We start from the raw sequence: 119628 nt of genomic DNA on the forward strand, positions 1-119628 counted from the left end.
GGCACCGCCTGGGCTCAGTCTTCGAGCAAGACTGGGCGGTGCAACCTCCCTGACAGAGAGGTGGCACCGCCTGGGCTCAGTCTTCGAGCAAGACTGGGCGGTGCAACCTCCCTGACAGAGAGGTGGCACCGCCTGAGCTCGGTCTTCGAGCTCTGCCAGGCGGTGCAACCTCTCCAGTCTAGAGGTGCAACCGCCTGATCCCGAAATTCCGGGATTTTATCGTTTTGAGCTCCAAATTTGAATTGGGTTGGGGCCTATAAATACCCCACCCATTCAGCACTGAAGGGACACTGATCCACACCGAATTCTTGATCTTTTCAGTGATTCTAAGAGCTCAAATTTGTGTAAAGTCCAAAAGTTCTCCTCTTTTCTGTTCTTAAGTCTTGAGTTGTAAAGAGAGGAGAGAAAGGATCTGTAAGGGTTGTCTCCTAAGCCCGTCAAAAGGAGAGAAACTGTAAAAGGGCAGTTGGCCTTCGCCCATTGAAGGAAGGCAGCTAGTTGACGTCGGTGACCTCGTCGGAGGAGGAAGCCAAAAGTAGAGTAGGTCAAGACTGACCGAACCATTCTAAATCTCTGGTTTGCTTTTATTTCGAGTACCTTATCATTACTGCAAACCTCCTACATAACTACTGCTCTCTGCGCCATTACGAACAAGTTCTAAGTGCTGATCTTTTCGAATCTGGATTCAGACGTCAATAGGTGTTTTCGTACGATCTTTACATTGCAGCTTACATTTACGTCTTGAATCTGTTTATAACTGCGAATTGTCTTCTGCGCTTTTACGAACGAGATTCCTTGCAGTTTACATTTACATTTTGATTCTATTTATAACTGCAAACTGTCTTCTGCAATTTTACGAACGAGTTTCAACATTTAGACGTAAAACTGCATTTAGACGTAAATCGGCTTTCCTCGCACAATCATCAGATTTCAGTTTACGTTTACGTCTTGATTTCAACTGCATACTACCTTCTGCAAGTATACAAACGAGTTTCAAAGTTCAGACGTAAATCTGCGTTTAGACGTAAATCTGCCTTCTGCAGATTACTTTTTGAGCTGTACAATAGCAGCACATTGTCTTTATACTTCTGCTTAAACTGCGCTTAGACGCAAACTGTGTTTAGACGCAATCTGCGCTTAAACGCAAACTGCGCAATCTGCGCTTGGACGCAAACTGCGCTTAGACGCAATTTGAGTTTAGACGCAATCTGCATTTAGACGCTAACTGTGTTTACACGAAACTGCACTTAATCATAAGTAATCTTAGAATCGGCTTTTGCATCAAAATAGTTTTTATCGAACGAACGCAGCTTTCGATTTTAATCGCTGAAAGATTTCCGCTGCACTAATTCACCCCCCCTCTTAGTGCTCTCGATCCTAACAATTGGTATCAGAGCAAGGTTAACTCTCTAACGGACTAAAACCCAAAGAGAAATGGCATACGCCGGAAACCAAGAGGGGCATTCTATTACGCGTCCACCCATGTTCAATGGGACGGACTACACCTACTGGAAGACCCGAATGAGGATCTTTCTTATTTCTATGGATTTTGAACTGTGGAATCTTGTCGAAAACGGATTTTCGAAGTCTTCTCTTCCAATGATCGATTGGAATGATTTGGAGAAGAAGGCTTTCGCTCTTAATGCAAAGGCTATGAATGCCTTATTTTGTGCACTTGATAAAAACGAGTTTAATCGTGTTTCAACTTGTGAAACTGCATTTGATATTTGGCACACACTCGAAGTGACCCATGAGGGCACAAGTAGAGTAAAAGAGTCAAAAATCAATTTGCTGTTACATTCTTTCGAACTTTTTCGGATGAAACCGAGTGAAACCATTGGCGACATGTTTACCCGTTTCACGGATGTCGTCAACGGTCTAAAAGGACTCGGAAAGAGCTTTTCGGATTTTGAGCTTGTTAATAAGATACTAAGATCCCTTCCTAGGAGTTGGGATCCTAAAGTCACTGCTATTCAAGAGGCAAAACATTTGCGAAATTTCCCTCTTGAAGAACTAATCGGGTCATTAATGACCTACGAAATGACTTGTAAAGCTCATGAAGAGCAAGAAGACATCCTTCCAAAGAACAAGAAGGATATGGCACTAAAAACTTCTGAATGCCACTTGAGAGAAAACTCAAGTGATGAGGACTGTGATGATGACTTGGCACTTCTAACAAGAAAGTTTAAAAAGTTCTTTAAAAGAAACAAGTTTAAGAATGATGCAAAAAACAAACTTGAACCCAAGAAGGACCAAGTAATCTGCTATGAATTCAAAAAGCCGGGACACTACAAGAGTGATTGTCCTCAAGTCAAAAGGAAAACGTCAAAGAAAAAGGCGCTTCAAGCAACATGGAATGACTCAAGCGCATCCGAAGAAGAGGAGTCCAACACCGAGCAAGTTGCTCATTACGCCTTAATGGCCATCGAAGATGAGGTAACAAATTCAATAGATGCAGATTTATCATTCGATGAATTATTAAATTCTTTCCATGAATTGTTTGATGAGTGTAAGACTATTAGTAGTAAATACAAATTGCAAAAAAAGGAGCATGATAGTCTTATTTGTAATTTCGATAAGTTAAATGCTGAACATCATGATAGTTTAAGCCCATGCATAAAATGCCATGATCTAGAAACTCTCCAAAAAGAAAACTTGCTACTTAAGGACACCTTGAAGAAATTCGAGGTTGGTAGCAAGTCATTGAACATGATCCTTACAAACAAGGGTCACGTTCCCAAAAGAAGTGGAATTGGATTCGTGAGAAGTCCTCACCAAAATCCAACCACCTTCATAAAAGGCTCCATCCAACATATTCGACATCAAGACAAATGTAACTTCTGTTGTAAATTTGGACACAAGACACATTGTTGTCCATTCAAGAAAATAAGTCCAAACAAATTGATTTGGGTTCCTAAAAGAACTATGATAAACTCCATGCAACATGATAAACAATGCAGATCTATCTTTGAGGCACCCAAAACCAAATGGGTACCTAAAAATCATCCTTTCTTGTAGAAACCCACACCATCGCAAGCTAGGAGCAAGAGATGGTACCTTGATAGTGGATGCTCAAGGCATATGACCGGAGATCCATCTCATTTCTCTAAGCTCACTAGCATAGACGAAGGCTATGTCACCTTCGGAGACAACAACAAGGGTAAAATCATTGGCAAAGGAACCATAGGTAACAAATCTAACCTTTTTATTGAAGATGTTCTGTTAGTTGATGGTTTAAAACATAACCTCTTGAGTATTAGTCAATTATGTGATAAAGGATATACTGTCAAATTCGAATCTAAAGCTTGCATCATTGAAAAACCACAGAAAAATATGTCTATGATTGCATTAAAACAAAATAACGTATACACTATTGACATCAATGACTTATGTGATGAAATGTGTTTTGCGGTTATGAATGAGGATGCTTGGCTATGACATAGAAGATTAGGTCATGCTAGCATGAAACTAATCACTCAAGTATCATCTAGAGAACTTGTAAGAGGAATTCCTCATATCAAGTTCACCAAAGACAATGTATGTGATGCTTGCCAATTAGGTAAACAAATTAAGGGTAGTTTCAAAGTTAAGAATCAAATAAGCACCTCTAGGCCCTTACAATTGATCCATATGGACTTGTTCGGACCAATCTCTACATCGAGTCTAGGAGGTAGCAAATACGCCTTTGTCATTGTTGATGACTACAGCAGATATACATGGACCTACTTCTTAAAACAGAAAAATGAATGCTTTAGATATTTTACCAAGTTTTGTAAACATGTTCAAAATGAGAAGGAATCTATGATTTCGTCAATTAGAAGTGATCGTGGTAGAGAATTTCAAAACCATGATTTCAAAGAATTCTGTGAACTCAATGGATACAACCATAATTTCTCTACTCCAAGAAATCCTCAACAAAATGGGGTAGTAGAAAGAAAAAATCGAAATTTACAAGAAATGGCAAGAACCATGTTGAATGAACATGGCCTACCCAAATATTTTTGGGCCGAAGCTGTAAACACTGCATGCTATATTTTGAATAGAGTTCTAGTAAGACCCTTACTCTCCAAAACTCCTTATGAGTTATGGAATAACAAAAAACCCAATGTCTCATATTTTAAAGTCTTTGGGTGTAAGTGTTTTATCTTGAATGAAAAGGATAACTTAGGAAAATTCGATGCTAAATCTGATGAAAGAATCTTTCTTGGTTATTCTTCGGTTTCTAAAGCTTTTCGTATTTTCAATAAAAGAACATTAATTATTGAAGAATCCATCCATGTTGTTTTCAATGAGATTTCCGAAATTAAGAAGAATGATCTTGATGATGATGTTAACTTTGATTCTTTGAATTTAAACGAAACCCCGTCTCCAACTAGCAACTTGGATGCATCCACTTCCTTACCCAAGGATTGGAAGTATGTAGATGCTCATCCTAAGGAGCTAATCTTAGGAGACACATCAAAGGGGGTTCAAACACGATCCTCTTTTAAGAATTTTTGTGGCAACGCCGCCTTTCTCTCGCAAATTGAACCCAAATGTGTTGATGAAGCCATGAAAGATAATTCATGGATTATCGCAATGCAAGATGAATTGAATCAATTTGAGAGAAATGAGGTGTGGACGCTTATTCCTTGGCCAAATGACCATTTAGTTATTGGTACTAAATGGGTCTTTAGAAACAAGCAAGATGAAAATGGTAACGTGGTTAGAAACAAGGCTAGATTAGTGGCCAAAGGTTTCAACCAAGAAGAAGGTATCGATTACGAAGAAACCTTCGCACCTGTGGCTCGATTGGAAGCCATAAGGATGCTCCTTGCCTACGCTAGTTGTAATAATTTTAAGTTATTTCAAATGGATGTTAAAAGCGCTTTTCTAAATGGCTTTATTTCCGAAGAAGTTTATGTTGAACAACCTCCTGGCTTTGAAAATAATAGTCTCCCTAATCATGTGTTTAGATTGACTAAAGCTCTCTATGGTTTAAAACAAGCTCCAAGGGAGAGACTTAGTTCCTTTCTTATTGAAAATAATTTCATAAAAGGCAAGGTTGATACTACATTATTCATCAAAGACTTTGAAAATAATTTTCTCATTGTTCAAATTTATGTTGATGATATTATCTTTGGTTCTACGAATGAATCTCTTTGTGAGTCCTTTGCTAAAACTATGAGTCGTGAATTCGAAATGAGTCTAATGGGAGAATTAACATTCTTCTTAGGTCTACAAATCAAACAACTAAGCAATGGCATCTTTATTAGCCAAACTAAATATGCTATGAGTTTACTAAAGAAGTTTAATATGAATAACTCAAAAGCTATTAACACTCCTATGAGCACCTCCACTAAGTTAGAAATTGATGAAAGTGGAGAAAGCTTCGATCAAAAAACCTATAGGGGTATGATAGGAAGTTTACTTTACCTCACTACAACTAGACCAGACATAATGTTTAGTGTAGGACTTTGTGCTAGATTTCAATCAAACCCTAAGATATCTCATCTCAAAGCAGTTAAAAGAATACTCAGATATCTTAATGGTACCACAAATCTAGGATTATAGTACCCAAAATCAGAGACGTTTGAGTTAACTGCTTATGCTGATGCGGACTTCGCTGGTTGTAGATTAGATAGAAAAAGCACATCAGGAACATGTCAATTCTTAGGACATGCCCTTGTTTCCTGGACATCTAAGAAACAAAACTCGGTTGCACTATCAACAACCGAAGCTGAATATATTGCAGCAAGTGCATGCTGTGCACAAGTTGTTTGGATGAAAAATACCTTAGAAGATTATAAAGTTCATCTAAAAAACATTCCCATTAAATGTGATAACACAAGTACAATATGCCTAACAAAAAACCCTATACAACACTCGAGAACAAAACATATTGATATCAGACATCACTTTATACGAGATCATGTTATGAATCATGATGTAATCATAGAATTCATTAATACGAAACATCAACTAGCTGACATCTTTACAAAACCTCTAAGTGAAGAACAATTTGATTTCATTAAAAGAGAATTAGGAATGTTGATGTGTCCGAATAGATGAATTTGTTAAAATTATTTTTCGGACTATATTGAATGATCAAATCACTTGATTGCCATGTGAAAATCTGCAACAAAATCTTGTCCGAATGCATCTTATTTATTCGAATGCTATAAAACAAATTTTCTCGTACACTTTCATGAAAAATAAGTTTCTGAAATAGATTTGATGAAGTGATTCATATGTATGTATTCCATCCTGCTAAATCTTTACATAGACAATGACTTATAACAAAAAGGGGAAGAAGTATTAAAGCAATCTATGTAAAATTCCTCTATAAGCTTGCTATTATTATTTTCCTGGTATCATAATTACTATGCTTTTTGTTGATGACAAAGGGGGAGAAAAATATGAATTGATAAAAACTGCCATGATCATGTCATACTTGCAAAATACTTGAGTGATGCTATAAACAATGTTATGATTATGCCATCCTTGCATCACCAAGAGATATATGAACGTGTGCTATAGTTTGCATTATGCCCTGAGTTGATATCTTATCATTTGAAGAAAATGCAAAACTTGCTAGAATATTTCAAATATGTGCATCATGTAATAGCGCTTCACAGCTTTATATGATAATGTTCAAACTACATAATGAATAGTTACAAACACAATCATACAAACTTGATGATGTATGTCAAAGACTTGACATCATCTTTGAAGAGATACATCATGATGAGTATCATGATGGGAGTATTGATAAGTTTAACTGATCTAACTTATCAATACGTCACTTGAATTCTTAGGTCTTGAATTCAAGGTTGACTTATCTCAACTATAGCATATAGACAGGGGGAGTTAAGGATAACTCCATTATCAATTGATTGTCATCATAAAATAGGGGGAGATTGTTGAATCTCGGATTTTGATGATGAAGTCAATTGTCATTTGTTGTCTAATCTATGTGTTGAGATAAGTGTGCAGGATTAACTACGATGAAAGTTAGACAAGCAGCAGGAGTTGCGCCGGAGTCAGGTTCATGATCACATTGGGAGTTCGAGAGTTCAACGGAAGTTCGGACGGTCGTCGGAGGTTCTGCGAGAACAGATCCGAGAAGTCCAGAAGCTTGCCAAGCGAAGCTCGTCGGAACTCGCCAAGTGGATCGTCGCAAAGTCCAGGAGTTTGCCGGAAGTCCGCAGAAGAATCACCGAGGGTACATCGGATGATCGACGGAAGTTCGCCGGAAACTCGCCGGAAGAAGCGATTGACGCATCGGAGCAAAGCTGCAGAAATTGTCTTAGATTTAATCGTAGTTAGCATGTTGATTAAGTTGGAAAATGGGAGGTGATCCCATTAGCTTAATCTTGGGGCAATTGGGCCCCTGAAAAGATAGAAAGTGGGCCGAATGGAGCTAACCAATCGGACCCTGATTGCACCAAGAGGTGCAACCGCCTAGGCCAAGAGGTGGCACCGCCTGGGCTAAGCCTCCCAGCGAGACTGGGCGGTGCAACCTCCCCAGCCAGGAGGTGGCACCGCTTGGGCTCAGTCTTCGAGCAAGACTGGGCGGTGCAACCTCCCTAACAGAGAGGTGGCACCGCCTGGGCTCAGTCTTCGAGCAAGACTGGGCGGTGCAACCTCCCTGACAGAGAGGTGGCACCGCCTGGGCTCAGTCTTCGAGCAAGACTGGGCGGTGCAACCTCCCTGACAGAGAGGTGGCACCGCCTGAGCTCGGTCTTCGAGCTCTGCCAGGCGGTGCAACCTCTCCAGTCTAGAGGTGCAACCGCCTGATCCCGAAATTCCGGGATTTTATTGTTTTGAGCTCCAAATTTGAATTGGGTTGGGGCCTATAAATACCCCACCCATTCAGCACTGAAGGGACACTGATCCACACCGAATTCTTGATCTTTTCAGTGATTCTAAGAGCTCAAATTTGTGTAAAGTCCAAAAGTTCTCCTCTTTTCTGTTCTTAAGTCTTGAGTTGTAAAGAGAGGAGAGAAAGGATCTGTAAGGGTTGTCTCCTAAGCCCGTCAAAAGGAGAGAAACTGTAAAAGGGCAGTTGGCCTTCGCCCATTGAAGGAAGGCAGCTAGTTGACGTCGGTGACCTCGTCGGAGGAGGAAGCCAAAAGTGGAGTAGGTCAAGACTGACCGAACCACTCTAAATCTCTGGTTTGCTTTTATTTCGAGTACCTTATCATTACTGCAAACCTCCTACATAACTACTGCTCTCTGCGCCTTTACGAACAAGTTCTAAGTGCTGATCTTTTCGAATCTGGATTCAGACGTCAATAGGTGTTTTCGTACGATCTTTACATTGCAGCTTACATTTACGTCTTGAATCTGTTTATAACTGCGAATTGTCTTCTGCGCTTTTACGAACGAGATTCCTTGCAGTTTACATTTACATTTTGATTCTATTTATAACTGCAAACTGTCTTCTGCAATTTTACGAACGAGTTTCAACATTTAGACGTAAAACTGCATTTAGACGTAAATCGGCTTTCCTCGCACAATCATCAGATTTCAGTTTACGTTTACGTCTTGATTTCAACTGCATACTGCCTTCTGCAAGTATACAAACGAGTTTCAAAGTTCAGACGTAAATCTGCGTTTAGACGTAAATCTGCGTTTAGACGTAAATCTGCCTTCTACAGATTACTTTTTGAGTTGTACAATAGCAGCACATTGTCTTTATACTTCTGCTTAAACTGCGCTGAGACGCAAACTGTGTTTAGACGCAATCTGCGCTTAAACGCAAACTGCGCAATCTGCGCTTAGACGCAAACTGCGCTTAGACGCAATCTGAGTTTAGACGCAATCTGCATTTAGACGCAAACTGCGTTTAGATGCAAACTGTGTTTACACGTAAACTGCACTTAATCATAAGTAATCTTAGAATCGGCTTTTTGCATCAAAATAGCTTTTATCGAATGAACGCAGCTTTCGATTTTAATCGCTGAACGATTTCCGCTGCACTAATTCACCCCCCCTCTTAGTGCTCTCGATCCTAAAACTGAGATGGCTGACATTTTGCTCCGCTCACGATGGTCACCACGCATTGCAAGAACAAGCCAAAAACAGGCCAAAACGGCCCAAAAACGAGCCAAAACTGGCCATTTTTGGCATCGCGAGCGAGCGGCGAGCGGCGGACAGCGAGTGAAGCGAGAGGAAGCACCGTCCCCGCTATACGAATGCCCCATCCAGCCCTGTGCCACCCGGGGGGTTCCAGGGGGCTGAGATGGCTAACATTTTGCTCCGCTCACGACGGTCACCGAGCCACGCAAGAACAGGCCAAAATGGCCCAAAAACGGGCCAAAATTGGCCATTTTTGGCTGCGCGAGCGAGCGGCGAGCGACGGACAGCGACCGAAGCGAGAGGCAGCACCGTCCCTGCTATACGAAAGCCCCATCTAGTCGTGTGCCACCCGGGGGGTTCCAGGGTGCTGAGATGGCTGACATTTTGCTCCACTCACGACGGTCACCGCGCAACGCAAGAACAGGCCAAAACGACCCAAAAACGGGCCAAAACTTGCCATTTTTGGCTGCGCGAGCGAGCGGACAGCGAGCGAAGCGAGAGGCAGCACCGTCCCAGCTATACGAAAGCCCCATCCAGCCCTGTGCCACCCGGGGGGTTCCAGGGTGCTGAGATGGCTGACATTTTGCTCCGCTCACGACGGTCGCCGCGCCACGTAAGAACATGCCAAAAACTGGCCAAAACAGCCCAAAAACGGGCCAAAACTGGCCATTTTTTGCTGTGCGAGCGAGCGGCGGACAGCGAGCGAAGCGAGAGGTAGCACCGTCCCTACTATACGAAAGCCCCATCCAGCCCTGTGCCACCCGGGGGGTTCCAGGGTGTTGAGATGGCTGACATTTTGCTCCGCTCACGACGGTCGCCGCGCCACACAAGAACAGGCCAAAAATTGGCCAAAACAGCCCAAAAACGGGCCAAAACTAGCCATTTTTGGCTGCGCGAGCGAGCGGCGAGCGGCGGACAATGAGCGAAGCGAGAGGCAGCACCGTCCCTGCTATACGAAAGCCCCATCCAGCCCTGTGCCACCCGGGGGGTTCCAGGGTGCTGAGATGGCTGACATTTTGCTCCGCTCACGACGGTCGCCGTACCACGCAAGAACAGGCCAAAAACTGGCAAAAATAGCCCAAAAAGGGCCAAAACTGGCCATTTTTGGCTGCGCGAGCGAGCGACGAGCGACGGACAACGAGCGAAGCGAGAGGCAGCACCGTCCCTGCTATACGAAAGCCCCATCCAACCCTGTGCCACCCGGGGAGTTCCAGGGTGCTAAGATGGTTGACATTTTGCTCTGCTCACGACGGTCAGCGCGCAACGCAAGAACAGGCCAAAACGGCCCAAAAATGGGCCAAAACTGGCCATTTTTGGCTGCGCGAGCGAGCAACGAGCGGCGGACAGCGAGCGAAGCGAGAGGCAGCACTGTCCCTACTATACAAAAGCCCCATCCAGCCCTGTGCCACCCAGGGGGTTCCAGGGTGCTGAGATGGCTGACATTTTGATCCGCTCACGACGGTCGCTGCGCCACGCAAGAACAGGCCAAAAACTGGCCAAAACAGCACAAAAACGAGCCAAAACTGGCCATTTTTGGCTGCGCAAGCGAGCGGCGAGCGGCGGACAACGAGCGAAGCGAGAGGCAGCACCGTCCCTGCTATACGAAAGTCCCATCCAGCCCTGTGACACCCGGGGGGTTCCAGGGTGCTGAGATGGCTGACATTTTTCTCCGTTCACGACGGTCACCGCGCAACGCAAGAACAGGCCAAAACAGCCCAAAAAGGGCCAAAATTGGCCATTTTTGGCTGCACAAGCGAGCGGCGAGCGAAGCGAGAGGCAGCACCGTCCCTGCTATACGAAAGCCCCATCCAGCCCTGTGCCACCCGGGGGGTTCCAGGGTGCTGAGATGGCTAACGTTTTGCTCCGCTCACGACGGTCGCCGCGCCACGGCAGAACAGGCCAAAAACTGGCCAAAACAGCCCAAAAACGGGCCAAAACTAGCCATTTTTGGCTGCGCGAGCGAGCGGCGAGCGACGGACAACGAGCGAAGCGAGAGGCAGCACCGTCCCTGCTATACGAAAGCCCCATCCAGCCCTATGCCACCTGGGGGGTTCCAGGGTGCTGAGATGGCTGATATTTTGCTCCGCTCACGACGGTCACCGCGCAACGCAAGAACAGGCCAAAAACAGGCCAAAACTGACCATTTTTGGCTGCGTGAGCGGCGGACAGCGAGCGTAGCGAGAGGCAGCACCGTCCTTGCTATACGAAAGCCCCATCTAGCCCTGTGCCACCCGGGGGGTTCCAGGGTGCTGAGATGGCTGACATTTTGCTCCGCTCACGACGGTCGCCGCGCCACACAAGAACAGGCCAAAAACTTAACAAAACAACCCAAAAACGGGTCAAAACATGCCATTTTTGGCTACGCGAGCGAGCGGCGGACAGCGAGAGGCAGCACTGTCCCTGATATACGAAAGCCCCATCCAGCCCTGTGCCACCCGGGGGTTCCAAGGTGCTGAGATGGTTGACATTTTGCTCCGCTCACGACAGTCGCCACGCAACGCAAGAACAGGCCAAAAACAGGCCAAAACAACCCCAAAACGGGCCAAAATTGGCCATTTTTGCCTGTGCGAGCGACGGCGAGCGACGGACAGCGAGCGAAGAGAGAGGCAGCACTGTCCCTGCTATACGAAAGCCCCATCCAGCCCTGTGCCACCCGGGGGGTTCCAGGGTGCTGAGATGGCTGACATTTTGCTCCGCTCACGACGGTCAACACGCCACGCAACAACAGGCCAAAAACTGGCCAAAACAACCCAAAAACGGGCCAAAATTGGCCATTTTTTGCTGCGCGAGCGAGCGGCGAGCGACGGAGAACGAGCGAAGCGAGAGGCAGCACTGTCCCTGCAATACGAAAGCCCCATCCAGCCCTGTGCCACCCGGGGGGTTCCAGGGTTCTGAGATTGCTGACATTTTGCTCCGCTCACGATGGTCACCGCGCAATGCAAGAACAGGCCAAAACGGCCCAAAAAGGGCCAAAACTGGCCATTTTTGGCTACGCGAGAGAGCGGCGAGCGTCGGACAGCGAGCGAAGCGAGAGGCAGCACCGTCCCTGCTATACGAAAGCCCCATCCAGCCATGTGCCACCCGGGGGGTTCCAGGGTGCTAAGATGGCTGACATTTTGCTCCGCTCACGACGGTCGCCGCGCCATGCAAGAACATGCCAAAAAATGGCCAAAACAGCCCAAAAACGGGCCAAAACTGGCCATTTTTGGTTGCGCGAGCGAGCGACGAGCGACGGACAATGAGCGAAGCGAGAGGCAGCACCGTCCCTGCTATACGAAAGCCCCATTCAGCCCTGTGCCACCTGGGGGGTTCTAGGGTGCTGAGATGGCTAACATTTTGCTCCACTCACGACGGCCGCCGCGCAACGTAAGAACAGGCCAAAAACAAGCCAAAACAGCCCAAAAACGGGCCAAAACTAGCCATTTTTGGCTGCGCGAGCGAGCGGCAAGCGACGGACAGTGAACGAAGCGAGAGGCAGCACCGTCCCTGCTATACGAAAGCCCCATCCAGCCTTGTGCCACCTGGGGGGTTTTGCGATGCTGAGATGGCTGACATTTTGCTCCGCTCACGACGGTCACCGCGCCACGCAAGAATAGGCCAAAAACTGGCCAAAACAGCCCAAAAAGGGCCAAAATTGGCCATTTTTGGCTGCGCGAGCGAGCGGCGGACAGCAAGCGAAGCGAGAGGCAACACCATCCCTACTATACGAAAGCCCCATCCAGCCCTGTGCCACCCGGGGGGTTCCAGGGTGCTGAGATGGCTGACATTTTGCGTCGCTCACGATGGTCGCTGCGCCACGCAAGAACAGGCCAAAACAGCCCAAAAACGGGCCAAAACTGGCCATTTTTGGCTGCGCGAGCGAACGGCGAGCGGCGGACAGCGAGCGAAGCAAGAGGCAGCACCATCCCTGCTATACGAAAGCCCCATCCAGCCCTGTGCGACCCGGGGGGTTCCAGGGTGCTGAGATGGCTGACATTTTGCTCCGCTCACGACCGTCGCCGCGCAACGCAAGAACAGGCCAAAATAGGCCAAAACAACCCAAAAACGGGCCAAAACTAGGCATTTTTGGCTGCGCGAGCGAGCGGCGAGCGGCGGACAGTGAGCGAAGCGAGAGGCAGCACCGTCCCTGCTATACGAAAGCCCCATCCACCCCTGTGCCACCCGGGGGGTTCCAGGGTTCTGAGATGGCTGACATTTTGCTCCGCTCACGACCTTCGCCGCGCAACACAAGAACAAGCCAAAACAACCCAAAAACAGGCCAAAACTGGCCATTTTTGGCTGCGCGAATGAGCGGCGAGCGACGGACAGCGAGCGAAGCGAGAGGCAGCACCGTCCCTACTATACAAAAGCCCCATCCAACCCTGTGCCACCCAGGGGGTTCCAGGGTGCTGAGATGGCTGACGTTTTGCTCCGCTCACGACGGTCGCTGCGCCACGCAAGAATAGGCCAAAACGGCCCAAAAACGGGCCAAAATTGGCCATTTTTTGCTGCGCGAGTGAGCGGCGAGTGCCGGACAGCGAGCGAAGCGAGAGGTAGCACCGTCCCTGCTATACGAAAGCCCCATCTAGCCCTGTGCCACCCGGGGGGTTCCCGGGTGCTGAGATGGCTGACATTTTGCTCCGCTCACGACCGTCGCCACGCAACGCAAGAACATGCCAAAAACGGGCCAAAACTGGCCATTTTTGGCTAAACAATACCTACGGAGCCGATGGGTGGGAATTGTGGTAGCAAGGATTGCCCGTAGCTCCTGCGACGCATTCATATGGGCGGTCGAAGCCTTTCTTTGCTTCACGAAGATATCAACTATGAATTTTAAATTTATTGTTAAAATTTTGATGATGTTACTAATTATTATTGACATAATAGTTTATTACTAAAGTTTCATCACTTTTTTATCACTAAGATTTTTACACATCTACCTCACCGGGTCTTTATTCTCATCTTAATGATAAAGTTCAAACAGGTTGACCATAAACACAATTGATCATTTGACTAATAATTTAGTGCACAAAGTATCTTCTTCGTCACTAATGACGGATCAGTTCCAATCGGCATCGACAAAGGCATGAAGATGAAGTGGAGAGTGTTTACAAAGAAAGAGACCATGATTGAGGGTCCTCTTAAGATATCGTTGGACTCATTTGACCACAGACTAGTGCATAGTAGATGGCCTCTACATGAACTGTGATAATTTGTTGACTATAAAGGAGATATCTGGACGGGTGAGAGCTAAGTACTGTAAGGAGCCAACGACTTATCGGTATTGAGTGGGCTCTGCATTAAGACTTCCATTAGAAAATTTGAGAGAGCCACTAGTAGAGAGATGAGTTGTAACTGCATTTGTGTCCTGCATGTTTGTTTTTTATAATAAATCTTGAATGTACTTTCTTTGTGAGAGAAAGAGACCGGAAGATATGAATATAGCTTCGACGCCTAGAAAGTAGTTTAAGGGTCCTAGATCTTTAAGCGAGAATCGATCTGCCAACTGTTTAATGAATGCTTGGATTACTACGGGATTGTTTCCTGTGATAATGATGACATCCACATATACCATAATATATATTGTGTCACCATGATGTTGTCATAGAAATAATGAGTCATCAGATTTAGAGTTGAGAAAGCCAACGAAAGTCAGAAAAATAGCTAAGTTATGTGTACCAAACTCTTGGAGCCTGACGAAGTCCATAAATAGCTTTTCACAATTTGCAAACATGCCTTGGATACTGAGGATGAGTGAAACTAGGAGGTTGTTGCATAAAAATAGCTTCAATTAGAGTCCCTTGTAAAAAAGCATTATTAACATCCAATTATCATAATTGCCAACCTTAGTGGTGGCCAAACTCAGGATATGTCGGATTATAGTCGGCTTAACAATGAGACTAAATATCTCATTGAAATCAACTCCATGTCTTCGATGAAACCCTTTGGCGATGAGGCGTGCCTTATATCGGGCAACAGAGCCATCTGGGTTATGTTTAATTCGAAAGACTCACTTACACCCGATGATGTTTTGTGTATGATGAGAGGGTACTAGATCCCATGTTGAATTATGGATGAGGGCATTATATTCCTCGCACATGGCAGTACGCCAATGCAGAGATTTTTGGGCTTAAGTGAAGGTGGTGGGTTCAACGGTGGTGGATGGGGAATCCATGATAGCATGGAGGTCAAGGACTTGACGTGGTTTGAAAATATCACTCTTAAAGCGTGTGGTTATAGGATGGTTAGAGACTACGGGATCATGAGATTGTATTGTTGGAATAAGTGGTTGAGAGTCATTGACATAAACTAGGTCAAGTGGAGGTACGTTAGTGTCACTTGACCGAGAAGGAGGTAAAGATAAGGGTTGTGTTTTTGAACTAATTGTCCCAACATTTGGAGAAGAAAGAAGTGGAGTAGGAATGGAGGGAATAGGCAATTGCTGAACTGGAGGAGTGATATAGTATGGATCATGAGGGGAGAAACTGGATGATGTCATGGGAGGCGCTAGAGCCGACAATCCAATTGGGCTAGCTAGTCTGTTAAAATAAAGAGATAAATGAGTTGTAGAAGAAGAAGTTGAATGTTATTGACATATCCTCCGTCTTTATATACAGGTTAGAAGGAGAAGTTTCCTCAACGGGTTAGAGGATTTCCCTCAACAGAGTAGAGAGATTTCCTCAACAGTTAGGGAAATCTCATCTACTTATCATGCCCCCGCAAGATGGTGCTCCTATCAAGGAGGCCAATCTTGGACTGATGTAATGCAAACAGCTTACGAGCTATAGGCTTCGTAAGTGAGTCGGCCAATTGATCAGCTGTATGAACATGAGAAACACGGAGTTGACGGCGGACAACTTGATCACGTACAAAGTGAAAGTCAATAGCAATATGTTTCATGCGGGAGTGGAATACCGGATTAGCGCACAGATAGGTAACTCCAATATTATCACAATATATTGTAGGAGTGGAATCGATGTTGAGTTCCTGGAGAAGATTCGTGATCCAATTGAGTTCTGCAGTGGTAGCGGCAATGGCACGGTATTCAGCTTCAGTTGTAGACCGGGCGACTGTCTTTTGCTTCTTAGAACTCCAACTGATTGGATGAGCACCAAGGAAGATAATATACCCCGATGTGGATGTTCTATCATCAAGGTTGCCCGCCCAATCAGCATCGGCAAATGCATGAAGACGAAGTGGAGAGTGTTTACGAAAAAAGAGTCCATGATTTAGAGTCCCTTTAAGATATCGTAGAAGTCTCTTGACCGCAGACCAGTGTAGAGTAGATGGTTGCTGCATAAACTGTGATAATTTGTTCACAGCAAATGAGATGTCTGGACGCGTGAGAGCTAAGTATTGTAAAGAGCCAACAACTTGGCGGTATTGAGTGGGTTCCGTAGCAGGACTTCCATCTGATAATTTGAGAGAACCGCTAGTAGAGATGGGGGTTGTAACTGCATTTGCATCCTGCATGTTTGTCTTTAATAACAAATCTTGAATGTACTTGCGTTGTGATAAAAGGAGACCGGAAGATGTGAAGGTAGCTTCGACGCCCAAAAAGTAGCTCAAGGGTCTGAGATCCTTAAGCGAGAATCGAGCTGCCAGCTGTCTGACGAACGCTTGGATGCTGGCGGGATTGTTGCCTGTGACAATAATATCATCCACATATACCAGAATATACATTGTGTTTCCATGATGATGTCGCAGAAACAACGAAGCGTCAGATTTGGAGTTAAGAAAGCCGACAGAAGTCAAAAATGAGCTAAGTTGAGTGTACCAAGCTCTCGGAGCCTGACGAAGTCCATAAATGGCTTTCCGAAGTTTGCAAACATGCTGTGGATACTGAGGATGAGTAAAACCGGGGGGTTGTTGCATAAAAACATCTTCAGATAGAGATCCCTGTAGGAAGGCATTATTAACATCCAATTGTCGTAATTGCCAGCCTTTAGTGGTAGCCAGACTCAAGATAAGCCGGATTGTAGTGGGTTTAACAACAGGACTAAACGTCTCAGTGAAATCAACTCTAGGTCGTTGATGGAACCCTTTGGCGACCAGGCGTGCCTTATATCGAGCAACTGAGCCATCTGGGTTCCGCTTAATTCTAAAGACCCACTTACACCCGATGATGTTTTGTGAAGGATGAAAAGGAATTAGATCCCATGTTGAATTATGGAGGAGGGCATTATATTCCTCGCTCATGGCAATACGCCAATGCGGAGATTTTTGGGCTTGAGTGAAGGTGGTGGGTTCAATGTTGGGGGATGAGGAATTCATGACAGCTTGTAGGTTAAGTACTTGACGAGGTTTAAAAATACCATGCTTAGAGCGAGTGGTCATAGGATGATTGGAGATGACAGGATTAGGAGGTAATGTTGGGTGAGGATCAGTGGCACAAGCCGGGTCAAGTGGAGACACGTCAGGGGCACTTGGGCGAGAAGGAGGTAAAGAGGATGGTTGTGTTTCGGAACATATTGCCCCATCAATTGGAGAAGAGTGGAGTGGAGTTGGAATAGAGGAAACGGGCAAGTGTTGAACTGGAGTGATATAGTGCGGATCAGGAGGGGAGGAAGTAGACGAAGACATGGGAGGCTCGTCCGATTGATCCGAAGGTATACTCCAGTGAGATAGTGAAGTGGTTCGTATGGCAGGATATGGAAGGGTTTGGAAAGGAAAGTTAGACTCAACAAAGATAACGTGACGTGATACAAAGATTTTGTGAGTGTGGAGATTATAGCAGCGGAAAGCATTATGGTCAAGTGAGTAACCAATAAAGACGCAAGGAGAAGATCGGGATGTTAACTTATGAGAGGCATAGGGACGTAACCAAGGATAACATAAACAACCGAACACGCGGAGTTTACGAAGGTTAGGGGGTTTGTGGAACAGTGTGTCAAAGGGGGACTGGTGTTGTAGAACTGGTGTAGGCATCCGATTAATTAGGTAGACAGCAGTTTGAAAGGCTGCTGTCCAGAAAGTTGAAGGCATGGAAGCCTGATGTAAAAGTGTGAGTCCAGTTTCTACTATATGCCGATGTTTGCGTTCGGCAGAACCAACTAGTTGAGGAGTATGTGGAGGAGACTTGAGGTGTTGAATGCCACAAGCTGAGAGATGAGACGCCAGGGCTTGATATTCACCGCCACCATCAGAGTAGACTGTTTTAATGGTAGACTGAAAATAGTTTTCGACCAACTTCTGGAAAGTGGAAAAAACGCGAGAAACGTCAGATTTATGAGAAAGAGGATATATCCATGTGTACTTGGAGAAGTGATCTACAAAAATAACATAAAATCGAAACTTATCAAAAGATAAGATTGGAGCAGGACCCCAAACATCAGTATATATAATTTCAAAAGGTTTAGAGGAGGAAATTGAAGATGAACCAAAAGGCTGCCGATGACTCTTATTACTAAGACAAGCATCACAATGCATCATAGAATTAGGGGACTTAAAAAGAGGAAGAGAGTGACAAGATAATAATTTCTGCTGAATAAAGGGTGAGGGATGGCCAAGCCGACGATGCCACACATCAACTGGAGCCGCAACAGAAGAATGAACAGTGGGCTGGGTCATTCGAGAGGCTGACGGCCATTCATAAATGTTGTCTTTATTCGGGCCTTGGACCAATGATGCCCCCGTGCTCAAATCCTTAACAAGAAATGAATCAGGAAAGAATTCAATGGAAGTATTGTTATGTTTGCAAAATTGAGAAACAGAAATGAGGTTGCGTTTAATACGAGGGGCGCATAAAACATCATCGAGAGTAAATGTATTAGAGTCAGAATTAAGTGTTGTGGAACCAGTATGAGTTATAGAAAGTCCTTTACCATCACCGATAATGATATCTTCATTGCCGCCATAGGGATTGTGAAGAGACAAATTCTGAAGATCAGCGGTGATGTGATGAGAGGCACCAGAGTCGACAATCCAGTTGGACTGGCTAGGTGTCGGAGTAGTTAGGAGATTTGCCTGTGGCCAGTGTGATGGAGTAGGGAGGCGGAGACGAGACCGGCAAACTTTAGCGGAATGGCCGACTTTGTCACACAGTTGGCAAACGACCCGTCTCTGATGGCTCGGTAGGGCAGGACGCCAAGACGGATGATGGCTGGAGTCGCCACTTTGCGAGAAGGGATGACTAGGAGGATAGGAGGGGTGTTGCATGGAACTCACAGAATCAAGAGGCATAGTAGCCAAACCTTGGGTGATGTTCGGTGAGTACCGAGTGTTCTTCCGTTTAGACTTGTGACTGACTTGAGCTGTGACAGTTGATCCAGGCAGTTTGTCCGCACGCTTCAAAGACATCTCGTAGTCAGTCAACTTATCATAGAGATCTTCAAAAGAGATTGGCGAGTCGCGTGCCCGAATTGCAGCAGCCAATTCTTTGTAGTCGGTGTCGAGACCATTGAGGGTATGAATGACAACCTCTTCATCACATCGGAAATGACCTATCAAGGCCAAGTCATCGATGATAACCTTGATAAGTTGTAAATAATCAGAGATAGTACTTCCCTCTTGTTTTGTCTCCATAAGCTTGGATAGAAGACTGAGCTTGCGAGTACGCGAACGATTTGCCAGGGTGGTTTGCAGTTTAGACCATGCATCGGCAGCTGTCACACATGAAGATATCAAGGGAGCAACGGATCCAGCAACTGAAGCTTGAATGGCTTGGAGAATGAGACGATCTTGACGTAGCCACAGTTTGTGAGCTGGATTGGGTACTGGATTAGGATCACCGGGGATGTTGAGCATGGCCGGAGGACAACTGAAAGAACCATCAACGTAACCTAACAAATCATATCCAAATAAAAGATTAGAGAATTGAGCTCGCCAGGACGCATAGTTGCCACCCTTTGATAACTTAAAGGGGATTAGCGTGGCAGCATTGATGGAGATAAGCCCTGTAGAAGAACAAGAAGTGGGAGTCCCTACAGGAACTGAAACATCAGAAGAAGTGAACGAAGACATTTTCCTTCTTTTTTTTTTTCTTTTTTTTTTTTTTTTTTTTTTAGAAGAAGGCAGCGAACCTTGTGTGATACTCAGGTCACACAAGGTGGAGAATGAGGGAGGGGGCTGCTGCTATAGATTGCTTGCTGTAGCAGATTGAGCAATCTACAACAGTGCCAAAAGCTGCCGGCAGCTGCTGTGGATTGCTGCTTGCTGCTGCAGATTGTAGGGACTGCAGTTCGCCGGGAGATGGCTGCAAAAACTGCAGCGGTACTCAAGACTGCAGTTCGCTGCTGTGGATTGCTGCTTGCTGCAGCAAATTGTAGAGGCTGCAGTTCGCCGGAAGATGGCTGCGAAAAACTACAGCGGTACTCAAGACTGCGGTTCGCCGGAAAATGACCGCAAAAATCTGCAGCAGTACTCAAAGAAACTGCAGTGAGAGAAATCTGTAGCAATTAGGTGTATAGAGAAAAGCGGCAATGAAAGCTGCTGCGATAGAGGAAGGAAGATGCAGCGGTTGCGACTGCTGCTGGCCGGGAAGTGGCTGCGACAGCGAAGGAGGAAGACGCGAGAAAGACACCGTCGTTCGCCGTTTGTCGCTATTGAGGAGGAAGACACCGCCGTTGAGGAGGCGCCGTTGTGTAGAGGGAAACGGCAGCGAAAGCTGCTGCGGTAGAGGAAGATGCAGCAGTTGCGACAGCTACTGGCCGGAGAAGTGCAGGAGGCGGCTGCTGCGATAGAGGAAGATGCAGCAGTTGCGACTGCTATTGGCCGGAGAAGTGCAGGAGGCGGCTGATGTCTTCTCTGGTGCTGCCCAACGTGGGGCTGAAGGACCACGTTGTCCTTCCGGCGACGAAGAAGGAAGAGGAAGGTGCAGCAGTTGCGACTGCTACTGGCCGGGAAGCGAGGAAGACACCGTTGTTCGCCGTTCACTGCTATTGAGGAGAGAATGTTTTCCTCCTTGCGTGACGGCGACGGAGAGTGTCTGCTGTAGGCAGCAAATAGGAGAGGGAGCAAGGCCGGCGAAGAAAAGCAAGACCGGTTAGCACTGGCTCTGAATCCGTGTCTTGGTGCTTCTTCAATGACTCCGCTTGAGGCAGCGTGCTACTGTGGCCGCTTGGCTAACACATGGCGATGCTGCTGTCGCCAAGAGAACCTGCTCTGATACCATGTTAAAATAAAGAGATAAATGAGTTGTAGAAGAAGAAGTTGAATGTTATTGACATATCCTCCGTCTTTATATACAGGTTAGAAGGAGAAGTTTCCTCAACGGGTTAGAGGATTTCCCTCAACAGAGTAGAGAGATTTCCAATTGGGCTAGCTAGTCATCGGAGTAGTTAGAAGATTTGCCTGAGGCCAATGTGACTGAGTAGGGAGGCGGGGTCGAGACCAACAAACTTTAGCGGAGTGTTTGACTTTATCACACAACTAGCAAACGACCCATTTTTGGTGGCTTGGTGGGGTAGAATGCCAAGACAAATGATTATTGGAGTTGCCACTTTGCGAGAAGTTATGATTAGGAGGACAAGGGGGGTTTTGCATGGAATCCATTAGATCAAGATGTGTATTGGCTAAACCTTTGGAGATGTTTGGAGGGTATCGAGTGCCCTTCCTTTTAGACTTATGATTGAATTGAGCTGTGATAGTCGGGCTGGGCAGCTTGTCCTCATGCTTCAAATACGTCTCATAATCAATCAACTTGTCATAGAGTTCTTAATGATACTAGTGTGTCGCGTGCCTGAATTGTAGTTGTCAACTCCTTGTAATTGTCTCCGAGACCATTAAGGGTATGGATGATGATCTCTTCATCATATATGGAATGACCTATCAAAGCCAAATCATTGATGATAACTTTGATATTTTGTAGATAATCAGTAATAGTACTTCCCTCTTGTTTTGTCACCATAAGCTTGGACATAAGGCTGAGCTTGCGAGTACACGAATGATTCGCCAAGGTAGTTTGTAGTTTAGACCATGCTTTGGTAGCAGTCTCACATGAGGATATCAATGGAGTGACGGATCCAGCAACTGAGGTTTAAATAGCTTGGAGGATGAGATGATCTTGACTTAGTCACAATTTATGAGCCGGATTTGGTATTGGACTAGGTTCTCTAGGGATGTTAATCATGGCTAGCGAACAACTGGAGGAGCCATCAACGTAGCCGAGCAAGTTGTATCTAAATAAGATATTAGAAAATTGAGCTTGTTAGGATGCATAGTTGTCACCCTTTGATAACTTGAAAGGGATTAGCGTGGCAGCATTGACGGAGATAAGCCCTATAGGAGAAATACTATGAGTTCCTATAGAAATAGTAACTGGAATATTAGAAGAAGATAAGGAAGACATCCCATACATTTTTATCATTTTTTTATGTTTTTTTGTGTTGTTTTTTATATTTTTTGTGTTTATTTATTTTTTTTATTTTTTTTGTTTTTACTGAAGGGTGATCTTTACAGAAAAGGAGGGAGGAAGGAGGCTTGTGAGAAGAGCAAGAGCATATCATTGCTGCTGCTGCGGTTGTTGTTGCTACTGCGACAACTACTCCTGCTACGGTTGTTGCTACTATGGCTGCTGCTGCGGTGGCTGCGGCTGTTGCGGTTGCTGTGAGAGGAAGCTGCAGCAATGCTACAGCGATGCTAGAGGAGGAGAAATATGTAACGATTAGGTGGAGAAATCTACAGCGATTAGGTGCAACGATTAGGTGGAGAAATCTATAACGAGGTGGAGAAATCGCAGTCGACGAAGAGGGCCCAATCGTGGTAACTAGCGAGGTAAGGGGAGCCCACAACAGTCACCCACTAGTTCTTTCCATTGGGTGACCAAGGAGACGCTCGACACGGTGGTAGGCCACATGGTAGTGCCTGGCCGTCGCCTAGTACTCACTGGGCCAGCGTCAGGTTTTGCCACTCGTCTGAGCGGGTGGTGCTCGGGAAGCCGACGGAGGTGCCGCAACCGGTGAAGAAGAACTCAGTGCTCTCAGTGGGGCCATGTTTGCATTGGTAGAGACTAGTCGAGCAGAGATTATACTGACAAACGGGGAAGTGGTTCGATGGGGAAGCAAGTCCGGTGGGGAAACTGGTTCACTTCATAAGTGCATTTCTACTGGAGGCACTACAACGATGTCGTGGACGTAGTTTGCATTGATGTAGTCATGATGGCCTTAGAGATATCATTATCTTCCTAAAGACTGTAGCTCTGATACCATATTAAAAGATAATAGAAGATACATATTATGAAAGAAGTTGTATTGTATTAAAGCTGTTCTCTCCCTATTTATACAGGTTAAAAGGAAGAATTTTTTTTCACAGAATATAGATATTTCCTCAAGCAGTTAAAAAAATCTTATTTGCTGTATCTTCATCGTTCCTAGTGAGTTCCTCCCACATTTTATAACCATTATTAATTGGCTTGTGAAGAGTCCCCAAGGAGAACGGCCTCCAACAATTTTGAAAAGCATCATCAGTTTCCACTTAATCTGTATTTTATCTACTCTTAGATGGCTATCATCTAGCATCTTTAGGGGCGCACAAGCAAACTCGAGCATAGATAACCCTCCATCATTCTGCTTGGAGTAAATTTGATCAACATGCTTTTGTGCAACAAAGAGTATCCACTTGGCAGGCTGTATATGGAGTTCTTTGTGGGCACAACTTTAAACTCTTGCCTTTTTTCAGTGGTTGGTACCCCTCGATCACCCCTCGTCGTTCGATTCTCTTTTCACGATCAATGGGGCTCTCATCACAGGGTAACTGCACATTGAATTTAATGGGAGTCATTTCCTCATTATAAGTAAAGGTATAAATTTAGCATTGTTCCATAGAATATTTTTCTGTTGCAGTCTCCTGTGAATACACCCCCATATAAGGTAGCTATAACTCTCTCGTAGCTTCCTTGTGTTATTCTTAAACTTTAATCTCATAAACCTCTCCTGGAAGGGTCTTTGATGTCTAATACTCCTATAAGAATCATTATAACATTAGTATTATGATTTTGAGTTATATCAAATAGATATAAAAATAATTTTCTGAAAATCTAGATAAGATAATTTATATGGATTAACCTAAACAATTCATAGAAAGAAATATAAATTTTGGCACGTAAATTTAAAAAAATTATTTATGACCATAATAGGTTTCTAGATAACTTATCTTATTCATATAGAGATATTTAAGGATATATCTCAATAATCATTAAAATTATCTAAGAAAAAATTTATTAATTAATTCTTAGAAAAATTTAGTATACACCTTTGTTCAATAAATGACAAAAGTAAAGAATTTTAGTTAGAGCAAGTGTTTTTAAAATAACTTGGAAAAGAATCAAATGAAAGAAAAATATATTTTATGTATATATATTGAAAGTCTATTATATGATCAATTCTATATTAAATTAAATATTAATTTTATAGTTAAAATATTGAGTATATATTAGAGTTACCTAGGAATGAAATACCGGTAAGTTGCTAATAAGATGTCTGGAAGGGACGAATGGTTATATGCTCATATATATTAAATTTAGTCTGGAATGATTATATTTTTAGATTCTGATTATAAATTATCTCGATAATAGAAAATCCATTTTATATTTTATATTTATATTAGTTGGATGGTAATTTATAGAAAAATATAAAGCAATGTATTATTGTATTATCAAAAATCTTATTTTGTGACATACGAGGCCACTAATCAAGTTTTATAATTGTAAAAGTTCATCTCTTGGTGTGGTCAAATTCAATTGCCAAATGATTGAAAATACCTTATGACATATCATAATAGTTTTCTTTCCTAAAAATAGCTACTCCTATGCATTATGGTATAAAGTACTTGATGATTAGAAAAATAGTTTAAAAATAATTAATATTAATTAAGAATTTGAGTTTCACTATATTAATTACTGATTTATTCACTAAGGTCTTATAACTTAAAGTGTTTGATTATTATAATTAATTTTATGAGTAATCTATAAAAGATATGATATTACATATTTGAGTAGATAATATATTGATTTTTTTATTATGTAATTAAAATTATTTATTTCTATTATCTTGTTCATATTTATATATATACATATTATAGTTAAATTTGATAATAGAATTAGCTTGACAAGATAAATTACATAGGTCGTTTTAGACTATAGTAGAAAGGATTAATAGTGTTATGGTATACAGAGGGAAGTATGACATTGATGGTATACAACCATTATGACTCGCATTAATAATCAAACTTAATATGGTATTATTATATATGTTAGACTTATTGGTCTATTTTATAAAATTCACATGCATATGTAAAATATTTTTTCAAAATTTTAGAATCTAATTAAGTAAAATTATTTTTAAATAACCTTTTATTTTATTTATTTAGATTTTATATTTTTTTATATTTTACCAATTAATGGGTAAAGTGAGAAAATATTATATTTTATAGTCTTATCTAATTAGGTAATATATATCAAAGATCTAATTGAATTCTGATTAATCAATAGAAAGGAAGTCAAATAAGATTCCTTAAGAGACGACCTTGGTGGGATGAACATTTTTAATTACTTATCCTATACCCTTTGCTCTCATCTATAAATAAACAGAATCTTCTAATGACTCAAAATGTGATATTATGTTATATTATACATTTAGAGATTACTGATCTTCTCTCATCTTCCCTTACTCTCTATTTTATCACTTATATTAGTCCTATGAAGGATAGAAAAAAAGAAGAAGACGAGTCTAATTCTCGTTCTACTTTGTTGTAACTTTCAAATTCAACGACCGTGTACTTACTAATCAAATAAAAAAAATTTTAATAGTATCAAAAGGTACGTAATTTTGATCTTGATATATTGTTATTTAATTTTAATTTTTTTTAAATTTTTTATATAATAAAATCATAATTATAATTTTTATATTTACAAGAATATCTACATTCGATAAATAGATGAGAGGTGATCCACGGTGAAAATGGTGAGATGAGGATAAGCAGTGAGATTGTGGTGGCAGCTATCATCTTCTTCTTTATGATGGTCGTACTGGCCTTCAATTTATACTTGTACGCCAAGTGGCACTTGCGCTCCGCCCTCCGTGCCCACTCTCGTCCACGCTTTGACTTCACCGCCATCGACATTGATCCCCTCCCTGTCCCTGATCATGGCCTCGAAGCTGCCGTGCTTCAATCGCTACGTGTCACCGTTTACCGAGCGACAGACTTCAAGGAGGGGATCGAGTGCGCCATTTGCCTCTCCCAGTTGACCGACGGTGAGGTGGCTCGGCTGCTCCCTAAGTGCGGCCATGGGTTCCATCTCGATTGCATCGACATGTGGTTTTGCTCTCACTCCACTTGCCCCCTCTGTCGAAGACCGGTCGGCACCAACCCGAATGTCCAACCCATGTCGGGGTTACCGACCATTCATGCTTAGATGAATGTAGGGATCTTTTGCAATTGCAGCAACAGAGATGAATGTAGGGATTTTTTGCAATTGCAATTGCAGCAATAGGACTAGTATCACTTATATTAGTCCTATGATTGAGATACTAAGGAGGGTACTCGAGGGGTTCCCATTGATGTGTAGGCTAGCAACAGAAGAGGCGACATCACCTGTTCCGATGAGGTTTAGGTTGCTGATGAGGCTGTCGAGCCATGGAAGGTGGGCTGCCAAACTGTCTCATAGCCCTAGGGAAGGAGGCAATGGGGGAACGATCGAGTGGGAAGCATTAATGCATCAACGTTTCGAACTATATAAACTTGATTTCTTTATTCAATTGAGGTGGTGAAGAATTATTCACCAATTAGTGGCTTAGATTCATTCTCATATGTCAATCCAAATGCATGTTCTGTTTGTAGTTGATATGTACATCAAAAACACAACTAAAGATCAATTGTGAAGTCTCTTGTATTTTGCTAAAGTAAACAATGGAAGGTGTCAACTAGCTTAGTTGATAAAGATTAATTTGATAATTTATTATAAGATTGATCTTATGTTTAAATCTTGTCTTCGTTACTTACTTTTTTATAGAAAAACTAAAAATAGATGAACATAAACATAATCGAGCATAGCAAATACGATCCTAGGTGACAAATGGGATGGGTTGAACCACTTAGGTTTGACATAACCACCCACAAAGTTTATGAGATTACTGTCACCACTATGGCAGGTGAAATAAGACAAAAAATAATCTTAGTCTAGATTAATCTGATTAAAATAAAAAATTTATTATTTTAGATTATAAAATATACTTAGTAATATAATAACTATGGATTATTAACCCTCCTCAAGCCTAATCCTCTTACTAAGCAATAAGATGTATCCATTAGAAATATTTATCTTTAACCCCTTACACGTAAAGTCAAAGTCTTGAATTTATCCCTTTATAAATAAAGGGTATACTATTTGGAATTTAAGAAATCATAAGTTTTTATATTTGGAGTATGAAAAATAAGTTAGGAATCTCAATATTAAATTTTGCACTCCCATTAATCCATTATTTTTTAAGAATATTATATTATCAAATTCAAGTATTATGATTATGGTAATAAAATTTATATCCCTTTAAATTTTTTAGATAAATAATAAAATACTTTTAAAAAATAGCTATTGAATTTAATTTCTTTCAATGTAATTTAAAGATCCTTATCTCTATAGGAAAATCCTAAATACATAAATGTCTTAAGTTTGATTTTTTATTAGTATGTAACTCAAAAGGTGTCCATGAAATTGACTTAGTAGGAATTTTATTCAAGATACACATAATTATCCTTAGAGCTTCTCTTTATATTAATTTGGGTGTAAAAGAATAACTCATCATGCTTTTGATCATATCTATAAGAGTATGATTTTATTTTTTAACAATCTTATTCTACTTTGACACATCTAGTAAAATATACTAAGCACAAATACTCTGCTTTTCTAAGAATCTAACAAAAGACTCAGGATTCTGATTTGACTCATTATATCTATCATGAAATTTATCATCGGATCCGATAATTTTAATCTTTTTATCTAATTAACTCTCAACTTAATAAGTGTATATTTAAAGGTGTCAATAGCTTGAGATCATACATGAATTAGATATATATAATTATATTTCAATAAGTTACCTATAAAGATAATGAAATAACTCCCTCCATTAAAATCGAAAACATAGAGTGACCTAGATGTAAGCATATATAATCTCAATCAGTTTCTAAAACTATGTTTCATTTAAATATTTGATTATAGAATCAGTGTAAACTTACGCTTTATATTAATTTTATACAAACCATAATATATAGTTTAATAGTTAACTTTTATTAAACCATAAATATATTGAGCTTACAACCACTAAAATAAATATAATATCCTAATAATTTTAGATAAAGAAATCAAATTTTTAGAATTATAGGAACATGTATCGTAAGGTGTATCAAATAAACTATCTTTAGGCATAGGTGATAAATATCCGTTATTATCGGTTTTGCTTTGAGATGATTTCTTATAACGATGAATATTTCATACTATTTGATTTTTATATTAAAATAAATCTCTATTATTAGTAATATAAGTTGAAGTATCATAATCAATCCAACAAGTATTAAGAAATTAACTTCTATAATTTTTTATTTGAAATATACAAATGTCAGACTTATACCATTTTTTTTTCAAACCGAAACTTTATAGTTATTTTTTACTTGACCTTTCTTGCCACATAAGTAGAATTTTACTATTAAGATTTTTTGAGTTTATATAATATTTATAAACTTAGGTTATTCATTATTAAATTTTCTTTTATTGTTACCTACTTCTATCCAGAATATTATAAGTCTTTCCTACTTTAATCTTAATTTCTCCTAAATACATATACTACTCAAGCTCATTTAAGTTTCACTTATTTTTAATTTTATTATAATAAATTTTAATTGAGTCAACTAAAAAAATATAATTAAAAATAAATTATATGAGAAAGGACTCAACTATATTCATGTCTAATATTCTTGAGTTTGCAGCTTTGTTAACCATATTGATGATATAATTTTGAAATCTTGAATACCAATTTTTTCGTTAAGATATCAACTAATGATTTATTAGTAAATTTAAATCGACCCTTAAATATTCCAATACATTAATTGACCATAATAAAGTCTAAATATTACTAGCAATTATTTAGTTTTTAGATTTTTTAATCATTTATCTCAATTATTTGTTCTATAGAACTTTTAGTAGTTACGTTTATGATCTTTTCAACTCATCCGATTAAGATCTTACACACCTAGTATAAATTACATATGCTTAAGCCATTTCGAATCAATTAATCTGGAAGTTATATGGACACATGAAAGAATGTACTAATGTAAAATTAATGCTTTTAGTTTTTAAAATATGATAAATTATTGATATTATTTATAGTTTCCCTTTTGAGTGAAATATTAACATATCTAGTTTACTCAAAATTATTTGTGGAAGACTAATACGTAGAATAGTATTGATATATTTGGGTATCCAACCCTAAACTAAAAGGATATTCAAAATAGTATTATTTTATCTTATTACATTATTATTAGATTCTCCTATCGGATTATCTAAATTTTCTAATTATTTATGTCATTATAAATATTATTTTATTAATATCATTTAGGATTAATTATTTAATATAATTTTATAAGTTATTAATCTAGGTCATTTTAACAACTATAGAACTAATATAATAATTTAAAATATAATTTAAAATATTTTATAAATAATAAAATATTTATTATAATTTATATCCTACAAGCCTATTATCCTAGGTCACTTTAGTAGCTACTAGTTAGATAAAACCTAGAGATATAAGTTACAAATAATATTCACTAAATTTTTTAATCTAATTTATTTAGAAATAGATCAATAATAGTGAAATAATAATCATTATAATTAGTAAATATTAATTAGCATAAAAGGAATCATATAATGATTATAATCAAGATAAAACATAAATCATATATTTTATGTGAAAAATAAATATCATTTCATAATTTTCTTTCATGCTCATATATTTAATAATAACATAAATATCTAAAATAATAATTAAAATTTATAAATAACATAAGTAGTTAAATTTAATTATAATAATAAATTATATCACATGAATAAAAATAAAATATTTATATTTTATTTTATTCGATTTTGATAAATATTTATCAGGTTTTATGATATAATATATTATTATCAAATTATGGTGATTAAAATAATATTATCAAATCAAAAAGGTAAAATTATAAACAGAGAATAACAACCATAATTAATCAATTTCATGAAGGTAAAACAATAATTTTGTGGCTAATGACATAATTAAAAAATAATTAATTTTTGAAGAGTAAAATTGATAAATAAAAAAATGAATTAAAGGATACAGATTTAAATTATTTGATTTTTGAAAGATAAAACTTCAAAAAAATGCAAAGCAACTTACAGCGATCTCATGCATGCGAACCTTTCGAAGAGAAGAAGCGGCATATCTATCCCAGTGATCTCTCACATCCATTTATATAGCTTATCGTTCTACTTCATCGTCCCCCCTCTTTGACACTTACTGCAAGCTGTTGCTATTTGATATCGATTCATCAGCCTTTTATGGTCATCACCATCGTTACAGAGACAGTAAATAGGAAGAGAATAAGCTTACACCCATGAAAGGAATCATTGGACAGAGCCGGTCACCAAGAGAGATGATCCAGGAAGAGCAGCAAGTCCACTTGATGAATTCAATGGGAAGAAATAGTTTTTGTGGTACCTCATTTTGACAATGTTATTGATGTTCTTTTTTTTACCTTTTTGCTGTTTGTCTTCTCGCCTGTCCTTTTTCACTATCTACTTTTCACTGTAGTAATTAATCTGATATCCATCCTTTAGAGTATATATTTGCTCTGCTGCTGCTTAATTGATGACGTATCGCATCTTATGAATCAATCCTTCATAATAGATCAATCCTTCCATCGCTTCAGTATTCTCCGAATCAAATATGATATGATAAATCTTTCATATCTTGGACCGAACACTATATCAGTGTGACATTTAAGTTCAAATGGACAATATGATCACGAGGAAGAAGAAGAGAGAAATAAAACGACAAGCCAAAGAAGAGAATTATTAGGCGAAACTTGGACTTGACCTTCACAAGTGGAAGCCTTTTTAGGGATCAACTCAGGGCCATCAACTTGGTTGATAGCAGTCCGCTCGCCATCACCAAACCGAGCTGCCGGCGTCTTCTTCACACCCACAACGAGACCCAAGAAGGATGTCGTCATCAGCATAAGATGCGAGGAGGAACTTACTGATCCGACGGTCCGGATCGCGTGAGTGCGTTGTTCGGGTCAATGTTTTTTGGGTGCCCAAGGCATTAACTCGACCATGACCAAGCCGTGGCACCTATTGGATCTGCTTTGGGTCCGACCAAAACAAACTCACGACCGCTCCCCGCCTTCGCAGTAGACCTCAACGTTGAATTCTCTCTCTCAGTTTGCTCTTCTTCCTCCGTCTTGCACTCATCCCCACCTTGAGTTGACTGTTATGCCTCCTCGCTAAGCCGCCGCTTCCCACACGTCTAAAACTCCTTTCTCCTAAACAATTATATATACGTCATCTCGTGAGAATAGAATTATTAGATGTTATAATTCTATCTAATAACTAAAATATACTATAGGTCTAATTAAATTTTAATTATAGTTATCATCAATAAAAAAATAATCCACTTATGATAAGATTTCTTATGAGATATGTTGAGGAGAGACTCTCCAATTACTTGTTTTATATGCTCTACTCTCTCACCTATTAGTAGACATTATCTCTTAAGGAGTTAATACATTATGTGACTTTATGTTATACGTTGAGAGATTATAAATCTTTTATTATATCTCTTTACATCGCTCATAATAGTTCTCTGAATGATAAAAAGAGAGGAGAAAATAAGTCTAATTCTTCTTACATATCTATATTACTGTAGCTTTCGGATCTGATAACAGTATGCTTATAAATCATATAAAGGTTTTTTGAATAACATTGAAAGGTGCGTAATCCTGATTTTGATCTATCATTATTTGATTTTGATCCATGTGTTCTGATTTTTTCACATAACAAAAGTATGATTATAGTTTTTATACTTATATTTGGTATCAAAACCATGTTTTGAAGTCATCTTAGATCATAAATGTATATTTGATCTATTTTGCATTTAGACTTATTTGTTAGTACCCGTTGCTTGCGAAAAAGTATTATTCGATTTTGATTGTACGATTCTTAAACAATCCGTTTGTGTTGTTGATTTACTTTCCTATTTCATCCATCTTTTTCAATCTCTAAATATATTCTTTAGTGCTCCTCGTTTGCTTGCGGACATTGTAATGTGATGGAACCAAGATATGTTGCTCGTATTTGTTCAATGGGTTACTATCGGTAGCAACATTTTGAGGGTGGCATCCTCTGTTGGTCACCAACCTAGTAGTAGGCAAAGTTGTAGGTAATGACTGTGCCGATGATAATCGTTGTTGCACCGCTTCTATTTGTGTGTAGTAGCCTAGGTGTTGCGTCACTATAGTTTGTATCCAACAATCCCTTCTAGGCATTATTGTGACCTATCGTGGTTGTCGATGCTGCACACATAGTAACACTGATAATGGTAGAACCAACGTGGGTGGGTCGGATCGAGGGGTTTCTTTGTGTTGTCGCTAAAGGACAAGTATCATGAGTGATGATAATGGTTGATAACAAACAATGATAATGGAAGTGCTACGACGGCTATGTACACAATAATCATAGCTTTTGGCTGAGACTAGTTATTACGCATCGAACGACTGCTACAAATGGAGCATCGCAGCATTAAGATATGTTGATATAATTTATTATTGTTAAATTTAATTACTTATGTTATTTATAAATTTTAATATTATTTTAGATGTTTATGTGATTATTAAATACATGAGCATGAAAGAAAATTATGAAATGATATTTATTTTTATATAGAAGGTGTGATTTATGTTTTATCATAATTATAATTATTATATGAGTTTTTTTATACTGATTAATATTTAATAATTATTATGATTAGTAAATAATTATGTGATGAGATAAAATGATATTGTTTTGGATATCTTTATAGTTTAAGGTTATATATCTAAAGATAGCAAGATTATTCTATAAGGATGATATTAGTCCTCTATAAATAATTTTGAGTGAATACTAGATATGTTAATATTTTACCAAATATAAATGATATTAATAGTTAATTCTATTTTGAAAACTCATTAATATTATTTTATATTTTATAGTAGTACTTCCTTTCATGCATTTTTATACTTCTAGTATCCATATAGTTTCTAGATTAATTAATTATAAATGGATTCAGTATGCACAATTTACATTAGGGGTGTTAGACCTTGATCGTATTAATTGAAAAGATCACAAGCATAATTATTGAAGGTTCTATAGAATAAATAATTAAGATAAATGATTGAAAAGGTCTAAATTGCTCGATTTTATGATAATTACTAATAATATTTAAACTTCATTATAGTCTATAATTGACATACTAAAATATTTAATGATTAATTTAAATTTACTGATAAGTCATTAGCTAATATCTTAATGAAATAACTGATTAAAATTCAATATGATGGTATTCGAGGAATGCAAGATTATATCCTCAATATGACTAATAAAGTTATAAGGCTAAAAACTATTGGGTATGAATATAGTTGAGTCATTTCTTATATAATTTATTTAATTTTATTTTTCTTAGTTAGGCTCATTTAAAATTTACTATGATAAAATTAAATATAGGTAAAACTTAAATGAGTTGACTAGTGTATGTGTTTAGGAGAAATTAAGATTAAAATAGGAAATGCTGATAATAATGTAGGTAATATACAAGGAGTGGGTAACAATAAAAGAAAATTAAAACATAAATCACCTAAGTTTATAAATATTACATAAACTCATAAAAGAAAAATGTTTATAGTAAAGTTTAACCTTTATATATATATATAAGTTTAACCTTTATATGTTTCAAATTAAATGTTACATAATTTTTTTATAATACTTAACGAATTAATTCTTACACTTCAACTTATGTTACTAATAATAAGAATTCATTTTAATATAAAACTAAAGAGTAAGAAATATTCATCATTATAAGAAATAATCTTAAAACAAAAGCAATAGTACGAGGTATTTAATGCCTACGCCTAGAAATAATTCATTTGATTAATCTTAAGATGCATGCTATGTTTCTACAATTTTAAATTTTAATTTTTATCTAAAATTATTAGGATATTATATTCATTTTAGTAGTTGTAAACTTAATTTATTTATGATTCAATACAAGTTAATTTTTAAATTCTATATGATAGTTTATATAGAATTAATAATATTATTAAGTTTATAATGATCATGTAATCAATTATTAAAATAAAATATAGTTTTATAAACTTCTCTAGATTATATATACATATAATTGTGGGTCACTCCATATTTCTTGTTTTAGTGGAGAGAGACATTTCATCATATTTATAAATAATCTATTGAGATATGATTATATATCTCTAATATACTATTGATACTTTTAGGTATACATAAATTAAGTTGAGAAATAATTAGATAGAAATATTAAAATTATCATATATGATTGGGGTGATGAAACCAATTGATAGTGTTTATGATTTAATATGTGTTTAAACGACGCAGAACTAGTTTCGATCAGGGAGAGATAATTAAAGTAGGAAAAATCAAATTGGGCCAAGAGAAATATGTCAGAAGATTGGACGGAAGAATCAAATTGGGCCGGAGAGAAATATGTCAGAAGATTGGACGTCAAGTAGAAAGATCGGTCGACGTGTCGGCAAAAAGCTTCAGGCCATGGGTTCTGGCATCGGGCCAAGAAGAACGAAAATTGTACTAAGGAAATCGGAGTTGCGGAGGTCAACTGACCGATTGGGTAATAAGCCACAAGAGAGGACGATGCGTCGAAGAATCGGATGAAGCACCGATGAACCAATGACATGCCGGATAACATGATTCAAGCTTTGTAATAATTGTCTAGATTAAAGTAGGTTTTATTTGTGCAGGATTAAATACAATAGTGATCAAGGCATAAAGCAAAACGAAGTCCCGGAGTCAAGAACGAGATTTCATTGGGAGTTCGAGAGTTCGTTGGAACTCACCAAGAAGATCGTCGTGAAGTCCAAGAGCTTACTAGGACTCCGCTAGAATATTGCCGAGAGATCATCGAAAGTTCACTAGAAGATTGTCGGAAGATCGCTGGAAGCTCCTCAGAAGAAACCTAGACTAATCGGATCATATTTGCTTAGTATATGCCTTAAATTTCGTAGTTAGCACATAATTAGGATTAAAATTGGGCCAACTTAATTAGGGGTCAGTTGGGCCTATGTATGGACTGTGTTAGGCAAAGTGAAGGGCCCAAATAGTGACCCAACAAGTAGAATCGCCGTGGCACAATCTTCAAGACTATGTCAGATGGTGGTACTGCTCAGACTCAGTCTCCAAGACTGTTAAGCAGTGGCACCGCCAGTCTAGGTGATGGTACCGCCCAAACACAGTCTCCCAAGCAGTGGTACTACCAGACTAGGCGGTGATACCACCCAATGTCAGTGCTACAGGTAGTGGTACCACTAGGACTCGGAAAACCCAAGATGAGACCTTTTTAGGCTCCAAGTTTGAATCAACTTAAGGCCTATAAATACCCCTCTAGAAATGATTGAACCACTATAAAATGATTTACATTTCTGTTCTTGCTATTTTCTCTTATTGCAAATTGTTTTACTTGCTTTAATTCCATTTCACTTATGAATATGATTTCAAAGTTAACATATCTCTGAAATGATTTTTGTCGAAATCAGTTTTAATCGAATGAAAGTTTTCAAACCGACGACTTTTATCCGCTGTACTAATTCACCCCCCTCCCTCCTCCCCCTCTTAGTGCTGACTCATTCCTAACAATTAGTATCGGAGCTAGGTTATTCTCATTTAGTTTAACACCCAAGAAAAATGGCTCTTTTCGGATTTCAAGAGAGTTTTCAATCATTTGTCCCCCTATATTCAATGGGATGGACTATACTTATTGGAAAACTCGAATGAGAGTTTTCTTGTTTTCTATGGATTTAAACTTATAGAATATCATTGAAAATGTATTTCAAAAGTCTTCTACTTGAATGAATGAATGGAATGTTTTGGAGAAGAAAACTTTTTCTTTAACTGCTAGAGCTATGAATACTCTATTTTACACCTTAGACAAAAATGAATTCAATCGAATTTTTATGTACGAAACGATTTTCGATATTTGGCACACTATTGAAATCACACGTGAAGGCACTAGTAAAGTTAAAGATTCGAAAATCAATTTTTTGATACATGATTTTGAACTATTTCGAATGAAGTCATGCGAAACCATTGTTGACATATACACTCGTTTTACGGATGTCGTCAATGATTTAAAAGCTCTTGGCAAATATTTTTCGAATCTTAAACTAGTTAATAAAGTTTTAATGACGATCATTCAAGAGGCTAAGAATTTGAATAATTTTTCTCTGAAGAACTTATCGGGTCTTTAATGACCTATGAAATGAGTTGTATGGCACAAAATGAACATGAGAACAACCTTCCAAAGAATAGGAAGGATTTGACATTTCGAACAATAGAATACCACTTGAGTGATGACTCAAGTGATGATGATAATGACCTTGAACTCATCGTATTAAAGCTTAAAAAATTCTTAAAACAAGAATCAAAGAACAAAAATGAACTTAAAAGGAATGCAACTACTTGCTATGAACGCAAGAAGAAGAAAGCACTTTGGGACGAAACGAATACCTTAGAACATTAGAAGCAAACTGATAAAGACGAAGTGGTGAACTTCGCTTTGATGACTCTCAACAACAAGGTAACCAGAATCCCTTTACTTTATTTCAAAATTACATGATGCTTTTCATGAGTTATTTTTTTAGAAATAAAAATAAAAAAAGTGATCATGTTAGTGTTGAATCTTGGATTTTGATGATGAAATCAATTGGTAAATTATTTGACCTAATCTATATGTTGAGATAAGTGTGCAGGATTAACTATGATAGCAGTAAGGCGTAAAGCAGATGATGGGCTAGAGTCGAAGATTCTGATAATGTACCGGGAGCTTACCGAGAGCTCATTTGAAGATCACCGAGAGTTTGTCAAAGGATTGTCAAGAGTTCGGAAGATCGCCGAGAAGTTCATCAGAAGATTGCCAAGAGTTCATCAGGAGTTCGCCGAAAATGCACTAGAAGACTCACCAAGAAGTTCGCTGGAGGATCGCCGAGAGAAAAATCGATATACTACACTAATTGCTCGCCTTAATCGTAGTTAGAATATTAAATTGAGTTAGGATTGGGAGGTGATCCCACTAACTCAATTAGGGGCCAATTGGGGCTGATTTGGGTTGGATTGAACAACTCATTCAGCATCTAAAATCACGGCCGGCGGTGGCACTGCCTAGGACTCGGTCTCTCAAGTGTTCTGGATGGTGGTATCATTGATAGTTAATGTTGTCGACTGATGGTACCGCTAGAGCTCGGTCTCCGAGCTTTGTCAGGCGGTCGTATCGCCCAGACATGATACCGTCCAAACTGAGTGATGGTACCACCCAATATTAGTCTACAGGTGGTAGTATTGTCCAATAATGACAGTGGTACCGTCAGTATCCCGAAATCCGAAGAAGTGATACTTTTTTGCTCCAATTTAAAAGTTATTAGGACCTATAAATACTTCACCATTTTCTACGTGAAAGAGTAACAAAAGTGCAATTGATAATGTGAAAAATTCTAAGTGCTTAAGGTATTAAAAATTATTGTAAAAGTGAGAAATGTTCTCCTCTTTTCGCTTTGTAACCCTTCAAGAAATAGGAGCAAGAAGAGATTGGAGAAAGGTGTTAGAGAAAAAATATTTAGGTGGAGAGCAAAACTGATTTTTTTTTGTTTTTTGGATTGAGCCAATCAAACATGATTTGATGATGAATCACATCGTGATAGATAGATGCAAATAAGTGAACTGTTTCGTAACATCAGAAAATAAGTAATATTTAATAAAACACCCTTAAAAGTAAGAGAAAGAAAATAAAGAGGAAGATGTTGAGAACATTCATATCCGTGAGATTTAGAGAGATGTCCCGAAAAGATAACCTCATATTTCTAAGGATAAGGATTAAAAAAATCAAATTACATTTATTAGGTGTAGCTCATAATTTAGAAGTTTAAATTTTTGGGTTTAATTCATGTGATATAATATCTGTTAACCCAACTCATGATTGTAAGATTTCTGACATTTTTTTTCTTATTTTAAATATGAATAGTTATGATTTCTCAAACCTTGTATAATATATTTTTTTATTTATAAAAAGATAAACTCAAGCTAAAAATGATGAATCTTTATCTTAATCAGATTAATCTGGACTAAAGATTATTTTATTCAAATATTATTACAAGGAAATCATGTAAAGATGATTTGTTTATCATGTATGATTTCACTTTAGTTCCCAATCCATTTGTCGTCTCCCATCACATTTGCTATGCTTAATAATTAATATTTTTATTTTTTATTTTTTATAAAAAATAAGTGACGAAGGTAAAATTTCAACGTAAGATCGATTTTATGATTAATTATTAAATTAGTTTTTATTTAGGATATCTTTTACTGTTTATTTTGAGTATTAGTATTTATAGTGAGCAAAATAAGAGAGACTTCACAATCGATTTATCAGTGTTTTCGATGCACGTACCAATAATTACAAACGATATACTCATTTGGATCGACAAATGAGAATGAATCTAAGCGACTAATTTGTGAATTATTATTCACCACCTCAATAGAATAAAGAAATCAACTTTATACAGCTCGGAACTTGATGCATCAATGCTTCCCACTCGATCCCTCCCTCGTCGCTTCTGTGTCGCCGCCTTCGCTGAGGCTATGTGACGCACCGGCAGCCCGTCTCCCCTGGCTCCACAGCCTCATCAGCGACCTAAACCTCGCTGGAACAGGCGATGTCGCCTCTTCCGTGGTCAGCCTACTCGTCGGCGGGAACGCCTCCGCTACCCTACGCGGTATCTCAATCACAAGTGCTCCTGAAGAGCTCGAAGAACTCTCCAGCGAGCCATCTCTGTTTTCTACTGTAGCAGTTGTTACAGAATTCCCTGCATTCATCTGAGCATGAACGGTCGGTAACCCTGACACGGGCTCGGCATTTGGGTTGATGCCGACGGGCCTTCGGCAAAGGGGGCAAGTGGAGTGAGAGCAAAACCACATGTCGATGCAATCGAGGTGGAAACCGTGGCCGCACTTAGGGAGCAGCCGAGCCACTTCACCGTCGGTCAACTGGGAGAGGCAGACGGCGCACTCGATCCCCTGCTTGAAGTCCGCCGCCCGGTAAACGGTGACGGGCAGCGACCGAAGCATGGCGGCTTCAAGGCCACGACCCGGGACGGGGAGGGGGCCGAGGTCGGCGGCGGCGAAGTCAAAGCGAGACCGAGAGCGGGTGCGGAGGGCGGAGCGCAAGCGCCGCTTGGCGTATAGATAGAAGAAGAAGGCTAGGACGACCACCATAAAGAAGAATATGATGGCCGCCACCACAATCTCGCTGCTTATCTTCACGCCAGCGTTATCGCCGCCGCCCCCGCCCCCTCCGCCTCCCATCGATTGATCGGCTGTGGACATTCTGCCCTCCTCTTGCAGTTCGTCGAGAAAGAAGCATCAACGTATAAATACTTGCTTAAAGAGAAGGAAGTTTTAGACGTGTGGGAAGCTGCGACTGAGCGAGGAGGCATAACACTCAACTCAAGGTGGTGGATGAGTGCAAGACGGAGGAAGATGAGCAACCGAGAGCGAGAGAATTCAACGTTGATGGGCTGCGGTCTACTGCGAAGGCGGACCGTGGTTTTGGTCGCACCCAAAGCAGAATGCAATAGCTGCCACAGCTTGGTCTTGGTAGGATTAGGAGTTAATGCCTTCAGCGCCCAAAAAATTTGACCCGGTAAACGCATTCACGCGATCCGGACCGTCGAATCGGTAAGCTCCTCTTCGCATCTTATGTTGATGACGACGTCCTTCTTGGGTCTCTTTCTGGGTATGAGGACGACGCCGCCGGCCCGGTTTGGTGATGGCGAGCAGACTCCTGTCAACCAAGTTGATAGACTTGAGTTGATCCCTAAAAACTCTTCCACTTGGGAAGGTCAAGTCCAAGTTTCGCCTAATAATTCTCTTCTTTGGCTTGTCGTTTTATTTCTCTCTTCTTCCTCCTCGTGATCATCTTGTCCATTTGGTAACTTAAATGTCACACTGATATAGTGTTCGGTCCAAGATATGAAAGATTTGTCATATCATATTTGATTTGGAGAATGCTGAAGCGATGGATGGATTGATCTAACTGAGTCTTGATTCATAAGTTGTGAGATGTCATCAATTAAGCAGCAGCAGAGCAAATAATATGTAAGTGTATACTCTAAAGGATGAGACAAACTGGGTGAGAAGACAAACTGCAAAAATGGTACCAGAAAAACTATTGCTTCCCATTGAATTCACCAAGTTGACTTGCTGCTCTTGGATCATCTCTCTTGGTGACAAGCTGTATGCAATGATTCCGTCCATGGGTGCAAACTTATTTTCTTCCTATTGACTATCCATGTAATGGTGCTGATGACACTAGAAAAAAGAGAAAAGAAACAAGAAGAAAAGGAGTGGGCTGATGAACCGACGACATCAAACGATAATAGTTCGCAGTAAGTGTCAAATAGTGGATGATGACGTAGAATGGATGTGAGAGATGACTCGAATAGATCTGCCGCTTCTTCTCTCGGAAGGGTTCGCATGCATGAGATCGCTGTCAGTTGCTTTGCTTGAGAGAGCACGCCACAGCCTGCGCCCAGTGCCGCAGTCTCGCCTTCACATGCTGCGGATTGTCTCCTGTTCAGCACCCAAACCACCCTAGTTGTCATCAACATTTCCGTTCTATATGTGTTAGATCGATAGGTTGACATGGTGTTGTAGATCAGCACCTGGGTTGAATATCTTCCAGGCCTCGGAAGAGCCGGAACGCGTCTGCTCATCGGGGCTGCGGGGGCTCAGAGGGCCGCACAAGGTTGACGGAGACGAGGTGGAGGTCGGGGTCGAGGCAGGGCTCGGCGAGGACCACAGCTTGGGGTCAGAGACCTGACGGTTTACGGCGAAGTAGAGGTCGAGTGCGGGGAGGGTGTGGCGGAGGTCATGGCCGCCTTCCTCCTCGCTGAACCCGAACCCGAGTTCTATGCATCCCCTCAGCTCATCAAGGTCCTCATCGGTCAGGCTCTTCACTCTTCCGCTCAGCCTCCTCTCGCCGTCATCGCCGGGCTCCTTCTCGACGGCCTTCTCCTCATCGTTTCCCGCCTCCATCATCATGTGCCTCCTGTGCAGTGTCTGCCTTCTCCGCTTCTCCCACTTGGCCTCCCTCGTTGTCTCTCTCATCGACAGCTGCTTCGAGAGCAACCTCTTCTTGCTGCCTCCCATGGCGGCACTACCGGCATTCCACGTCAAGGGAGGATCGTCGATCACCACCGCCTGTTCGTCCTCCTTCCCCTCGCTTTCCGAGGACTTCGACATCAGACAATGCTGCAGCATCTCTTCGCCCTTCATCACTTCTTTCACTCTCAACGCCTGCGCTCCTCCTCCTCCAGAGGATTCTCGTGAAGAGCATCAAGCACCGGCCGGTCGACGACGGCGGCCGCTGCGAGCGGAGGACGAGGAGGGCAGGGGGGGAGGGAGGGGAAACAAGGCTCCCTGGATGGAAATGAAGCGGGAACAAATGCGAAGGAGCTGCATTCGCTTATGTCTGGGGAGGTGGCATGGATTCGGGCGGCTTACCATGTATATTGGGAAGGTGTGGCGTTATCCTTCACTCCTCCGAGCTGCAATGCCCACCGCTCCTTCCTCTTCTCCACAACCATTTCTAGTTCACACAACCCGTCTTCCATACTTAGCGTAGCGGGAAGCTGGTTTACTGTTCCATCTTGCGCAGGATGATCCCGATCCCTTACAGAAACGCGAACAAAGCAATTTTAGCTTGTCGCATCAAAACTTGTCATCGGTGGCGTCTGACTCTGCCTCCGTCATCGGATTAAGCCGATTGACTTGATGACGTGTTAAAATCCAAGCAACTCACTGAGTGGCGGCTGAGTCCAAGACAATCTCTCTCTCCTCTCTCTATCTCTCTGTGTAATCATAAGATTCTTCCTTGTATCATTACGTTTAGAATCTTCCGGATGTGCCGGCTGGCGCAACTCGGAGGTGGATAGGGATCGGCTGTGAAGATATAGGCAGGGTGACGGCTTTTTCCCATCGCACTGGCCGAGTGGGGACCACAGAATTCGCATATTTTGCCCTAGGCCCGACGTTGTGATCTGTGAATTTCTGTCTTGGTTGGAACATCTGATCCTCATGTTCGAGAACGTTTTAAGAGCTTAGAGTTGTTTCGTGTCACGACTTGAAAGATGGCTGATGCAGGCGGAGTCGGAGAACATCAACAAGGCACCGACCTGGTCCCACTTCTCTCGTCTCCTCGATGTGCGCCACGTCGAGCTGTTGCGCTCATCGAGGCCTTAAACCCGAGCTCCACTGGTTCGCCGTTCGAACGACCAGAAAAATGGCAGTTGCCTCCGCCGCCACTATGGCCGTCGCATCGCTGCCTACGTCCCTCTTCGTCCTCCGCCACTCGGCTACCGCCTCCCGGATCTTTCTCCCCGCTGCGCGCTTCTTCCGCCCCTCGAACCCCGGGCCGCCTCATTTCCTATCACCTTCCTTCCCTTGATCGACGGAAATCACTGAGTCGCCGCCGCCGCTGATTCCGAGGCACAGGATGTCGAGGTAGATGTACAAGACGACGAAGCAGGAGGAGTCGAGGGGCCCGATCACGGCTCGGGTGCTGGCGAAGGCGACGACGACCGCTCCGAGGAGGCGAGGAGGGAGGGGTCGACAAGGAGAAGAAGTTGACGCCGGTTTTCGCGGCCCTCGTTGGTGGTAACCCCTGACCCTACCTCTGTGCTTTCTTTCCCTTAAGCTTCCTTTGGATCGTGTACTTGTCGATGTGAATCTTTGTTGCTTAAAGCACATAAATTGGATGCCCAAATGCTGTAGGTAATTTGACCTTTTAAGATATTTAATGTGTAATTCTTTCACAATCCAACAAATAATGCTGAGAGATGCTTGTAATTGGAGCTTGACGTATCTTGTTCCATGTACATTCTATTATCGGTTTGATAAGCTCTTCCCTTTTCCAGTAAATTTAGTGTTTATGATCTCTCAATTCGAATTAAACTAAAAAAATTAGCTTGTTTGTAGGTGTGTTGCCCTTCTTGCAAAACAAAGACAAACAAAAACCCTTATACTGAAAGCCCTATTTAATTTTACTATAAGTTAATGTTTTGCAACATGAAAAATCTGTATGAAGCTTCAAGTTATATTAGTTGCATCTCATTTCCAGAAGAAGACAGTCGAAGGTCTTAGGAAGAGATGATGTACGTTTTTGACTTCATTATAACATGTACAAATGAATTTGCGATATATTTATATTTGATTTGCTTTTATATGCTAACTTGCAGTTAGCATATTTTTCTAAAAGAAAAACAGTATATCATTGGTTTGTAATCATTCTAAGATATAATTTGAAAATAGAGCCTTTGTCATCTTTTAGAAAAGGAATGTCTGATATGCTGCTTTTGCCTATTGACAAGGACACAGTATCTACAGTGTTACATGTATCGTGTACCATGTTGCGCTTGTTAATGGCACCTACATCGTGCTATTATCAGATTCTGACAACTCAATTTACACCTGCCTGGTGACACACAGTCTTTAGTTGCTGCGTATCTGCTCATTGGAAGAGTATGAAGATGGTACTTTAACTCTAGTTTAGGACAGTTTAATAATTGGTCGAAGCTAAAACAATTTAGTACCTTCTTATCTCATAACGTACGCCATATCAATCTATTTGATGTGATTATCCTTCAAAGAACTTTAATTAGTGAATATGAAGTCAATATATTATGATTGGGAGAATTATAACCAGGCGATTCAGAACATAAGGTCTCTTTAACTAATAGATGGTTATGTTCCATCTTATATTGTAATGCATTTGTTCAAGTTCTACCTTGAGGGAAGAAAATATTGGAGATTGGGCCACAAGAGGAGTTTTTCACCAACTAATTTCTGTATCAATCAGGTGGTCTTATTTTCTTCTCTTAAATTTGTAAATTTGACTTGAGAAATAGAGATTGCGGGTTCTATTTTGTTCTTAGCCTGTTTAATTGATTTTGGGAGTAAGACGATTGGCCTAGTCAAGTTCCGATTAAATTTTTTTAAAATGCTTTTTACAATTTGTCAAACTAAACATGAGTCTATTATTAAATATCTTAAAACCTGCTGAGTGTGTATATCTATATGTCAACATTCAATTGGGTTGGACTCAATTGGTCAATAAGCAGTTCCATTGTATGGATCCTGTTCTTGGCCTCGCTTAGACATCTGATCCATTTGACCTGGGAACTTTAGAATTGGTGGCACTAGCTACTGTAATGGGTGAAACATCTTGGACTGCTTAAAATTTTTGTCATGGTTGTAGATCTGGCTGATTTATTCAAAGGTTATGAATCTTGGATAAGTATGACTTCTTCTTTGCAGTTTCATTCCCTTGATCAATTGTTTTTGTAGATTTAGACTGTCAGATATGCGAAGTACATTCGAACTGAAAGGAGTGGATTTACAATTCTGTTCTTTGATGGTCTAGCATAAGATGCTTTACAATGGAATGATGAAACTTCCGCACATATAATATTCTGATTACTCTATGGTGTTGTGTTTTATATGCATTGTGAACCTGTTTTTCGTTAATACATGTATAGTTTGCTTTAGAATTGGGAATTCAAACTAATTTGTTGTCTTGGTTGCCATCGTCAAAGTTGGTGGAATCGTGCGATATGTCAAAAGTGGAAGTCAGAAGTCATTAGCAGCCTTTCTACCGTATTATGTGTACGCACGACTTCCGGCAATAGCAGCTTTTGCATCATCTACGAGACTTGGTACAGCAAAACCATTGCTAACAACGTTTCAGCTTGATGTCTTCTTCGTACACTCTAATTGTTCTCATGCTGTTGTTTTCCTAATTGCTTTGTCTCGTAGGTGTATCTGCCACCCTCCGTGCGGTGATCGGTGGCTAAATCCTCCGTGTCTGATACCTACTACCACCGGACTCTGTGACTGGCCCCTGTTGTTACGAAATATCTGTAAGTGTTCGCCACTCTTTTTACATCACTTGCAGTTTGCTATTAGATCACAAGGACAGTAAGCAGAAATTAATGTCTGAAGTTGTGTATCAAACATCGATACTGCATGCCACACAGCACTTTTAACATTAGTAATAATTGCATGTTCATAAATGCAAGAGGTTCATCATAGGACAGTAAAATGATGCAGTGAGAGACATCAGTAAAGGTGACCTAACACAAAGTTCATGATTCAACTACGAGTGGCAGCATAGCAGCTTTTCCTAATCAAGTTTCTTATGGCAGTGACGAACTGCAAGCTGATTAGGTGAGTTGAGGCCTCTCCTCCGAGGCCACTTCCATGTCTGAAGACTTTTCTGCAGCATAGGGGGCCCTATTTGCCAGCCTGCACAAAGTAGTCATTGGGAAGATGATTTAGAGGTTTGACAGGTATAATATATAAAGGAAATGCCAAATTTTGTAGAATGGATAGATCTCCTGTGAAAGGGCCCCATTTGGGACCCTTTCTGCCTCCAGTCATCATACGAGGAGGCGAGGCTGGTAAACCAGCAAGGGGCATTCGCACGGTTGCATCACCCGTGTGCGCGTCACATCGATAACGTTGGAAATGTCGACCTGCTACCTAACTCATGTGCCCCAAATCCCCAATTATAATTGAAACGGACATAATCTAATTTTAGGGTTTCCTTTTATCCTGTGAAATATTCTGTGGATAGTGTCCTAGTCATGGTATCCACACATCAAGGGGCTTCAAGATTTTTCAGCACCAAGAATGTAGTATTTATCTCCAGGGTGATGTTATGTCCACAAAATAATAATAATAATAATTAAGGGACTTGGTATTTGGAATATCAAGATTAAATATCTGAAATAATAATAATAATTTTCAGATGCACATATCTTAATGGTGTCATGACAAGATTATTTATGAGTTATTCTCTAGGGTTCATTGTAGCGGATTATTAAAGAATTAACCAAGATGTGACTTGAAGACATGAAAGGAATGTAATCAGGTGTGATTCTATGTTTATAGATTGCTGATAACTATGCAGTATACTGCCTAAATCAAGCCAACTGATATGGATTTAGATTGAAGTTTACGTGATCGGACACGAATCAACAGGATTATTTCCTGACAAAAGTAGAGAGAACATGGAAAGAAGAACAAGTTGACGGTGGAGCAGGAAGCTCACCTGTCCCGGCGTTTCTCCAGGAAACGCTGAAGCGAGTGCCTTCTTGCCATGGGCAGTTCTGCAAGCGAGCAAGAAGAGGAGTCACTAATAATCTCTGATCTGTGAGCTAATGGTGGAGAAAAAGGAACCACTAGAACCAAGGAAGAGGGGGGAGTTCCGACCATCTTGCAGCTTGCACAGAGCGTCGCTGGCGGTAGGCATCAGCTGCGGCTGGGGCTGCCCGCCGGCAGTGGAGCTTTGCAGTGACAGAGACCTCGTGAGCACCGGCCCGAGCGCCGCGGCGGCCGCGGCAGCGCTGGGGCCGACAATTGCGGGGGCTTTCTCGGCGGCAGCAGGAGTCCGGTCGCCAGATACCTTCGTAGCCCCAGCAACGGCGGCGGCGATGAGCATGATCGCCTGGGCCTGCTTCAGTGTCGACCCAAAAGCTTCAGCTGGAGTGGCGAGTCCAAAGCGTGCAGTGTGGGGAGATGTTCCAACTAAACGGATCTAGATCCGGAGTCAGATACCTTTTCCGGCGGGATCGCGTTGTAGACTCTGACCTTTCCGGCGTAGAAGATGGTGAACGGCGACGCAGCAGCCGGTGGGTACGCCGTTGTCATCGTCAACCCCCTCAACAATCTCCCACATAGCAACACAACAACCCAAAGCAAAAGAGAAATATTTATACATGGAATCAGATGGAGAGAAGAGCGGTAGCAACTACAATCGAGCATATTCTCGACAACAAGAACATCCATCGCCAACAGCAAGAAGATTTCAGACAGAATCCGAGACGTGGAAGCCGTGAGATCATTGCAAGTTAGAAGCAGAGCAACCGGTACCTGTTAGCGGGGTGCGTCTTCACATCCTTCCTCTCCATCACGCCTTGTTCTTGATTCCTCACGGCTCGCTATCTTCCTCAGGTCATAGGAGAGGGCAGCGTCACGGGACTAGTGCGCCTTAAATCAAACCCGTTCCTGTGCTCGCACGCCCACGTTCCTTCCGTCCTGGCTCTGAACGTCAAGGAAACGCAACGTACGAGAGAGAGAGAGAGAGAGAGAGAGAGAGAGAGAGATGCTAATATTGGAAGGAAGGAAAATGAAAAGAAAAGGTAAAATAGTGGTCCCATTTCTTGGACGACGACTTTTTAGTTTTGTCACGTGGAGGATTCGATTTAAACTATTCCTTTTTTTAACTCGTGGCAAACACTCGATTCCTTCTCTTTGATGTATGCCTCTGCACGCAACTTTTGCACTCAGCGTCCTCTGTTTGTCCGCTGTTTCTGATTCCTCTGGATCGAAGCGTTGGAGAGGTAGAAGAAAGTTATCCCCCGATAGATGGATGTTATAAGCATGGCTCAGTAAACGAAACGTAGTCTCTTCATGGACTAATATAAGGTCAGATTTTGATATAAGCTGCTGATATTTTAAATAAAAGTGTACATTTTGATGTTAAATGTTATATATCTTTATATATATAAATATATATATATATATTCTTTATTCGTTGATGTCTGAATTTTTGTTTTGGTTTCGACTTTTCTCTTCCTCTTCAACAAAAAAGAAAAATTATAAATCTTATTTTACGATTTGTTTATTATTTTATTTTTTATCGTATTGGTATGTATTGTTAAAATTATATTTTATTTGATTGGTACAAAGAGAAAAAAGAGACTCGGTGTTTATCGCTCTCACAAGATAATAACATCTCTCTCTCTCTCTTTACATCTTCCACTCTTGTTTGTCAGAAAGCGGTGCACGCTTAGCTTCACCACCGGGCTTTATGAAGCAGCTGGACGACATGTCCATCTGTTCTCTCTCTATCAGTAATCATGGCGACTTCAAATGTTGCATGCGTTTGTCATGGCCAATGGCGCGACCGACATGCTTCCGAGGGGAGTCCAAAAAAAAACAACAACAAGGACGATTATGAGTAAGAACGCATCATGTAGGGTAGCCGGTCCTATCAAGGCTATTTGATCTACTTAATTTTCTCGTTTGACATTTATGCTGAATCTATTTTGGTGACTCGAATCATGATCATTTAAAACAATGTATCACGGCATCGAAGTTTATTTTTTTATTTTTTTTCTTTCTCGTAAAGGTAAATTTTTTTTGAATTTTCTAATTAGATTTTCTTTTCTTGATATATTCATATATTTTACTATTGTTTGAACAATATATATAATAATCAATAATATCTGAAGTACTATATATATAATAATCTCAATGATCTTGAAGATGCTAACTAGCTTAGTTGGTAAAAAATTCCGATAGAATATTACAAGAACATGTGCTTAAATCTCGTCCTTATCGTTTGAAAAAAAAAATCAATCATTTAAAAAAGTTTCTTAAGATTTTGCTAACGAAAAAAAAAAGACAAATCGTTGTTTGTGGATTTATTTAGGAACACCATGGCTGGTCCACCATCCCTTTCCAGGAGCAGGTCCTGCAAGGAGCAATTCCTGGGTTTCAATCCTTACCTTGGGTTTCTTGTGGGTTGGGTAGACCTGGAAAGGAGGAGGAGGAGCGCATGACGGAGGGGCTTTTAGGGCATGTGAACTCCATGGCTTTCTGCATTGTTTGGCCGAGGGGGTCCCACCCATGTTCTTCTCATCGAGCACCTATCTCGAGTGAAGCCTTTGGAAATGGAGTCTTCCTCCTGTTGCTTAGTGGCTTGTCAGGCAGCCTGCGGTTGGAAGCATTGTACCTCAGTCCGGTGATCATCCCACCTAACTTGTCCGATGATGATTCAACGAGCTCCTCCTGTGCTCTGTAGCTCACGAATCGAAGCACTCTCCCAAAATTACGCCTGCCATTAGCTCAATCAACTTTTACAGGGAAGTACTGATTTAATTTGTCTAAATAAATTAACTCATCATCTTTTATTTTTCTTTTTTCTAATAATTTTCTCGAGAAAAAAAAAAGAACTCTTATTGTATAAGTTGATTGAGTGTTTTTTTTTTTTTGCATTTTTAGAATATTGTAAAATAGTTGTATAAAGCATTTCTCTTCTTGATATTAGTCTATCAATATAAAGTTAAGTGGGAAATCTAAAATTAAGTGAAGATACCAATAGGTTATTTGTTTTTTCTCTAATGTGAAGTTGATTGGTTGTTCCTTTTTTTCCATTGTTAATTATGTAAAATAGTTGCATAGATATTATCCTATCAATATATGAATAGATGACTGAATGACCTATTCACCTAATGATAATAATAATAATAATGATAATAATAATGATAATGACCCAAATGGAAGCCCCACGCCACTTCTCACCATCATCCATCTCTAACACACATGTATCTTTCGAGACATTAAATGTGTTGTCCACATGTTCACTTCGTTTTCTTCTTTATGATAATGCATATCTTGTCGAGATAAATGCTAGAATTTGTTGTTCTGAATTATTGCACGTATTCTAATCAAATTCTATGATGCTGGTAATTATAATTAAGAAACAAAATAACCCTTTTCAACATATACTTAATATTCAAAGAAAATTTTATTTTATGTTTATTTTTATTCCGTGGGTTGTTATCCAAACATGGGAAACTCGGGCATGCAAAACATCCTAATTTATTAGATTTCTTTCTTAAGATTCTTATTGAATGTGGACATAGAGGCATCAATTATTTTTATTAGTTAGATGCGAGGAACAAATGAGATTAAGAATTAGATAGATAGATAGATAGATATGGGATGAGAACCGTTAAAGCACTTTCCATTTTGTTAACCGGCCTCATCATATGTGGGCCCAGAAGAAGCTAGACATAAATGCTTGGCCCACATCAGATCGAATTAATCCTTCACTGAGTCGATTACGAATCAAGTACAAATTAAATGATATTAAAACCTATCTCCTCACGTTCTCCGTGTCAGAGGAATAATACATTCAACATTATTATTATTATTATTATTATTATTATTATTATTTAAAATTTAATATTATTAATTAGTTTTAATAAATAATTTATTTTTTAAAAAAAAAATAAAAAATAAAAAAATTAATTAAGAAAAATATAAAAGAAATTTATACCTCCATATTCCAATGGTACAAAAGCACTGCATATTTTTTGGTGGAGGGAATAGTCTACAACAATTCATTTTACTTTTACTTTTATACCTCCATATTCCAATGGTACAAAAGGCACTGCAGATTCTGCAATGCATTAGAGTTAAAGCAAACCCACCGCACTCTCTATCCTGGTTAGGATTGGCTTCAATGCCAACTTGACCAAGTTGATATATTTTTTAGTAATTTAAAATATAGGTGTAAGATGATTAATGATAGGCTACCAAACCAAAAAAAATAACTACTGGGCCATAGATTCAACACAAATTTTTTTACATAATAACTTTATTCAAACAATTATTATGTAGTATGAGTTGTCATGAATTTGAGTTCTATTTACTTATTAAGTGATGACTTAATTCAGTATGTAGAGTACAATTCTTGAGTTGTTACAATTAGAATTACTACAAGTTTTCATTAACTCAAACATATATATATATATATATATACAAGAAATTTTTTTAAGATTAATAATTTCTGTTATTATGTGAAAAAATTATATTACTTTCACCTCAATATAAACTATTATTTTCGTTGGATATCAATGGATCCGATGACAAAGGCATGATAATCCTAATGGTACCTTATTGGATGGACCCGATGATAATTGAGGAATATGATGAAGATGGGTAGAATTTATGATTTTAATTTTTTATTTGAGAAAAAGATTGCAAGTTCCACAATTTTATGATGAAGATGGAAAAGATGATAGCTAAATTTAGAGGGACACGCAATCACCCCTAAAAAGTGGGCCCCACACGTTTTGGGAGAAAGGTGGTGGCATTACTCGCGAAATTTCTCAGGGGTGATTCACTCCGACCGGATGTGGCAGCGTTCGATAGGAATTCGGGTTGGATTTAACTGAATCCGACAACGATGCAGATCCAAATATTACATCCAAACTCGATCCGCCAGCACCGTCGTTCCGACTCCGAGTCTTGAGACCCCCTCTGCTCCGGCGCCAGGGACTCGCACTCCGCCTCTGCTCCACCGCCGACGGCGATTTCGGATTCACCATCCTTCTCGGCCGTCCATGGATGGATGATTTCTCTAAGGAATTCTCTCTCTGTCTCTCTCTCTCTCCTCAGCATTTCCACCACCCTCTTGGTCGGCGCCGGATACTTCGCCTTAGGCTTTCTCCTCGCCCACAAGGAGACCGGGAGCGGCTTTCCTTCCCAAGTTCTTGGATCAAGCCTTCGCTGATAGGACTACAGTCGCCTCCTTTCGGCAGACGTCGCTGCCGCCTAGCTCGAGTATATAGTGTTGATGTTGATAGGAAGAGAGGATAGAGATATCAAATAAAGGAAGAGTACGACAAGCTTCAATTTTCTATAATTCTCTCAAAAAAATATTTTTACAATTTCAGAAACTCTATTACCCTCATGACCCAACATATGAGGTTTATATAGTCCCTAAAGATATATTATATTAATTATATTCAAGATGAATCATTCTCTTTCAAGAAACCTTTTCAAAAATCAATAACCAATTTGACTTATCCTTCTATAGACTTTTAATCCATTTTTTCTTCTTGATGTAATGATTCTCCCACTTGATGTAATGAACCTTTTTGTGACACTTGAACAAGTTTAATTCCAACATTCTCCCCTCTTAAACTTATTCCATCCAGCATGCCAAGTTTTCTTCGAAGTTGTTGAAATATTTCAAATTTAAGAGGTTTTGTGAGTACATCAGCCACTTGTTCACTTATCTTGACATGATGTATCTCCACTTCTTTATTTTTTATATGATCTCTTATGAAATGAAATCTTGTATCGATATGCTTTGATCTTTCATGATAGACTAGATTCTTAGCTAAGGCAATAGCTGATTTGTTATGAACATAAATCTTGGTTGACTTCTCCTGTGGCATATGAAGTTCTTGGAATAATCTTCTTAGCCATATTGTATGACAAACACTAGAAGAAGCTGCTATATATTCTGCTTCACAACTTGATAGGGCAACGATTCATTGCTTTTTTGAAGACCAAGTGAATGTAGCTTCACCAAAATAAAATACAAATCCAGTTGTACTCTTCCGATCATCGTAGCTTCCGGCCCAATCACTGTCACTATATCCAATGAGCTCCAACTTTTAAGATGATGAATAGAACATTCCATACTCAATTGTTCCTTTGATATATCGCAAAATTCTTTTAGCGACATTTAAATGAGATGTCTTTGGAACTTCCATAAATCTACTTATTAAACCAACTCCAAATAGTATATCAGGTCGAGTGCATGTTAAATACCTTAAACATCCAACTAGACTTTTATAATAAGTTTGATTAATATATTTACCTTCACCTTCCTTGGTCAACTTGGTGCCATATTCAACAGGTGTATCTGTAGGATGACAATCTTCCATGAAAAACTTCTTTAAAACCTCCTTTGCATAATTTTCTTGTGAGATAAAAATTCCTTCATTATCTTGTATAACTTCGATACTAAGGAAATAAGTCATTAAGCCCAAGTCGATCATCTCAAACTCCTTTTTCATAGAGTGCTTAAAATCTATAATTATGGAGCTACTATTGCCTATAAATATTAAATCATCTATGTACAGGCATATAAACAAGATATCTCCATTAGAGTTAGATTTCGTATAGAGAGCATGATCATGTAGACATTTAGAAAAACCATTTTGAATAAAATAAGTATCTATTCGAGAATTCCATGCTCGTGGGGCTTGTTTAAACTCATAAAGAGCTCTCTTTAACTTGTATACTTTGTCTTCTTGTTCTTGAATAATAAAACCAGGGGGTTGTTGAATATATACCTCTTCTTCAAGAACTCCATTAAGAAATACTGATTTGACATCCATTTGTAAAATCTTCCATTCCATTTGAGCTGCTAGAGAGATAAGTAATCTTACTGTCTCCAATCGAGCAACTAGCGCAAATACTTCTTCATAATCAATCTCATATTGTTGTTTATATCCCTTCGCAACTAATCTGACATTGTATTTCTCCACATCTCCTTTTGCATTTCTTTTTGTTTTGAAGATCCACTTAACACCGATAGCTTGGTGGTCTTTTGGAAGTGTAGTAAGCTCTCATGTATTATTTTTGTTAATTGCATGAATCTTTTTATTCATAGCTTGTCGCCATTTTTCATCTCTATAAGCTTATTCGAAGGTTAATGGATCATATCCTGCAAAAAGATAAAATAAAGATAGTTCATCATTATTAGTATCAATCCTTTGAGTCACATCATATAGGTCCTGAATCGGTATTGTCCTTCTTATAATTAGACTTCTTGAATCATATGACCTAGTTGATCTAGGTGATGATTCTGGAATAGCCACTTCGGTGCTTGCTTGTATTGTATCATCTTCTTCTAAAGCTATAGCTTTCTTATGTTGCTCATCACTTTTCCAGTTCCAAATATGTTGTTCATCAAACTCAACATCTCTTGACATCACAACTTTATTTGTGATAGGATTGTAGAGTTTGTAACCATTGGAATTTTCTGGATAACCTAGCAAAATGCATTTTTGACTTTTATCCTCCAATTTTATTCTCTTCTCTTTTGGTATCTTGGCAAATGCAACACTTCCAAAAATCCTCAAATGATCAACTCTTAGTTTTTGTAAGGTCAATGCTTCTTCTGGTGTAACATTACCAATTCGCTTTGTCGAAAACCCGTTAAGCAAATAAACTGCACAAGCAACAGCATCACCCCAAAATTCTTTCAGAATTTTTCTTTCCTTTAACACACATCGGACCATATTAAAGATAGTCCTATTTTTTCTTTCTAAGACACCATTTTGTTGAGGTGTGTATGGCATGGTAAATTGATGTAGAATTTCATTATTTCTACAAAAACTTTCAAATTCATTTGATATATATTCACCACCCCTATCTGTTCTTAAACATTTAATCTTACAACAACTTTGTCTTTCAACCAAATCCTTAAATTCTTTGAATTTGCTTAAAACTTCTTTCTTTTCTTTTAACATATAAACCCAAGTTTTTCCACTATGATCATAAGTGAAGGTAAGAAAATACTTGCTTCCTCCAAGTGATACTAGATTGATAGGGCCACAAACATCTGAGTGTACCAGATCAAGTCGATTCCATGCTCTTTTTGTCCTTCTCACTTTGAAAGGCTTTCTTTCTTGCTTACCCATGACACATACTTCGCACAATTTTGCTGGGCGATCAATTTTTGGCATTCCTGTCACCATATTATACTTCTCTAGAAGTTTCAAAGCCTCAAAATTTAAGTGAGCATATCTAAGATGCCAAAGTGTAGAGATATCCTCAATATCAGCTTTAAAACAATTTGATTGATCAAAAATACTTAAATGTAAAGGAAACATTCTATTCTGTGCCATTTTCACATGTGATATCAGTATTTTATTCTTATCACGAATTGAGAGAGCCATATCTTTCATCTCAATTTCATAACCTTTTTCAAGTAATTGTCTCAAGCTTAAAATATTATTTTTCATATCAGGAACATAATAAATATATGAAATGCATACTTCCTTGTCATTATTAAGTTCAAGGAGAATTTTACCTTTTCCTCTTACTGGTCTTTGAGACAAATCGCCAAATGTAATGTTCCCGGAATAACTTGTATCCATTTCTGAAAATAACTTTTTGATGCCACACATGTGATTTGAAGCTCCTGTATCTAGATACCATGTCATAGATTGATCCTCTTTCAAATTATCATAACTCATTAATAAAACTTGATTTACGTTCTTTTCTTCCTCAACAAAATTTGCCTTATCACCTTAATTGTTAGGATTATAATAACATTCATAAGAATAATGTCCATACCTTTTGCAAACATAACATTGTATTTCAGACCTTTTAGAGTTTCTGCCAAGTCCACGGCCTCGGCCACGTCCTCGACCATAACCTCGGTCTCTTTGGCTAGAATTTTCTCCACCACCTTCAATGTTTTGGAGATTCTTGATTGGTCTGATTTCTGCCTCCTCTTCCTCTTTGTCCTCGTCCTCTTCCTCTTTGAGAATTTGATTCTCGTTTATTTTCAAGAGTAAGCTTCGTTTGTAATGCTTGCTCCATAGTTTTGTCTTCTCCTCTTTTTGTAATCCTTTGTTCATGAACTTGAAGGGAACCCATAAGTTCTTCTAAAGATATTTTTTCCAAATCTTTAGATTCTTCGATCGCAACAGCAATAAAATCAAATTTCGGATCTAGAGATCTCAATATTTTTTCTATTACTCTCTGATCATTTTCTTGTTCACCATTTCGTCTCATTTGATGAACAATAGAAATGATTTTTGAGAAGTAATCAGAAATGGTTTCAGAAGTACCTTGTTGTAATTTCTCAAACTCGGCTCGTAAAACTTGTAGACGAAGTTTCTTTACCTTATCAACACTACCGAATGCTCTTTGAAGCATTTCCCAAGCCTCCTTTGAAGTATTTGCTGGAGCGATGATCTCGAACATTGTATCATCAAGCCTTTGGTAGATTGTGAACAAAGCCTTTTTCTCCTTCTTCCTTCTTTCTTTGAGTTGTTTTCTTCCTTCTGCATTCATTGCTCCTTCTTCTACTGGACTTGGTTCAGCAAATCCATCTTCTATAAACTCCCATACATCTTGGGAGCCTAGAAGAACCTTCATTTGGATGCACCATATGTCATAATTTTCTTTTGTCAATATGGGGATCTGGAGTTGGATGACACTTGAGAAAGAGGCCATAACTTGGCTCTGATACCAAATGTTGATGTTGATAGGAAGAGAGGATAGAGATATCAAATAGAGGAAGAGTATGACAAGCTTCAATCTTCTATATTTCTCTCAAAAAATACTTTTACAATTTCAGAAACTCTATTATCCTCATGACCCAACATATGGGGTTTATATAGTCCCCAAAGATACATTATATTAATTGTATTCAAGATGAATCATTCTCTTTTAAGAAACTCTTTCAAGAACCAATAACCAATTTGACTTATCATTCTATAGACTTTTAATCCATTTTTTCTTCTTGATGTAATGATTCTTCCACTTGATGCAATGAACCTTTTTATGACACTTGAACAAGTTTAATTCCAACATATAGAGCGAACCACGTAGAAGAAGCCCTCCCTTCACGAGATCAAAACCCTTGCTGAAATTCTTGAAAGTTTCGACATGGTATCTCAGTTTTAGTCTTTCTTATTCTTATTGTTCTTTCAATGACTTCTGAATCATTCCATGTCTGCAAAAATGTAGTTTTTAATTGTAGTCCTTCTCGATTCCTGGAATGCCATATTATTTAATCTAAAATTGCTGCCTTTATTAGCATATTCGTGTTTTCGATCATCTTCGTCTTCTAATTGTTCAGGTTTTGCTTGTTAGAAATGATCTGGAAATGAGACAAGGGAAGATTGCTGCCCGACGCAGGTATTCATCCTCTTGATATGTCTTGGATGATGTTGTAATATTGCATCATGGTTACTTTGTTATGATTTATGTATTTTGCGTATAGGTTTCAGTCCTGTACAGAGAAAGATTTGATGGTCGTTTAATGAGAAGAGTCGGTGGATAATTAAGATAGAGCATTCGATAAGGTGAAAGAAGCTTAAAAGTCGAAATAGTAGAAATGTCCTAAACCCATTTCTTAGATCATTCTCTATTTGATACTGCTAGTGATTCTCCGGTTACTCAATGGCTTAAAGTCTAGTGGTTTTCTTGTGCCATAGGTATGCCTCGTCTAGAATCTATAGGAAGGCGGCATCTTTCTGTATTCTATTTCCTTTCCTACAGTCTATTGCTAAACTTTGACGCATATGATGACACTATTTGCAATAACATATTGCATAACCGTGAGAAAGATGGACAAATTCCATCATGTGTGTATGCCTGATAAGTTCTTTACTGGTAGAGATGAGCTGACATCTTAAGAAAAATTGCTAGATCCAGCATATACTGTTAAATCGACAAATGCCCACTAGTTGTGGTGCTGTCATTATGTCATTGTGACTTGAGGAAATTATATCTACTCATAAACTTTAAGTAAAATTTAACAGTGTAATTTGATGATGTTAGAACTGTTGAAAATTTATTCCTCTGTTTTGGTTCTTAAGCCATTTCATAACAAATTTGGTTTCTTGCAGTGAGACTAATGAGTTTGATGGACATCATGAGCAAGAGAACAGAGAAACTAGCTACTCAAAAGCATAAAAGACAGGTTCGTCTTTGTTTTTAAAACCAACTAATTAAAACTCAGAGATCACCAAAGGTGAGGAAATGGTGGTCTTTTATTTTTCTTTCTGGAAGGTGAATGATAGTAAAGTCATCAATAGCAACATTTCAAATAACGGTTGATACAGTGTGTTGACTGGAATTTACCAGTCCAACAAACGGTTAGGCGTCATGCCATAGGTTCAATGTGTGTTGACCGTTAGACTGGCAAATTCCAGTGCAACAGTCTAGTACTGATTGATACCTGTTATTATTGATATTTATTGATATCAAATGGATGGATCGACATAACATCGTCAAGTACACTAATACCATACTGGTCCTGTAGATTATCAAAACTAATGTCTGATCGAGATTTAAAACTTGATCAATATGATAGTTGTATAAGTCGTTAGCGATGTTGATTGCCAAAGTTAAAGAAGAAAGCAAATCATTTACATGAATGATCAAAACAATTGACTAGCTGGGATAGATAACCAATACGAATAGGAAAATGTTTGAGCAGTAGATTTGGAACCTCCTATGAATGTAAAGGAATTATAGTAATTCTTACTACATTTGACTTACCAATTCTAATTTTTTTTTGGGAAAAAAAAAGGTGAAGTCGTGTATAATACTTGTTTTATTCAGAGGTCATAATTGTTCTTGATCAATGACTTTCATGGACATTTTATATTGGAGGACAATAAAAATTTTAAATGCTTTAAGGAAACCAGAATTGACATAGTCTAATAAACTGAGTTGTTCATGCTATCGCAGAATGACATTTAAATCCAAGTTTATACTGGTAGCAATTCTAGAAAGCTGAAACTAATTGTCTGGTCTTTTATGTTTCTGCTTTTCAGCCATGCAATGGTGATTTGTATAAAGAGCTCCTTCGAAGGTCTGTGCAAGCTTTCAGCAGGTACCTTTGGTTATTCTCATAAATGAATTATCTATCTCATAGAAAGCTCCTTGATAGGGATTCAAAAGAAGTGTGCAGGTACCTTTTGGTACTCTTACAAATTTATCATCATATCTCGTATACCTTGCTTTTGCACCTACAAAATCAAGAATTGTCATATTAGAACTTCATATACTGGTTCTAGATATTTTGATTTTATCATGTACAGCTTCTTTTGTCGACATGAGGGAGAATCTAGGACAAGATTGTAACCATAATCAAAAGGGAGATCTTCTGTGGTTACAAGTATATTACAGTGACATGTAGTTTAATCACATTGGTTAACATAGATCTATCACTTTCTTCGTCTAGTTTTGCACCTTTTTCTGTCATCAGATAGTTCCAGACTCATAAACCTGTTGCCATCTCAAGATGGTATATGGTAGTGGGTCAGTAGTATAAAAGCAAACAGCACAAAGGATCACCTGGTGGTTGACCCAGTTGCCTATAACATTAAGTCTATTGTCTTCTTAGATGCACAAATTTAGTTGCAATGCTCAAGTAAAAGGGAAACATCGGTGCCTCTGAAGCATCAGTGATGGTGCTTCATGATTTGCTTTTTCCTGCTTGCTTATGGATCTCTAACATATGATTGATAACTGACCTTGTTATCCAAAAATCCTTCCGGATTAGATTACCGTAATGTCACGGACAAACTTTTAAACATGATGTTTGATGTAATGCTGATGTATATCCATGTCTTTTGGTATGTTCATGCCTTGTACAGCATGTAGAGGGACGGTCGAAGTCTTAATAGTCCCATTTTAGTTAGATTGGTGGCCTCTTTAGGCTTGTAAATAAAGGTTGTGTCATGTGGACACGTGCGAGAGATTTTCGGTCTGTAATGGACTATTTTACCCTTTATTGTGCAACTGTTCAGAGCTTGTAAAGTCTATTTGTAATTTGCATTGTCTATGAAGTGTTTTTCGGAGATGTTTGCTTGTGGATCCCGATTGAGACGTTCTCTCTAACTCGTTCTCTCTTTTGTTGGTCCTAAGGGACAATGAGAGGCATCGGGGAGGCTGACCTTTGCGGACGGACACGCAAGGGTGCCGCACGACTTAGACAAAACCAGCTAAGTCCGTGACAGATGGTATCAGAGCGGGACAAGCACTCATAGAAACACTTAGCATGCAAATGTGGGGGACCTAGCGGGGCTGCATTGACGGCAGTCAGCACACGCGCGACCGTTTGGGGGAAAACGGGCATGGAGATATAGGGAAAAGGAGTCGCTCGGAGGAGCGGGCATATGACATTGGCATTCAGAGGAATGGCCAACCCTTCGCACAAGAGGCACCACGAGAACAGGCAAGCTTGGAAGAATGTGGAGCGCACAAAGGTTGGGATGGCTGAGTTTGAGCTACGACTCAACGTTGACAACTATACTTGATGGTGCTCAAGGCAAGCGAGGCGCTTGGTAAGAATGAGACCATGTAAGGTGGAATGAGTTGCTCAGCGATCGAAAGAGTTGTGCAAAGCTCACAGAGGTGAGGGGAATTGCTAACTCAAAGAATTCGGTACTCATGCATGGGCTTGTATGCGGATGATGGAATGTTCATGGCCATCCCAAGGCGACCGAAACTCGGCGCCATGGAGCATTAAAACTTTCTCTTCGGCATGTGAAGGATACGTCCGTAGGAGGCTGAAGTGTGCAACGAGTTCAGCATGTTGCTAGGCCTTGAGTGGTGCAGCGGGGGCTGTATTGACGTGGAGTCGCAATCTAGCAAGTGCGTTTGCAGGAGGCAGAACAATGCACAGTTTGTTCAGCAGATCATAGTAGTCCAAGGGGATGGTGGTCTCCGAAACGAAGAGAGATGTTGCTCCAATCGGATAGTTATCCAGGAGGGATAAGTCCCAGCTCTCCAGAGGGAGAATCATGTGGGACGGACCTCACATGTTGAGGAGGAGTACCTCAACAAACAACGACTCCACGAAGCTCAATGGACTGAGCAAGCGGCGAGGAGTTGTCGCATGATCTCGCTTGAGAGAATGCATTGGTGGATGCATTGCGAGATCAAGTGGGGGAGCGACCCAAAGCAACTTAAATAAAGGCACACTTGGAGTCGATGTGGAGATCGGACTCAAGGGAGGGCTGACCCGTAGAATGGTGGGCGCGAGGGCCACCATCGACTCAATGCAAAAATAAGGAGCGGAGCAACTTGGGTGTAACTTGGCGAAGTACCCAAGCCGCATGAAGGGAGCCAACATAGAAGTTGGAACATGGAGCGGAGGCATAGTGCTTTCCTTAGACAGAGGTCAAGGACATGAACTCTTGCAGAGGCAAGAGTAGAATCATGTTGTTCCATGGGTTCTTCATTCTGACGGAGCGGACTCATCTTGCATGGTGCCAAAGACGAAAGGAGCTTCTGGGCACATGCACCTTATCTCGAAGAAGCATTTGATGGAGGAACTAAGGCGACTAAATTTGCGGAGGTGAAATTGGGTTCAGAATGCCTTATCACGGGGCAAGAGGACTCAGAGGTGGGTACTCTTGAAGAATATGCCACAGTGTTGCCATTCAAGTTGCCATGAAGGAAGCGGTGCGCAGCGGAGATTGTGCTGGTAGGGGCAGAGGCCTAGGATCCAGACAATGGTGCACAAATTACAGTGAAGTCGGTGGACTTTGGGAGCTACTAAGCAATGGACTGCCTTAGAGCGGTGCTTCATCTAGGTGTGACCCAAGAGTGGATGGATGAAGGTCGATTGTCAAAGGAGCGAACAAAATCAAAGGTGGAAGAGACCCTGCGATGTATTGGTAGAGGCCACACATGGAGGGTTCACAATTCGAGTTTATTCCACAAGGATCAGAATGCAATGGAGATGTCACCAGGAGGCGACATGGTGCAGCGGATCATGGTGGAACAGTTCATGGCAATGCGATACACACGACATAGTCCCGTGAGAGACTATATCATATGGAGGTATGATCGGGAGTTACTGGAAGCTCCACTTTGGTGAACAACACGACGGCAAGAAGGGCTATGGATTCAAGGAGTGAAGGCCATGGTGCCGCAGAGGCGGGTCTTCCGTGCGTGCATCGAATTTTGCATCGGATGAAAGCCTTGGTCATCAGCATATGGGGGTTGGGTTCCACCAAGGGAAAAGTTCGAATGCAAGTACCTGTGAGTTCCATGGGAGGGACTTGATCATGTAGAGGTATAATTGAAGCAGTTGGAGAGTTGGACTGCTCCAGAGCTCATATTCGCTTAAGGGAGCTCGATAAGTCAGAGGACAAGGTCGAGTAAGCGAACATTGCTACCAAGGAAGCTAAGGAGAACAGAATCGGTGCAAATCCTATAACGTGATGGCAGAGGCCATGCTTGGGAGTTGTAGTCTGTCTTTCCATTGACCAAACGGACTGCTTGGAGAACACAGAGGTGTTGAAGCAGGGGGTCGAAAGGGGCGAGGAAGCAATGACGAGTCCAGAGGGACTTAGCTACCCAAAATCAAGCATCAGTTAGAATAGAGGTGGACTCGGAGGAGTACCACAGAGACATATCTACTGATTGTGAAGAAAAGGGATGTAGATGCGAGGCGACGAATAGTAGGGCCATGGGCATGGCAGCGCCATGGTACTGGAGAGGCGGGATTTCCGTGAAAGTCATTGATCCCTTGCTCTCATGGAGGGAGAGCGCTTGGTCGTGAAAGGGGCCGAGGAGGTGGAGAATGCAGAGGCAATCTTCAAGTACCGAGACAAGGCTGAAGGGCAGAGGCCGAAGAACTTCGTAAGACCGGTGTCAATGTGCTTCTCATCAAGATAGCCGAAAGTGAAGGACTTTGAGTAATGCAAGAGTGCATAACCAAGGAACAAAGCAAGCAGTACGCGGTGCTGTACCTTTGCTACTCAGTGGAGTAGGCGACAGGGTTGATGGAGAAGACGGTACAATCCCAGAGGCGACCAAACCTATGAGAGAATTACTCCAAGTTGGGGTGAAAACTTCTTGCATTCCAGAAGTTCGATGGCATTGAGAAGGTGAATCACAGTAACTTGTTGAATCTCGTATTTTGATGATGAAACTACTTGATATATGTTTATGATTTAATCTGCATTTTGAGTAACGAAGGATGCTTCGATCAGGATGAGACAATTAAAGTAGGAAAATCATGTTGTGCCGGAGGAACATGTCAGAAGATTGGACGTCGGGCCGGTAGATCGGTCGACGCATCGACAGAAGGCTTCGGGCCGTGGACTCGGGCATCAGGCCAAAAAGAGCGGGTATTGTGCCAAGGATATCGGAGTTGCGGAGTCAACTGGCCGATTGGGCAATAGGATGCAGGAGAGGATGATGCGCCGAAGAATCGGACGAAGCGTCGAGGGACCAATGACATGCCGGACAACTTGGTTAATTGCTTAGGATTAATTGTCTCGATCGAAGTTTTGTTTTAAGTGTGCAGGATTAACTACGATGGAAGAAAGACATGCAGCAGGAGTTGCGCCGGAGTTAAGACAATGATCATGTTGGGAGTTCGAGAGTTCGACGGAAGTTCGGACAGTCGTCGGAGGTTCTACGGGAACAAATCTGAGAAGTCCATGAGCTTGCCAAAGAAGCTCGTCGGAACTCGCCAAGTGGATCGTCGCAAGTCCAGGAGTTTGCCGGAAGTCCGCAGGAGCATCACCGAGGGTTCATCGGATGATCGACGGAAGTTCGCCAGAAGAAGCGATCGACGCATCGGAGCAAGTTGCAGTAAATGTCTTAGGAAAAATCATAGTTAGCACAATGATTAAGTTGGAAATGGGAGGTGATCCCAATAACTTAATCTTGGGGCAATTGGGCCCCTGAAAAACCCAAATTGGGCCGAATGGATCAACCCATTCGGACCCTGATTTCTGGCGGGAGGTGCAACCGCCCAAGCCAGGAGGTAGCACCGCCTAAGCTAAGTCTCCGAGCGAGACTGAGCGGTGCAACCGCCCCAGCCAGGAGGTAGCACCACCTGGGCTCAGTCTCCGAGCGAGACTGGGCGATGCAACCTCCCCTGACAAGAGGTGGCACCGCCTGAGCTCGGTCTTCAAGCTCTGCTAGGCGGTGCAACCACCTCAGTCAGGAGGTTGCACCGCCTGAGCTCAGTCTTCGAGCTCTAGCAGGAGGTGCAACCGCCCCTGACAGGAGGTGGCACCGCCTAGAGGCTCAGTCTTGGAGCTCTGCCAAGCGGTGCAACCGCTCCAGTCAGGAGGTGCAATCGCCTGATCTCGGAATTTCGGGAATTGATAGTTTTGAGCTCCAAATTTGAACTGGGTTGGGGCCTATAAATATCTCACCCATTCAGCACTGAAAGGGTATGAACTAACACCGAAATCTTGATCCTTTTCTGTGATTCTTAGAGCTCAAAATTGTTGTAAAGGCCAAAAGTTCTTCTCCCTCTGTTCTTCCAAGTTCTGAGTTGTAAAGAGAGGAGAGAAAATTCTGTAAGGGTTGTCTCCTAAGCCCGTCAAAAGGAGTGAATCTGTAAAAGGGTGGTTGGCCTTTGCCTATTGAAGGAAGGCCTCTAGTTGACGTCAGTGACCTCGTCGGTGGAGGAAGCCAAAAGTGGAGTAGGTAAAGATTGACCGAACCACTCTAAATCTCGGTTTGCATTTACTTTGAGTATCTTATCTTTACTGCAAACCTCCTCAATAGCTTACTGCCTTATGTGTTTTTACGAACGTGTTTCAAAGTTCAGTGCTTTCCGAATCGGGGTTTAAGACGCAAATCAGTTTTATCGTACGAACGTCGTATTTCAGTTTGTGCTTACGTTCTGATTTCCATTATAACTGCAAACTACCTTTATATCTTTGCTTTAACTACATCTCGCCTTATCTCAAGTTAAAGTGGTTTACGAATCAGCTTTTATACCGAAATCGCTTTTATCGTACGAACGTCGTATTTCAGTTTGCGCTTATATTCTGATTTCCATCATAACTGCAAACTGCGTTCATATCTTTGCTGCATCTCTCCTAGTCAAAAGTTGAAGTGATTTACGAATCGGCTTTCTTACCAAAATCACTTCTATCGAACGAAAGCAGTTTTCGATCGCAGAAGGTTTTCCGCTGCACTAATTCACCCCCCCCCACCTCTTTGTGCTCTTGATCCTAACAATTGGTATCAGAGCCTGGTATTTCTCATTTCGGATTTACACCCGAGAGAAATAGCTCTTCATGGCTTTCAAGAGGGCTTATTGGTCTTTCGTCCACCGTTGTTTAACGGATTGGACTACACTTATTGGAAAACTCGAATAAGAGTTTTCTTGATTTCTATGAATTTGGATTTATGGAATATCATTGAAAACGGTTTTCAACTTCCCTCTAAACCGATGAACGAATGGTCGGATTTGGAGAAGAAGTATTTTTCTTTAAACGCAAAGGCTATGAATGCCTTATTTTGCGCTTTGGACAAAAATGAGTTCAATCGGATTTCTACGTGCGAAACGACTTTTGACATTTGGCGAACACTTGAAATCACGCACGAGGGAACTAGTAGAGTCAAAAACTCGAAAGTCAACATTTTATTGCATGATTTTGAGCTTTTTCGAATGCAACCAAGCGAGACTATAGGCGACATGTACACCCGTTTCACAGATGTCGTCAATAGTTTAAGAGCTCTTGGAAAATATTTTTCGGATTTTGAACTCGTAAACAAGATTTTGCTTTCTCTTTCTAAGAAGTGGGATTCAAAAGTAACTGCAATAAAAGAAGCTAAAAACCTAAACAACTTACCACTTGAAGAACTAATTGGTTCATTGATGATATATGAAATGGTGCACAATGCACATGATGAACATGATGAACAAAATCACCTTCCAAAGAACAGGAAGGATTTAGAACTCCGGACAAATGAATACCACTTGAGCGATGACTCAAGTGATGAGGACAACAATAAACTTGAACGAAGGAAGAGACCAAAGAAGAAGAACACAAAGTGGGATGAATCGAGCTCCTCTGAAGACGAGGAGAAAATCAAGAAAGGCAAGGTGGCAAACTACGCCTTAACCACTTTCAATGATGAGGTAATCGAAATCCCCTTAATTTATTTTGAAATTACTTGATGCTTTCATGATGTATTTTCTTTTTTAGTTTAGAATTAATGTTTAAAAAAAAATATTATGATCATGCTAGTAATTTCGAAAATGATAATATTGCATATTTTATGATAAACAAACAAAATGATTTTGATTGAAAATATGAAATCATGGTTAAGAAGTAATAATGTGTATCATGTTGATGTCCATTGTTATTTCTCGATTTTGAGTATATTAAATCATGTTTAATTTGAAGTTATGATTAATGAGTATATATTTTTGAAATTATGTATGATGATTCTTGATAATTATGGATTATCGATTTTCATGATAATAACAGTGGCTTTAAAAATTGATGCATGTTTTGATTTGACATAAATGAAAAGGTATGCTAACATGAAATCGATCACTTAAGATGAAACACTTAAAAAAGGGGGAAAAATATTATCAATGAAATCATGAATCTATTTATGTTATAAATTTTATGAGTCATAAAAATGATTTTGATGATTTAAATTTGAAATGAGTTTTATCAAAATCATGATCATGATTTGTCAAATTGAATGAATTGAAAATGAATGATGATTTTTCTCTTGAATGATTGTGACCTGTATTCCTTGTATTCATGATATGATTTTTATGCAATTCTTTGTATTTATGAAAGGTTTATCTCATCACCCAATTATTTTATTCTTGATATTCCTTATGTGATGATATGAATACATGAAATATTCATTAATTTATTTTGATGTATACAAATGAAAGGTTATGATCATGCATGGTAGGATATAATTTAACAAAATTGATACCATCATGACACATTTATGATTTGCAATGATGCATGCAATACTTGAGCTTTTTAATTATGATGTGATGTATTGCATATGATGTGAATCATGATTTAAAATGCTTTGAGTTGTTGCTAAAATGAAGTATTAAAAATATTGATTTAATGTTCGGTATCATGAACACTTTATTATCATACATGAAAATAGTGATAAATACTTTGAAAATAAATGTTTGTATCATGTTAGATGGTTTGACATATTGTGCATGATAAGCTATAAAGATGATTGAAACAATGATTGAAATAATAGGAATGATGATTTGGAATCATATAATAATGAGTTTATATATGATGATAATGATGCATGCAATGATAAAATATTCATGATAAAATAATTATTTTGGCATTCAAGACTTGAATTTTCATCAATGCTAGTTACCTTTGTCATAATTTAGAAATTAACGTAAAGGGTCTTCCCTTCTTTTGTCATAATTTAGAAATTAACGTAAAGGGTCTTCCCTTCTTTTTGATAATGACAAAGGGGGAGTAAAACATGCTTGAAAGCTAATTTGCTAGCTCATAAAATTCAAAAAAAAAGGAGAAAGAAAATAATTACACTTCTCAACAAAAAAGGAATTGCTATCTTGAACATCACCAAGAAGTGTTATCTTACAAATCTCAAGATGCACAAATGCAAACATGCAAAATTTGTAATTTTGCACATCATTAAAATTTATGATGCTTTGGTGATTATGCATGTTCTAAAATGTTATAAGATTCACTAGCTTGCATGATGTAGAACTTGCTATATTGAACATCACCAAGGAATGATATCTTGCATAAGCAAAAAGTTAACTTGCACATGTAGCAAAATTTATATTTCAAGAAGCAAGAGTTGCTTTCTTGAACATCTCAAAATTACTAGCTTGCGTGTCTTAAAATTGTAAACTTGCCATCGTACTACCATGTTGATGAGCATGCCTTATCTTCATGATTGTATTTGAAAAACTATGGCAAAAATACGTCCTAATGATTGAACATGTTAAAATTATTTTTTGATTGAATGATCAAATCACTTGATTGGCATAATGATTTTACACAATTACATGTTGGAAATTATGTGCTTGAATACAAAAGATAACAAGAATGCTTTACCTTCATGAGTGTAATTGAATATCTATAGCGAAACCTTGTAGAATGCAAGAAAGAGTCAAATTTCATTTTCAGATTCTCTTGATCCTAACATATCAAGTTTACTCTCTTTCGAACTTAACAAGCATATGTCATATCAAGTTTAGTTCATATCATTAATTTTTGACATATGTAATCAACTAGCAAATACATCTCTCATACACATATCATGTGAAAAATATTTTTTTTTTTAGAAATGGATTTGATGAATATGGATGAAAGTGTTTTTACTTGCAAGGATTTGTTTCACATACATATCTTGATCCTTGTAAAAATGAAGCATGATTTAATCTCTCATCGATTCTAACTTCACTCGAAGTAAACTCACAAATAGCATGTATCACAAATAGTCTTCTTCCTTCATGCAAAAAGATAATAACATATAAAAAAAGGAAGAAGTTTTCAAAGCTATCTCCATGTCATGTTTTCCTTGAGATGTTTGTATAATTGATATCTTATCACTCACGGTTGGAAAATGACATGAACCTAGTTATGACATGAATAATTACAAGCACTTATGCTTAAAATTTGCTTATATCGTTCTTCGTTTTGTTGATGACAAAGGGGGAGAAATATATGAATTGATGCTATGAATACTGATGCTATGCTTGCATCATCAAGAGATATATGAATTGATATGATTGTCATATTTGCAATGCTTGCATCATCAAGAGATATATGAATTGATGCTATGATTGCCAAATTTGCATTATGCCATGTTTGCATCATGCGTTAAGATATCAAGAACTTGTATCGTAATTTTACGCGTTGATATCTTACCATGTGATGAAATGCTACAATTGATAAACACTTGAAATGTTTGCGTTATGATATCAAAAGCTTACATCGCAATTTTACATGTTGATATTTGATAATAGCAAACTTGCATGATGATAAAACTTGATATTATGTTTTTCATGCAATGAGTTGAACCAATATCACAAACACTTGATTGTGGTACTTCTCCTTTTTGTTGATGACAAAGGGGGAGAAGTATGTTGATAACATGACATGTTATGCATAAGTTTATGTATAAGTTCATGATGACGTGTTGCAAGTATTCATGATGAATATTGCAATGACTTGAATTCAGTTTGAATTCAAGATTCTATCAATATGGCATATTGATAGGGGGAGTTTGTTTAAACTCCGGGAGTTAAGGTTAACTCCATCATCAAGTAGTTATCATCATCAAAAAGGGGGAGATTGTTGAATCTCGTATTTTGATGATGAAACTACTTGATATATGTTTATGATTTAATCTGCGTTTTGAGTGATGCATGATGCTTCGATCAGAATGAGACAATTAAAGCAGGAAAATCATGTTGTGCCGGAGGAACATGTTAGAAGATTGGACGTCGGGCCAGTGGATCGGTCGACGTATCGACAGAAGGCTTCGGGCTGTGGACTCGGGCATCGGGCCAAAAAGAGTGGGTATTGTGCCAAGGATATCGGAGTTGCGGAGTCAACTGGCCGATTGGGCAATAGGCTGCAGGAGAGGATGATGCGCCGAAGAATCGGACGAAGCGTCGAGGGACCAATGACATGCCGGACAACTTGGTTAATTGCTTAGGATTAATTGTCTCGATCAAAGTTTTGTTTTAAGTGTGCAGGATTAACTACGATGGAAGAAAGACATGCAGCAGGAGTTGCGCCGGAGTCAAGACAATGATCACGTTGGGAGTTCGAGAGTTCGACGGAAGTTCGGACAGTCGTCGGAGGTTTTGCGGGAACAAATCCGAGAAGTCCATGAGCTTGCCAAAGAAGCTCGTCGGAACTCACTAAGTGGATCGTCGCAAGTCCAGGAGTTTGTCGGAAGTCCGCAGGAGCATCACCGAGGGTTTATCGGATGATCGACGGAAGTTCGCCGGAAGCTCGCCGGAAGAAGCGATTGATGCACCGGAGCAAGTTGCAGTAAATGTCTTAGGAAAAATCGTAGTTAACACAATGATTAAGTTGGAAATGGGAGGTGATCCCATTAACTTAATCTTGGGACAATTGGGCCCCTGAAAAACCCAAATTGTGTCGAATGGATCAACCTATTCGGACCCTGATTTCTGGCGGGAGGTGCAACCGCCCAAGCCAGGAGGTAGCACCGCCTAGGCTAAGTCTCCGAGCGAGACTGGGCGGTGCAACCGCCCCAGCTAGGAGGTAGCACCGCCTGGGCTCAGTCTCCGAGCGAGACTGGGCGGTGCAACCTCCCATGACAAGAGGTGGCACCGCTTGAGCTCGGTCTTCGAACTCTGGCAGGCGGTGCAACCGCTTCAGTCAGGAGGTTGCACCGCCTGAGCTCAGTCTTCGAGCTCTGGCAGGAGGTGCAACCGCCCCTGACAGGAGGTGGCACCGCCTAGAGGCTTAGTCTTCGAGCTCTGCCAGGCGGTGCAACCGCTCCAGTCATGAGGTGCAACCGCCTGATCTCGGAATTTTGGGAATTGACAGTTTTGAGCTCCAAATTTGAACTGGGTTGGGGCCTATAAATACCCCACCCATTCAGCACTGAAAGGGTATGAACTAACACCGAAATCTTGATCCTTTTCTGTGATTCTTAGAGCTCAAAATTGTTGTAAAGGCCAAAAGTTCTTCTCCCTCTGTTCTTCCAAGTTCTGAGTTGTAAAGAGAGGAGAGAAAATTCTGTAAGGGTTCTCTCCTAAGCCCGTCAAAAGGAGTGAATCTATAAAAGGGTGGTTGGCCTTCGCCTATTGAAGGAAGGCCTCTAGTTGACGTCGGTGACCTCGTCGGTGGAGGAAGCCAAAAGTGGAGTAGGTCAAGATTGACCGAACCACTCTAAATCTCAGTTTTCATTTACTTTGAGCATCTTATCTTTACTGCAAACCTCCTCAATAGCTTACTGCCTTCTGTGTTTTTACGAACGTGTTTCAAAGTTCAGTGCTTTCCGAATCGGGGCTTAAGACGCAAATCAGTTTTATCGTACGAACGTCGTATTTCAGTTTGCGCTTATGTTCTGATTTCCATTATAACTGCAAACTGCCTTTATATCTTTGCTTTAACTGCATCTCGCCTTATCTCAAGTTAAAGTGGTTTACGAATCAGCTTTTATACCGAAATCGCTTTTATCGTAAGAACGTCGTATTTCAGTTTGCACTTATATTCTGATTTTCATCATAACTGCAAACTGCGTTCATATCTTTGCTGCATCTCTCCTAGTCAAAAGTTGAAGTGATTTACGAATCGACTTTCTTACCAAAATCACTTCTATCTAACGAAAGCATTTTTCGATCGCAGAAGGTTTTCCGCTACACTAATTCACCCCCGCCCCCCTCTTAGTGCTCTTGATCCTAACATAACTAACTCAACGCAAGGAGTGCAAACACTTCAAGTGCTTCAAAAGTGTGAGCAAAGAGCAGACGAAGGCTAGTAACCAGCTCGATGCATGGAGTACAACCTGGAGGAGGCGAGCGAAGTCAAGTAACCTTTGCCTTCTCAACCCTTAAGAGAATAGGTGAAACCGAGTACCCCAATTCTCTTATCTATCCAGCAGAGGAGCTCTGCACAAGTTCAAAGACCCTTCGAAGATAATGGAAGACAATAGTTGTCAAATCCTCACCAACGGTGATCAGTGTTACTGAGAGTAGATTGTCCGCTTCATTTCTCAACGAAATTCCAATCGAAAGCGGAAGTGATGCGAACCTGCTTGAATGTGACAACTAAGTGAAAGAAGAGTCGATGAGCAAATTTGGTGGAGGAAGGATCCAAAACTTCAGAAGTTTGCGAGACGATGCTCGTTAAAGCTCCAACAAGCATCCACCCAGTTCAAGCAGCATGAGGCATTTGAGAGACTAGCGTATTAAGGATGGTCTTCTTTTCCTTCATCTAGGGGATCCGCAGGAATCAACAAGGATCAACACAACTCAGCCAACCCCACACCAGAGTCAGAGTCATTGGTGAGTTGAAGCAGCATGGCGGATCAAAAGGTTCGACTACTCAAAAACAACAGCGGGGAGCAGTTGGGAGCCAAGAGGCGCATTGTAGCTGGAGCAAAAGATTGAAGACTCAGCAAAGGCGAGGAGTTGCACTGTCGACAAAGGCTTCAACGAGGACGTCGAAGGAATAAGTGGGGGAGAATGTCACGGACAAACTTCTAAACAGGATGTTTGATGTAATGCTTATGTATGTCTGTGTCTTTTAGTATGTTCAAGCCTTGTACAACATGTAGAGGGACGACCAAAGGTATAATAGTCCCATTTTAGTTGGGTTGGTAGCCTCTTTAGGCTTGTAAATAAAGGTTGTGTCATGTGGACACATGCGAGAGATTTTTGGTCTGTAATGGATCATTTTACCCTTTGTTGTGCAACTGTTCAGAGCTTGTAAAATCTATTTGTAATTTGCATTGTCTATGAAGTGTTTTTCGGAGATGTTTGCTTGTGGATCCCGATTGAAGCGTTCTCTCTAACCCGTTCTCTTTTTTGTTGGTCCTAAGGGACAATGGGAGGCATCGGGGAGGCTGACCTTTGCGGATGGACACGCAAGGGTGCTGCACGACTTAGGCAAAACCAGCTAAGTCCGTGACAGTAAGTTGCTTTAATTATATATAGCACTCAAACAATTTCTGTTTTGTTTGTTTTAATTTTTTTATTCTCATTTAACTCTCTAATTATAGCATATGCTCGTCTAGTTTCAATCAAATGCTATACAAGGTTATTAACTTGAGCTTGAAGTATTTCGGGTTCTGTGATTTATGATTGTAAAGTTAATGAGTTAGTTTCTCCATCGGATTGAACGGTTTATAAGTTTGGACCTATATCAAACATAGTGAAGGGGGGGAGTTCAGGTAAAATAGGACTTTTGATAGATAGGACTTGAGGGAGTTGGAATCACTACTGGTCTGGATCTGATGTATTGCCTACCAGACATGATTTTGACAGTGAAATAAAGTTGGATTGTTCTTGGAACAAAAATGAAACAGGAGTTGTGGTTGTTGTTGGGCAATGGCAATCTCCTTTACCTTTAAGCACAAAGCAAGTTAGAAGATGAGCAGATCTATTCCTATGTACTTTGATCTATTTTCCTGTGTGTGTGTGTGGATGGAACAGTCATGGGGTCAGAATAGGTGGTCCATGTGGTCAGATCCTATCTTGAAGGAACAAGCAAGTCATCAGGAGGAAGGAAGGATAGGATAAGGGACCTGTTTGGCTGGCTGCATGTGTTCTTATCAGTAGCAAAGTCCTCCTCATACAAGGAATTGAATCACTATATTGCCTTCCTATCATCTCAATTACCGGAATTGAATCGACTTGATCAAATATCGGTCACTGAGTCACCGGTTGAGCCGATGGATTCATTGATCATATCATTGGTTAAAAAAATAATATTTATAATGTATTATCATTCAAAATAAAATAAATTAGGGATACGGAGCAGAGCAGATATAATATTTTTAAATAATTATAATAACAAAATTTAAATGCCTTTATAAAAGGTCAAATATCCTTCTTGTTGATAATGAATGAAGAGCATAATAAAGGGCATCTCAGTTTTTTTGAAGACTTAATTAGTGAACAGAACCCAAGTCTTTCTGTTGGCTGTGCGTCCTCTTTCTGCTTGCTGACCTCAAGTAGGACAATCTTCTTTTTGTTGCAACCCTGTACATCCTTTTTCTGTGGCTTCTTCCATGTGCAATGGACATGGTGGGGATGAAGCTCGAGAAAGTTTGGCACCCCCCATGTCAACCTCGATGGTTGTTCGTGTTTCCTGTGATGGATAGGTGATAGGTCCATTTCACTGTGAGTTTTACAGTGGGATGGCACCCATTCCTCAGCCTTCAAGGCAGGAGGCAAGATGAGATGCCAAACCTGTGAGACAAGTCATTGGAATATTACCACAAAAGAGAAAGAGAAAGAAAGAGAAGGAGAGAAGGAGAGAAGAGAGCGAGAGGCTGGTGGTGAACTTAGAATGTCACATCTCCTACGTCACAGCTTCGTCTTTTGTCGATCTGTCACCTCAGTGTGGTTCATCAACGTAAATGAAATGATGTCAGTTTCCGACATAATAGTGGATCTGACTTGGATCTTATGCAATTCTGACTCAGCTCCACCCTCCCATCCCTCTCCCACATCAAATCCTCCTCACATCTGTCAATTTTGGCCTTCTTTCTACTCCCTGCAGTCTCAGATTCATATGACTGACACAGTCATCAACAACTCTGAGCCACACAAGACTCTCTTCTCGTCTTCCCCTCCGTGCCGCCCATCTTTGACTGTCAAACCTCTTCTCGCTGCTTTCGAGCTTGTCATCTTAAGCAGGAAGTGGTGTCGGATCATGTCAAGGTGCCTCAAACCATGATTCTTCTCGACTTGGTCATTCTAAATCCAGAGGCATAATTATTGGAGACCTGTCTGGTTGAAGGTGCTTTTCTCGTGTCGTTTGCTTTGCTTTCACATGGTGGTGGGTGCAGCGTGGAGTAGATTAATATCATGAATAGTCTCAAATAAATCTTCCATCTTTTCCTTTATGAAAGAAGGCCAGAAAGGAAAGGAAAAAAGAAGATTAGCTGATGCATGTCCTCCTGTTGCCACCATCATCCATCTCCCTTTATAAGCACCCTTCCTGCCCTCTCTTCTCTTTCCCTTTCTCCTCCTCCTCCTCCTCCTCCTCCTCATCTGTGTGCAGGATCAGGTTGATAATAGAGATATGAGCATCTCAAGGGAGAACTGCTACTCGACCCTTGTGCTGTTCCGATTCCTTAGAGAGGTTGTAGTCTTCTTGTCTCTCATGGTCAATTGGCTCTTCTTTCCCTGCTACGACTGGTGGCCTACTTCTTCATCCGCTGAAGACGAAGCGGAAGGAGGCAAAGGAGCAGACGACAGAGCTCGTCACCGCGCCGCGGCGCAAGCGGTGAGGGAGACCCTCCACGTGTCGACCTACGGCGAGGTGGCGGGAGAGGAGGAGGAGGCCGGCGCCGTCGCCACGGCGTGCGCGGTGTGCCTGAGCGAGGTGAGCAGGTGGGACAAGGTGTGGGAGCTGAGGAACTGCAGGCATGTGTTCCACCAGGGATGCCTCGACCGGTGGCTCGACCACGACGAGCACCTCAGCTGCCCCCTCTGTCGCGAACCGCTCCTGGCTCGGCGGCCGCCGTCTCTTCCACCGCCGCCGCCGGAGGCCAGCTGGGCGGTGGAACGTCTCCTCTACCTTTTCGGAGACGACCTCCTCCCTGCCCCTTCTTCATAGCTTCATCATCTTCTCCTTGATACGAAGCTTGTTTCCTCTTCCTTCGATCTTGGGGTGATATATATATATATATATATATATATATATATATATATATATATATATATATACACGAGAGATGTAAGTATATACATGTTTGACATTTTTTACGTGAAAAATGTTAATGGAATCGAGTATTCTTCTAACTCATTGATTGATCTTTTGAATCAATTACACACCTATTGACATGGTGATCTAATTCATGTGAACCAATTATGATGTATGATGCATTATATTTGGTTTGCATCGTATACAGAACAGAAGTGGAACCTAATTTGCAGATGGGGAGCAGCAGATTCATGGAATTTCCCGGTTCTACAGATTCTAATCCCAAAAAAGTCCCAATTTCTTGAGAATTCTGTTCCAATAACAAAGTATCTTTCTTTCTGCGAGAAAGAATTGTTCTCCCTCGAAGAATTCTCATAGTGATTCGCATTTGGCGAAAATGAACGGTCATGACGGAAGAAAGCTCGTCCAGAGGAGTGCCTGTGCTTGGCTTGCAGGCTAAGTTATTAGGGCTTTCTTTCTCGCTAGCCTCAGGTTTCACATGTAAGGGACTTGGAATATGTTCAAACTGTTTGATCGGTCCGATCAAGTTCAACAAATTAGATTGATGACCAAAATCGATCTTGATGAACGGCACATCGTAATCCAACAAATTGGATTGACGATCAAAATCGACATTAACAATGTCGATAAATAATTGTGTCCCTCATAAAACATAAAATTTTGACTCTTGAACAGTTGAAGAGTGGTTCATTCAATACCTAGACAGAGTAGAATCGAAAAGTTCAAAAAGATCCCTATTAATCACAAGGAGACTTTTGAATTGGAATTTTGATATTTCGAGAATCACAAACGAGCTAAAAATGAATGAAGACAGTGTTTGATTCACATAGTACCGACTGGAGTAGCTATCAAGAAGAACACCTCATCAATTACAAATTCAAGACAACAAATACAAAGTTGAGGGCATTTTGCTCTCGAAACATTTCTCATTCAAATTATCAGATCTTTTGAAGAACCCTAAGCTTGGCGCTTCTACACCTGCGGTTCAGTTTCTCTTCTTCCTTTGTGGGTGTTATGGGTCGCTTGGTGAGAACAATCCCTTGCCTCCCTTGAACTCTGTTCTTACTCCAAGTTTCTGCTTCGCTCTCAGTTGCAAGCAAACTCAAACCGGAAGAAATCTCACCCTTGTCATCATCCCCTTCGGGCTTTTCGATCATGTCAAGAAAGGTCTGCTTCACAATTCTATCCTCCAAACTGTGGAATGAGATAACGACGAGCCGACCACCAGAGGAGAGACAATCGAAGCACGCATAGAGTGCATCTTCTAGTGTCTTTAGTTCATCATTAACTGCTATCCTTAGCGCTTGAAAAACCCGTGTAGCAGTCTTGATCCATCCTTCCCTACCTACAATGTTTTTGATCCACCATGCACTCATCAAGAATTGCATGCCATTGTCATACAGATAAAAATTGTTGATCGCTCTTATTCTGTTTTTGAGAGTTCAAATTCGATGTACTCATCATGTTCAGTTCCAAAATCTTGGCTAATTTCAATCATGGGTGTTGTTCTTCATGGCACACTCTAACCTACATGCTAAAGTAATTTCTTCAAGAACCAATGCTGTTGGCTTTATGTGGTTGATCAGCATAAATATGGCTCAATTAATTGGTCAAGTTACTGAAACCATGCTCAACCCAGGTGTTTGTGTGTGTGCATCCGTATTTAGGTTCCAGCAAAACAGATGAGTGAGCGCATCAAATTATCTAACATAGAAATTCAGGTGCCTACCTCCTGATCTGCCAGATGCCCTTCTCACAAGATCGACAAGATCACTTGTAGAATGCAACCCCACGCTCGCACGAGCTTTCACAATTTGTTTCTGAAGAAAATGCCAGTTGCTTTCCTCCCCATAATCACGCAATATCTTTCCAACTTCAGACTCAGGCCACGAATTCAAGATATCCTCTGCTGTCAAACTTGCCTGTCATAACCCATACACTCGTTGAATTGGCAGGGTCTTTTTTTTTTACTTATCACAATAGAAGTACTAGAAAAACATCTTTTTATTTTTGGGACAATTAAGTGGTTTAAGTAGAAGAGCACTATAATTTCATTTAATTGTGTAGATTATGTACCATGCACGAATAATCAATATCATGCAAGAATCCCAATCACATGAATCTGACATATCTAAGGGAAAAATGAATGTTCATGCTACTAGACTGTAGCAGAAAGCATCCATCACTAGTATGAATTCTAGTTCAGTAATCCAAACAGTTAGGAAACACGACACAGTTCACATATTAAAGAAAGCTCCCACCTGAGGGTTCATGCGCATATCCAGAGGCCCATCGCTGAGCACACTGAATCCTCTTCCTGAATCGTCGACCTGTTCAATGACCTAGAGCTTTATTTCCAGGCCAAGGCTTACTGCGGCAATTCGTCAAACATGAGAGAGGCATGCATTTCCTGACCTGCATAGATGACATTCCGAGGTCCATCAAGATCCCATTCACGCCCACATCCAACAGGTTCTCGTCCACGCCGCCGAGCACTGACTTGATGTACTTGAAGTTCCTGACATGAGTGTAAGCTTCCAAGCTGCTGCCACGCGAATCCTCGGCCAAGAGCCTCTCTATCCGGGCCCGAGCCTCGTCGTGGACTGCAGGGTCCACGTCCATCCCCACGTACAGCTCCAACTCTCGATGAGCTTCTATAATCTGCTACAACACGAAGCACATCAGGAGTGACGGTGAGCTAAGAATGAGGTCGAACGGGAACGGAGAGCTTGTGGGAGATGGACGGACGGACAGCGGCGGAGTGGCCGGCGACTCCGAGGGTGCAGTCGACGAAGGAGCGGAGGTGGAGGGTGCCGAAGACGTCGAGCACCTCGCCGAGCATGACGGGCACGTGGCCGCGGGCAGGGTCAGCGTATCGCCGGTAAAGGCCGCGGTCGAACTTCGCCCCCGAGCGCGTTCGCTTCTTGAGGCGGTCGGGCGACGGCGGCGTCGTGGGCTTAGACGCCTCCTTCTGCTTCTTCTTGCTTCCTTTGATGAGGGTGGACGCGGTGAGCCCTCTACGGTGCTGCGCCGGTCCTTGCCGGCAGCGGGGGGCGGAAGGTGGGAGAGAGAGGAGACGAGCCGGGCGGAGGGCGAATAGCCGCCGCGTCGCCATTGCTCAAACAAGACTGTCAGATCTCTTCTCCCGAGCACTTCAACTCCGTGCCATCAAAGGCGAAGCAGCGATTGTGGATATCAAACCGTTATTTAAGAGATCGTAGACAAGTTCGTATCTGATATCCGTCGTGAACTAAAATTAATAATTATTTTAAATGAACAAATAATTGGGTGTTGCACGTGATGGGCTTGACGCCGTCGTCACACCAGAGGGAGACGGCGTACCCGACGAGTCCAAAGCTGTCACTCGCCGTGAGCAGCGCTCACCTCAGGAACGTACCCCCACGCCTCCCTCATCCACCCCATCAGCCCGTGCAGCGCCGTGTATATCTCCGCCGCCTCTGGGTGCTCCTGGTCGCCTGCAACGAAGGCGTGCATCCTCGCTCCTCCGACCTCCACCCAGCTGCATCCAGGTGCCTTCCTCAGCCCCTTTCTCCTCATTTGGTTCCTGACCTCTGCCAACTCACTGTACTTACCGGCACCGCCATAAGTACTAGCCAGAAGCACGTAACTCCCGCTTCCTTGGGGTTCCATTTCCGCCACTCTCTGCGCTGCTTCGGATGCCTGCGCCGACTTCCCATGCATCCGGCACGCTGCTAGATATGCCCTCCACACACCAGCGCCTCCCGCCCCTGCCTTCTCCGCCACCCTCTTGGCCTCCTCCAGCAAGCCAGCTCGGCCTAGCATGTCTGCTACGCATGCGTAGTGCTCCATCGATGGTGCCAACCCGAATTCTGCCTCCATTCGCTGAAGCAAGTCCTTTCCAGCCTCCACCAGCCCGGCATGGCTGCAGGCTGAGAGCACCCCGACAAATGTCACCTCATCGGGAGCCGGACCTACTGCCACCATCTGCTCGAAGAGTTCGACGGCCTCCGCTCCCCGTCCATGTGCGCCATACGCATCGATCATGATGTTCCATGAGGCCACATCTCGGCTTGGCATCCCATTGAACAGGAGTCTCGCTTCCTCCAAAGCGCCACATTTGGCGTACATGTCCATCAAGGCGTTGTCAACAAAGACATCGTCTTTGACACCCCTCATGCCGCTTGTAATGGCGAAGCCATGGATTTCTCTCCCGAACCTTAGCGCTGCCACCTGAGAGCAAGCTGGAAGGACGGCAGCAATAGTGACGGCGTCCGGCATCACTCCGTTGCGTCTCATCCGACGGAACAGTTGGAGAGTCCCTGCATGATGAGCGGAGTACTGGTAAGCAGACATCATCGAATTCCATGAGTAGGCATCCCACTCCTGCATCGACTCGTAGATCTCCTCCGCCTCCTCCAATGCGTGGCACTTGCCGTAGAGGTCAATGAGCGAGTTGGAGACAGCAATCTCATCGTCTAACCCCATTTTTATGACAAAAGCGTGAATCTTTCGACCATTTCCGAGGTCAGCCCTCGCGGTAAACACAGATAGGACGCCGGTAACAGTGAACTTACTCGGAACCATTCCTTCGCTCATCATCTGGCGGAAATAATCCATAGAGCGAGCAAACTGACCCAACTGCGCAAAACCATTCACCATGGCGTTCCAGATGGCGACATCCCGATGGTGCAATTCATCGAACACCTTAACAGCCTCATCCGCAAGTCCCATGTTCAAGTACGCACGGATCAACGCGCTGGCAGCGAACACTTCAGCGTCGAAACCGACCTTGAACAACGTCGCATGAATCTTCCGGACCTCATCCGACGCACCGAGATCGGAGCAGGCCCTGATGGCGCAAGGGAAGGAGAACTCGTCCGGGGAGAGTCCCGGCTCCGAGGAGAGGCGGCGGAAGAGGCGGAGGGCGTCGGAAGGGAGGCCGTTGGAGGCAAGACCTGCGATGGCGGCATTCCAGACGAAGAGGTTAGACGGGTGAGCCGGGGCGGAGAGGAAGACGGAGAGGGCGTCGGCGGGGCGGGCGCATTTGGAGTAGAGGGAGATGAGGGCCGAGGTGGCGACGGGGGAGGCGTGGAGGCCGGTGGCGAGGAGGCGGGCATGGAGCTCCCGGGCCTTGGGGAGATGTCGGCGGGAGGCGCAGAGCTGGAGCTGGGAGACGTACTCGTGGAGGTCGGAGTGGAAGTTCCTACGAAGGCGAAGACATGGGCGAAGGGCGAAGACAGGCTTAATGATCATGTTTAATGGGTCGTCAACAAGCATACATGACATTGGAAGACTGAAGATTCGATTATATAGTATTGGTAGCGCAATTTGTTTTATTTATCCCCCCAGAAAAATTCAGAAATCATATATATATATATATATATATATATATATATATATTAATCACTATAGAAATAAATCAGATTGTGTCGAGACGCATTGACATGAGTTGACGAATGCATGTCGAATTGATCCAAACCTGAGCATCGCTTATTTGAGATCTACCGAACTCGAGTTAAGCCCGATAGACGTCTCACTCACCAAATTATTTATTTTATTTCCATTAAATTTTGCTCACCATTGATATGGATTTATGGGGCGGCCAGCATCAGCGCGCGGAGGTGACGCCCCCTCCGCCACACGTAAGAATAGAGAGAGCGAGAGAGAGAGAGGAGAGAGAGAGGAAGAGGAACCAAGAGATCGTAAGAACCTGGTCAGCTTCGACTCCACTAGCTGCAGAGCACGCAATGGAGCAGAGAAAGAGATGAAAGGCGATCAGGAGAGGTAGAAGGAACCGACTCGAAGAAGCGATGGCAAGCATACTGCCGAAGGTCGTCCCGTACAAACCCCCGTTCGCCTGTCCTCTTCGCCTTCTCCGGCTTAGTAGCAGCACGAGGACAAGGACAAGAGCAGAAGCGACGGGGAGAACGGGCTTCGTGATGAGCTCCGCGCCGGCTTTGCTTGCAGCTCTCGTCGTCCTCTCGTCCTCCGCCGTCCCTTCGTCGCCGGACACGCTGTATGACGTGCCGCAGACCCTTTCCGGTGGGTCTTTCGCTTCTTGACTGCAACGTGTTTGAGGAATTTACAGCAATTTTGGCTCCGAGGTGAAAACATGAACTGGCTTTGGGTTCAGGGGATGACAAGAAGCAGGCCAGAATCCAACGGCCGAAGTCGAGGAAAGCGGAGAAATGTGTCGGCAAGTGTGTCACCACGTGCATTCTGGGCGGCGCCGGCTCACCGGGCGAAGGACCCTTCAATATTAGAAGGTAGGGTTTCTTGTTTTCCTTGTATACCTCAGATTTCTACCTGCCAAAGATCAATGTGCATTTGTTTTTGCTTGAGGAATCTCTACATGCATGCTGTCTAAATTAGGAGAGCAGGATGTTGACTCAATAACAGTTTCAATTGATTCAATGAGTGTTTCAAGCACTTTGCAAACTGGAAGGTTAAGTGGACATAAACTTGTTTTGTAGATTATACTTTAGTCCTTCACTATGATTGTTGAGTCAATAAATTAGTGTTTTAGTTATTCTTTTGTTGTGCTCTAAATGTAAAAAAGGCCCATAAATGCTTGCAATAAATATGATCGGCATATACATCTGACAGATTTGTGCTATATACTGACATGGTAACATGGTGATTTAACGAGAAAAATGTATTTGGAATTGACGGCATGAGCATAGATATTTTGGTGAATCCATGGCTCACTTGCAAGTTTGCAACTGCTTGAAAGGCATACTGCCAGTATTGGAGTATTGGAGATGGATGAATACATATATGATATGTGTTGCCATACGGATGGTGTAAAGAGGCATCTTGAATGTGTTCATGGAGAATGTATGGATTAGAATCTCAATGTGTGTTTAATGAAGATCATATGGAGGATTGAAGGCAGTAAGATGAGCATTATCGGTGGAAGAATTCTGGTTGGAGAAGATGTAGTGTGAAAGAAATAAGATAAAACTTAACTCCGCATCTAAGCTTTCAGAAGTTTAATTTAGGAACCATTAAATTTAATTTCCATCCCTGAGGTTTTTTCCTTTCAACTAACGATAAGCCCATGCACTACTAGTATTTTTCTTGTACATATGCAAGACTCCTGTCTGCATATGCTTGTGGCCTTTTCTTATGAGCTTGTGCACTACTTAAGAATTTTTTTCCTCGACAATTATTACAATGAATAAGAGTTAAGGAAAACAAAAATGGCACTGAAAGTTACAGATTGAGCCAAGTTTTTTCCTCTTTTCTCAAAAATGATTGTTAAAGAGGTTGGATTAATTTTCTCCAAGAAATATGGTTTCTCTTCAGTGGTTATAAAAAAGAAACATCCAATGCAACATGACTTGGATGTCCAAAAGAAGTTTTCATGAAACTGGAGACGATGGTGAACAGAATGCTCATTAGAAGTGGAAAAGGATTAGTGCTGAAGAAAATGTGTTGATCATGTCTTGGCACTAAAAAGAAAGCGAATAAACACACAGAATCATTTTTTGTGAATGCAAGATCCTTTTCCGCAAAGGTTTAGCAATTGACAGCCAATATAGGTGTGGATGACAAAAGGAAACCTGGAACAACACAAGTGAATGATGCCAGATGTGCCGACTAAACAGAAAAGAAAGGAAAAAGGATCAATAAGAGAATGAGGAGGCAAAGGTTTACCCTTTTTGTAGCATGCAAAATCACTTGGTAATGTGATATCTTTTAAGAAATTATTTTCTTGAGGTGCCACTTGTGAAAATCATGTTATCATTACATGCAAGATTGCATTTCTTTTTCAATGTCTGCAAAGAAGTCCATTTTTTCTAGTTTATTTTGAGAAAAGATAGACATTACAAAGGATACTGACCGAAGCATAATATATTAATGATCTTCATGGCCTGGGCCCCATCTGTTACATATAGAAGGTATCCATTGATTTATCATCTGTTGCATGATAGGATCTGGATGGAGTAAACAAGATTTTAAATAGCTTCAAGATTAGTAGCACTGTGTGGGAGCACATTAGTGGAAAAGAAATTATAGAATGAGATGCAAAATGTTTAGCATAAAAGGAAGAGGAGATAACATAGATTACCAGACATGTGCTGATGAAGGTAAAGGCTTTAGTTCACAGTATGAAAATAACATCTCTTGCTGGAGAGCATAGAATTATCCAAAATGGTACCAGAAATAATTTTGAAGAACTTAGAGTTAGTTGACCAACTGACTTGCATTAATGAAAATTAATTTCAAATTTGGGTCTGCAACTACACTTACATGATGACTGTCTAAATGAAAATAGATTAGTACTGTTCCAAAGATCAAATTTTACCTCTGCATTGATCTTTAAGTTTCATGTCATCTCACTTGTGAGTGTAGCACAGTAAATTTAATGGAGTTATCATGCTCGACATTTCAAGAACTTTGCCTGACAAAGCTTAAAATAACGTTTTATATTCCATAACCAGGCCTCTTGTGGTGTTCAAGGATGGATTCCGCAGTCGTCAGTACTGGTAAGTTCTTTGCGCCTTTGTCCATTTTGTGTTTCAGATAGATACTCATTTCTGAGGGATATAAACGCGCAACTCTCTGTCAACCAGTTTGGTAGAGTGCTCAGACATCTGCAACCTAATCAAGGATGGAGAAGATGGCCCTTGATACAGTTGTTTGTGTTGCAAGAAATACCGGTACTAAACCCACACAAACCAAAGTGCATCAATTTGAATTTCGTATTTTCACATCATTGTGTTAACTGAATGGCAAATTTCTTGCTTATTCTAAAGAAATGCTTTCTTGGTGAGTGATTTAGTAGCTGGCAAGTTTCTGAAACATTGCATATTCTGTACTTCTGTGCATATTTGAAGAATAAATAGTTTAGACCAATTATTCATTGTTGACTGTGGTTGTTTGGGTATATATAATTTTTACCTGCACAAGTTTCTTTCCACATTGACCAAAATTTGTGTCATTAACATCATTGTTCAAGATTTTTATGTCCTATCAAACATCATCCTGTTATCTTATGGAAAAACGGAGGATTTACATAATTCCAGCATCCATAGGATCAAACATCACTTGAACTATTTGCTTGTGCTGATTATAATTTTCTTGCTAGAATTATAAACCAGGGAATTCAGCAATCAGCAAACTACAAAGTTTAATCCTTGCAAATTTCCTGAACCTGTTCAGAAATATAGTTGAACATTGAGGCCTTAAAAGGCAGGTTTTGCTGCAGTTAAGATTCTAAAGAACATATGATCAATGCTTCTTGACAGACCATGTAGCCCGCCCTCTTCATTGCAATAAAGACAATGCCAATTATTTAGAGAATTTAACACACTGTTTTCAACTTTATACGGATTGATATAATCCACTCGCATCTACAATATAGTCTACAAGCAGAAGACAACCATTTTACTCGACAAATACATTAGAATTGCCGAAGTAATTCACAATAATTTAAACTGATCCTCGTAACTAGCCCAGGAAGCAGCAGAAAGCATATCATTATTTGCTAATCTTCTGTACCAAATCCATCTTCTAATAGATGTAAGAAGCTCAAAAGATACTATTGGCACCACAGAGTCATGTTAATTTCTCAGGCAAGAAAAGGTAGCGAAACCGGGAATCAAAGGCCATAACTCGGAAGTTGCAGGAGCCAAGAAACCTCTGCCGTCTCTGCGACATGCACTGCTGAACAAAGGCTGCTTGTTGCTGCGGGAGAAACTGAGAGATCCAAATTGCTAGGTTGGCATCGTCGACGATGCCTCTGGCAAAACAGTAAAGCATCTTCGGAACCAGAAGCTTCCCTTTGCTGCTGACTCCAACAGAGGCCCGTACGTAGTCACGCTGAGCCTCTTGTAACTCCTCCTTCACGTTTGCAGGGCTGTAGATCTTTACCTGCAAACCATGCAATCTCAAGTTGAGATATATATACACTGCACACTACCATGATGGAGCAAAACTATCAACCTCCCTTGCATCGAGTATCAACCATCAATCTCAAGTTGATGGAGCGAAACTATCAACCTCCCGTCAAATGTCCATCAATTCGTCTACCCAATGATTATTGTGTAACATTTGTGACTGCTTTCATGTCATCCCCACAAACACAGCTAAGGTGAACTAAATGTTACCACGATGACTTAAAAGTGTTGGTGTGCACATTAGAATAAAAGCACACTACACAGAGTAGCTTGAGATGGCAATTAAGCATGAAACACAATTAAAAACTAATGCATATTGTAGCAATAACATTACCGCAGGGGAAGAATATGATCCACAACTTAGAGCAAATGTCACGAGTGGCTCGAATGTCTCAATTGAGAACTTTTTCTGCTCCTCTGATAGCTTCAACTTGTGAAGGGCAAGAAACAAAGCCTGAGAATACAAAGCAAGAATATTAACACATAATGTAATAGATTCAAACAATAACAAGAGGGCTAGAATATTTGGTCAATTTTGTAGGAAATCCACATACAGTTTGAGGCCTATGGACTGGTGGCTTCATTTTTAGTATTCCGTACTCGATGCAAGCAGCGCTAAATGAGTGCCCTCCAACAGTATATGCAGCCTAATAAGAGAATGATATTAGACATCCAAGGGGTGTACAGCATGATAAAGAATAAAACGCGTGTTACTTATTCAGCTGATAACTTTGTACCAAAAGAAATAGCACTGCAATACCACAGCTGAATTGCCCTACAATTATATGTAATGCCAGTGACTGCCAAACAATAGAGTACTAATTTCAGGTAATGGTTTTTTATCTTTCATGTTAAAGAGCTTCAATTTTCTTTAACATGTTACCATCGGTAAATGGTCATACAGATTTGTTGATCCCTCACCTGTTGCATTCAGACAATTGGAGATTGACTGGTGGTTTCTAAATTGATTACTATGCAATGTTGCTGTCAAGTTTTGTGTTTGGTGATTCAGGAGTTAGAGCAAATGCATTACTATAAATTAACTTTTCATATTCTTTCAGTGCCCAGAGAAAACAAGAATAGGAATCTCGGAGCTATTTATTGAAAATCAAATTAATCTGAGTGCTGGAGCAAGCAAAAGATTAGAATCCTTAATCAAAGATGAATCTCCATCATGCAGACATATATTGATTTAGTGGACTTACATCTAGTTGCTTGAATAAAGTGTTAAATGCACCTTGTATCCTTTCCATTCTACTTATCTTTTATGGAGGTCTAAGCTTCCAGCACATGTAAAATTTTCAGAAATAAGATGTACATCTGTTCTGCTACAGTGACATTTTCCAAATCCTACCGGCAATTCATGCATAAAGTCCAACATAATTTCAGATAATGCAACTCAAACAGTTAATGAAACACTGTGCCTCGGCCTGAAGATAAGAAGACTCAAGAATTGTTATAAAAAGGATATTAATGATGAATGACATGCATATCTAGCTTTGTTGAACATAAATGAAGCATCAGTTGGCAACAAATGAAGATTCAACAAGACTATTATTACTACTCGAATACCGAAATAACAATAAATTTTTTTTGATAGAAAAATAACATGGGAGAAATAATGTTTGATGAATAAACCTTTTGCATCAAAGAAAATAATTTCATGTCACTCCGTGGAACGCCATAGGCAAGATAAGCCTGCAGTGAATGAGATAAATATATTCAAATCCTTGTAGCTCACAGCAAATAAACTCACCCTTGTTACTCTTCAGATTTTCAACATAGAATAAAAATATTGTATCATATATTCAGATAGCTTACGTGCATGATTAATGCATTGTATAAATTGATCCAAAATGCCAGCTTCTCATCTCCCTTAAGGTGGACTGGATTTACTTCTGCTAGTTGCTCAATCAGTGATCTGTTGGCTAAAACGTGAATATTAGTATTGACAAAAAAATTGCACAAAATGATCCTTAGAAAAACAAAACAACTTCATTGCAGGGAGTAAACTTTATTACTCTATCAAAATGTGTTGTCACTTAAATATATAGAGAATATTACCAACATTGCATAAAATATTATTCCGGTGAAATTGAAAGTTTGTTTAATGTCACTAAAAGGATCTTTACTTTTTCATTTACTTCAATAAGAAAACATAATGTGAAGTACTTCATTTCAAAATCAAGTGTTTCTGAAAATTGCAAATAAATTTTCTAGTAATAAAGTATCATACATGTTCATAGATGAACAGTGACTGTGTGAGATTCTGTATAACAGGCCCAAGATGTTAAGCATATATAATATACGCATAACAAAGTAAACAGTGTCAGCTTATAGAATATTGTATAATCAACTTTTACCATACAAAAATAGAAGAGAAATGCAAAAGAACAAATAAATGCTTTCTAGTTGATTTTTATGAAATGAGTTCTACTAATACTCTGGTGAAGTCTAGAATCATCATCCTACGCATTATTGAAAACACTACCAGAAAAGAGCTAAACATAAATTTTCAAGAATCCAAAGCCTGACCCACAAACATACGGCCAATTATAATTTAAAGAAGAGTGTTCATGGTGCAGAAAAAAGGGATATATGCATAGAGGAAGAACTTCAAAACCCTGATCCTTCAAACATAAAAAGAACTAGAAAAAATTGAACAAATAAGTACCTGAATCGCCTTAGCGCACCAGCAGCATATTCAAGTTGCTTTTTCTCCACTGACATCCAGGAGACTTCAGTTGCTAAACTATAATTTCCAATATCAGCCCAACATAGTTTTCCATGAGCTCTGTAAGGATCAAAAGTAGTTCCCATGGCTAAAAGATCATTATTACATTGTAGACCCACTCGAGGACTGTGTGCCCATGATGAAATTGACGATTCAGATATCGAACAATGTGATGAATTTGAAAGAAGCCCCACAGGAGATAGAGGAAAGCGAATGATATCTGATGACAATCTGGATGATACAATAGAAACATCTGCTAGTGAGATGAAAATATTTTTCATACAGCGGACTATCTCCTCGGACAACTGATTAGGGTTGTTCCATAAGCCTTTGACTGGGATTTGTTTTCTAAAACTCTCAGTTGGTACATGCTGAAGATTTTCCTCAGGTAACTTCTCTTCTTGATCGAGCATGCTGCCTATCGTATCCTGGTGCAAAATAAGATTATATATGTAATGGATAAGTAGTTGTATATTTTTGGAAAATGTGTCCACGATCTTCTTGATAGGATTGTTAATTAGTGACCAACTGATCTCAAAAGCTTAAGCAATTAAAAAAGAACACAATCCCTGATATATGATGAGATTTTCAATAAGTGACCAGTTAAACTGTTAGGCAAGATCTCAATACATAATTCGCATTTCTTGTTTCCTCTTGTTTTGTTTACAGTATCTGTACATTACACTACCATTTTCTACTTCAAATTGAATTCATATGCAAAAAACAACCAAATTATAGTTACCCATGTAACCTGACATTATCTTCAACTTGTAACTCCAGGCGTTAGAGATATCATTTTAAAGATAAAAACAGAAAACAAATCACAAATCAAATTCCACATCCATTTGAGTTAGGTCATGAATGCAATCAGTGAAATGCCAATAATACCTAGATCAGAATGAAAGAAGAAAAAAATTCTACACGTTGATAAGATGATATGAAAAAAATAAACAGACAGAAAAGGTACAGTCAGAATTTTATAACTGATTAAGAACAGGCTTCGCGTTGTATATTGATATGGCAAGTACTTGAACGCAAACATCACAGCTAACCAAAGGATAGAGATTGCTAATTGATTATTTGATTTAATGAAATCATCAGGTAATGCAGATAATGGAAGTGCATTATAAGAGTGCAAATCTTCTATTTAATGCCAATGATAACAAGACTTTATATGTTGTCTTAAAAACATGGAAAAAAGCATTAATTGTCCTTTGTTAGATATATTTTAGGATCAGGTCGGTGAGGAATGGAAAATGAAGGAACATCTCCCTTTAGCAATATATGCAAAGAAAGTCAAGCTGATTAGATGTTCTACGTGCAATGAGTATCTAAAAGTAGATGTGCATAGTAAAATGAAAAGAGTACATTTTTCACATTTTGAGAAGGGCAGACTTTCACTGGTTGTGAAGGCAATTGTTTTAGTCGATACTCAGCAAGTCTTCTTTCATTTCTTTCTTGAATAAGCTGAAAATGCAAAGAAATCATCTCTTCTTCTAGTCTGGAAACAGTCATCTCCAATGAGGCTATATTAGACAACAATTCTTGTGCCTGCAAACAGCATCCAAACTTTTTCTCATGTCAAACAAACACATCCAGAGCACTTGACCAGTAAAGGAAACCAATGAATAATAACAACCCAGAAAGAGTGTCATATCATTCAATCTTTTGACAATGTTAAATAGTCCAACGTATGCACTGGAAAGTTGCCTCAAACTAGAAAATAAATTCATATGTTCGGAAGCATGATATGTCAAAAACTATTTTCATGTTTTGTGTAACTTCTACAGTTTCTGAGAAATTAGTCTTTAATCAAATGATAATCTTGAACACAGTACATGACTGTAAGTTGAGAGCCAAAATGAGAAGCTTCATTAAAGAAATTGACTATACCAACTCACTTTCTCACGATTCAAGTTGGGATGTTAACAATTATAAGTGACTTCATCAATAAATGGGGAAGCATATTGGTGTGTGTGTGTAATTAAGGACTCAATTGTGTGGGCTGTGGGCAACAGGAATGAAGTGAGCTTTTGGAACAATACAAAACTACATTATGAAACCTTGAACCTGTATAACTCAATTGCATGTGGCTGTGGGCAACAGGAACAAAGTGAGTTTTTGGAGGATTATAAAATTACATCACGAAACCTTGAACCTATATAGTTTTGTACAACTGTTTTCATATTGCACTGGACTTGGTCAGACAAACTGTCCGATTATGGAGACACCGAATAAAATAGGATGCAGAAATAGTAAAAAAAAGGTATGGAAGAATATGCACTTGGTAAGGTAAAAGGAGACAATCGCTTCTTAGAGGTCAAATTATTTTGATTGACAATTTCCATCATTAATGTCTTAAGCAATAGCATAAACATCAAAGACACATAACATCATGCAAGCTAAAATGAATAGAGAATCTGATCACATGAACCACTCATCCAAGACAAGCAGGAAAAAGTGTCAATTCTAGGAGATATTAAAAATAATGTTAGGTTTTACTTTGAAATCAATTTAAACTGATCCAACAGGCAAAAATGTGATGAAATAGTAAAGTTAAGAGGATGATACATCATTTGGAAGGCACGACAAGTCAGACAATGTTACAGCAGCATGTTCCAGGGCATTTTCAAGGACAACATGCAATTCCATTTCCTCATTCAACAATTGCTGGAGCCTTTGAACCTGAAACATTGCATCACGTATAACATAAGTGCAAAATTTGAGAACAACCTTTCTTATTTCTTAAGCCTCCAAATTTCTAAGACATGAGAAAGTAAAGATTTTCCTCAAATCAAGTACCTTTCTATTTTCAATTTCCCATGCAAAACCAGAAAATACATCCATAAACTAACATTTAATATGGAAGTTGGTTTGCATCACGGAAACCATAGACAAACAGTTTTTAACTCTTAATTATACAAATTAGACAACCATGGCCCTCAAAATTTCCATAAGAACCAAATTGCTTAAAAAATTCAAAGAGTATGGATTTTTTTTTTTGTACCTGTTGGAGTAAAAAAGGACAGAAATGACAGACTGAAGTATGACAGAAAGAATGTGATTACTGGACAATCAAACAATTGGACAAGATCAGGATGTAAAGAAGATGAGTGATGATTATATATATATATATATATATATATATATATATATATATATATATATATATATATATATATATATATATATATGTAAAGCAGCTAACGGCAACATAACAAATTCTGAAACATACTGCAAGGAATGGATAAACAAAGTAATTTGAAAAGGATCAGGTGCGTATGTGCATCTTTAGGATGACATAGGCACAATTTAATAATTAAGAAAGAAAAATACTCCAAGGAATGGATAAACAAAGTAATTTGAAAAGGATCAGGTGCGTATGTGCATCTTTAGGATGACATAGGCACAATTTAATAATTAAGAAAGAAAAATACTGCAAGGAATAGATAACAAAGTAATTTGAAAACGATTGGGTGCATATGTGCATCTTTAGGATGACGTAGGCACAGTTGAATAATTAAATAAGAAAAACTTACATCTTGTTCAAGCTGAAACCTACACGAATGTTTAGAAACATTTCTTTTGCACGAAGTTGTCCTTCCAAGTTCTCCAATTTGACAATTTTCCTAGAAAATATTAGGACAATATTAGAAACTGAAAGTCAATCAGCAAATGCAACATAATGAAACCGGGAGATGTACAATGTGCATATAAAATATCTTTTATAGAATGGCCACTGAGGAGCATATGAAGAAACATACATCATAAACCCTAACGTTGAAAAGAGGAAAAGGACAACCAAATATCTGCTCGTGGTTGTATCATAGCCTGCTGAGAACCAATCATCAGCAGGATGAGCAAGCATGGCTACTCAAGCACACTGAATGTACAACTTTGGTTGAAATTATTATCGGCATCTCATATGGTTTAGAATACCGAGGTGTGCTTCACCTATCGTTGGTATCACACTAACTAAACACTGCAAATTGCATGCTGTATATGAGTCAATGCTAGAGGTGCTGTGGATCCATTATCAACAGGAACCAAGAAAACTTGCATGACCAAATACCCTGTTCGTGTTTTTAATCACACTGGCCTGTTAGATGCACCACATGGACAGTTCAGCGACGAATTATGTAGAATACCAAAGTTTCACTCACTTTCTTTCCAAAAAATTACAAAATTAGGATATTTAGGGGCTTGGAAACTGACCTGAAATTCATATGAACCCTCAGCCTTGAGCTCATCAAGATAACCCAACTGAAGTTTTGCATCATGATTTCTTTTAGCGTTAAGGCAGTTCTCAGGGGACGAGGCTTTTCTGCACCAAGACATCAGGTTGGCTCAACGTAAGTATCGATACAAGTATACAGAGAATTCAAAGCAGCAGCACGAGACTTACAAGTTCGTTCTGCATCTAAGAATCGGCGGTTCGCACATTCTTCAATTAAGGGGCGATGAGGAATCACTGCTGTATTCGGCTTACACCTGTTTAACAAAGATTACAACAAGAAGGTTACATTAGTCAAAGAAAAAAGAGAGAGAATTAAACTTCTCGTGGTTTGGGCATCTCAACAAAAACCAAAAGGTCGCCTTAGTACGTCAAGGACCATAAACATTCTGGACAGTAAACCCTAGGAATGTCGTAATCTCGGCTATCCTGTTCGAGACCAGTAATTCAAGAAACCAGAGCGAAGCTTTCTTGGTTTTGAAATCAAAGCCATATGCTCTATCATTATGTTGATTCGACATGAAATGACATTCGCCCTTTCCGATCGTACAAGCACAGAGGAGAAAAAGAAGATCGGAAGTTTTGATTCAGTACTGATGAACAAGAAAGCAGCTTTCTCATGTACTCGGCTTTCGAGAGAAACGGGGAGGCGAGGGGTACAAAGGATGAACCCGATGAAGAGAACTGTTCGATCGATCGACACTGTGAGGCTTTAAGCATGGAAACAGAGGGAAAGGAGGAAGCAATCGATATGGGAGCTGCGGTTCGTCAAAGATGAGAGCGAGAGGGCGGAAAGCTTACCTGGAGAATAGCTGATTTGGGTCTCTCGAGTGGAGAGACCGGACGAGGAGGGAGGAGCAAATTAGCAGCTGCTGCTTATTTGCGTATTCTATTGTAGTAGTAGCTGCAGCGATTTCAAATTTCAAACCAGCAGTCGTTACTACTAATATCTTATTTGATTTCCTCGTCATCCTTCTTCGTCAGATGGACGAAGTTTCCACGCCTCGAGCATCCACTACCCCAATTTCTCCCCTCTCACAATGTTGACATGGGACCCGCTCGAGTGCCCCCCGTGACAGACAGAACAACTTTTGGGGTCCGTAGATTTGCTGAACCGTCATGATAAGACCTGTCTCGCCCCAGGCCAGGGTCCGTAGATTTGCTGCATCTGGGGTATGAGTAATGGTCATGGGACCCTGCACGCGCTCCATTGGATAGGTGAGAGGAGGAGTATCCCTGTTTTGTCAGGTCAGCGAATCCCCCGGTCGGAGATTTACGGCCATGGCAGGCTGTTGCGCTCTTGTTGGGATGTGCGTGGACCGTGCAGGGGGGGAGGGATACGGATTACCTGCAGTTTCAATTCAAAATGGCTTCTCCTTGATTTCTACTTCTCTTTTCTATTTTCTTTATTTCGACTCATTTACTTATTAGCTCGAGACATTAATGATCATTTACCTTTGCTCGTTATCGAAACCTCTATTTATGTTTTTTACGTTGTTTGAGACTAGCTCAAAACACCATATTTCTTTAATTTTATGAATCATTAATTGGCTTGATTTTATCGGACATACCTCCAACATGAATTTTATATGGGAACGACCCCTAAAGTTCATGATAGGTTATGATGTTGATCTCAAGTTTACTCCAAACCTAATCATATCTGTAATCAAAATAATAAATAATTGACAAAAACCCTATTATTTTCTTTAATAAATATAGAGTTAGAAAACTCGTAAATAAATAAATTCAATAAAAAATATTTATGTAAATTCTATCAATCGATTCAAGAACCTGTATGTGGAATTCAAGAAACATACATTTTTTATGTTTAAACGGGTCGGATGAGCTCGTAAGACAAAAAAATCCGACCCGCATTAGATATGGGAAAACAGTACTCCTCCGGTTCGGAAAAGGGCCGGTCGAGCACATCGTTTTGGGTGTTTGCCCTCCTCTCAGCGGCGAAAGGGAACCTGTAAACCTTAGCAGCACTTGGGTGGAAAAGGCCTTGAATCCCCAGTCGTCTTCTTCTCTACTACCTCATAAAACGAGCGAGTACGTCTTCCTCGTGACATGTGTTCGTTTCCTTCGGATGGAATCACTGATTTCTAATGCCTGTTCTTTTGCCTTTAAGTTCATGCATTTTTCGTGATGTGTTGGCGACAGATCGCACGATCACATGTGCTTCTTGCTTTGTCGAGAAGTTCCGGTACGAGAGTTGGTAGTTAATTACTTAATGCGGTCGATTTCTTGAACGCTTGGTTAAGCGCGTCTGTGACACTGCTTTTCCATGCCTTCTACCTGTTTGACGAAATGATGCCCCCCATTTCCTTGCTTAGAGCTTATGCTGAATGAGTTATAGTTTGTTTAGAAGCAACTATCGTGGAGTTAGCAGGGTATTGATTGGGGTGGTTGGTTGATTTCTTTCACTTTTTTTTTGCTATCTCGGTGATATGCTCAATCATGTCTTATAGTTGTTTGATGTACTGACTTGCATGTTTATTTTAATAATTATACTTATCAATCATTATATATATATATATATATATATATATATATATATATATATATATATATATATATATATATTTATTTATTTATTCAGAAGTGCCTTGCTTTGCTTGGGCAAGCACCTAGCTTCACTCGGGTGAGTGCCTAGTTTCTCTCGAACGAACACCTAGTGCCTCGAGCATATTTTGGAACCTTGGCACTAAATGAGTGTTTTGGCACCTTGGTGCCTTTTAGCGCCTAATGCAGTACACTGTTTTCAAATCCATAGATGGATATCTTTTTTTTCAGATTCTTCATATAAAGTACAACTTACATCCCAATTATAGCTTTTTGCATTTGATTTTTTCAGGGATAAAGAAGATTGAAAGGGAGAGCCGGTGGAGGTTGAGAGAGTTTGGAGATGGAGTGTGCTTCTGGTGTTGCTTCTAGTTTAATGATCAACAGGATTTTCATTGGTGGCCTGAGTACAAGTGTGACAGATGCTGACTTGGAGAAGACATTCTTGTCGCTAGGCAGAGTGCATAATATGGAGTTTGTGCGCTCAAATGGACGGAGCTTTGCTTTCGTGGACTTCGAGCCTAACTCTGACAAAGCTTTGGCGAAGCTGTTTGCAGTTGTTAGTTACCTTCTGATAATTCGTATTCTTCCTTTCTTATTAGTTCAATTCGATATTGGAACTCCCAAATTGTTGGCCTAAAGGTTTTTTTTTCTTCTTGATGTTAATTCATTGTGCCTATAATAACTTAGACATTTATGGTTGATTGCTAACTCATCAAGGGCGTATGTTCTGCTTGTTTGTCTATTCTTGAAGTGTTTTGTTTGATAGACATGCATAGAGAACTTTATGGTGAACCCTTGATTACCATTTTACTAACATTTAGCGTGGAAAACATCTGATGTAATACCATATAATGGTTAAAAGTAAGTTAATTTTTGGATGGGCTTCGATAAAGAGAATAAAGTATTTGCACTGTAGTTATTTACTTATGGGGTCTTTGGAAATTGATGGACATGCAAATTGGATTTATAATTTTCTACCTTAAATTTGATGATAATATACATTTAGACACTCCTATAGATTAAGATGCAGGTTATGTGTTTTTGTATTTAAACAAATTAGTTTTAATTTGATCCTCTGGTATGATGGGATGTTGCAAGAGAACTGTCATGTATGAGACACTCAAGTTTGACATCCTGCTCTGGCTAGAAAAAGATGATAAGTAATCCAAAATCTAAATTGAAACCTAAGTCTTGATTTGAGGAGTGTCCCACTCGATTCTCTGAGTGTTTAAGATAAAAGAATGAAAGGAAGGAAATTATAATTGCCTTGAATCATATCTTACACAGGACTTAACAAGAAAATTACTCTGTTTTGACTGGAGAACATTGATAAGATATTCTATTGATCCATTAGCAGTAGATGAGTGGACTACCACAGACAATTACATGTTCGGATGGCTAATGCTTTTAAACTGTGTTGTCTCCAGTACAATGGATGCACTTGGAAAGGAGGGAAACTGCGACTTGAAAAGGCTAAAGAACATTATCTGGTTCGCTTGAAGAGGGAGTGGGCTGAAGATGTTAAAGTCAATGGACCACCTGATCTTGATGTTGTGAAAAGTTTAGATCATTCAGACAAGTCAGGATGCTTAAGTCAGGAGAATGCTAACCTTCGAATTTTTTTCCCAAAGTTGAGAAAGGTATGTTATTATGTCTTTGTATTAAGAAAATCAGAAAATCTTCACATGATCTGCAGGCTACACTGTATAAAATTCAACAATTTATTTGGTTATTTTGTTAAGTGAATCTCCATCAGAAAAATTGGACATGTGCATTTATTTTGTTATTATTAAATATAACTTAGCTCTAGTAATATTGGTTTCTTCATCCCATTTGAAGAATTTGCTGTTTTAAAGTTATCTTTTAGTTAGAAAGAGGAAACTTCATCCAGGAATGGTAGCGGAGTACTGTTCTTGCATATGGCCTCTCTACTTGCATGCTAGTTATCACCATAACTCCCTGCACCTGGCTGTACAATTAATAACATATGTTAAGTTTCATTGGAAGGATAGTACTCAGTAGATGTATTTTGTATCATTTTAATTTTCTCATAGACATATACGTATAAAAGGTAAAGATGTACTTCTCATATAATATGGCTACTTATTTGCACAATTGTGAATTTAGCTTGCAAATTTTCTTAACTAAAATGATTTTTTTAATTTTTATCATCATATATATTTATCAGATCCTCTATGATTGTGCGTATTGTCACAGATTTAGTTGGAATTGTCTAAGTCGTGAGGCACCCTAGCAGCAAAGACGCGAACTTAGCTTGCGTTGCCTATGTCGTGAGGCACCCTTGTGGCAAAGACGCGAACTTAGCTTGCGTTGCCTAAGTCGCGCTTTGCCCTTGCGATTTGTGTCCGCAAAGATCAGCCCACTTGCAACCTCTTGTAGGTCTTGAAGGACCTGTAAAAGATAAAGTTGATTAGTTCGAAGAACAAGCGACGGACAAGTCCCGACGTCTCGCGAAAATGGAAAGCTTTACAAGCAATTCAGCGAGCACCTTGCGTGCACAAGAGAAAAGAGGGAGAGGAGGAAAACAAGGATTTTAGAGGGTTGAACGAATAGTTACAAGTCCACAAACAGCTGCTCACCGGGTGCCGAGCGCGACAACAAGTTCTTGTCAAGGTAACGTACGAACTTGCGAAAAATTGTTCAACGCTCGACACTATACCGAAGCCCCAACCAGCCCTGTGCCACCCAGGTGGTTTCAGGGTGCTGAGATGGCTGACGTTTCGCGTGCAGTAGCGGGCTGCAGAAATCAGCCCGTGGCACGTAAAAACGGAGCTGTTTTGGGGCTGTTTTGCTTGGTTCGGTGAGCGGTCGCACTGTAGTGCTGTAATTTGTTTGAACTTATATTTTTACAAGCAAAAGGACTTAAAACCAAAGCCAAAACATGCTACCAAGCAGCTGTACATGTAGATTAGAGCGACGAACGGTTGGTTGAACGGAGTTGTTGCGGGTGCACGATGACCGTTCGTGACAGTATGGTAAAACGTGAAACCTTAGTTTTGCACCTTAAATCTGTATGATTATACTGTTAATTATGGTGTTTATGGACTTAAACATTCATGTGGTTCTCAATCAATGTAAATCTGCAATTTCTAAAAATGTTTGTACATCCTTATATATTGGTGAGCCATAATTATAAATTGAAAATTACTTCATTGTCTGTTATCTACTATCTGGTCACAAAAATTAGGTAATCTACTATCTGCGAGGGAATCTTGCTTTGAAACATGAAGAAACTTATTATTACGTAGGAGACAACATTGCAACATGAAATATTATGTTGTTTTGAGTACACAACATTTTAATGGTCAGAATTATTAGTCGCCTTATTCATTTGAATTTGTTAACCCTGATAAACATTATATTGATATTACAAGCTGTGGTTATTTGATACAACTTACAAGATTGGGCTTAGGTCTTGGTACTTTGTAAGTAATGTTTTAGACTAATAAATACAATTAGCTACCAGCAAAATAATGAGAGTGAATGGCAGAACAAGAGGGCACTATAGAAAATGAGGTAAGCAGTTATATACTTCCAAGTTTTTAGGTCTGATTTGAATATTTTGGTTGTCTTTAGAGAGGAACAACTAATGGACTTTGTTAGTCATATCTGTCCAACCGAAATTTTCATATATTAAAAATTCTAAGGATCCCTTAGTCCCAAAATTTCATGAGAAAAGTTGACCAACTTTACTGAAAAGAGGAAAATAGGAATGCACATTGTATAACTCAATTTTATTCCTATCACCACTCAAATTAACCCTAACCTTACAATGGATATCGTGGCATTGGCATTGTGTTTTAGACTTTGCCATGCACAATTAAATGATGGATCTTCAAGGCTTGGTGACATAGACTAATATTAAATGTTGGATGGGCACTTTTGATTCCTGGCGATATTGCATGATGAATTGCTAAGGTCAGTGTTGGAATTTGTCTCGCATGTATGTCTTGTATAGTCATTTGGAGCTAAAACAAATCCTTCTTTTTGTCTTGTGTTTAAATATTCTTCCTCGAGTTGTTAATGCCACTTTGTCACCTTCTTTCTCCTTATTTATCTGAAAGGTAGAACTGATCTATATAGGTAAAGACACTGTCGTATAAAGGAACAGGGAAGCACAAGTACAGTTTTCAACGTGTTGTAGTGCCTTCCCTACCAATTCATTTTTGTGACTGTGAGGAACATTGTGGGCCATCTGAAACAGCCAATGAAACATATATCTCTGCTCTGAATTCTGCAGCATATGAGAAAGAACGAAGTATTATGACAGGTGTAATGAACAAACTTCTTGAGAAGGAAGAGAATGAAGTCCCTGCATCTGGGGTGAAAAGCATTGCCGCACAAGCCATTATTGTAAATACCTCTGATGATGACATTAAGCCAAAACAAACTGAAGAAGCTCAGGAAACAGATGCAGACTTTGTTACCAACATTGGGGTGGGAGAAAGTGATGACATGTTGATGCAGTTATTAGGCAAGAAGGCACAATCTGTGGATCAGGTACCTGAGTTATGTAGATGGTTGACCTCATAGAAACTAGACACAAATCTTTGTCATGATATATTCCATCAGAAATTCTGTTTTGTTTGACATACAGGTTCCAGTCGTCTTGCATAATCTATTCAAGAGGATACAGCTGATAACAAAATACTTCCTTTCTCTATGCTCTGTAGGTTCAGGAGTTGAGAACTGGTATACCCCAACCTTTTACAGAAGGGCTTTCTCAAAAGAAAGCATGCTCTCTAAAGAAGCAGAAGATCACAACTACTGTTACTTCTGAAGTCACATCAAGTCAGGCAACCTCTCCAACAGTGGTGGGGACTGAAGATGAATTTGCTTCCATATTAACCAGAAGTGAAGATTTAAAGGATGATAAAGTAAACAAGATTTTAGCGGAAGATTCAGCTGGCAAAAATCAAGCTCAAAATGCCACAACTACTGTTATATCAGCAACAAGCAACACCTGGATACAGAAATCCTCATGGAGAGATCTTGTTGGGGAGTCAGACAGCAGCACATTCAGCATATCACATGTATTGCCTCGCATCAGTTCAATAGCACCAACGGCATCGAATGCTAAGGATTCTGTCACCAAGCCTTTTGCTGCACCAAAGAAGAGGAAGAGGGAACCTGATGGAGAGGGTTCAACAGATGTTAAGGTGAAACAAAATACCAGACTTGAGAAGATTATATCACATAGTCTTCCTGGGGTGCCAGGGAACATAGACAGAAGGAAAGCAACTACTACAGATACCACCGATGGAGAGCATCAGAACAATCTGCAGCAGGGAAGAAGTATCCCAAAAATTAACATCGGGGAAGTTTGCACCTTCATGCGCAGTGCCGAGTCCGAAAAGGAGTGGTTGAAGGCAAAAGCAACTCTAAGTGGGTACCTGAAGAAGAAAGGTGGAGACACCAACGCATCTAAGGAACCCAAACTCAAGCCATCCAGGAGATGATCTAATGTGCACTTGAGTGATGAGAAACAGCAATGATATTTTAGTATCTTTTCCTGTTTCCTATCAAAATCTCATGTTGTATAACTTCTTACTGCAGTTTTAATGAACTTTTTGTTTATCAGTACCTGTGATTGATTCAAAATTATGGGTCGATTTGCTCTTTACGGCTACTCTATTTTGAGCTTGTACTTCCGCCGTGTTGGTGGTGCTTAATTTTTTCCTGTTGTAGACGTTCATTCACCCTAGATAGAAGGATCAAATTTAATTATCCTTTCAATTCTTGTGATCGTATTGAGATGATAAAGTTTGAGATAAATTTGTAAAGTTGATAAGAAAGAAAGATATTTTCACTCGTGATAATATAATATAATTTCGATAGAGGAAAAATCGAGAAAAAAATATTTAAGATGTGCTCCGCAGTGGTTTATGAGGATTTTATCAGAATCTGTAAATAAAAATATAACTGCGGATATCATTTTGCATAGAATCCCATTTTTTGGGACATTACGATCTGTTGTGCTTCTCATTGATTGAAAACTCTTGCTAAAATCATCTTATATTGCATTTTCTTATGCTGAGATTATAGTTTAAACTTTAAGCAGCATAATAAATTAGGAGACGTGCAGTTGATGCGACATTACTGTTTTGGAAAATCAACATGAGATGTGGTTGGATCGAAGCTTTCGTCGTCTCTCTTCACCCTTACAAGAGAAATCCTATGGTGGCCCTTCCTTTGGCTTCCTCTCATAGAAGATGGTTCCAGACTTTTCTCGGCGTATCGCTCGAGTTTCACCTTCCGCAGCTTCACCATCTCAATTCCTATCCCTCACATATTACTGAGGATTTGTGCCTGAGTCTGCTCTCCTTGTGCTCCAAACCAAAGTCAGCAAGGCAGGGAATCTGCGTTCACAGCCCTATCATCAAGCTATGTTTCCATGATCACCTGTCGCTGAACAACCACCTCCTCTGTCTCTACTCAAAATTTTGTGGTGTCGGCACTGCGCGGAAGCTGTTCGATGAATTGACTAGCAGAGACGTCGTAACATGGAGCACCATCATCTCGGCGTTTAGTCGGGTCAAGAACCATGAGGAAGCACTTGGATTGTTCAAGTGCATGTTGACTCGCTCTCCTCTTACCGGTCCTAATGAGTTCATTTACTCCAGCGCCATCTGCTGCGCCGCCTCGCTCAGGTTACTGGACCTTGGAGCTCAAATTCATGCCCACGTTCAAAAGCGTGGATTTGAGACCAATGCTGTCGTTGGAAGCGCTCTGCTTGACGTCTACTCAAAATGCGGCAGGTTCCAAGAAGCATCTGAGATCTTTGCTTCGATGGACTACAGGGACGTCGTCTCGTGGACCACCATGATCTCGGCTCTCATCGAAGCGAAGAACTGGGTGGGAGCATTGCGGCTGTATTTGCTCATGATCGAAGGCGGAACTTCTCCTACCGAGTACACCTTCGCCAAGCTTCTCAGGGCTTGTGGGTGCTTCTTCGGCCTTCGCGTTGGTATGATGCTTCACGCTCACCTGGTCCTGTGGGGAATGGAGCTCAATCTGGTGCTGAAGACGGCGCTCGTCGACATGTATTCGAAATGCCACCGGATGAGGGATGCACTTAAAGTGTTTCTCCAGACGGCAGACTCAGATGTAATGCTGTGGACGACGATGATCTCTGGACACTCCCAAGCAGAACGCTACCTGGAGGCAATCACTATGTTCCATGACATGAAGGATGCAGGGGTGACGCCGAATTCCTTCACCTACTCCGGAGTCCTCAGTGCCTGTTCATCTGCTCCTGAGCCAGAACTGGGAAGGCAGATTCACTGTCGGGTGATCAAGGCAGGATTGGAAGATGATGTATCAGTTGCCAACGCACTGGTAGACTTGTACGCCAAACACTCCCGGGATCTAGATGACACAGTGCGCGCCTTCGCAGCCATTGTATCTCCCAACATCGTCTCGTGGACAGCTTTCATGGCCGGGCTTGCTCGACACGGACTCGAGCAGAAGGTGCTCCTGGCTTTGGTGGAAATGCGACTTACCGGAGTGGAACCGAATTCTTTCTCCCTGTCGACTGTTCTCAGCAGCTGCAACTCCGTAGAAGCTCTGGCTCATGCCCGAAAGCTCCACTCTTACATGATTAAGACCAAGGTGGACGCGTCGGATTTGTCTGCCGGGAACTCGCTGGTGGATGTCTACGCTAGATTTGGGAGGGTGGACGACGCGTGGGCCGTCGCGCACACGATGATGGCTCGCAGGGACGTGCTCACGTACACGACCTTGGCCAAGGGGTTGAATCAGGTTGGCCTTCACCGGAGGGCACTGGACATGATCGCGTACATGCACGAGGAAGACTTGAGTATCGATGGTTTCAGCCTCGCCTGCTTCCTATCCGCTACTGCGGGCTTGGCGGCAATGCAATCCGGTAAGCAGCTGCATGGCTTCTCGGTGAAGTCCGGCCTCCTGAGCTGGATCTCGGTCTCGAATGGCCTCGTCGACATGTACGGCAAATGCGGAAGCGTAGAGGAGGCTCGCAGGGTCTTCGCGGCAATCGAAGAGCCAAACGTGGTGTCATGGAACGGATTAATATCCGGCCTGGCGTCGAACAGCCGTTTCGTGGAAGCGCTGTCCGCTTTCGAGGACATGAGACTGGCAAGAGCTCAGCCCGACGGTATCACCTTCTTGCTGGTGCTGTACGCCTGCAGCCATGGCGGACTACCCGACGCCGGCGTCGAGTACTTCAACTCCATGCAGGAATTGCATGGCGTGGCACCGCAGCAAGATCACTATGTTTGCTTGGTCGACATGCTGGGGCGGGCGGGCAGGTTGGAGGAGGCGGCTTGCACCATCGAAACGATGCCGTTCCAGCCTGACGCGCTGGTGTACAAGACGTTGCTGGCTTCTTGCAAGCAGCGCAGCAACATGGTGCTTGGAGAGTGCATGGCGAGGAAGGCGCTGGAGATCGACCCATCGGATCCGGCGATCTACGTGCTGCTCGCGGGCATCTACGACGATGCAGGGAACGTGGAGTGGGCCGAGCAGACTCGCCGGATGATGAGGGAGAGGGCAAAGAGGAAGAGCCTGGGCCAGAGCTGGCTGTGACTGACAGAGATGATTGAGGAAGAAGTACATGTTCAGAACTGCACCGATCGAACAGTGCAAACACAGTGCAGAATCAGCAGCTGTGTTTGCCCGAGCTTCATCATTGATTAATGGAATCCATGAAGCAGAATAACATTGGCATTTTGGAAAACCAAGGCTACTCCTCTAACCAGACCCAAGTTAGCATAATTTACAATCAGAGTGGCTCAGAACGATGACTGAAGGTGTCATATCAAGTCTTATGATGGAACAGAGTCATGTCAAAAGGGAACAAGGACTACTCCATGCAAGGTGTATTATCTGTCTGAAAATGTTCCAGGAGATGATAGCAAATAAGGTGGAGCAAAAATATGCACAAGTTTTCACCACTTAAGAATGCAAGGGTACAGCTTACCTCAGTTTTAATTCATTCTTCACAGGAATTTACATCAACTCAATCCAAACCAATCCCACCGCCTACAATAACTAGGAAATGAATGAAAAGAACATGCATGCAAATTCTTCTTGTCAACAAGTACAGAATGTGGACAACAAAAGCTGTCTCAACATTAGGAAAGTATTTCCTGCTCAACTTCAAGCCTAATCCTCTTACAATCTTTGACAGATTTAGAATCGCTTTCTGAATCATTTTCTTTATGCTTCAGAGAGTTTGGTGGAGAGCAGTCAATGCCCACTTCGGATTGATCTGGGGCGGGGCTATGCTGTTCTAAAGGCACCTCCGAGATTGACCTTTGTGTGCAGGATGTGGGATTCCTTGCTTTTTGCTGCTGCTCCAGAATCTTTTGCAAGTACTTTGCATTTTCCTCTATGCGCAACTGAAGTGCTCTTTGCACCTGGAGAAGAATATTGGGGTTTGGACAGAGAAATATAGAGCTGCATAAAGTAAGTAGAATGTCTCTGACAAGTAGTCTGCTAGCTCTTCATATTTTTGAGGATATCCCAATGTCCTAAAGTTTTTATCAGAAAGACAAAAGGTCCTTATGCTTTTCCACTCGGATCTACCAATTCTAGTAAAGTAGCCATCAAACAAAGTTCAGGATCATCTGTCTGGCAGTTCCTTCCACAACAACAACAAGCTATAGTGTGCAAATTATTAGAGATCATTTGCGTGAATCTTTTCTTGTCATTGACCTCTTTAAAGCAATATTACTAGTCAAAAACTAAGAGCAGACATCTTTTTCTTGTTTCTAATAAAGGTTTCTTAGGTCTTTCTCCACCTTTTTCTCAACTGAACTTAATTGGCATAACTCATCTAATCAGGACAACTATAGGGCTTCTTTGGATATGTTAACCGCCAGCATAACTATTATTCCCTCATTGTGTTTTCTATAAGAACCGCATCTAATTGTCCTAAATGTATAAATTTGTTATTTTACCTTTTTCTAGTGATCTCACACATCCATCTTCTTCACTTCCTCATCACAGCGACATGAATTTTCTATTTTGTTTAAAGTTCAAATGCATTGATATAAAAGAAGATCTATAGAAGAGTTTATGTTCCTACGGTTTAGCTCAATATAGTATCTTTGCTAGATATTAGGCTGTTCAGTACAGGAAAAATCGTATGAACTTTAAGAATTCAACATCTAGCTTGAATATTCATATCCACCAAATATCTTAACTAACAGGATGAAAACAAGATATCAACATCTGTAGACATAAACACGATCATCAGACAGTAGATGCAATAGCATTTTGGCAAGTCCAACCTTAGAAGACTGGTAAGGGTAGCTTGATATGACCCAAAGATGAGATTAGCTCACAGTGCTTCAATTTCGTGAACCCATACTACCAGTCTAATAAAACGTAACGCTGCTCCTTTATGCTTACAGACTAAATCACCCTACATAATCAGTCTAATATAATAGTCGCAGAAGTGGATCTGCCAAAATGGGGGAAGCACCAAAAGCCTAATCTCATATCTCACATGTAGCTAAAAGTGAAAAAACTGTCCACAAAACTAGGTTGCTCTCATATTTACAACCTGTTTGGGAGAGGTAAGCTCTTCTTTGATGTTCCAGAGTCTGAACCACAACAGAAAAGTAAAGTCTTGGGGAGTTTGAAAAGCTGCATAAGTTCATATCATCATCTGGAGCTATCACCCTCTATACCACATAATTTGGCAGTCTCTAAAGCTTGTCAATTGATTGTTACAGAAACTTGACCGCTAACACTTAAATATGTAATGCTTACCTCAAGTTGTTCATGCAGCTGCTTTTGAACCTCTATTTGCATCTGTAGAGCCTCTGTAACTTGAATGTTCCTATCATTAAGAGAAAAGGATAGTTAAATAAATGATTTAAATAAAAGATTACAAGTCATGATTGAAATAGGGGAGAAACAACAAATATTTTCTTTTGGGGGATACCTCCTCTTGGCCAAATCACTGTCATCACTAACTGATGGTGCCTTCTTATCTTCAGGACAAGAAGCCTTTTTGTCATCTTAAACACACACAACCATTAAGATATCAGATATTAATAATCATAACATTTTTACTACAACAATACTATATATTAATTTAAAGCAAGTAAACAGCCATGAACATCCAGATAATATAGTTTATAACTAGTTTACTAATTCTGTTGTTTTTCCTTTCCTTTTCTTATGTTTCGGTTGTTCAGGGGAATAAAGTTGACAATCTGCAACTGCATTAATGCAATTAGGTTTGATACAAATACAATTTGCTTACTTCAATGGAATTTGGGTTGTCCAAATTCCAGTACTAGCTTCTTCCAACGTGCTCTCTTTATGAATCATACAGTTTGAAAGTTTATATATCTACACCCATCTTCAAGACAGGAGACAAGAAAATTTTGTGTAGTCAATCTTGACCCATTTGAGTCATCTTCAATTTTGTCGGATTAATGTTGGCAACTTGAGTATTAATTGTGTAGTATCAGGGAACAGATGGTTGATAGTTTATGGTAATAAAATGGAGTCATTTCATATGACTTAACCAACAATCCCCCATCCAAGTTTGATTAAGTTTGAGCATTGACAGTTTGCTAAGACAACATTACACATTCACAGTAAATAAGAAATAAGTGTGTGTTCTCTTAATAGCTGGAACTTGGAATTACCTTCTTTCGCCTCTGGGATGTACTTAGTAAGTCGATATTTCTGCAAGTTACAAATGAATAAGTACAGTGAAATGCAACACCTTGTGAGAGATCACTTTGCTAGATATACCTGCAAATGACTCTTTACGTGGTAAATAGTCAAACCTTCGACATTCATAAGATTTAGTACAGCCTTTGGAGTTGCCTCTGCATGTGAGAACACACATAGATGGAGACTACAAATTCATCCAGCAATGCTAAATCAAAATGGAGAGCTTACTCTCAGCCCCATCAAGTTTGTTCACAGCTTCTACAAATCGCTCATGGAGCTCCAAGGTCCATCTTAATCTTGTCTTATTTGCAGCTGAAGCTGAGACTGTGGCTGTGGAGGGGGATGAGTGCAGTTGAACTTTAGCAGGAGGCTCTGAAAGCTGAACAGCCTGGTTGTGGTTAGAAGACAAAGGAAGAGAAGAGACCTGTGGTGTCTCATATATGTCCTATATAAAAAAACAGCAAGTTAGTTGTATAACAAAATTGTTAGCAAATTGGACATACTATGACTATAATTTATCTTCAAAAATATTTTCATGTTTGTTCAACAACAACAGTAATCATCCTTGTATAGCCAAATTTTAGAGCACTCGCCACTTATATGCAAGCAGTTCCTGACCAAACTATTCAGATATATATTACGCTCAAGAGTCATTTTTATGTCATTAACATTGCTTTCAAGTCAGATTTTTGGGTGCAACACCAAGATACTCAAAAAGTTTTGAATTAGATGATGCAATAAGCATTTACATGAAGTGATACTAACATATTTAATTTAAAACACTTAAGGAAATAGAAAAATATTGCAAAGATACAACAAAATACTCACATCCAAACGTGGGCTTTCCCCATTGTCAGTGATAGCTATACCGAGTTGTTCGGAAAGAAGTTGCAATTCTATTTGCTCGCTAAGTGCTATGCCATTATTGCCATAAATCTCTCCATGGGTGCTACCATCTGAAGCATCTCCAGACAGATTAAGAAAATCTTTCATCAAGTCATCTGTGTGTTCATCCTCACAACTTCTAGCACTTGTGTCTCCATTGAACAGCAGAGGAGAGCTAGACAATTGAACAGCTGAATTCTGCTTCTCACACTTTGGAGGATGAGGAAGGAACGGTGAGCTACTTAACTTTCGAGAGGACTCTGAGATGGCTGAAGATGAAGAGTAAAGGCTGGTACAAAATGTGGAAGAACGAGAAAACATATGATCTGAACATTGAGAATGAGATACATAAGAGCGTGGACTTCCTGGCTTGAAGCTGGATGATTTAAGCAGTTCTGTCTGTGCACGGTAGGGGCTTGTGGAGGACAACCTATCATCCAGTAGGTTTTTACAGTCATGTTGGTTGCTCAACTGAACTGATAACAGCGAAGAATGATGGAAATGCTTGGTTCCTTCAGGATTATTATTTTGTTTAGCTGTAGTTAAACTATGGCTGCTCATGGTTTCTGCCTAATAGATCTTAGTAACCCTGCAATTGCTGAACAGAAGAATATATTCTCCTTTAAGCGACTGAGCCTACAAAATAATTACCTTTATTAGCCAACTTAGCAAGAAGAAAAAAAGCTTTGCCATGAATGCTTTAGTTAGAAAATAGTGACTTATGGATAAGAATCATAGACTAAGAGGTATTTGTCTTTCTAGGAGTAGGAGATGTCTGCACATACAACAAGATTACAATGACTAATAGCTGAAGTATTTGCATCTTTGCTAAAAAAAATTGTAGTAGGTACCTGCTTTTGAAATTAATGGTTGTGTCCATCAGGTCTTCTCCAAGGCCAGGCATTGGTGAGACTTGACCTCATCTGTATGGTGCAGTCTAATGTTATTTATTACAGTGTTTAAGAAACTTGAACTTCATATGCTATAGATCAATAAACTTTGACTTGGGTTAAGACATCAGTACTTGTCAGATCTGTTTTATTGATCGAGATGGATATGCTCATCAAGATTTTAAATACCAATAAACCAAAGATCAAAACTAGACCATATTTCTCAATTTTTCGTTTAAGTTTGTTACCTGATGATTTTTTTTCCACTTTTCCAGAGAGAGGAGGATTCCCAAGAAATGTCCATTGCTTATATCATATAACTAACAATCTATATCTGATGAAGATAAATAGGAAAAATTACCTTTGCTCTACATCAAACTTGATCACCTGGTACAGACTTCATATGTTAGTTTCTGACAACCCACTTAATCATGCTATCACAATATGAAGAGATTCTTATCACTTGATTAAAGTTATATGCACAAATTTATCTTCTTATTTCCATGGTGGGACTACTAGACTATGACCACCTTTCCTGTGCAAATGTTTGATAATTTCATCAGTGTGGGAAGAACCAAATATAACCAAAATCATCCTTTGGGGTTGTTTGGGACAAAACCTCTCCCACAATAATGATATCCCGAGTGGTCATGCATTCCTCAGTCCTCACTGGATCAAGAAAAACCACATCTAAGACATCCAACATTTCCCAATGGATCAAGGGAACCAAATCTTAGACATCCCACATTCTGCATCATAATAACCATTATGGAGACATCCAAAACATTGCATTGGCACCGTTAATAACAATCTCCATGCGTACCAGCCAATTAATTTGTATGATACAGGCCTTAGAATCTCACCCAAAACACTTGATCATGCCCAGGAATAGAGAATCCATGTTATCATTTTCCAACATGGGACTATATGCCATTGTTGTGATACAAGGACAGAAGCTTAACCACTTACTATTTAGTCTTTTTTCCAACATACAACCTGTGGGATATCAGTGAAATAGCAAAACTGGTGATTTAGCTTCAACTTAGGAGATGGTCCTAAGGTGGATCTTAAGGGAGTGAACCACAAATTATCCCAGTAGATATAATCCAATTTTCTTCTTTACTAATCCGACTAGCATAACTCTACTCCCTATAATACAGATCCTCCTCAGCATTCTGATTTTAATTACTGATCCATTCTCATTAGTCTCCTTCAAGATGAATACCCCAGTTCATCTTTTTTACCTCTTAAGCACACAAAAATCCAATTTTGCTGTCTCACATGCCAATAGCTAAACATTTTTTTGGTGCAAATCTTTCACTCTTTTTTCTGGTGACTGCTTCACATAATCATTTTCCTATTCTCTCGACTGCTTCTTCACCTAAACAAACATTTCTCTTGCTAAACCCCAAAATCCTTTATGCCTTACAAATGAGAACATACAACAGATCAAGAAATCCTAGGGCTCGTAGTTCGCCAATTACTAGTAGAACTCCGAAATAATCGACCTTGCTTACCTAGTACCAAAGAGATGAATCCACTAACAAAAACCATTTTTTTTCCACCTCCACATTTCAAGAACTTTCAAAGATGGTTCGATTTCGAGAATCTTACAAGACATAAGTTTAAAGAGATCTATCATCATCGTCATCTGCCACAGCAAAACAAAAGATTGAGAGCTTCCAACTTACAGGTGGAGATCAAGATGTGCGAGTGAGCCCTGTTGTCCAAAATGTAACCGGCAACCGAAAGAAGGTTTCTTTTTGCTCCCGAACTGTCTCTATTTCTTCTCCATCGCCTGCCGCTGCCGTCACGTCTCCTCCGCTTCCTCCTCCCTCAGTTTTGCGAGAATATGATTGGAGCATGAAATAGGAGGCGAAGAAACACACGGAATCTCCAAAATGCCGCTGTCTTCCATTTATGGCAAATATTGCTCTTAATTTAAAGTTATTATGTCATTATAAGAAGACGGCTGTTTCTTTTAATTCCCCTCTTCTCTTTTCCTCCCAATTTATAACAGCGTAAGTTCCCAAAAAAAAAACCTTTTTATTTATTTTTTTTCCCATTTATACTTTTTTTTTCTCATTTATTCTATAACATGACTTATTTCTTAAAAGATGAAATTACTCCTATCCACCTCCTCTCCTCTCTTCCTCTGTTGTCTCCACCCTTCTTCATTATTCATCATCTCTCCTATTTGTCATTATCACTCCTCTCTTCCTCTATTGTCTCCACCCTTCTTCATTATTCATCATCTCTCCTATTTGTCATTATCACTATCCTCGTTTGTTTTGATTAATATATTTACCCTCATTGCCTATGCACTCGAGATGAGACACTTTTTAACTCTTAAAGGAAGTATTGGATAAAAATGATAAAGCGATACTCTCCTCCTTAGCAAAGCTCCGAGTGTGGATAGTGAGATGCCTCACTAGCAATCCTCGAGAAAAGAAGGACCAATGAGTGTATAGTGGCACGGGGGGCGATCGAAACTCGACGATCACCATGGGCATGGACAATCGAGGTGGGAGCGAGCCTGCGCGTGCAAGGTAAAGTGGAGGATGACGAATAAGGCGTGTGGGTCAAGGTGGCAAGCAATAAGGGTAATGGAGGAAGACGAGAGGAGAAGCAAGGACGACAAAGCCTTGCAATAGGGTGGAGGCAAGGAGCTTTGATAATTTTTTTTAAAAAAATAAGACTTTTTTATTTATTGACCCTTTATAATATTTTTGCCAAATATAAGAAGGGTGATTCCCTAAAAACAATCTCTCTTTTTGGATCATTCCTAGATGATGTCTCCATTTTCAATTTTCTTATTTGGTACATCTAATTTTCTCTAATATCTTAAATGCATCTAGTTTTCTCATTTGGTACCTATAATTTTCTCTACTATCTTAAATGTCTCTTATTGTTGCCAATGCCTCTCTTCCATCCTATTGCTTTCGTCCTACATAGCCACCTCCATCCTATCACAAGGCCCCACTATGGCGGCCTTGGAGCTACCTCGCTTTCACCTTGCCATAAGGTCCCATCGTTTTCACCTCGTCATGGTCATCTTCTTCCCCTCCACCTTTGATGTTTATCACTTCAACTCTTTACTATCGTCCACTACCTCATCTCCCCCTATGCTTATCATGTCGTTAACTATCTCTTGAACTATACCCTTGTTTACCTTGCGAAAAGGATAGAGCAGAAGAGAGGCACCGATGATGATAATGAGCATGTAGGATATTAGAGGTAAATAGGACACTAAATAAGAAAACTAAAAATAGGGATATCATTTGAAAAAAAAAAACACAAAAGGAGGAGCTTTCTCAAGGATATTATACATATAATTTTTTATGATTTTCCTAAAAAGTCTCCTCTTTTTGGGTTTTTCCCGAAAGGTGCCCCCCCCTACATTCCCCTTATTGTCACTAATACCTCTTTCTCCCTTTGTTGTGATGGTGGCTCACTCAAAGTAATAAGACATATGTAGCGAGGTGAAGGCAATGAGGCCTCGTAGAGGGGAAAGAGATAGTGAGGCTGAAGTAGAGGGGGGAACTTTATGACGCTATGGTGGCTATGGCAAGTGAAAGTGATGAGACCTCATAGAGGGGTGAACGTTACGACACTATGATGGTCATGGCAAGCGAAAACGATGAGACCTCATAGAGGGGTGAACGTTACGACACTATGATGGTCATGACAAGCGAAAGCAATGAGACCTCGTAGAGGGGTGAACGTTACGATACTATGGTGGTCATGACAAGCGAAAGCAATGAGACCTCGTAGAGGGGAAGGAGGTGGTAAGGTTGAACTAGAGAGGGAAAAGCAACGACACTGAGGTGGCCATGATGAGCAAAAGCGATAAAGCCTCATGGAGGGGAAAGAGGTAGTGAGGTCAAAGTAGAGGAGTAGAAATAACAAGGCCTTGTGAAGGGGAAGGAAGTAACGGGGTGAAAGCGATGAGACCTTGTGACGGAGCATAGGAGGCCACGATATGACGAAAGAGAGGGAGGGGCCTTGCGAAGAGGAAAGAGATGACCATGACAAGACTGAAGTTGTAGGGTCAAAGGCGCAAGGAAAATGTCGACCGGCAATACCCACTTGGAGGAGGAGACGATGACAACGAGAGACATTTAAAATATTTAAAAAAATCAAATGAGAAAACTAAAAGTTGGGGATACCTTTTAAAAAAAACCCAAAAAGAAAAGTTCTTTTTCGGAGAGAAATCACACTTCTTTTTTCGTGTATTCCCTCATGTACATCAATAAATTTATAATTCTAACATATCTAAAAGAGTATAAATGCCAAAAATCATATTATCTTCATAGAATATTATTTGACAAGAGAATCAGTGAAAAATAAGTTAGTTATTGTGTTTTTTAACCTGTCACCCAAGAAAAATAAAATACTATTAAAATTTTAAAAGGTTAGTATTTAGTTGTAAATTTAAAATTGTTAAGTTCGGAATTTGTACTAATGTGTGTGACTTTTTGGTTTGACTGTTAGGGAGGGTAAGATTCAGATAACGATATCTTACGGGTGAGATATTGTATCTCAAGTAAGATTTTGAGAAAGAAAATGTAAAGATGTTTATCTCATGGAAATTGTTATACCAAATGACCATAATGCCATTTCCTCGTAATCTTTATGATTAAAGCTTCTGCATTAACAACTGACCATTGATTAAATAGTGTATTAGAATGATTAAGGAAACATGTAGCAGTATCAACCAGCAAAATAAAATAAATATCAGCAACCTTTATCCAGCCACAGTCTCAATCATCCATCAGTCTGATGCGTCATAAGACTGGTGTTGTCTTGCATGGGTGTGAATGGATGAGAACTTTGAAGGAATGGGTCGTCCAAATCCTCTAAACCGAGGCAATGATCTCATGGCGATGCACTGCACTGCAAGGTCGTCTTGACGAACACAGGTGCCTTCCTGATCTCCCCATTGTTCATCCTCGACCTCAGGAGGCAAGGAACTGTGGCAGAAGAGGACAACGCCGTGAGCCGGAAGCGAATCTTTCCATGGAAGGGCGCCAAGAAGAGCCGAGTGAGTGCGGGGGAGGTGATGAAGACAAGGCCACCAGCGCAGGACCAGCTCTCGTCTTCTTTGGCCCAGTCGGCGTCACCGAAAGCTACGGAGAGCTGCTCTCACTGGAATATACCCGCTGTTATTCTTCGGAGATGCCACAAGCAATCGATGGTTGGTCAATTATTGCTGTATCATTGGGCCATGCGAGTGTTCTTGTCACCACCCTAATCCTTGTTAATGAATTCGTGAATCTGACTGACAAGGTCATTTATCATTATATATGCTCCCATTTTCCAATGATTCTGTCATGCAGCATCATTTTTTCTCCATTCTATCACTCGAGAAGTGTCCTCATCAAGTCGCAGTAATTATACTACGAGAACACCTCACTTCTACATATACATCATAATTAAAATTATTATGATATAAAAAAATTAATATTAAAAATTAAATAATAATATATTAAAATATATAATATATATATTTCGATGTTATTTAAAAAAATTTTATCTGATATATAAGTTCACTGTCATCGGATTCGAAGGTTAATATCGATCTATATAGAAGAGTAGACTCTTATCCCTTCTTATTTCATCTCTAGAGCAAAAGGTATATGATAATAATTAGGAGAGTCTCTTTCATTAATGTTATATCTTAAGGAATTTTATTATAATTAATTTTTTTTTATTATTTGATAATCATAATCAGAATCTAATCATATCTATAATATATTTTATCTAAATGGATAGGCCACATAATCTAATATTCTCTCACTTGACCTATTAATTAATTAGATAAAAAAATTAAAATCAAAATAAATAAAGCAAAGATTATTTAAAATAATTTTACTTAATTAGATTTTGAAACTTTTAAAAAATATTTTATACATGTGCATGAATTTTATTAAATAAGTCAAGAAGTCTAATAAATATAATGATATCATATTACGTCTGACTATATATGTAAATAATACCGATTATATATCATTGATATCATACTTCTTTTTATGTACAACAATATTGTTAGTCATTTCTAATACAGTCCAAAATGACCTATATAATTTGTCTTGTCAAGATAATTCTGTTATTGCATTCAAGTATAATATGTACATACATGAATATAAATATGATAGTAAAAATAAATAACCTTAATTACATAAATAAGAATATCAATTATAATGTCCACTTAAATATGCATCATCATATCTTTTATGAATTACTCATAAACCTAATATATTCTTTCAAACACTTAAGGTCATAAGTCCTAAGTAAATAAATTAGCAATCAATATAGTGAAACTCAAGTTGATATTAATTGATTCTAGACTCTTTTTTTAACCATTAAATACTCTATACCATAACATATATAACTATCATAGTACTTGCTATTCTTAGAGAAGAAAATTATTACGATATATTACAAAGTATTTTCAGCGACTTGAGAATCAAGTTTAACTACACCAAGAGATAAAATGTTATAACTATAAAGCTTGATAGTGGCCTTAAAAGCATACCAAATTTTATATATATTTTATTTTATCTATAAATTATTTAAGTTAATCCATATAAATATAGATCCTTAATTAGAAAATTTATTTTTATATCCATATGATATAACTCAAAATCATAATGAGCAATTAGTGTCATGATGATTCTTAATGAATTTATTTAAAAAACTAGAGAAAATATCTTAGTACGATCAATACTTTATTTATGAGTAAAATATTTAACCACAAGTCTGGTCATTATATTATTTGATATTACCTTTTAAGTAATATTTATATAACAGACTCTTTTATAGTTATTGAATAATTTAGTGAGTTTTCAAACACTATTCTAGTCTATTGATTTTAACTATTCTTTTATTACATTATATTAGTTTTTATAAAATCATTACTTTCAATAACTTGTGAAAATAATGAAAGATCCTCTTGATTCTTATACCATAATATGATTCTTTTCATTTCTATTTGAGATCTTCTAAAAATTATTAATTATAATTATTCTATAAGTTCGTCAACAGCAATATCAATATTATGTGAGAGTTCATTAATATTATTTTATTATTCACTCTCATTAATTCTTTTAGTGATTTGAGGAATAACATTCTCTTGAATATAAAATGATAGAATATCAACTTATATTTTCTCAATATCAAAATTAAATTATGAGATTTTCATTCTCATTGAATTGTTATTTTCTAAAAATCTTGTATCACAAGATTCAACTATCCTATATTATGATTGGGATAATAAAATCTATATCCCTTTGAATTTTTATAGATCAATAATAAAATAGTTATAAATAATTCTTGAATCTAATTTTTTTCATTTGAATTAAAGACTCTCATCTCTATAGGATAATTCTAAATATGTAAATATCTCAATTTAGATTTTCGACTTATCAATAATTCAAAAAATAATAATGAAATTGACTTACTATAAACCCTATTCAAGATATACATAATCATCCTTAGAGCTTAACATCATATTAATTCAGATATAGAAAAATAACTTATTATACTCCTAACCATATCCATAAGAGTAAGATTTTATCTTTCAGTAATCTCATTCTATTGTGATTCACCTGGTATGACATATTGATGTTGAATCTTGGATTTTGATGATGAAACTAATTGATTGTGTTTAGATGTTTAACTGCATTTTGAGTGATGTAGGTCTACTCGATCAGGATTAGACAGTTAACGCAGGAAGAATTGACGTTGCGCCGGAGGAGATCACGTCAGGATATTGGATGACAGAAGGCTTCGAAAGTCGGGCATCGGGCTTGTTGGGAAATCATGGGGGGCGACATCATATGCGCAGCGGAAGAACAAGAAAACAAAAATCCCCGATTCCCAAAAAGATGTTCGTCGTCATGCGAAGATTGGTGCGCAAAAATCTGCAAAACATAAAACTGCGTATAGAGATTGTGTTACATAGGGAGATCGTATATCCCTGTTTCCTTGCAGATCCTTAGGAGAGGGTGAAGGAGGTCAAGCGTCCTCCTCTCTAGCGGTGATCCACACAGCAGGGTTGCGACGACGCTCCTCAAAACTCCAGGCCTACTCTGAGGTGGAGAGGGAGAGGAGAATAGGAAGGGCAAGCAAAGACTCTAGCCTATGAGGTTGTGAATCCCTCCTATTTATAGAGATCCCGTGTCAAACCCTAATGGGTCCTTCCCTAGTGGGTATTGGATCTGCATCCAATAAGACAAGGGCTCCGTCGGATATCTCATATCCGAACCTCTACACATCGCAATGCCTACCATATGTGTGTGACCCTCTAGGCCCAATATCGAGCTGGCCGTGAGTTATACCTGTCAGAACTTCTTCTAACTCAGTGAATTATTATCTCTGTAATAATTCACTCGACTCATCGACTACGGACGTACTAGGCCACTACGCCGTAGTCCCCAGACGATACAGGGGAATCCAATCCATTGGACTTGTCTGTCCTCAGTTACCATGTACCTATAGTCTCTCATCCATCTAATATCCCAGAGACCGTATATCGAGCATGGTGTTATCAGACCCATACGGTTTCTACTCGAGTCTCGCTCTAATCGGATTCTCCCGGAGAACTCTTTCTCTCTCAACCCGAATGACCCTGGCCAGGGATTTGTCTGAGCAAGAACACATGGGATATTCCTCTCATGACGCCGAGAGTGGATGATCCTCTATCGACACTCAATAGCCCTCGTAAGGTCGACTACCACTCCCAATGACCAGCTGTACTAGATCTGGGACAGGCAAACCTATAAGTCTAGTATCAAAGAGTGGAGCACTCATACAGGACATCCTTGGTGTCTCAAGTCTAAGGACCAGATACACCACTAGGACTACGGAATCACTGTCTGACAATAAGGCATCATCAACCATCCAGCATTCCGTAAGCGGATCAATCAGTGAACTCATTCTCTAATGAGCACCTGTACTATATCCCTAGTGTCCCTACACGAGCAGCTATGAGAACAGCTGCATCCATCATATGGACGAGTATACAGCACACCAGTCTATCCGGTTATCACGATGTCCCTCTCGAGTAACCTATGACCGGGATTATTTAGGATATGTGTTTAAAGGTGAATCGATCTCATTATCGTGATCTCATCACGATCCGATTCCCATTGCACAAATCCAAGAACATCACAATATATATATGCATTTATGCAATAGTTATAAAGTGATATACGCCAAAATATAATAAGCAAAAAGATTCTGTATCAAGTCACACGTGCCATCACTCACGTGATTGGCTTGCTGGGCACCTATGACTAGCAGCCACCGCCTACATTATTTCATCTCACCGGTTGGGCTCCAAACTTGACCCAAACCAGTCCGAACTCGGGCCCAATTGGTCCCTACTTGGGTTATAGGATTAACACCTAATTCTAACCCTAATTAATGTGCTAAATATGAATTTAAAGACATTTCCTAAGCTATTACAAAGTCCGCAAGTCAAGACTTACGAAAGGGTATTAGGGTTTTCTGAGCAAAAGACAATTTTGCCCCTCGAAATTTGAGAAATTCTAGTTTCTGTCTTTTATCCAAATTACGAAAATACCCTTAGGAATTGAGAAATTCCCTACATGTCCCTGATTTCAGAAAAATATTAATTAATTAAAAGGTTTAGTTGATTATTATTTTTATTATTATCTAGTAGTCCTACATGATGATGATTATTTATACATGTGATGTATGATGTGTGGACGGATGATCATGGACCGTGTGATGTGTGTACTTGTGATTATTATTATTGAGGTATGCGAACCTCTATTATATTTCTCGTTTATTGTCGGGCTTGCGTGCCTATGATTAAGTTGTAATCACATGAGGAGGCGCAGCATGAGCGTGGATGCAATAGCGGGACCCACGAGACGGACGATCGTGATGCATGGAGATGCATCAAGATGTCGACGAAACCGACGAGGACGAGATGGACGATCACAGGGCATGGAGATGCACTGTTGCACACATAGATCTTGATGTGAGTGATTAGGCCTACTGACTCGGGCCTAATCATATTAGGTTGTGGTCCATGATCATCTGATGTGATTGCTTATACACATACTAGATATGTATATATATTTGCATGCGATATAGATATATATTAAATATGTATATGTGTGACATGTCATATTAGGAGACCAAATTATAGAAACATTTCTCGATAATATTAAGTCGGTAAACGTGAGGCAATTAGATTGACCCACGTGGCCTTCCATCGTTATGAGTAGGAACCGATTCCCGGTGTAGGTTGAGTTGGTCGAGTCCCTCGAGACTCACCTATATCGCGATTCGCTATCTTGCTTACGACATAGAGATGTCACCGGTGACCTGAGGGCATGGTATGCTTGGTCGAGTCCCTCGAGGGTATATCATCAAATCAGACTCATCTTGTAACGAAGGTGTTGACTTAACCGAGCATCATGGTTGGTCGAGTCCCTCGAGGCCATGGTGATTCGGAGGCCGAACAGGACGGGAATCACAAGGAGTTGTGATCGGTAAGAGTTGCCTACCTTTTAGGCTTAGTGTGATTGGTCGAGTCCCTCGAGGTTACACTAAGACGCTGATTGGATCCTGATCCCCACTAGAAGTCTGCCGGAGACTTCCGTTTCACGTGCTGAGGGTGTCGCGTGACTCGTTAGTAAAATAGTGGGAGCATATTAAGATAGAAGTCCATATCTTGATAGTTTATTTCTTGCAAAATCTGCATGTTATTCATTTCTGCTACATCTTTATTTTCAGAAAATGTCGCTTTCAAATCCCTTACGTGGCATACTTGATGTCAACCGCCTCACTGGTCCAAATTATACGTATTGGCTCCGTAACTTGAGAATTGTTCTCACAGCGGAGAAAATCGTGTACGTCCTTGATACAGTGATGCCTACGCCCGAAGAAGGGGCAAGCGAGGATGAGATCGCTCGTTACGTGAAGTACATTGATGACTCCACTCTTGCTCAGTGCTATATGTTGGGCTCTATGACTCCAGAGTTACAGAGACAACATGAAAAGATGGATGCCAGATCCATTCTCCTACATGTCCGCAAATTGTTTGAGGAACAGGGAAGGACTCAATGATATGAGATATCCAAGAGCCTTTTCCGCGCTAGGATGACTGAGGGGACACCGGTTCAGAACCATGTCCTAAAGATGATTGAGTGGATAGAGAAACTCACAGGTCTAGGAATGGTCCTAGAGGATAACTTGTGTGTGGACATTGTGCTTCAGTCCCTACCAGATTCCTTTTCACAGTTTATAATGAATTTTAATATGAACAAGCTTGAGGTGACTCTCCCAGAGCTCCTCAATATGTTGAAGGAGGCAGAGAGTACTATTAAGAAAGAGAAGCCAGTTCTCTACACTGGTGAGACCAGAAAGAAAAGGAAAGCAGAAAGGTCCCTTAAGAAGGGAAAGGGCAAGGGCAAACAAGGTAAAGCAAAGTTTGCTAAGAAAGACCCAACAAAGGACAAAGGCCAGTGCTTCCACTGTGGTAAAGATGGGCATTGGAAGAGAAACTGCAAAGAGTACCTTGCAGAAAGGGCGAAACAAAAGCTTGATGAAGCTTCAGGTATATTCATGATCAGTCTCCATTTGTCAGACTCTTATGATAACACATGGGTATTGGATACCGGTAGTGCTTATCATATATGCAATTCGTTGCAGGTTCTGGCAAGGCCTAGGAGACTAGAGAGAGGCGAGATGGACCTCAAGATGGGTAATGGAGCAAAAGTTGCTGTATTAGCTGTTGGCGAGGTCGCCCTACATCTGCCTAGTGGAGCTTTTATTGCATTAGATGCATGTTATTTTGTTCCTTCTATTATC

The 119628-nt window shown here is 40.1% G+C and overlaps 11 protein-coding genes and 2 long non-coding RNA genes across 21 annotated transcripts; 6 read left to right on the forward strand and 7 right to left on the reverse strand.

Moving 5' to 3' along the window:
• Positions 1 to 38698: 38698 nt before the first annotated feature.
• Positions 38699 to 39697, reverse strand: LOC103991915 (E3 ubiquitin-protein ligase EL5-like). Its single transcript, XM_009411454.3, has one exon. The coding sequence runs from the start codon at positions 39671 to 39673 to the stop codon at positions 38870 to 38872; it is 804 nt and encodes a 267-aa protein (XP_009409729.3). The 5' UTR covers positions 39674 to 39697; the 3' UTR covers positions 38699 to 38869.
• A 1007-nt stretch (positions 39698 to 40704) lies between these two features.
• Positions 40705 to 41728, reverse strand: LOC135679946 (uncharacterized). The gene is made up of 2 exons (XM_065193928.1): positions 41011 to 41728; positions 40705 to 40918 (listed from the first exon to the last, which is right to left on the reverse strand). Exons 1-2 carry the CDS (start codon positions 41621 to 41623, stop codon positions 40839 to 40841), a joined length of 693 nt encoding a protein of 230 aa, XP_065050000.1. The 5' UTR covers positions 41624 to 41728; the 3' UTR covers positions 40705 to 40838.
• Positions 41729 to 42349: 621 nt separating this feature from the next.
• LOC135678877 (uncharacterized) lies at positions 42350 to 46765 on the forward strand. The gene is made up of 4 exons (XR_010515106.1): positions 42350 to 43003; positions 44941 to 45060; positions 45161 to 45264; positions 46354 to 46765. It is a non-coding gene; the product is annotated as an uncharacterized LOC135678877 (long non-coding RNA).
• On the reverse strand, positions 45368 to 47419 carry LOC135678876 (protein TIFY 3-like). Of its 2 annotated transcripts, none has more exons than XM_065192109.1 (5): positions 47279 to 47419; positions 46964 to 47075; positions 46619 to 46859; positions 46458 to 46515; positions 45368 to 45649 (listed from the first exon to the last, which is right to left on the reverse strand). In XM_065192109.1, the coding sequence occupies exons 1-5, from the start codon at positions 47314 to 47316 to the stop codon at positions 45568 to 45570; spliced, it is 531 nt and encodes a 176-aa protein (XP_065048181.1). In that variant the 5' UTR covers positions 47317 to 47419; the 3' UTR covers positions 45368 to 45567. The 2 variants fall into 2 exon arrangements, with proteins under 2 accessions (XP_065048181.1, XP_065048180.1); XM_065192108.1 differs by having other exon boundaries at positions 46619 to 46862.
• A 9145-nt stretch (positions 47420 to 56564) lies between these two features.
• LOC135679947 (uncharacterized) lies at positions 56565 to 72146 on the forward strand. Of its 2 annotated transcripts, XR_010515374.1 has the most exons (5): positions 56565 to 56626; positions 56817 to 56875; positions 57589 to 57662; positions 58522 to 58580; positions 72029 to 72146. It is a non-coding gene; the product is annotated as an uncharacterized LOC135679947 (long non-coding RNA). The 2 variants fall into 2 exon arrangements; XR_010515373.1 differs by lacking the exon at positions 72029 to 72146 and having other exon boundaries at positions 58522 to 58876.
• Positions 72147 to 73744: 1598 nt separating this feature from the next.
• Positions 73745 to 74960, forward strand: LOC135678878 (brassinosteroid-responsive RING protein 1-like). The gene has a single exon (XM_065192110.1). It carries the CDS (start codon positions 74239 to 74241, stop codon positions 74773 to 74775), a length of 537 nt encoding a protein of 178 aa, XP_065048182.1. The 5' UTR covers positions 73745 to 74238; the 3' UTR covers positions 74776 to 74960.
• A 660-nt stretch (positions 74961 to 75620) lies between these two features.
• Positions 75621 to 78139, reverse strand: LOC135678880 (uncharacterized). Its single transcript, XM_065192112.1, has 5 exons — positions 77636 to 78139; positions 77299 to 77544; positions 77145 to 77213; positions 76613 to 76805; positions 75621 to 76228 (listed from the first exon to the last, which is right to left on the reverse strand). Exons 1-5 carry the CDS (start codon positions 77996 to 77998, stop codon positions 75822 to 75824), a joined length of 1278 nt encoding a protein of 425 aa, XP_065048184.1. The 5' UTR covers positions 77999 to 78139; the 3' UTR covers positions 75621 to 75821.
• Positions 78114 to 80162, reverse strand: LOC135678879 (pentatricopeptide repeat-containing protein At3g14730-like). The gene has a single exon (XM_065192111.1). It carries the CDS (start codon positions 80149 to 80151, stop codon positions 78244 to 78246), a length of 1908 nt encoding a protein of 635 aa, XP_065048183.1. The 5' UTR covers positions 80152 to 80162; the 3' UTR covers positions 78114 to 78243.
• Positions 80163 to 80479: 317 nt separating this feature from the next.
• Positions 80480 to 85873, forward strand: LOC135678882 (uncharacterized). Of its 2 annotated transcripts, XM_065192114.1 has the most exons (5): positions 80480 to 80907; positions 80999 to 81131; positions 83313 to 83357; positions 83445 to 83531; positions 85832 to 85873. In XM_065192114.1, exons 1-4 carry the CDS (start codon positions 80676 to 80678, stop codon positions 83500 to 83502), a joined length of 468 nt encoding a protein of 155 aa, XP_065048186.1. In that variant the 5' UTR covers positions 80480 to 80675; the 3' UTR covers positions 83503 to 83531; positions 85832 to 85873. The 2 variants fall into 2 exon arrangements, with proteins under 2 accessions (XP_065048186.1, XP_065048185.1); XM_065192113.1 differs by lacking the exon at positions 85832 to 85873 and having other exon boundaries at positions 80481 to 80907; positions 83445 to 83741.
• Positions 84138 to 92650, reverse strand: LOC103991760 (uncharacterized). 2 transcript variants are annotated; one of them, XM_009411305.3, is made up of 12 exons: positions 92540 to 92650; positions 91910 to 91995; positions 91720 to 91828; positions 91044 to 91133; positions 90076 to 90189; positions 88882 to 89055; positions 87445 to 87932; positions 86592 to 86691; positions 86409 to 86468; positions 85325 to 85417; positions 85105 to 85224; positions 84138 to 84744 (listed from the first exon to the last, which is right to left on the reverse strand). In XM_009411305.3, the coding sequence occupies exons 2-12, from the start codon at positions 91945 to 91947 to the stop codon at positions 84430 to 84432; spliced, it is 1701 nt and encodes a 566-aa protein (XP_009409580.1). In that variant the 5' UTR covers positions 91948 to 91995; positions 92540 to 92650; the 3' UTR covers positions 84138 to 84429. The 2 variants fall into 2 exon arrangements, with proteins under 2 accessions (XP_009409580.1, XP_009409579.1); XM_009411304.3 differs by having other exon boundaries at positions 88873 to 89055.
• A 1001-nt stretch (positions 92651 to 93651) lies between these two features.
• LOC135678883 (protein REPRESSOR OF SILENCING 3-like) lies at positions 93652 to 99950 on the forward strand. Of its 2 annotated transcripts, none has more exons than XM_065192115.1 (5): positions 93652 to 93790; positions 94596 to 94862; positions 95734 to 95946; positions 98411 to 98827; positions 99001 to 99950. In XM_065192115.1, exons 2-5 carry the CDS (start codon positions 94647 to 94649, stop codon positions 99784 to 99786), a joined length of 1632 nt encoding a protein of 543 aa, XP_065048187.1. In that variant the 5' UTR covers positions 93652 to 93790; positions 94596 to 94646; the 3' UTR covers positions 99787 to 99950. The 2 variants fall into 2 exon arrangements, with proteins under 2 accessions (XP_065048187.1, XP_065048188.1); XM_065192116.1 differs by having other exon boundaries at positions 93656 to 93790; positions 94573 to 94862.
• A 408-nt stretch (positions 99951 to 100358) lies between these two features.
• LOC135678884 (pentatricopeptide repeat-containing protein At5g52850, chloroplastic-like) lies at positions 100359 to 103445 on the forward strand. 2 transcript variants are annotated; one of them, XR_010515107.1, is made up of 2 exons: positions 100359 to 103226; positions 103309 to 103445. XR_010515107.1 is itself a non-coding variant. In XM_065192118.1 (1 exon), the coding sequence occupies exon 1, from the start codon at positions 100445 to 100447 to the stop codon at positions 102887 to 102889; it is 2445 nt and encodes an 814-aa protein (XP_065048190.1). In that variant the 5' UTR covers positions 100359 to 100444; the 3' UTR covers positions 102890 to 103298. The 2 variants fall into 2 exon arrangements, 1 of the variants encoding a protein (XP_065048190.1); XM_065192118.1 differs by lacking the exon at positions 103309 to 103445 and having other exon boundaries at positions 100359 to 103298.
• LOC135678885 (protein PHOSPHATE STARVATION RESPONSE 3-like) lies at positions 103241 to 109649 on the reverse strand. Of its 3 annotated transcripts, none has more exons than XM_065192119.1 (9): positions 109470 to 109648; positions 107740 to 107811; positions 106832 to 107524; positions 106232 to 106448; positions 106082 to 106158; positions 105973 to 106012; positions 105258 to 105333; positions 105083 to 105152; positions 103241 to 103722 (listed from the first exon to the last, which is right to left on the reverse strand). In XM_065192119.1, exons 3-9 carry the CDS (start codon positions 107447 to 107449, stop codon positions 103438 to 103440), a joined length of 1383 nt encoding a protein of 460 aa, XP_065048191.1. In that variant the 5' UTR covers positions 107450 to 107524; positions 107740 to 107811; positions 109470 to 109648; the 3' UTR covers positions 103241 to 103437. The 3 variants fall into 3 exon arrangements, with proteins under 3 accessions (XP_065048191.1, XP_065048192.1, XP_065048193.1); XM_065192120.1 differs by lacking the exon at positions 109470 to 109648 and adding an exon at positions 109393 to 109437; XM_065192121.1 differs by lacking the exon at positions 107740 to 107811 and having other exon boundaries at positions 109470 to 109649.
• Positions 109650 to 119628: the final 9979 nt, after the last annotated feature.

The sequence above is a fragment of the Musa acuminata genome, chromosome BXJ1-7 (genome assembly GCF_036884655.1).
Source record: "Musa acuminata AAA Group cultivar baxijiao chromosome BXJ1-7, Cavendish_Baxijiao_AAA, whole genome shotgun sequence".
Lineage (NCBI taxonomy): Eukaryota > Viridiplantae > Streptophyta > Magnoliopsida > Zingiberales > Musaceae > Musa > Musa acuminata.

Bases quoted from the DNA above. Each gene is read 5' to 3' on its own strand.
- LOC103991915 (XM_009411454.3), bottom strand. From the start codon at position 39,673: ATGTCCACAGCCGATCAATCGATGGGAGGCGGAGGGGGCGGGGGCGGC.
- LOC135679946 (XM_065193928.1), bottom strand. From the start codon at position 41,623: ATGAAGGGCGAAGAGATGCTGCAGCATTGTCTGATGTCGAAGTCCTCG. The intron at 40,919-41,010 runs GTGCTGATCTAC...GGTGCTGAACAG, and splicing joins CTGGAAGATATTCAACCCAG to GAGACAATCCGCAGCATGTG.
- LOC135678876 (XM_065192108.1), bottom strand. From the start codon at position 47,316: ATGGAGAGGAAGGATGTGAAGACGCACCCCGCTAACAG. The intron at 46,516-46,618 runs GTCGGAACTCCC...GCTCGCTTGCAG, and splicing joins TCTGTGCAAGCTGCAAGATG to AACTGCCCATGGCAAGAAGG. The intron at 45,650-46,457 runs GTGAGCTTCCTG...TACTTTGTGCAG, and splicing joins CTGGAGAAACGCCGGGACAG to GCTGGCAAATAGGGCCCCCT.
- LOC135678878 (XM_065192110.1), top strand. From the start codon at position 74,239: ATGAGCATCTCAAGGGAGAACTGCTACTCGACCCTTGTGCTGTTCCGA.
- LOC135678880 (XM_065192112.1), bottom strand. From the start codon at position 77,998: ATGGCGACGCGGCGGCTATTCGCCCTCCGCCCGGCTCGTCTCCTCTCT. The intron at 77,545-77,635 runs GTCCGTCCGTCC...GTGTTGTAGCAG, and splicing joins TCGCCGGCCACTCCGCCGCT to ATTATAGAAGCTCATCGAGA. The intron at 76,806-77,144 runs GTGGGAGCTTTC...GGGTTATGACAG, and splicing joins ATATGCGCATGAACCCTCAG to GCAAGTTTGACAGCAGAGGA.
- LOC135678879 (XM_065192111.1), bottom strand. From the start codon at position 80,151: ATGTCATGTATGCTTGTTGACGACCCATTAAACATGATCATTAAGCCT.
- LOC135678882 (XM_065192114.1), top strand. From the start codon at position 80,676: ATGGCAAGCATACTGCCGAAGGTCGTCCCGTACAAACCCCCGTTCGCC. The intron at 81,132-83,312 runs GTAGGGTTTCTT...TTCCATAACCAG, and splicing joins GGACCCTTCAATATTAGAAG to GCCTCTTGTGGTGTTCAAGG. The intron at 83,358-83,444 runs GTAAGTTCTTTG...TCTGTCAACCAG, and splicing joins TTCCGCAGTCGTCAGTACTG to TTTGGTAGAGTGCTCAGACA.
- LOC103991760 (XM_009411304.3), bottom strand. From the start codon at position 91,947: ATGTGCGAACCGCCGATTCTTAGATGCAGAACGAACTT. The intron at 91,829-91,909 runs GTAAGTCTCGTG...GTCTTGGTGCAG, and splicing joins CTTAGATGCAGAACGAACTT to AAAAGCCTCGTCCCCTGAGA. The intron at 85,225-85,324 runs GTATGTGGATTT...TTGTATTCTCAG, and splicing joins CAGTCCATAGGCCTCAAACT to GCTTTGTTTCTTGCCCTTCA.
- LOC135678883 (XM_065192115.1), top strand. From the start codon at position 94,647: ATGGAGTGTGCTTCTGGTGTTGCTTCTAGTTTAATGATCAACAGGATT. The intron at 94,863-95,733 runs GTTAGTTACCTT...TGTTGTCTCCAG, and splicing joins TGGCGAAGCTGTTTGCAGTT to TACAATGGATGCACTTGGAA. The intron at 98,828-99,000 runs GTACCTGAGTTA...TATGCTCTGTAG, and splicing joins AGGCACAATCTGTGGATCAG to GTTCAGGAGTTGAGAACTGG.
- LOC135678884 (XM_065192118.1), top strand. From the start codon at position 100,445: ATGAGATGTGGTTGGATCGAAGCTTTCGTCGTCTCTCTTCACCCTTAC.
- LOC135678885 (XM_065192121.1), bottom strand. From the start codon at position 107,449: ATGAGCAGCCATAGTTTAACTACAGCTAAACAAAATAATAATCCTGAA. The intron at 105,153-105,257 runs GTATCCCCCAAA...TCTTAATGATAG, and splicing joins AGTGATTTGGCCAAGAGGAG to GAACATTCAAGTTACAGAGG. The intron at 103,723-105,082 runs GTAAGCATTACA...ATTCTTCTCCAG, and splicing joins AGCTGCATGAACAACTTGAG to GTGCAAAGAGCACTTCAGTT.